Below are 108,577 nucleotides of genomic sequence, written 5' to 3' on the forward strand. Positions count from 1 at the left end.
ATCGATTGCGCCCTCATACAGCAGAATGTGGGGCAACCCAGTGGACACAGCAGATTCAGCCCTGATCTTTTGAGCTCTTGTCCCTCAGGGGACACCAGCAAACAAGCAAATCCCAAGTCCACAGTTTCTCAAGCCAAACCCCACGTCTTCCTTGATCCCTCTCTTCCTCACTGCTCACATCTAATTCATGAGTAAGTCCCGTCAACTCCACTCCAAAATCATGCTGAATCTGATGCCCCCCTCCACCACAAATGACCCCTGTCCCATCACTTCTCTCCTGGGCCCCTGTAGAGGCCCCTGGATGGTCTCCCCATCCCACTCTTCCCACCTGGAGTCTGTTCTCCATACAGCAGTGAAAGTGATCTTAAAAAAGCCAAAGGGCCGGGCGCGGTGGCTCACGCCTGTAATCCCAGCACTTTGGGAGGCTGAGGCGGGTGGATCATGAGGTCAGGAGATTGAGACCATCCTGGCTAACGAGGTGAAACTCCGTCTCTACCAAAAATACAAAAAATTAGCCGGGCGTGATGGCGGGCGCCTGTGGTCCCAGCTACTCAGGAGGCTGAGGCAGGAGAATGGCGTGAACCCAGGAGGCAGAGCTTGCAGTGAGCCAAGATTGCACCACTGCACTCCAGCCTGGGCAACAGAGTGAGACTCTGTCTCAAAAAAAAAAAAAAAAAGTCAATGTCACCAGGTGCAGTGGCTCAAGCCTGTAATCCCAACACTGTAAGAGGCTGAGGCAGGATAATCACCTGAGCCCAGGAGTTCGAAACCAGCCTGGGCAACATGGCAAAATCTCGTATCTACAAAAAACAAAAAAAAATGCAAAAATCAGCCTGGCATAGTGGTGCGTACCTGTAGTCCCAGCTACCTGGGGAACTGAGGTAGGTGGATCACTTGAGCCTGGGGGGGGGGCAAGGCTGCAGTGAGACAAGATGGCAAGCCGATGTGAGTGGAAGGCAAATATAAAATAGGTGAACAAACATAAACTAAACACAAATTGTGTTAGGCATTATGTGGACGACAAGTGAAGTGCTGAGCTAATGAAACTCACAGGGACGACCTGGAGGCAGGCGGTCAGGGAAGGTGTTTCCAGCACCTGGCATGCCACTCCGGCCTCACCTCCTACCCCATCATCTGCTGCAGCTTCCAGTCCTGCACAGACCAGCCTCTCACAGGTGCCATAGGGCAGTGCCTGGCCTCAGCCTACACGGTGACCCTGAGGCCCTCTGTCACGGTGGAAGGAAACATCTAAGGGCTCTCACTCCTGTGCAATCCCGGAGAGTGGGCGACTTCACGTCCTTGGAGGCACCCCAACCAATGGACCGACAGGGACAGGAGCCCATGCACAGATGCTTTTCCCTTTCATCCTTGGGGGCAGGCCTGAGATGCACATTATACAACCCCACGGAGCGGAGCGCCAGTGCCTGTGGCTGCAGCTGCCTCCAATATTGCTTTTTCCTCCTTCCCTGCTTCACTCCCTTCTTCCTTGCTCCCACTTCCAAGAATCATATTCCCAAGTAAACAACATGCCGGTAAGCCCTCATCTCAGAGGAACCAAGGCTGAGACAGCGGCCTCCTTGAGCAAGTGACGGCTGGACTGAGCTGCAGAGGCCGAGAGGAGAGGAAGGAAGACCACCCCAGGCAGCCAGGATGAGTGGGAGCAGATATCCAACGGGTCCCAGGGGCTCATGTGTCTGGGGAATAAAGAAGGGGCAGCCAGAGTGGCCTGAAGGTAGGGAGGGAACAGGCATCAGCTCTCGAAGGACCTTCTGAACAAGGCCAGAGAGCTGGGACTTCCTCCAAGGGCAGCCGGAAGCCATCAAAGGGTTGAATCAAGAGAATTCACACAGCTCAATATGCCTTTGAAAACGGCGGCTGCTTGTGTTCGTTCCATCTAGTGTCTGTGTGTCTTACATCCTCCCCTTTTTCTTTCATAACCTGGCTCTCCTCCACCTTTCATTCTCTCTGACTCCCGTGCCTACCTGACCCTCTCCCACTCCTTGCACCCGCTAACCTCTGGGGCCGCTCCCTGGACCTCTCCAGCCCTCACGTCCCGTTAAAGACATCATGAAGAGTGAGGCAATAAGGCAAGGCAGCATTGTAGTGGGGACCGTATTTTCTGAGCCCGTCCAGGACTGAGGTCTAAGAAATCTTGGTGCACCCGCGGGAGTGTTGGGGCAATGTTTGAAATTGGAGCTGTCGTGAGAGTTCTCAGAAGTACGTTTGCCGTGACTGCATGGTGAATCCAAATTGCAGGAGTCAGACAAAGTAGAAATCGCTGTCCCCAGGATGTGGGGGAAGAATTCAGGGATGGGCAGTGGGAGGCATTGAGCTTTGCAGCCAACACACCTGGCTTCTCTCCAACAACCACCACCACTCGCCGAATGGCCACGGGCAAGTTACTTCACCTCTCCAAAACTCAACTCCGATGTTTAGAAAAATGGGGCAATAATACAGAATTCACTAGGACTCTTGGTCACAAGTAATGAGAAACACACACAAACTACCTTAAAATGAGGAGGGGAACTTGCTCTCATAGAACACCAGGAGTCTTCCAGAGAGAACAAGACAGGCGTGCATTTCTCCTCCTCTCTTTGTCTCTCCAGCCAGCACCTTCTACTTCCCAGCCAGGGTGGGGAAAGCCAGAAAACTAAAAGAAAGCTTGGGTTATAGCCCGGGCAACAGAGTGAGACCTCATGTCTACAAAAAATAAAAATAAAAAAATCAGCCAAGCGTGGTGGTGCGCACCTGTAGTCCCAGCAACTTGGGAGGCTGAGAGGGGTGGAATGCTTGAACCCTGGAGTTTCAGGCTGTAGTGAGCCGTGATTGCACCAATGTACTCCAGAGGGAGACCCTATTTAAAAAAAAAAAAAAAAAGCCTGGGTTTATATGTTAAGATTTGGCTTCCTGGCCAGGCACAGTGGTTCACACTTATAATCCCAGCACTTTGGGAGGCCAAGGCAGGCAGATCACCTGAGGTCAGGAGTTCGAGACCAGCCTGGCCAACATGGCAAAACGCTGTCTCTACCAAAAATACAAAAAATTAGCCAGGCATGGTGGCACGTGCCTGTAGTCCCAGCTACTCAGGAAGCTGAGGCACAAGAATCGCTTGAACCTGGGAGGCAGAGGTTGCAGTGAGCCAGGATGGCGCCACTGTACTCCAGCCTGGGCAACAGAGCAAGACTGTCTCAAAAACAAACAAGCCAAGCACGGTGGCTCATGCCTGTAATCCCAGCACTTTGGGAGGCCGAGTCAGGTGGATCACCTGAGGTCTAGAGTTTGAGACCAGCCTGGCCGACATGGTGAAACCCCATCTCTACTAAAAATACAAAAATTGGCCATGTGTGGTGGTACGCACCATGGAATGTGCCTGTAGTCTCAGCTACTCAGGAGGCTGAGACAGGAGAATCACTTGAACTCGGGAGGCAGAGGTTGCAGTGAGCTGAGACCATGCCATTGCAGTCCACAGGCAACAAAAGCAAAACTCTGTCTCAAATAAACAAAACAAAGCAAAACAAAAACAAAAACAACAAAAAAAAACAAGACAACAACAACAAAAAAGACAAAAACAAAAAAGATTTGGCTTTTTTTTGACAGACATCAGTCTCTGTGTGTGTTTGTGTGTGCGTGTGTGTGTTTGTATGTACGTGTGTCTGTCTACTGTCCCAATTCCAAATTCCTAGTAGCATCTGGCCCAGTGGATCAAGTGACACGTGTGGGCCAATCAGCCGTGCTAAGGCACCATAATCTAGAGGGAGAAGTCTGAGTGACTTAGATTAGCCAGGACCAAGCACCTGCAGTCATGGTGAGGCTGTGATGTGCCAATTCAAGTGTCAGAACCCCATCCTGGAACGTGTGTGTGTGTGTGAGTGCGTGTGTGTGAGTGCGTGTGTGAGTGTGTGTGTGTGAGTGTGAGTGTGAATGCGTGTGCGAGTGCATTTGTGTGTTTGAGTGTGTATGAGTGTGTGAGTGTATGAGTGAGTGTGTGTGACTGTGTGTGAGTGCATGTGTGTGTGTGAATGTGTGTGTGAGTGAGTGTGTGCGCACACGCACGTGTTGGGTGAAGGAGAGACATCCTTCCCAGAAAAGCAAGGGAGGCTGTGGCTGGGCAGTTGACAAACAGGGAATACCACAAAAACCTAGTCCCTGAAATGGGATCATGTTGGTGAAGTGCCCACAGCAACAGCTGCAATAAATGGTTCCCGTGACTGTAAGCTGACCCCTGCAGTGCTATTTATCTCCTCCTCCAGAAAAAGTTCCTTAGAGCTGCCCAGGGCCACAGTCTTCACTTCCTTATCTCTCGTTCCCTGCTTACTGCTCCACGTGGACTAAAACCACATCTCTGTGGTCACACTCATCCAAGTTCCCAAGTTCCCATCATCCTACTAATCACCAAAGTCGAAGGTAACTTTTCTGTTCCTCTTCTGTGTTATTTCTCAACAGTGTTCAGCATAATTGCCCACTCTGTCCTTCCTGAAGTGCGTCCTTCTCTTGGTCTTTGGGATCCTGTCTCCTCCTAGTTTTCCTCCGCCTCCACTGGCCTATGTTTCTGTCTGCTGGCGTGCCCCGACGCTCAGCCCTTGGCCCACCTGCTTCTCTAGCCAGTAACTCTCCAAGGGCCTTATCCACTTCCATGACTTTGTCATCTATGGCCAATGACCTTCACATCTCCATTCCAGCCCTAACTTCTCCCCAGATCTCCAAACGCCTCTATCCAACTGCCTGCATATCATGCTATCTTCACATGGGTGTTGTAAACTCAGCAGAGTGAATTGAACCCCCTCCACCCTGACTTCCCCATGCCATTGAAATAGCATTCAGTGACATAGGAGTTGTCCCAGACTCCTCTCTTTCCCTAATCCCCTACCCCCAATCCATCAGCAAGTCATGCAGGCTCTGCTCATCAGTCATAGGCTGAATTCATCCACTTCTCTCCAGCCATCTCCACTACTATCAAGCGGCCATCACCTCTTGCCTGCACTACCCCAATAGTCTCCTAACTGGTTTCCTCACTTTCTCTGCTGTCCCCTACAATCCATTCTCCGTTTAAAAGCCAAAGTGATGATTTCAAATGTATAAGCCAGATTATGTCATGTCCTTGCTTAAATGCCTTTCTTTAACACTCAGAACAGCACGCCAACTCCTTACCTTAACCGACAAAGCCCTAGAGGATCTGCCACTGCCCACCTCCCAGGTGCTACTGCACGCCATCCCCCCCACCGCCCAACACACACACTCTGCTCCAGGCACCGTGGACAGCTTCTGTTTCTCTAATACTCCAAGCTTATTCCTGCCTTTGCAACCACCCACTCTGCTAGACAGCTTTTCCCCCTCCACACCTTCCACCAAACCCTAAAGTCCCATCTTCATGTGACCAGCTCCTCTGATGTTCCAGCTCTTGACTGAAAAGTCACCCCCTCCAGTGGGCCTTCCCTAATTGCTCTATCTAAAGAAACCACTCAGGGCTGGGCATGGTGGCTCACACCTATAATCCCAACACTTTGGAAGGCCAAGGCAGGAGGATTGCTTGAGCCCAGGAGTTTAAAACCAGCTGGGCAACACAATGAGACCCCATCACTTAAAAAAATAAAGGTTTTTTAAAAATAATCTGGGTGTGGTGGCAAACGCCTGTGTACCTCCAGAAATTTGGGAGAAGTGAGAGGATTGCTTGAGTCCTGGAGGTTGAGGCTGCAGTGAGTGGTAACTTCACCACTCCACTCCAGCCTGGGTGACAGAGCAAGACCCTGTCTTAACAAAAAGAAAAGAAAAGGAAGCTGCTTAGTGGATCTGTATCCATCACCTATTGATTTCTCTGCACAGAAATCAGTACTTTTCAGTCGGGCGTGGTGGCTTATGCCTGTAATCCCAGCACTTTGGGAGGCCGAGGCAGGCAGATCACGAGGTCAGGAGATCGAGACCATCCTGGCTAACACGGTGAAACCCCGTCTCTACTGAAAATACAAAAATTAGCTGGGTGTGGTGGTGCGTGCCTGTAATCCCAGCTACTCAGGAGGCTGTGGCAGGAGAATCATTTGAACCCAGGAGGCGGAGGTTGCAGTGAGCCAAGATCACGCCACTGCAGTCCAGCCTGGGCGACAAAAGGAGACACCATCTCAAAAAAAAAAAAGAAAGAAATCAGTATTTTTATTGGTTTATGCATCTGTCCTTTTCTAATGTATTTATTTCTTTATGGTCTATCATTCACCAAAATGTAATCTCCATGAGAGTAAGGACCTCATTTATTTTTCTGTCCCCTATGTCCAAAACAGTGACTTTCACATAGTTAGCACTTAACAAAATAGAAGAAAATAATAAATAGTAAAGGGGAAAAAGGGTTAATAAACCGAACATTATTTTAAAAAAAAAAAAAGGTCACGTGTGGATGAAGAAGTACAACAAATATCTGGAAAGGGAAAAATGATGGAAGTGTGCGGATGGAGGAAGCTGCCGCTGGAATATGCTCCCAGGAGGCTGGGTTGAGTCAGCCACTGAATTTGCATAAAGAATGCTAGAAAGATTGGGGCTTGCAGTTGTCAAATACAACCTGTGGTGGGAGGGAAAACGGGGAGGTGGTGCTAAAAACACAGGGGTTAATTGAAACTCTGTGGAACAAATTTGTCATTCACCACCCTCCAACCCCACTCCCACCTAACAGAGCAATAGGCAATGCAGCAAAAACCAGAAAGAACTGGCTAAATCAATGAAACTGCTAGTAGAGAATGGGAGGCCAGCGCGGTGGCTCACGCCTATAATCCCAGCCCTTTGAGAGGCCAAGACAGGAGGATCGCTTGAGCTCAGGAGTCCAAGACCAGCCACAGTAACAAAGGGAGACCCTCTCTATACCAATTTTTTTTTTAATTAGCTGAGCATGGTGATGTGTGCCTGTAGTACCAGCTACTCAGGAGGCTCAGGCTGGACCATGACTTGAGCGCAAGAGTTCAAGCCTGCAGTGAGCTGTGATTGTTCTACTGCACACCAGCCTGGGCAGCAGGCGAAACTCTGTCTCAAAAAAAGAGAGAAAGAGAGAATAGAGTGGCTGTTGTGGCTGCTGGTGTTCCATAGTAAAGTTCATCTAGTTCTGCCATTTTTGCCTCCCCACAGCCTAGCTTCACAGCCACCTCCCTGGCCAGTCCTTACAAAGCAAAGCCAGATAGTAAAGCAAGCCCTGCACATGAACACAGAGGTCCGAGGCAGCATCTCCATATAGGGGAGGTACTCAATGGGAAAATAAAACCACATATAAAAATCAGGAAACCCACACCAACCTCCTAGAATAATTACCCCCGTCCTTCATTCTTAAATAGAAACAGAAAAATGAGATTCACTAGACATGTGACAAATGAAAGAGAAACTCTAAGATTAAAAAAGAAAATGAACAGCAATCCAAATGTATCATCAAAGAAATGTGGAAGCCGATTACGTCCAAAAAACAGAACAGATTGCAGTGAAAAAAGAAATTATCAGAGAACAAGAAAAAGTTCTTAGAATTTAAATCATATGGTTGTTACCATAAAGGCCATATATGGCAAGCCCACAGCTCACATCATACACAATTGCAGAAAGTTGAAAGCTCTTCCCTCTAAGATCTGGAATAAGACAAGGATGCCCAGTTTCACCACTTCTATTCAACAGAGTACTAGGAGCCCTAACCAGAGCAATTAGGCAAGAAAAAGAAATAAAATGCATCCAAATAGAAAGAAAGAAGTAAAATTGTCTCTGCTTGCTGATGGCATGGCCTTATAAATAGAAAATCCTAAAGACTCCATCAAAAAACTGTTAGAACTGACAAAGGAAGTCAGTAAGGTTGCAGGATACAAAATCAACTTACAAAAATCAATAGCATTTCTATACACTGCTAACAAACTATCTGCAAAAGAAATTAAGAAAAGAACCCCATTTTTTATAGCATCAAAAAAACACAGGAGTTAATTGAACCATGCTGAAAACAATAAAACATTAGTGAAAGAAATTGAAGATAACACAAATAAATGGAAAGATATCCCATGTTCATGGGTTGAATTAATATTGTTAAAATGTCTATACTACCCAAAGGTATCTCAGATTCAATGCAATCCCCATCAAAGTTTCAATGTCATTTTTCACAAAAATAGAAAAAAAAATCCTAAAAATGTGTTCAGAACAACAAAGGGGGTAAATATTATGTTAAGTGTTCATACTCCCCCCCCCACACACACACACACAAAAAGACAAATAAATAAAGTCAGTAAGAGGAAATTTGGAGAAGTGATGGATATATCTATGACCTTGATAGTAGGAATAGTTTCACTGGTATATACTTATCCCCAAACCAATCCAGTTGTATACGTTAAATATGTACAGCTTTTGTATGTCAATCATACCCCAATAAAGTGGTTTTAAAAAAAGAAACAATATAGTTGCTGAAATATAAATACATTAGAAGGGTTAGAATGTAAAGTTGAGAGAATTTCCAAAATGTTATAAGAAAGAGAAAACCCACATATGCAGAAAGAAAGAAAAGATAAGAGACATAGCACATCAATCCAGGAGGTCCAACATCTGACTAATAGACCCTATAGAAAGTGAGCAGAGGAAAAAACAGACATAAGTAAACTACTAAATAAAAGCAGAAGAAGGTTTTCCATTATTTAAGGCAGAAAGAATCTTTTGGAATATAATATTGGGAAACATTAGTTCATCAAACAAAAAGACCCTGAAAGTCTCCAGGGAGAGGAAAGAAGTTACTTACAAAGGAATAAGACATCACCTGTGGTTTCTCATCAGCAGTACTGGATCCAGAAGTAAAATGAGGCCTTCAACATTCCCAGGGAAAATTTGTTTTGAAACTAGAAATCTATGCCCACCCAAACTAACAATGAAGGAAAAATAAAGTCTCAGACATCCAAAAATGCAGAAAAACTACCTCCTCTGCATCATTTCCAAAGAAATTACCGGAAAAAGTACTCTAACAATATAAACAAGATACCAAGAAAAAGAGAAAGTTGGATTCAAGAAAAAGCAGAATTCTCACTAAAAAGGAAATCCCACGATAATGGCTGGTTGGAACCAAATGTCAGTGTGCTCTAAACACAAGTTCTTCCAAAAGAGCACAATAAATTCCAAATGAGGCGGGCGCAGTGGCTCATGCCTGTACTCCCAGCACTTTGGGAGGCTGAGGCGGGCAGATTACTTGAGGCCAGGAGTTCGAGACCAGCCTAGCCAACATGGTGAAACCCCATCTCTACTAAAAATACAAAAATTAGCCAGGCATGGTGGCGCATGCCTGTAATCCCACCTATTTAGGAAGCTGAGGTACGAGAATTGCTTGAACTTGGGAGGTGGAGGTTGCAAGATAGCTGAGATCGCACCACTGTACTCCAGAGACTCCGTCTCAAAATAAAGAAAAAGTAAATAAATAAATAAATAAATAAATTCTAAATGATAGGTAGACTTAATAAGAAATTGGAAGATGTTTGTGAAATGATGAGTAAGATAATTTTGCTTCCACCAAAAAGAATAAAAATACACACTTAAGGCCGGGTGCAGTGGCTCACGCCTGTAATTCCAGCACTTTGGGAGGCCTAGGCGGGTGGATCACTTGAGGTCAGGAGTTCAAGACCAGCCTGGCCAACATGGTGAAACCCTGTCTCTACTAAAAATATAAAAAATTACTCAGCGTGGTGGCATGTGCCTGTAATCCCAGCTACTCGGGAGGCTGAGGCAGGAGAATCGCTTAAACCTGGGAGGCAGAGGTTGCAGTGAGCCGAGAGCATGCCACTGCACTCCAGCCTGGGCAACAGAGTGAGACTCTGTCTCAAAAAAATAGTGTATACACACACACACACACACACACACACTTAAAAATGCCAAGAAAAAAACTGTACCAAACAATCATGATTTGAATCATGAAGCAAATTAAAATGTGGCATGATTTTGAACAAGTGATGGAGAATACAAAAAGATTTGATTTTGTATAAGGGTTATGATATGAGATTGGAAAAGAAAAAAACATAATCCTTTTATACCATACTACTGGTTCACTGCAGAAAACAATGCTTGTATCATCACAAAATGTAAAGGCTGTTGACTGGATTTCAACTTTTAAAATCGTTGTATAGATAAAACCTGAATGACATAAATGTGGTTAAAAAACAGACTTTCAATGTCGCCAATTTTGACAATGTGAAAGATAAGGATGCAGAAGTTGGGAAGTTAGAAGGGGCGGGGAGAAGAGAAGAAAGGAGAATAGGAAATCTAATCATGTCCTCGTGTTACAGGGTGGGCACACAGAATTACTGGCTCACATTAAGGGAATAAGAATTGGACTTTTTAGGCTGGGCATGGTGGCTCGCATCTGTAATCCCAGCACCTTGGAACACCTGAGGTCAGGAGTTCAAGACCAGCCTGACCAATATGGTGAAACCCCATCTCTACTAAAAATACAAAAATTAGCCAGGAGTGCTGGCAGTTGGCTGTAATCCCAGCTACTTAGGAGGCTGAGACAGGAGAATTGCTTGAACCTAAGAGGCGGAGGTTGCAGTGAGCTGAGATCACATCACTGCACTCCATCCTGGGTGATAGATGGAGACTCCATCTCAAAAAAAAAAAAAAAAAAAAAAAAAGAATCGGAAGAATCGGACATTTTTTTTGAGACCAGTTTTCACTCTGTTGCCCAGGCTGAAGTACAGTGGTGTGATCATGGTTCACAGTGACCTTGACCTCCTGAGCACAAGTGATCCTCCTGCCTCAACCTCCTGAGTATCTGGGACTACAGGCACATGCCACCACACACCTGGCTAATTTTTTTGCTTTTTGTAGAGATGGGGTCTTTCTATGTTGCCCAGGCTGGTCTCAACTCCTGGGCTCAAATGATCCTCCCACTTCATCCTCTCAAATTGCTGGGATTACAGATGTGAGCCACCAACAGAATTGGATATTTTAAATATATTAATTAAAATTGTTAAGGTAACCAGTAGAAGAAATAATTACCAAAATAGGACATAGATGGGGGAAGTAAGCAAAGTCTTCATATCTCACAGTAGGGAACCAATATGGGCCCAAAGTTAACAAATCAAGAAATGGAAGTTTAACAATATTAGAGACCACCAAAGATCACACACACACACACACCACACACACACACACACACACACACGACAGTGGTTGCCTCTGAAGGACAGAACTACACCTATGGACTCGTGGGAAGTTCTTTATGATCAGCTGACTGAAAAGGAAATAAATCAGATCTAATTTACAGATGGTTCTGCATGGTATATTGGCATCAACAAGAAGAAGACTACTATTAATACATTACCACTGCAATCAAGAGCATCTCTTAAAGGCAGTGGTTAAGGGAAATCCTCCCAATAGACGGAAGTTCCAGCATTATCTTTGGTTGTCTACTTGAGCTGAAAGGAGAGATGACCAAAAGTATGGATCTACACTAACTCATGGGCTGTGGCTAATGGCTGGACTGGATGCTCAGGGACTTGGAAATAACAAGATTGGAAGATGAAGACAAGGAGCTCTGGGAAGGAGGAATGTGGATGCACTTCTTGGAGTAGGCACAGAGGACAAATATATTTGTGTGCCGTCTGAATACTCACCAAAGTCTAGCCACTGTAGAGGAGGTTTTCAACAAGATGACACATTTTGTGGATATCCATTTGCATTTTTCCCCAGGCCCCTTGATGGTTGTGCCATAGGAGAGTATACAAAATAGTCACAGTGGCAATAGCAGAGTCTATGTGTGGGCTTAGTGATAAGAACTCCTCTCACAAAATCCACCTGGCTACCACCTCTGCTGAATGCCCAAACTGACAACAGCAGAGACCAATGCTGAGCTACCATTCTGCAGGGGGATTAGCCAGACATGTGGTAACAGGTTGATTATATGGAAAGGGGCAGCAATTTGCCCTCCCTAGAATAATATGTATTCAGGATATAGATGTACCTTCCCTGATGACAAAGTTTCTGCCAGCACTACCATCCATGACCTCATAGGGTGCCTTATCCTGTGAGGATAAGGATATCCACCATCATGAGATTCCACGGATATGGTTTGGCTGTGTCCCCACCCGAATCTCATCTTGAATTCCCATGCATTGTGGAAGAGACCTGGTGGGAGGTAATTGGATCATGGGGGCAGGTCTTTCCCATGCTGTTCTCGTGATAGTGAATAAGTCTCACAAGATCTGATGGTTGTAAAAAGGGGAGTTTCCCCACACAAGCTGTCTTCTCTTGTCTGCTGCCATGTGAAACGTGCCTTTCACCTTCCACCATGATTGTGAGGCATCCCCAGCCACATGGAACTGTAAGTCCATTAAGCCTTTTCTTCTTCCAAGTCTCAGGTATGTCTTTATCAGCAACGTGAAAACGGACTAATACACCCACACGACAATGTTTCTGATCAAGAAACTCACTTTGTAGAAATAAAGTGGGGCTGGGTGAGGTGGCTCATGCCTGCAATCCCAGCACTTTGGGAGACCAAGACGGGAAGATCTCTTGAGCCCAGGAGTTTGAGACCAGCCTGGGAAACATAGTGAGACCCCACCTCTACAAAAAAAAATACAAACAAAAATTAGCCAGGTTTGGTGGCATGCACCTGTAGTCCCAGCTACTTGGGAGGCTGAAGTAGGAGGGTTGCTTGAGCCCAGAGAGGTCAAGGTTGCCGTGAGCCGCGAGCATGCCACTGCATCCCAGCCTGGGCAACCGAGCAAGGGCCCTATCTCAAAAAAATAAAAATAAAAAAGTAAAGCAATGTCTCATGCCCCTGGAAATCAATGGTCTTCCCACATACCCCATCACCCAAAAGCAGCTGGTCTGATGTTCTAGCAAATGACCTACTGAAAACTCAGTTTGCCAGCTGGACAATAACATTCCAAAAGATTGGTCTGTTTTACAGGATGCAGCATATGCTGTGAATTGATGTCCAATCTACAGCCATGTTTTTCCCAGACCAGAATACACAGGCCAGGGAAACAAGGAGTGGAAGTGGAAGTGACTCCTCTTACTATTTTTAAAAAAATACTTTTTGTAGAGAAGGAATCTCACTATGTTGCCCAGGCTGGTCTCAAACTCCTGGCCTCAAGCGATCCTCCCATCTCGGCCCCTCAAAGTGCTGGGATTACAGGCCTGAGCCACCACACTCAGCCACCTCTCACTATCATACCGAACAACTCTCACAGAATGTTTCCTATCCCCTCTTTAAATTTGAACTCTGCTGGTTTGGAGGTTTTAGGAACCAAGGGAGGAATGTTTCCACTGGAGACCCAGTGATGCTTCCACTGAACTGGACATCAAGGCTGACACCTGGACATTTTACAGGCTCTTTATGCTGCTGAATAAACAGGCAGAGAAGAGAATTACTTTCCTAGTTACCAAAGAGAAACTAGGTAGCTACTATATAAAGGAGACAAGGAACCCAGGAAGTTCTCTGGTGACCCGTGTAGTACTTCCTTGTCTAAGGGAAGAATAATGGATGTGGAACGGGCAATGAGAGAAGGAAGTTAATATCAACATGACCTCGTAAAAACAAGAACACACAAAGCAGGAATATTTTCTTCCTTGCCTGTTGTATGTGTATACATGTCTGCACTGGCACATATTAACTAATGTCTCTTCTCTCTCCTTTGCCATTTTTATTTTATGTAAAGATTATTAGCAGTGGTTAACTTCACAATTTCATCTTTAAGTTACAAAATATTCAGATGGGACCATGACTAGTTTTGAGGGGCGATCAACATCATCTAGAAACAAATACCATGACTGTCACTCAGAGGAGGATATAAGAGCTCTTGGGATTTTATGTCTCCTCTCTTTGAGAATAATGTGAGTGTCTTTGTACAAAAGATAATTGCATGTTATAAGGTAAAGGTGTGTGTTTGTTGTTATCATTAGGTGGTGTTCAGTACATGTAAATGGATGCTGAGTAGCCAAAGGGGTGGAGGACTGTGTCAGCTATCAAGCTATCATCTCTCAACTCCGAGCTCACCCTTCTATTTATTTATTTATTCATTCATTTATTTTTATTTTATTTTTATTTACTTTTTGGTTTTGAGATGGAGTCTTGCTCTGTCACCCAGGATGGAGCACAGTGGCGCAGTCTCAGACACTGCAACCTCTGCCTCCTGGGTTCAAGTGATTCTCCTGCCTCAGCCTCCAGAGTACCTGGAACCACAGGTGCCTGCCACCACACCTGGCTAATTTTTGTATTTTTAGTAGAGGTGGGGTTTTTCCATGCTGGCCAGGCTGGTTTCAAACTCATGACCTCAGGTGATCTGCCTGCCTCAGCCTCCCAAAATGCTGGGATTACAGGTGTGAGCCACCACGCCCAGCCCAAGCTCACCCTTCTAAACTCTACGTTTTGGTGCTAAGATTGGGGCTCTGCACATAACATCTCTACTTTGTCAACTGGCTCCTTGTTGGATTCTGCCTGTAGGAGGACTAGAGAGAAACCAAAGGCTGGAGGAGAGAAAAGAGGCATATGCTCTTTCTGCTGGCTTCTTCTTCTTGTCCCTGTCTCTCCAGCAACAGATCTCCCCCCGAGCAGCAGCAGTGCATTCCAGTAGCCAGTTTTTACTGCACAATCTCATCATGCTCCTTCAGAGATAGCAGCACCAGTCAGCCAGGCTGCAGCGTCTGAGGTCTAAACCCAGCTCCATGGGGCCTCTTCTTCAAGCTTGTAGAGTCAGATAACCATGACATCTCCCTTTTGTTCTGCCCGTCCTAGGGATGATGGCTTCTTTCTATAGTTCCTCTAACCATGCTACTTCAATGTTCTCTTTGGGCTTTTTCAGTCTTCCAATACCTGTTTAGCCAATTCTCTATATTAAATTCTCTCTGTTAAGATAACTGGTGTGGTTTCTATTTTCCTGACTGAACTCTGGCTGATACAAGCAGGCAACTGTAACTTTTTATTATAAGCCTCCTATACAATTGGAATTTGTTTAAATTCTGCATATATGCTACTTTCTGTTACTTATTTCCAATTCTGCAATGTAATTGCAAGGAGAGTGCAGTTACAGAGTACTGCCAGACCATTTAGAAGAACCTCCTCGGCCAGGCGCAGTGGCTCACACCTGTAATCCCAGCACTTTGGGAGGCCAAGGCGGGCAGATCATGAGGTCAGGAGATCGAAACCATCCTGGCTAACACAGTGAAACCCCATCTCTACTAAAAAAAATACAAAAAAAAATCAGCCTGGCGTGGTGGCGGGCGCCTGTAGTTCCAGTTACTCGGGAGGCTGAGGCAGGAGAATGGCGTGAACTCAGGAGGCGGAGCTTGCAGTGAGCCGAGATCGCGCCACTGCACTCCAGCCTGAGTGATAGAGCGAGGCTCTGTCTCAGAAAAAAAAAAAAGAAGAAGAAGAAGAGCCTCCTCTACACTGGGTTGGTCATGGAAGACTTCCTGGAGGAAGTGACATCTAAACAAAATTTGAGAAACTCATTGAAATTAACCAGGCAAAGAGTGTGGGATAGTAAGCCAGGCGTAGGGAATAAATAGCAAGTACAAAGAGAAGGAAGTAATAAGGCCTCATTAAGTTCAAGGAAGAGTCCGGCTGCAGCATTGCCAGTGTCAAGACGGGAGGCTGGGGAGGACAGAGGTGATCAGATCAGAAAGGACCTCTGCAACCTTAGAGAGGAGTTGGGACATTTTCCCAGGGACTGTGAAGATCTTAGAGAGTTTCAACAGGGGAGAGGCATGACTGTATGGCCGGCAGCAGACAGCCAACGTCCTTGTGCCCACCTTGAGCACGCTGGCCCTTGCTCTCGGCCAGGTCACATCATCTCCAGCACTTGCCCAAACTCCAAATCTCCCCCGTCTTCCCAGGCAGGTGCCTCCTCGGAACACATCTGTACTGAGTTTCCCCCTCAGAAACCTTGTTAGGACACTAGTTAGTGTGATAAACTAATTCATGGTGAAGTGTTAGCAAATGAAAATGGTTTATCGTTCCTCGGGGTATTTTCATTTTAAGGAGACTCGGTTGACAAATATTTACTGAATGGTCTATTACATGCAAGAAACTACGTAAAACTCCTAGGGGGAGTCACAGCTTGACCTAAATAAATCAGTCTCTAATGATAGAATCCTAGGCTCACCGGGAAGCATTGCAGGCAGCAGACAGCCTTTCTTATCTCTGCTTAAACCACATTAGCCTCTCTCTCGATCTGCCCTGCATCCCGACCCCCATTCCTCCCCTCCAATGGGGGTGAGCAGAGGCCGTGGCCCCCGATGTTTAACTGTGACTTCCCTGAGTGGTGTTGACATTGCTGGGACTGTACTGGGGGCTCAGGAGTCAATCTTTGCCCCATGTTTTGGAATCCCCAGGTCTGCCCCATGGGAAGCCAGAAGGAACTGTACTGAGGGAGCTCCATCTCCCGTCCTTGGCCACGCTCTGCCCCCACCTCCACCCAGACACACTTACCGAGGGCCTCCTGCACACCTGGCCCTGCGCTAGGAATAAGGGCCAAGGAGCAGGGACAAGAATGGGGAACAGCACAGAAGTCCCACACCTGCACTTCATTTCAGCGCGGGATGGATTCTCCCTTGAATAGTGGAGCCTCAGGCCGGGCACTGTGGCTCATGCCTGTAATCCCAGCACTTTGGGAGGCTGAGGTTGGTGGATCACCTGAGGTCAGGAGTTCGAGACCAGCCTGGCCAACATGGTGAAACCCTGTCTCTACTAAAAATACAAAAAAAAAAAAAAAATTAGCTGGATGTGGTGGTGGGCACCCGTAATCCCAGCTACTCAGGAGGCTGAGGCAGGAGAATCACTTGAACCTGGAAGCAGAGGTTGCAGTGAGCCAAGATTGTGCCATGGCACTCCAGCCTGGGCAATAAGCGATACTCTGTCTAAAAAAAAAAAAAAAAAGTGGAGCCTCCTCACCTGGTTGATTCTCCTCTTCTCTTTCTGTGTGTGTGTGTCTCTCTCTCTCACTGCCTTCTGAGATACCAAACTAAAACAGAAAGGAGGATGAGAGGCAGGAAGGAAGGACGAATGCCGGAATGGGATGAACAGTGCTTTTCCAGCTGCTGGTCCCCCAAGTCCTCTCTCTCACTCCCTCTCTCATTGTCAGGCTCCACTCCTCCCAAGCTGGATTCTCCAGAACCACCCTCATACCCTCTGGCCCCTCCCCACTTACCTGTTTGCAACACCCTTCTTGGACAGCACAGGTGAGACATCCCGAATGAAGACACTGAACAAGGAAGTGGAAGCCGGAACCCTGGGGCTTTCGTCAGATTCACTGCATAGTGTCCAGAGAAGCTTACCTGTGCCTTAGCTAAGTTCCCAGGACTCACTATTCCCATCTATAAGATGGGCACAGCCCAGGCCCTGTTATCCCCCTGGGACCATCTAGACCTTCCCTCTCCTCTCCATCAGCCCTTCCCAGGCTCCCCCTTCCATCCATTAAGAAACACTGGCATCTAGTGGTTGTGTGAGGGACCTGCAGCACAGACCCGGCTTCCAAGGACACGGCCCATAGATGGAGAAGCCTCTGACAGCCCTATCTAAAAACAGGGAGCCCCGTATTCCATGCTGCCCTCTGCAGCATCCCTCCCTCTTCCTCCGAAGAACCCCCCAAGACCCCCAAACAACATGGGAGTCAAGAACCAGTGTTGAAATGGCCATGTTGCCCATCCTTGCTGAAGACCACCCAGACACCTCCCTGGTGACGAGGAGGGGAGAGAACCTATGGATGAAACACCCCATGGCCAATCCACAAAGTCAGTCATTAGGAGCTGAGCACAAGCCCAAATTCCAGACAAATAGGACAGCTTCCTACCACTGCGGCTGCCAATCATCCATCTGCCAGCCACTCCATCATGTGACCCCCCCCCCAGATGTTTAGTCAGCACTCCCAGGTGCCCAGCATCATATCAGGCTGTTGACAGTGTGTGTGCCTGCATGTGTGCGTGCATGCATGAGCACAAGGAGAGATGTGTGCAGAGGAAAGAAGAGGCACACAGCATGAGTCACGGGCAGACATAAGCAAGTGAACCATAAAATAATCTAAATTCATTTATTCAACAAATACTTCCCAACACCTGCTGTGCACCAGCGAGAGCTGCTCCCAAGCCACCAAGGGCTCACCCCAACCCTACCACCTGACAGCTACCTGAAAATAGTCTACCCCGCACTCCCACCCTCCAGTTAACCTACTTTGCATACATTAAAGACAGCTTTACCATTGGCTTGCATCTCTGCATCCGCAGTAGCTAGCACACAGGAGGGGCCTAATATGTGCTTATTGAAGTCATTAATCCAGTCCAGCACCTGCCAAAGTGGGAACCCCTTCTGATAACGTCACCGATGGCTGCTCTCCCAGTCTCCCAAGGGCCACCGGCTATTCCATACGCTGTTGTGTCCGTCAGGGTTCTGTGGCAAGGGACAGAACAGCAACTCGGATTCACTGGAGCAGAGAAAGGAGCTGCACAGGGAGAGAGAGCAGAGTTGGGTGCTGGCAGGTGCGGATTGAGGGTAAGAAAGAGAACGGAGTCAGGTGCTGGCAGGCCTGGATGACCACATCTGGTTTTCCCATCCTTTTATTCTGTTTTCCTTAGCCCCCTGCCACGCCCATATCCCCATCTCCAGGCTCTTCTTCTGTTTGTTGCTGGCCCCAGCCTGTCCTTCTGCATGCCAGCTGCCTTCATGCAGCAGGAGGAAGGGAGGTGGCCACAGGCTCCTCCAGGCTTGCACGATCCTAGCACAGGATCCCAGAGGCTCCCTCTCCCTGTCCTGTTAAACGTATCTTTTATTTTTATTTATTTTTTTTTTTGAGGCAGTGTTTTGATCCTGTTGCCCAGGCTAGAGTGCAATGGTGCAATCTCAGCTCACTGCATCCTCCACCGCCTGAGTTCAAGCGATTCTCCTGCCTCAGCCTCCCAAGTACCCAGGTAGCTGGGATTACAGGCACCTGCAACCACACCCGGCTAATTTTATACTTTTTTAGTGGAGATGGGGTTTTGCCATGTTGGCCAGGCTGGTCTTGAACCCCCGACCTCAGAAGATCCACCCGCCTTGGCCTCCCAAAGTACTGGGATTACAGGCGTGAGCCACTGTGCCCAGACATATCTTGAGGAATATCTAAATCTCAGGAATGACTCTGTCTGGACCAGCTCCGATCCCTGAGTCCCCACTGCCCAACCTCCCATCCATTCGTAAGGCCTGAGAGACAGGTACAATGTCCCAGGGGACACATATCTGCCCCTGTGGTCAAGGGGAGGGGAAAGGACACTGTGACTGCCTGCCCATCAGAATTGTGTGCAACGCGGAGTAGGACAGAAGAATCTCCCAAATGAGGGAGGGTATCTTACCAGGAAGAGGGAAGGAGACATGCTGAGAAAGTGCAGTGTTTCAACAGTGTCCCCCAAAACATTCACTTCCATCTGATCCTCAGGATGTGACCTAATCTGGAAATAGGGTCTTTGCAGATGTAGTTAGGGTGAGGATCAAGAAGAGATTATCCTCTTGATAATCTCTTTGAAGGGTGTTTTGGGGGGCCAGCCGTGGTGGCTGACACCTGCAACACCAACACTTTAAGAGGCTGAGGTGGGGAGATCACCTGAGGTCAGGAGTTCAAGATCAGCCTGGCCAACATGGCCAAACCCCATCTCTACTAAAAATACAAAAATTAGCCAGGCATGGTGGCACATGTGGTGGCTGTAATACTAGCTACTTGGGAGGCTGAAGCAGGAGAATCGCTTGAACCTGGAAGGCAGAGGTTGCAGTGAGCCGAGATCGTACCACCACACTCCAGCCTGAGCAACAGAGTGAGACTCTGTCTCAAAAAAAAAAAAAAAAAAAAAAAAAGAAGAGATTATTCTGGATTAGGTTGGGTCCTAAATCCAGAGAGCATGTCCTTTTAAGAGACAGAAAAGGAAACACACAGACACAGGAAGGAGACCACATGAGGATGGAGGCAGAGACTCGAGTGATGCGGCCATAAGCCAAGGGACACCAGGAGCCCCGCCAGCAACTGGGATAGGCAAGAACGGACCCTTCCCTAGAGCCTCAGAGGGAGCACAGCCCTTCCGACACCCGGATTTCAGACTTCTGTGCTGAAGAACTGGGAGAGTATCAATTTCTGTTGTTTTAGGCCAACAAGTGTGTGATCATTTGTGATGGCAACTCTAAGAAGAGAACCCAGGAGGCCAAGACCAAAAGACGTCCACTGTGCCATTTTCTGGGGTGGCGGATGTTTTAGGGGGGCTGGAAAGCACCTGGTGAAGGTGTCAGCTCACTTCCCAGAGCCACGCCCACCAGCTGCCACTCTGCTGCAGAGACTCGGCTCAGGACCACTCCTCCCTGAACTGTCTGTCTAGAGCCTGCAAACGTGTGACATGGCAGACCCTAAAGGGTTCAGAGATTTTAGGAACCCCCCCACCACCACCATCAACCACTTATGAGTAAACTGAGGCCCAGAGAAGCTAAACAGCCTGTCCCCTTCAGATAGTTGGAAGAATTTCTGAATAAAGGAAAGAATTCTTCAGTAAAATTGATACGTGACCTCTTTCTTTCTTCTTTGCTAAAAAATCTGATTAATTAGTGAAAGCTGGAGTGTTTGATAGTCACTGCTGAGAACACTGGAATCGTCAGGAAGCTAAATGCTTCTGAGCAACAGGCAAAGCGCTGGAGATCAAGCGGGCATTTTTTTGGCCTAAGATTTTGACAGGGTCAAGAGGACGTTCAACCCCTGACTGAGCCTTCGTGCTCCTTGTCTAATTTAATTGTTTGGAAGTCAGAAAGTGCAGTAGCTTTCTAGTTTCTTCTTTTCCAGGCTGAGATTTCATTCCTTGAAACATTCTTCTTTCCTTGATATGGTTTGCAGGGCCTCCACCTCGCTGGCGAGCAATCTGTACACACACTCACCGCTGCTCACTGCAGCCTCACTGCTGGGCTGCCTGCGGCTCTGGCCCTGCCGGGAGACCTGGGCTGGGGCAGGATGGTGACCGCTGCCCGGAGGCACGGGGCAGGGACAGAGGTGTTGAGATCAGGCCTCTCCCATCAGCCCCCAGGCCCAGGAGTGGACACAGAACATGGAGAGCCCAGCTCCTGACTCCTCCCATTCCAGCCCTCCCAGCCCCCTCCACACAGAAATCCAGAGCCCAGCCCAGGCAGCGTCTCCAGGCAGCAGGTGGTTCCACAGCCTGATTCAGGACCTCTAGTCTCCCCCCAGGTCCCCAGCTTCTGAGACCTTGACATGCTGACTCCTGCCTCCCACCTGGGAAGCCCAGCAAAGCTCTCACCTCTCTCCCACTCCCAGAGTTGACAGACTCCAGGCTGTTTTTCAGGTGATTTGGGGACCTTCCTGGGAGACACTTTGAAGCCTCTTCAAAGCCAGCTGTGTTGTGAGCAGCTGCCAAGCTGCAGAAAGACCCCGCAGCTCTGGGCCACCTCTAATTACCAAGCCCACCATCACCCTGTCGGTGCCCTTGGTGGGCCTTTCCTCTGCAGCCAGCAGCAAGTGCCCACCGTCACCCAAGAGCAGGAGGAGGGAGGGGAGTCTGCAAGGAACTTCTTCCAAAGAACTGCACCTGAGGAGTTCCCGTGAACAAACGTGAACAACTGGTCTGATATTTACTAAGCGCAAGGGGTGCCCCTGTGCTGTCTCACACTGAGCTAGGCACGGGAAGAAAACGGAAGTTGTGCAAAGGCTCAACTTCTGTTCTCCCCAGCTTCTCTCCTCTGCACTTTAGGCTCTGAGCTGCTGAGCTCCCAGCTCAGGCTGTCTCCAGCTCCTCCAGCCTGGGAAAGGAGCACAGATCATTGATTCTCTCCCGGGCTCCTCACCGGCCCCTCCCCTTGTCTCCGCCTCATTCCCCTGGATCCTTAGTTAAGAAGAGGCAAATGTTCCTTCTCCATTAGCAGCATCATTTAAACAGACGGCTGCAGGGCAGGGCCCGAAGCCTCCCCGTCCCCAGGCCCTGCAGCTTTTCCTTCTACCTGCTTCCCACTCCCCACCCCAGGCTGGGAAGACTGGTGAGAGGCTGCTGGGTTGGCTGGGGGAGACTGAGGCAGCAAGTGGCCCCAGAGCTCCGCCAGCCTGCCTGCCCCCTTAAGAACCAAGACCCCTCCCCACCCTGGGCCTGTAGCTTCAGAGCATGGGGCTGAATCTCATCAACAAGAAATTTGAAGCCATTAAAATACAATAAAAGAGAAATTAAATGTAATCGCTCTGTAAATTATAACTAATTGAAACATCAATTGTAATTTTTATGATCTGCATTCGGAGTGAGTGATGGTGGAGTTGCGAAATGAAAGTTAAATAATGGTGGAGATGTCCCGAAATGCCCTCTGGCCCCCAGCCTCTGCCTCCCTCCTCCTGCAGGCTTCCCTCCCTTCTCTTCCAGACCCTGCCTGAAAGCTCTGCCTTCCAGAAGTTTCCTCCATGTAACTGTTCCTCATGGCCTCAGAGGCCTCAGTCTGCTCATTCGGGGGGCCTCCTATATTGGGAGGCCTCTTGTATAGGGCCTCAGCAGACCCTCCTGTTTCCCTGCAACCCCAAAAAGGGCTGGAAGGCCTTCCCGGTTTCACACATTTGAATCACGATCCCCAGGTCCCACCCAACACGCTTGGCCAAACTCCAAGCTTGGAAATGGCAGAGAGAGTGCCTGAAGCCTCCGATTCTCCCAGAACTTACCCTGTTTCAGCCACATGGCCATGGAGTCATGAGTCTGGAAGGACTACAGGTCACCTGATCCATCCCCCTGCCTCCCTCCCAGCTCCAGCAAGGAGCTCCAGGGCCTTGGGTCAGTTGCTCAGCACCAGCACCAGCTTCCCTCCCCTTGTGCCATGGCCAGCAGTGATAGGGAAAATACGAGTGACCCTTCTCAGGGGTCGGGACCCTGCCATGTTCGGGCCGCCCTTCTTCCTCCCTGCGTGCCAGCTCTCCACTCTGTGTGCGGCACTCACGAGAGCGCAGCATCTACGAGAGTGCCATGTGTGTGCTGCAGAGGCAAGCAGACCTGCATTACGTCTCCACCATGAGGGCGCTGCCACTTGGCTCCTCTCAGACTCCGTTTCCCGAGCAGTAACTGAGGACAATAATGACATTCCTCTGAGAGGCCTGGGCTACTTAGCAACAGCAGCATTTGTGAAGCTCCTAGCACAGAGCGGGCACCTATTAAATCTAGGGATGATTATTGTCATCGTTTGTCATTATGTAGCCCAGCTCCAGGCTATTTTCATTTTGCTCCCAGCAGATCCCCGGGACCTGGTGCCTTCCCCCCGACCCCTGCCAACTCCCTCTCCAGTACATTGGCTGCCCCCGTGCAGATCAGAGGCAGGCAGCTGGGTACAGGTACTCCCCACACCTTCTCCTGGCTGAAGACTTCTTAGGATTTTGGCAGGAAAATAATGAATCTTCCATAGGGTAAGAAAACAAACCCCTGGTCTCCGCTCCTCCTGGCAGAGACAGGGCAGCTCCTGGGCCCCTGGATCCCAGCAGACTGGTCGCTGACTGATGGACGGGGCCTGGTCTCTGCGGTGGCCAACTCCCAGCTGAAGTGGACAGGGATACAAGGTCAGGAAGGCCAGTCTACTCCCACCTCCTCCCAGAAAAAGTCTTGAACAAGCTTTATTTTGATGGCTCGGTGTGGTGACTAATGCCTGTAATCCCATCACTTTGGGAGGCCGAGGCGGATGGATCACCTGTGGCCAGGAGTTGGAGACCAGCCTGGCCATCATGGTGAAACCCCATCTCTACTAAAAATACAAAAATTATCCAGGCGTGGTGGTATGTGCCTGTAGTTCCAGCTACTCCAGAGGCCGAGGCATAAGAATCGCTTGAACCTGGGAGGCGGAGATTGCAGTGAGCCGAGATCACCACTGCGCTCCAGCCTGGGCAACAGAGCGAAACTCCGTCTCAACAACAGCAACAAAAAAAGTTTTATTTTCAGGTACAGACTTCTAGAATTATCACAACATCCCCCCAATGCCTGTTTCTCATGAACTGACCTCTGCCTAGAACCACCCCATTGCAGAACATAACAGATACTTGGCTGATTTCCCTAGTGCTGGTTACGTTAGGCGGGAGTCAGGACCTGAGCCCTGGGCCGCCTGACTTTCTCACCCAGGGAGCCTGGTCACTCCTCCCCTTGGCTGGCACACAGCTTCTCACGGGACAGATGAGCTAATTCAGTGCATCTCCAGCTACCCGAGGTGCGGGACCTGTGGGTTTTTTTAATTACCAGTCTGTGACAGATCAACGCCTTAAAATATTTTTATTAAGATATAATTCACATACTGTAAAGTTCACTCTTTTAAGATGTGCAATCCCGTGGTTTTCAATGTATTTCAGAACGTTGCACAGCCATCACCACTACCTAATTCCGCAACATTTTCATCAGCCCAGAAAGAAATTCATACCCTTAGTACTTACTCCTCATTTCCTCCTTCCCCCAGCCCCTGGCAATCACTAATCTACTTTCTGTTTCTGTGGATTTGCCTATTCTGTACATTTCATATAAACGGAAGCGTGCAACATGTGGCTTCTTTCACTTGGCATAATGTTTGCAAGGTTCATCCATGTCATTGCATGGATCAGAACTTCATTCCTTTTTGTAGTTGAATAATATTCCATCCTATAGGCTGGGCGCGGTGGCTCATGCCTGTAATCCCAGCACTTTGGGAGGCCGAGGCAGGTGGATCACCTGAGGTCAGGAGTTCGAGACCAGCCTGACCAACATGGTGAAACCCCATCTCTACTAAAAATACAAAAAATTAGCTGGATGTGGTGGTGCATGCCTGTAATCCCAGCTACTCAGGAGGCTGAGGCAGGAGAATTGCTTGAACCCGGGAGGCGGAGGTTGCAAGGTTGCAGTGAGCTGAGATCGTGCTACCTACTCTAACCTGGGCAACAAGAGTGAAACTCTGTCTCCAAAAAAAAAAAAAAAAAAATCCATCCTATAGATATACCACATTGGGTTTTATTCTAGCCGGGTTCGGGGGGGTGGGGGTTGTTTTGTTGTTGCTGTTGTTTTGAGATGGAGTTTCGCTCTGTCATCCAGGCTGGAGTGCAATGGTACAATCTCAGCTCACTGCAACCTCCACCTCCCAGTTTCAAGCAATTCTCCTGCCTCAGCCTCCTGAGTAGCTGGGATTACAGGTGTGCGCCACCATGCCTGGTCAATTTTTGTATTTTTAGTATAGATGGGGTTTCACCGTATTGGCCAGGCTGGTCTTGAATGCCTGACCTCAAATGATTCGCCTGCCACGGCCTCCCAAAGTGCTGGGATTACAGGTGTGAGCCACCTTGCCTGGCCTAGATATACCACATTTTGTTTATCCATTCATCAGTTGATGTACATTTGGGCTGTTTCCACTTTTTGGCAATTGTTAGTGATGTTGTAACAAACATTTACGTGCAAGTTTTGGTGTGATCATACATTTTCAATTCTCTTGAGTATACACCTAGGAGTAGAATTCCAGGTTTAACTTTTTTAGGAACTGCCAAAGTGGTGTTACCATCACTGTGTTTGCAAAAATAAGATGAATATTAATTATTAGAAAAAATAAATTTGAAATAACATACAAAACACAAGGCTAATTTTTATTATTAAATCAACGGGCATAAAATTACCTTGTCAAATTGCTACGACCATTTCTAAATGCTTCCTCTCAGTTTCTAGACTTGCTTGGTCAATGATGGGTAACACACAGTTCTTAGACTGGCAACAGCCCTCGGACCATGCTTTGAGTAGCCTGGACCGTCTGCATCCTCTCCACTGCCTCCAGCATAAAGGGCAGCCCCTTGGTGTGGGGTGCAAGCCCCACCCAACACTGGCCTCTCTGGCCTCATTTCACACCAGCCACACTGTGTGCCCATTCTGTTCCCAGGATTCCCTTCCTGGCCCCCTGGGACTGATTGTTTTGAGATGGAGTTTCAGGCAGATCACAAGGTCAGGAGATCGAGACCATCCTGGCTAATATGGTGAAACCCCGTTTCTACTAAAAATACAAAAAAATTAGCCGGGCGTGGTGGCAGGCGCCTGCAGTCCCAGCTGCTCAGGAGGCTGAGGTAGGAGAATGGCATGAACCTGGGAGGTGGAGCTTGCAGTGAGCCGAGATTATACTACTGCACTCCAGCCTGGGCGACAGAGCCAGACTCCATCTCAAAAAAAAAAAAAAAAAAAAAAAAAAAAAAAAAGTCAAAGCCAGGACATTTTTTAGAGTGAAAGAGGGAGCTGTTAATGATTGTGCCAGGACACCAGGCATAAACCAGAGCTCTCCTGGGCAAACAAGGACGTGCAGTCACTCTGTCTAGAAACTTCAGTCCCAGGGAGGGGGGCTTTAGGAAAAACACAGGGACAGGAAGAAACAAGGAAGTAACCAACACTGGGGAGGGCCAGAGCAACAGGTCCCCTCCCTCAGGACCCAAGTGGTCCTCCGCAGCCCTGCGGTCTGGTCATGCTCCTCAGACACCAATGCCATGGCCACTTTCTTTAGCACCGGGTGGACCACCTCCACTGAGCAGCCTCATCATCCCTACGTCCCAAGAAGATGGCCTTCTCATGTCCTTCTGCACAGTTGCTTTTGGTTTGGATGTTGATCCTGGGTTCCAACAGTCATGGCCAAGTTTTCCGAGTCATGGAGAGTACAAGACAAGAGAAGTGAGGTTCCTGCGGCCTCTCTTTTTACGTGGGGACACAGGGGGATCAGGTACCTTGGAGTCTTGCAGGCTGTCTGCTGTGAGGTGGGTACGACTGGCTAGGGCTGGCCTTGCAGGCAGTAAAAGAATGTAACAAGACAGTCGTAGGTAAAGAAAGGCAGATTTATTAGAGAAAGTACGAAGATACATTAAGATACATTGCAAGGGTCCAAGAGGCAGCACAGCAGAGAAGGGGCTGTCTGCAAAGGGGCAGGGACTACAGGGAAGTTTCATAGGTTCATGTTTCTGGGGCTGTGTGCAGAGTGAGGTAGTTGTGCCAGCGGGTTGTCTGTGATTAGAACAATTGTTCTCCCCACCCCTCCACCCCATCCCCACATCCCTGCCCCACCACCCCAGACCCGTTCCTCCTTGTTGCTTACTTCTCAGGACCCCACATACTAGAACTGAGTTTTTCATCTTGGTACCCCAGCACCCAGCCTAGTGAGTACTCCTTGAGTGTTGGCTGAATGAATGAATGAATGAATGAGTGCAAGCCTCAATGTCCCCGTAACAACAGGCAATTGGATTTCCTAGAAACCAAAGAATCTTGGCCTTGTCACTGGCCAGAGGCAGTCAGCCAAGGAGTCATCTTTTCCTGCTGAAAACTCGAAAAAAAAGTGATGAGAAGGGCCAGGTGCAGTGGCGCATGCCTGTAATCCCAGCCCTTTGGGAGGCCAAGGCAAGTGGATCACCTGAGGTCAGGAGTTCGAGACCAGACTGGCCATCATGGCGAAACCCCGTCTCTACTAAAAATACAAAAATTAGCTAGGCACGGTGGCACACATCTGTAATCCCAGCTACTTGGGAGGCCGAGGCAAGAGAATTGCTTGAAACTGGGAGGCAGATGTGGCAGTGAGCTGAGATTGTGCCACCGCACTCCAGCCTGGGCGACAGAGTGAGACTCCATTTCAAACAAAATAAAAGTGATGAGAAGCAAAAGCTGTGTAAGGCTGGTGGCTCCCCTGGTTCTTGGGTTACGAAGTGGCAGGGTCTCTCTTGGGCTGAGATTTGTAGTTCCTGGTTAAATGCCAGGGTTTAATGGGCATGCTAGGGATAATGTTTTTTAGTGAGTGGTAAATGTCTCCCTGGTGCCTGCGGCGGTAATTACTTCAATGGGACAATCTCTCTTTAACATGCTCCTGGCCAGGAGGTAGGGAGGGGCTCTGAACAGAGGGACCAGCTCTGGAAGCTGTGGCCAAGGGCACCTCTTGGAGGAAGCCGAGGGAGGGAGGAGGAAGAGAGACAAGTGGGCCCACACCTGGCCCAAGCCAGGATGAGAGCGACCCAGGGGGCAAGGGTTCAGGGCAGCCAAAGCAGGGATGTGTGTCATGTGTTGATGCTTCAGATTTGATTATTGGGTCATTATTGGGTCTCTACCTGAATGAGGTTACAAGAAATAATTTTTCAAGTTTTTATTGAATTATAAAACACGTACCTAAAATGCACGGATGATAGTGTTTATTTAGCAAGGCAAATTTTCACAAGGTGAACCTTACAGCAAAGCAACTCCCAGAGCAAGAAATAGAACAGAACACCCCCCGCAGAAGCCCAAAAGTCCTTCCCAGCCGCTCCCCACCCCCAAGGTGACCATTGTCCTGACCTTTGTCATCATGTCAGTTTTGCATGAAAACTTTGTAATGTCACTGGGGATGGTCAATGCTAAGGAAATCACATATATGGGGGACTCAGGGGACACAGAGAAGGGACATGTCACAAAACCCACAGCTTGGAGAAGACTCCAAGAGGAGGTGATGTCTGAACCAAGTCCTGGAGAACGAACAGACATGAAGGCAGAGGTGGAGAAAGGGGGGTGCGTGCATGTGTGCATATGCACGTGTGTGTGTGCGCGTGCGAGTGTGTGCGTGTGTGTGCATGTGCGTGTGTGTGCATGTGCGTGCATGTGCACGTGTGTGTGTGCATGTGCGTGCATGTGTGTGCGTGTGTGCGCGTGCGCGTGTGCATGTGCACGTGTGTGTGCGTGTGTGTGAATGTGCGTGCATGTGTGTGCGTGTGTGCGTGTGTGTGCGTGTGCATGTGCACGTGTGTGCGTGTGTGTGCATGTGCGTGCATGTGTGTGCGTGTGTGCATGTGTGTGCATGCATGTGGGGGGGTTTGCATGCATGCGTGCGTGTGTGCACATGTGTGCCGTGTGTGTCATCATCCTGGTTTATTGGTTCCTTCCACCTCTGGCTATTAATCTTTCCATTCTGCGAAATTACATGAGTTCAAGAAGAACTTAGGGGCCAGGTGGGGTGGCTCACACTTGTAATCCCAGCACTTTGGGAGGCCGAGGCAGGCGGACCACCTGAGGTCAGGAGGTTGACACCACCCTGACCAACATGGTGAAACCCAGTCTCTACTAAAAACTACAAAAAGTAGCTGGGCATGGTGATCAGCGCCTGTAATCCAAGCTACTTGGGAGGCTGAGGCAGGAGAATTGCTTGAGCCCAGGAGGTGGAGGTTGCAGTGAGCCGAGATCGTGCCATCGCACTCTAGCCTGGGGGACAAGAGCGAAACTCCATCTCAAAAAATAAAAACAGAAGAGGAACTTAGGTTAGCTTGAGGTTTCTCAGTCTCCACACTATCTATTGACACTTCAGGCCAGGTGGTTCTTTGTTATGGGACCATCCTGTACACTGTAGGATGTTTGGCGGCACCCCTGCCCTCTACCCACTAGATGCCAGTGGAAATTCTCCTCCCAAGTTGTCACAACTAAAAATGCGTCCCAATGTTCCTGGGGGAGGGGGACAAAATTGCCCTTCTCTGTCTGAGAACCCCAGATTGCTGAAGAGAACTACCAGTGGCCAAAAACGTGGTGAATAAAGGACGTGTGTGAGCTGTCAGGAGGATCCTGGCAGAGACTGGCCTACCCTGTGCCTGGAGGCAGGGGGATGAAGAGGTTGTGCTTAGGAGGGCCTGCCTGACCCCCAGCTCCAGCACTGGTCAGCATCTCCCAGCAACCAGTGGGGACCTAGGAGGTTGCAGGTGGTCAGCCCTAGGACTAGGAGCAAAGAGGAAAGACAGGGAGGTGATGTCTGAACCAAGTCCTGGAGGATGAATAGATGTGAAGGCGGAGGTGGAGAAAGGTGTGTGCGTGTGTGTGTGTGTGTGTGTGTGTCTGTGTCTGTGTCCCTGAGTGGCCCAAGCCAGGAGCAGGACTTGCTCCCTGCTCTAGGGAGATAAGGGGGAGAATATCACAACGGAAGGGCCTTCCTGCTGCTGAGATTGGATTTCAATTAAAATGATTAGCTCTGTTTATTTAGACTCCACAGCTGCATACAATCTATTGCGTGTTATTGTGAGTTTAAAGAAATAAAGGAGGGGCATGGGGGGAGGGGAAGCATTTCAGCCCAAATTGAAAAAGTCCTCCTGTAATTACGAGATTGGAGAATATCCGCGGAGGGGATCAATAATGGGAAATCTAAGTGCCACTGTTTGCAGAGATTACAGTTTTGAATCGCTCCATCTTGGATTTTAATTTTCTTTCTCATTGTCACATCGCCCTGAGCTGTGATCCCAGCCCCACCTCCCAGCTTCAGAATGGCAGGCGGTAGGGCTGAACCAAAGCAGGGAAGTCAGGGCACATCTGACCTTCTTACAAACCTTTTATTGCTGTGTAACAAATGACCACACACTTAGGAGCTTAAGACAATACACGTTTATTGTCTCACAGTTTCTGTGGGTTAGGAGCCTGTTGATGGTTCAACTGGGTCCTCTGTTCAGAGTCCTGAAAGGCAGCACTCAATGTGTCTCCTGGGACTGGGTCTCATCTGAGGTTCAGGGTCCTCTTTCAAGCACATGGGATCGTTGGCAGAATTAATTTCCTTACAGCTGTAGACTCGTGGCAACTTGCTTCTTCAGAACCAGCAGGAGAGAGTCTCTGATGTCCAGGTCTTCTTTTAAAGTGCTTACTGAGCTGGGTGCAGTGGCTCATGGGCTGGGGGCAGTGGTGCACGCCTCTAGTCCCAGCACTTTGGGAGGCCGAGGAGGGTAGATCACTTGAGGTCAGGAGTTCTAGACTAGCCTGGCCAACGTGGTGAAACTGCATCTGTGTTAAAAATACAAAATTAGCCAGGCATGGTGGTGCATGTCTGTGATCCCAGCTACTTGGAAGGCTGAGGCATAAGACTCGCTTGAACCCTGGAGGTGGAGTTTGCAGTGAGCTGAGATCACACCACTGCACTCCAGTCTGGGTGACAGAGAGAGACTCCGTCTTGAATAAAAAATAAAATAAAATAAAAAGTGCTCGCCTGATTAGGCCAGGCCCATCCAGAATCATCTCCCTTTTGATCAACTTAAAGTTAACCGTTTAGGGACCTTAATGACATCTGCAAAACCTCTTCAACTTTGCCATATTCTTTTAAGAGATGAGATCTTATTCTGTTGTGCAGCCTCCACCTCAACCTCCCAGGCTCAAGCAATCCTCCCACCTCAGCCTCCTGAATAGCTGGGACCACAGGTGTGTGCCATCATGCCTGGCCAATTTTCTTTTGTTTTTAGTAGAGACAAGGTCTCACTATGTTGCCCAGCCTTGTCTCAAACTCTTGAACTCAAGTGATCCTCCTGCCTCGGCCTCTCAAAGTGCTGGGATTACAGGCGTGAGCCACTGTGCCCAGTCATCTTTGCCATATTCTATTGACTAGAAGCAAGTTTCATGTCTCAACCACACACAAGGGGAGGGACTCATACAATGGTGTGTAAGTCCTTGGGGATCATCATACAATTCTGCCTAACTCACCTTCCATTGAGCTCTCTCTCTCCAGCCTCTCCTCCCCACATTCCCAAAGCCAGGCCTTGAAAAGACATCCCTTCCTGAGCCATCCTCACCACCACTTGCCTCCCTAGTCCCAGCTTGCTGAACTGACCCCAGTAAACAATCCAGCAGCCAGCCTTGAGTGAAAGTCTTCCCAAATAGGAGAAGAAATGAAGAAAACAACCAAGAATATGACATAATCCTCTGACTTTCTGTCCAGTGCTATTCCCTGCAGACCAGGTTTGCTCCCACTGGTCTATGGTCTCCTCTGTGTCCCAAACACCAGCCAGGATTCCTGGCTGCCCCGACCCAGCAGCCTTGACCTGTTACCTTCCTTCTTCTCAGGATACTGAACACAAGATGAGATGCAACTGAGCTCTTCCATGGTGGATGAGGAGAGGAGCCCACGGTCATCAAAAGACCCACGCTTCTATCATGTTGTTGCCTGGCTTCCAAGTCTAAGATGGCTGCTTCAGCTCCAGCCATCACTCCCACTGTCCAGCCAACAGGAAGGAGGAAGGGAAGGAGAAGGACATGTGCTATGCTTTGAGTGTTTGTCCCCTTTGAAACTCATGCCGAAACTTATGTTAAAACTTAATCCTCCGTGGAACAGTATTAAGAGGTGGGGCCTTTAAGAGGTGATTGAGTCACAAGGGATAAATTCATGGGTTAATGAGTTATCCTGGGAACGGGTTAGTTATCACAAGAGGGCTGTTACAAAAGTTAGTTTGGCTGTTTTTTCTTGTCCTCTCACCCTGTGATGCCCTGTGCTGCCTTGGGACTCTACATAGAGTCCAAACAAGCAAGACGGCCCTCACCAGATGCAGCCCCTTGACCTTGGACCTTTCAGCCTCCAGAACTGTAAGAAATAAATTTGTTTTCTTTACAAATTACCCAGTTTCAGATATTCCATTACAGCAACAGAGAACAGATGCCAGCTCCTGTTACACATCTCCTTACACCCCATTGGTCATAAGTTAGTCACATGGTCACAAATGACTGCAAAGAGTGCTGGGATATGTAGTTTTATTATGAACAGCCCTGTACGATGGGAGGATGGAGGAGTGGATGTGGAGATTTCTGGAAATCTCTGTTCTAACTTCCCTCTGCCTGGCTTGTGTACGCAATCTAAGGGATGGGATGTTTCTTTTGAATCCAGATCCTTACCCTCCCTTTCAATAGCCTGGCCTATGGTTCCATTGCTATTGATGGTTTCATCAAACCCATTATTCATGCATTCTTTCCTTCACTCCTCTACCTACTCATTTGTTCACTAGTTCATTCATTTAGTCTCAGAAATTCTCTTCCTATGTCTTTCACAATACCGGGCATGTGGTCAGCATTCCAGACATGGAGAGAATGGCACAGACTCTGCACTCAAGTTACTCAGAAGCTAGCAGGGAAAACAGCCAAGGAAATGTATCATTTTAGCACCATGGCATAGGCACTATGAGAATGTGCAGAAGTCATGTAAACACTGTGGCCCTTATCCATCTGGGGCTGTGTGCAAGGTTTGCAGGGGAAGGTGACACCCCATCTGAGTCTTGGTCAAACAAACTGGCTGGGAGCAGAAAGGAAAAAGCATTCCAGCCCACAGGACTTTGAAGAACAGTGCTGGCCCTGTCCGTGGTGCTGACCCACAGGCCCAGCCTGGAGCCCAGTTTCAAGCTGAGATCAAGCCAGTCCCTGTTTCTCCCGCCAACCTACCCGCTCTAGGCTGGCACACAAGGGTGGACTGGTGGGATGGAAGTGAGGTGGTATTTAGCTACACACTTCATTTTCATAACGACCTTCTCATTTCTCCTCGCTTGTCAGTCTGTGACCATTAAATTCCTCATTAGCAAACGAGATTTGGATGAGCCCATTAAGATGAGGGATGGCCTCACAGTGCAGCTGCCTGGGGTGAGCTAGAACTCGCCTTCTCCCTCCCTATTAGAAAACAATGCACCTCACATTCTGTGCACGCCTCTCCAGGTCTACTACCTAGTCCACACAGGCCCCTTGGGGTTATTCAGAGGACCAGTGTAAGGGACGGCCAGGGCACAACAGAAAAGCAAACAGCAGGACAGCTGTTGGCTCACACATATACCCAGAGCCACCCAATCAGGGTCTGGGCATTTGCTGCTTCATGTTAAAGCTCAAATTCCCAAATGTGACGTTCAAACCCTTTCCAATCCTCTCTCAGTCCACCTCTCCAGCCTCTTCTCCTATCCTCCCCACCTGCCTCTGCATTTTGGCAATGACAGATGACCTGATGCTGTGGCATGCTGGAAGTGGCTCATACCAGCACCCAGCTCGTGAGAGCTGCTTTTTACATACTCAAAAGTTTTGCAAGGCAATTGGCAGCTTGAAATCAGCCATTGTGAGAGTATTTACACCACAGGAATCAGCAAATGCCACCAGTTAAGGTTTTCTGGCTTTTTTTTTTTTTTTTTTTGGTCAGAAATCTGGATTTTAGGCCAGGCATGGTGGCTCACACCTGCACTTTGGGAGGCCTAGGCGGATGGACCACTTGGGGTCAGGAGTTCCAGACCAGCCTGGCCAACATGGTGAAACCCATCTCTATTAAAAATACAAAAAATCAGCCAGGCATGGTGGCAGGTACCTGTAATCCCAGCTACTCGGGAGACTGAGGCAGGAGAATTGCTTGAACCCAGGAGGCAGAGGTTGCTGTGAGCCAAGATCGCACCACTGCACTCCAGCCTGGGCGACAAGAGCGAGACTCCGCCACAAAAAAGAGAAAAGAATGAAAGAAATCTGGATTTTAAACATTTGCCAGCACACCCCTGTCTGCAGGCCTCTGAGCATGCCATGCTCTTGCATAGCCCCCTCGACTTTTAATGCTGTTCCCTCTGCCAGGTTCCACTCCTTCTTCCTGGAATGCCTCGCCAGTCCCTCTTCCCTGCCTGGTGAAAACCCAGGCATTTGTTCAGGCCCCAGGGAGTCATCCAGCTCCCCATTCAGTGTTCCCACAGTGAAAGGGTCTTATGCCCTAGGCAGGACATCTTGTCTTCTCTTCCACCTTAATCAGGACTTCTCATTCACTTTCCATTTTGGGGACCACAGGTGAGCACCGCCATGCCTGGGAAGGGAGCCAAAGGAAAAAGCAGAAATACGGGGGCAGGAAAGTTCACAATACCCAGGGGCAGAAAGTACAGCTGGTTTCATGGGGACAAAGAATATGTCCAGCAAGCAGCTGCCCTTTTTATTATTATTATTATTATTATTATTATTATTATTATTTTGAGACAGAGTCTCACTCTGTCACCCAGGCTTGGTTCAAGCGATTCTCCTGCCTCAGCTTCCCAAGTAGCTGGGATTACAGGCGTACGCCACCACGCCTGGCTAATTTTTGTATTTTTAGTAGAGACGGGGTTTCACCATGTTGGCCAGGCTGGTCTCGAACTCCTGGCCTCAGGTGATCCACCCACCTCGGCCTCCCAAAGTGCTGGGATTACAGGCATGAGCCACCGTGCCCAGCCACAGCTGCTCTTTTTCTAGGGCCACCTGCTCTCTGGATTCTGCACACAACACCCCTTATGGCTTCCCCCAAATAATCACCCTTTGCCCATAGTTTGCATGAAATCTCAGGCCAATCAACCACAAACCAGAGAGTCTCTGAGTCTCAGTCCCAACCCCAGGATTGTCCCAGGATAGTCTAATCATCTGAGGCCATCAGGCAGGGTGTGGAGCTGGGAAAACAGCCCACCTCCCAGGCTGGAGGGCAAACTCCATCAGGACAGGGAACATGTTTCTTCATCTCTAAGAGAAGATCATGTTCTAGCTAAGAGAAGGTGCTCAGTAAATATTTGTAGAATAAATGAGTCACCTCACAGTTTGGGTCCTGCTCCGAGCAACACATGACCCAGCTGGTCCCTGGAGAAGGAGGCAAAGGCTTTGAGGCATTCAATAAGGTAACGCTGCACACTCAAGTCACAAGGCTTCCTTGCCCTCCAGTTACTAGCTGTGTGACCTTGGGTGAGTCACTTAACCTCTCTGTGCCTCAGAGGCCTCATCTATAAAATGAAGGTTTCAATTTTGCCTAACTTAGAGCCGTGGTGAGGATTACAGATGATCTTCGTGGAACAGCTGGTGTGGCTCCTGGCGCATAGTAGACACTCGACACAGCGGAAGCTGTTGTTTCCTGCTCTATGCTGAAACCACAGGACAGGGTCCCTCTCTGCTCCACCAGCAGGCTTCCTCCCCAGGTCTGATGTGACTCCAGCCAGCCACACACGCTGACCCTCTGCCAACCCAGCCAGACCTCTGTTCTCAGGGCATTAAATGCAAGGGGAAGGCCACGTTGACAACCAACTGCAGCCACGCCTCCTCTGCCCTCCCCAGGAGCCTGGGCTGAAGACTTCATCTGCTGTAATTAACAAGCCAACTGCAGCTGTCTTGCTCCATTAATAGCAGATCAGCCTGTCAGGCAAGGACTGACAGGGAGGTTGTGAACAGAAAGGTAAGAAGGAAGTGGGCCGGGCACGGTGGCTCACGCCTGTAATCCCAACACTTTGGGAGGCCAAGGCATTCGGATCACTTGAGGTCAGGAGTTAGAGACTAGCCTGGTCCACATGGTGAAATCCCGTCCCTATTAAAAATACAAAAATTAGCCAGGCATGATGGTGGGCGCCTGTCATCCCAGCTACTCAGGAGGCTGAGGCAGGAGGATCGTTTGAACCCAGGAGGCAGAGGTTGCAGTGAGCTGAGATTGCGCCACTGCACTCCGGCCTGGGTGACAGACCAAGACTCAGTCTCAAAAAAAAAAAAAAAAAAAAAAAGAAAGACATGGACAGGACCAGGGGCATGATGCAGTGGCATCCAGCCTGCCCTTCCACCTCCACCCCTTCCCTTACCCCTTCTCCTCCCTCCACCCCGAGGCTGACTTTCCAGAAGCCACAGGCTACAGGGAAGGGGAAAGATGACTGAGTGACGGGAACAGCCCAGACCCACCTCCAAAGTGCTCCAGACAGCAGGTGGGGGTTAGGGACAGAGCCATGGCTTGGAGGCCCAGACTGTGGAGAGCAGCCATGCCCTCTCCAGAAACCCTTCCTCCCCAAGACTCAGCCAGGCAGGAGACTGGTTAGGGATTAGGGCCACTTCTACCTCCATTCCTCTTTTTCCAAAGATTTTGCGATTCCTGCGACATGGGAACACGCAGCTGCTGGTGAGGAAGAGGTGACTTCTTACCACTTAGGTCAATGGCAGCCACTTCCTCCCTTTTTAACAAGCAGGTACATCTCCTCCCCATCCCCCAACATCGAGTCTAGATTCGCACAAATTGTTTTGTTACTGTTGCTTGCACACACCAGAGAAGAAAACAGAAGAAAGAAGGAACACAGTGACCCAAGCCCCACCTATGCTGAGGGGCTGCTGGCCTCTGCAGGTGCGTTCCTGGTGTGTCTCCTTCCCCCAAATCCCTCCCAGGTCTGGCTGCTCTAAGCACGTGTGTGCTCACAGGCAGGTACTTGCGGGCTTATCTCTGATGTATGCAGCACACAGACCCCTCGAGTCCCTGCTTCTAGCCAGGAGCCGTGTCTTTAATCTCCTCACCTTGGGAGGCATTGCAGCACTCTGGTAATTGCTTTTGGAAACATGGTCACCAGTTTAATTGGTAGAACTTGTCCTGGGCGGTGTAACACCACCAAGCAACCTCAGGCCTATCTGTTTCTCCAGATGCCTTGGCAGCCACGTGACTATGCATGCAAGCGAGCTCACCTGTGCATTGGAAAGTATGTCTGGGCTCAGCTATGCATTGGAGAGGTGTGTAGGGACTCAGCTGTGCACTGGAGAGGAGTGTCTGGACTCAGCTGTGCATTGGAGAGGTGTGTCTGGACTCAGCTGTGCATTGGAGAGGAGTGTCTGGGCTCATCTGTGTGTCGTGCAGGCTAGCTAGAGTGTGTCTCCAACCTCAGCTAAAGGCACGGCCAAAATTCAGGGGATAAGGGAGTGAAGGGCTCCTGAGAACTAGTGGGACAGGATGGAAGAGCGCCAGCCCAAGCCCCGGGGGACTCCTCTGCCTTGTGACCAGAAAGGGGAGAGAAGATCTCTCGCAAAGCCATCCAGACTCCACCTTTGATGGGCTCCTTGCACTGTGCTGGGGAGGGGGTGGGCTGGATATCTTGTTCTGTGCCCAAGGAAGACGGTCTTGAACCTGTTGGCCTCAGCCAATGGGGTGCCCAGGCAGGACACTGAGAGAAGGAAGGGAAGATTGTGAGCTCGACACATTCGTTTCCCTGAGAGGCGGCCACGGGCTGAGGGCATTGCTCGGCTGAAAGTCCCAGCCCCATCAGGCAGACCCCTCCTCACAGCAGCACTGTCTTGGGTCTGGTGACCCCCTCCCGTCCTCTGTGGCAGTAACAGTCCCCTCTGACACTTGCTGGAGCTCCACACTCTCCTCTCTGGTGTCCTGCACCTGCCCAGGCCTACACCTGCCCACGCCTGCAAACAGACCTTTTATGAAAATTACCCTCAAAGCACACAGTCTGGCCACGCCTCCGCTTCTTGTTAGGACCTCGAAGGATCCCTCAGGTGGGGGGCGAACAGCATTTTGGGGAGGCAGCCCCTCCTCTCCCGATTGTTTCTTCTCTGGTTTTCTTCTCTGTTGAGCCCCCATGGACAGATGAGCCCAGGGTGAGGGTGGCACAAAGTTATCTCGGGGGGACAGGGACAGTTACTCAGCCCTTCTCCCCCTCGAACATTTCCCTCCCGAGCCTCTGCACCAGCTCTGCCACACCCCAAGCCAGGCTGGCCAGCCCTGGGCAGAACACAGAGGGGACCCACGACCACTCAGGCCTCCTCACAAGGGCCGCTGGCCCATGGCTGGAAGGAGGGAGCAAATAGGAGGTCAGGCGCTTTGGCTCATGCCTGTAATCCCATCACTTTGAGAGGCTGAGGTGGGCAGCTCACCTGAGGTCAGGAGTTCCAGACCAGCCTGGCCAACATGGCAAAACTCCGTCTCTATTAAAAATACAAAATTATCTGGGCGTGGTGGCATGTGCCTGTAATCCCAGCTAATTAGGAGGCTGTGGCAGGAGAATCACTTGAACCCGGGAGGCAGAGGTTGCAGTGAGCCGAGATCATGCCATTGCACTCCACCCTGGGCAATGAGACTGAAACTCCGGCAAAAAAAAGAAAGAAAAGAAAAGAAAAAAGAAATAAGGGAACAAAGCAGCACCTGGGGGCTCCACTGCAAAATGAGAGGGGTAGAAGGCAGGAGCCTCTGTGGCAGAGAGAAGAGCAGGTGCCCAGCAGGCAGGACGGGCTCACAGACAGGGAGAGCAGGAGGAGCAGACAGACAGGCAGCAGCAGGGGGCAGAGGAGAGGCAGGCAGGGCTGACTGAGCACAGATTGCGGGGCTCTCCATGGGGTCCACTCTTGGGGCCCAGGGAGTGGGTCAGGGACGCGGCTTCAGCCTTCAGACACCAGAGATTCCCAGGAGCAGTTACCAGGGAGCAAAGCGCTGTGCTCCCGTGGAGATGCTGCAACCCCCCGACCTGCGCCCACCCAAAGGACACTCCACCCACACAACCCGGGTAATGAGATCACCTCCATTTCACCCTGTGCCCCCACGCCATGCCCCAGCCCAGCCCAGCCCACATCCACGCCCTCCATCCTGGCACTAAAACCAGCAAGGCCAGAGGTCTGCCCCGCCCTCCCCTCCCTCCTGCAGGGGGTCCGAGCCTGGGGAAGAGAAGCCCGCCCACTGGGTCACCAGCCTTCCCCTGGGGGACTCTGCCTGGCAGAAGGACCTACAACCCGTCCAGCGCTACTGCTAAGACGCTCGTGTCATTCACACCCGGGACGCTCATGATTTATGGACTTTAATTTTCCCAGATCCTCAGTGGCTTCCCTCCTTTCCCTCTGGCCTGTCAGGGTGTTTGTCTCCCAGCACCCCCAGCACCCCCTTTCCCTGGTTTTTAATTTGAAGCATCTGTCTGGAGCATCCCAAGGAGGAGACGTCTGCGAGGCTGAATGCATGAAGCAGCTGACAGCTCTATTGATTTCCTCTCTCCCACCGCATAATGCAAGATATATACAAGCCGATAGGCCGGCCCTCTTTGAAGGGTCTGTGCCCTTTTTTCTCACTCTGATGTCCCCTCACCTTGGCACATGTTGATCTATAGGAGGGGTGCTTGTCCCTCATGCTGAAAATGCATTCTCCTCTGCCTCAGTGTTATTTTCCTCGCTGTTGCTGGATGCGGCCTCATCTGTCCTTTCTGCGCTAGCAGATTGGACACCCAGGAAGCAGCTCTTGGAGTGAAAGGGGCCAGTAGGGAAAAGCGGGGGAGCTGGGGAGGTGTCATCTGTCAAAACTGACTCTGCCGCCTGTGGAGGAGATGGTGCAGGGCTTTCGGAGTGGCCCTCCTCTGCCTCACAGGTCTGGGCAAGGAGGGCTCCTCGCCGCTCCAGCCCATGCCTCCTCCAGGTTACAGGTTTTTTCCTCCAAATCCATTGGCAACTCTTGCCTGGGACTCACATTCGATTAACAGCCACAGAGCCAGCTGCTGGGCTAAGCATTTTTCTTTTCTTGGTGCCTTCTGGTTTCTCATAAGCAGGGCAGCCACAGACAGTTGTGCAGGCTGCACACAACTGGCCGCAGTGGCCTGGATCCTAGCAGGAATTAATACTCAACAGAAACTGAGGCTCAGAGCTCTCAGGAGACTCATTCAAATTCTCCCAGCCAGACACTGAATTTGAATCTAAGACTTCCTGCCTCCAGGAAGAGTTTTCCTCCCACCCTATCATACTGCCTCCTCCAGGAAGACCACCTGGATTGATACCACTCAATCTAATGGTTCTTTCATTCTTGTCACCCTGGAACTTATTTGCTATGAGGGTTTGCACGTTCTAGCAGGCTCCTCTGGAGGTGCTGGGTTTTCAGGACAAAGCAATATTCTACTCCTCTTTGTGAATCACCATCGATGTTACTCCTGGAGGACTTTCCTGGCCTGTATCACCCCTTCCCCAGCCTGTATCAGACCCCCATGACCTCCATCTGGTCCCACAATTCCAAACACTTCCTACACCTAGGGCCCAACCTCATCACTGCCTCCCTTACTAGTCTGTGTGTCCCTTGAGGTGGGAACAGGGACAGGATCTTATTTCTGCATCTTCACCACTTAGGTACCTAGAGGCACCTTAAAGACGGGCCCCATGCCTCTCCTCCCTTCTCCCACCCCAGCTCCCCACCCCATCCCGAGGCTTCCCACTGGAAAAGGTGTCCCCACCTGCTCTGGGCTGTCATCAGCTGGCTTGCCTCCCAGAGTAGGGACGAGGCTCCTGGTAACTAGAGCCGACTGCGCCCCGCCTTGCCACCCGCAGAGCCCAGGCAGAGGCAGCACCCAGGGCGGTCCTCCTTAGAGCATCCACAGAAAAGCTTTGAAACCCTAGGCTAGGTGCAAATAAGACAGTAGCCTGAGCCCATGAGTTACCTGGCCATAGGCACAGAACAGAGATATCCATTATGACAAAGAGTGTCCTCGTGGTTTTGGCCTTCTAGTCAAGCGGCTCTCAACCACAAGTGGCATTGCCCTGCTTTCCCCCGGGGACATTTGGCAATGTGTAGAGACATTTTCATTTCTCACAATTGTGAGGGTCTAGCATTAACCGGGTAGGGGCCTGGGATCCTCACAAGACTCAGAAGAGCCCCAGCCCCTAAACAGAAAGTGAAAGTGATCCCATCCACAAAGGTCAACCATGTGGGGCGTGAGAACCCCTGTTCCAGTCTGCCTGGCCTTGCTTCGTGGCTTCTAGCTCAGCAGCGGGGAGAATGTTAAACCTGTCTACCTCTCAGGGACTCACGGACTCTTTGGGGGCCAGGGGGACAGTGAGTAACCAGCACCCCTTTAAACTCACCATCTTCAGTTTCCAAAAAAACACCAGTGGGCCAGGTACAGTGGCGCATGCCTGTAATCCCAGCACTTTGGGAGGCCAAGGCAGGAGGATCGTTTGAGGCCAGGCGTTAGAGACCAGCCTGGGCAACATAGGGGACCCCATTTCTAAAAAAAAGAGAGAAAGAAAGAAAGAAAAAGAGAAAGAGAAAGAAAGAAAGAATATAAGACCACATGCCTGTGGTCCCAGCTACTTGGGAGGCTGAGGCAGGAGGACCACTTGAGCCCGAGAGGTCGAGGCTGCAGTGAGCAGCGATTGCACCTCTGCACTCCAGCCTGGGCAAGACAGCAAGGCTCTGTCTCAAAATAAATAAATAAATAAAGCACCAACTCACCCCCCCGCCCCACTCCCCATCCTTTCCCAGGTAAATGAGTTGAGTGCCAGGGACCAGAGTCCTGGCCTGCTGACAACCTTTAAGGTTTAATGAACAACTCCCTTCCGAGATAGTGTAAAGGCCAGCCCTGCCGGCAGCCAAAGGCAGGGGCCTCTTGGGGGCCTCTTGGAGATTAAATGAGATGGTGGATATGAAAGCACTCCACCAGGTATGAAATCGCATACAAATATTTCCGATAATTTATGGACATTCCTCTCCGCCTGAGCTCCCAGGAGTCGCGCGGAAGGGGCTATTCCGTTTCCAGCCGCGGCCGCAGCGCCCCCGTGCGGCCGCCAGTGGACACAGCACCCAGGGCGGGCCTTGCCCGAGAGGTGCGGGTTGGAGCTTTGCGAATTACTCCATCGAAGCTTCGCTGCAACCCTGCGAGGCGGGAGAGAGGCGACAGCACACACACTCCCATCCCCAAAACATACACACACGTGCACGCACACACACAGAGCTTTAGAAACCAGGAAACCAAGGCTCGGAAGATCACCGCTGGGCAGTGAAGGAGGTGCTATGGACCCCAGGGATGGGCCCTTCGGTGACGATGACTACAGTGGGCATAAGTGAGGCTGGAAGGGGAACTCCTGAAGGCCCTGGACTCCAGCCCAACTCCCCCTCCAGCCTCTTCTCCCCGACCCCCTGCCATAGACCCTCCTTACCTCTGCCACACTGAACTTCCCACTCATTCTCAGAAACACCCCGCATTCTCCTGACCCTGGGCTGACGTCAGCTCCCTCCCTCCTTCTGTCTGGAAGTCCTTCTCCTGGCAAGCTGCTGTGCAACCCTCTCAGAGGCAGCACACTGTGTCCCCTCCTCCACGAAGCCTTCCAGGACTCCCTCAGGAGGAATTAGACCCCTAGCCTCTGGCCATCCCCACAGCTTGTTATGGGAACCCAGTAGTCATGTGTGTTTGGAGCAGGAACCGCATTCTGCTTATTCCCAAGCCCAGCCCAGTGCCTGCTTTAGAGTAGGAGCTCAATCGATGTTCACCAAGTGAACGGAATGGATTGAATGGGGGAAAATCCTGGAGGTTGGGAGGTCTTCCCAGCCATGTGCCGTGCCAGCCCTCTGCCCACCTGCGAGCTGAGGCATTGGGGTTTTTTTTGACCCATCCTGGTCCTCTTTCCAATGTGTCCCTGAAAACTGAAGAGAGAACTCTAAACCATTTGGCCTTCAGGGGTGGCCAGAGTGGGGCTGCTGGAGGGAGGAGGGGAGGCCCTGTGCCTTCTGAGGCCCTCTCTGCCCAGAGCCAGCAGAGTGAGGGAAGAGAAGGAGGGGAAAGGGTTGGACTGTGTCCTGCAGCTCCAGACATGCCCTCTGTGCCTCTCCGGCCTCCAGCCATGCTGCAACACACTGCTTGAGACCCTCCCTACCACCTCTTGACAAGGGCAATAGCCCTCACCGTCCCGCAGCTGCCAGCATTGGACATTCCAGCCTACCAATGGCCAGAGTGACCATAACAGGCAGCCTGGGCCATCCTGCCCTCGAGTCCGGGGCTTTCCTCTCCTGCAGGATTCACCCCGGGCCCTGGAGAATTTCGTTTCATGTGTATATGGGAGTCACCAGGGAGGCTCATGTCCAGGTCAGCATCTGCTCAAGGTCTCAGGCTGTGGCACTCAGGGCCAGGGCTCTGCCCCGCTTGGTCTCTGACAGTCCCCAGCCACTCCAGGACATTTGGGGCTCATCTTCCCATGGAGCAGGGAAGCGTGCCCTCAAAGCGCCTTGCCTCACTTTTAGTAGCTGCAGCTTATTTTGCTATTTGTCCCCCTTGGGGAGCTGGAGGTCTTTGGAACAAATCTGCCATTGTGTTTTGCTACTACACATCTATGGTCCCTTAAATTATACAACTCAAGAGGGTGAACATCCGTCTCCCTGGGATCGTTGCCAAAAGGGAGGTGCAGCTCCTCCTTCTATCCCTGTCCTTGTCCTGTCGGGCCCACAGTGAGGCGAGAAGCACCAGTCATTCATTCAACAAATAGTTTTTGGACCTACTACATGCCAGACACTGCTTCAGGCACATCAGTGTCTCCTTCTAGCTCTCCCTGAATTCCTCCCTCCATCCACCACCCCTTCATATGGTGAGTGATCTCAGATGCCGCATCCAGCCGGATCATCCTGCAATGTTAGCATTGAGCACTTACTGTACAGATGGGTACTGCACTTTGAGAGTTATCGACAGAATGCTGAGCCCTCTCCTTGCCTTCAAGGAAAGGTGGTAAGGTGGGGCGTAGTGGCTTACACCTGTAATCCTAGCACTTTGGGAGGCCGAGACAGGAGGATCCCTTGAGCCCAGGCGTTCAAGACCAGCCTGGGAAACCTAGGGAGACCGTGTCTCTAAAAAAGTTTTAAAAAATTAAAAATAAAAAGAGTGGTACGCATGTATGAAAAGTTAAACACCTCCACGCAGCCTACGGAGAAGTGATTGCGAGGAACCACTGCATGAGTGGCAAGCGACATAAGTCAAGGGTGAAGGGTCCTGCCTGAAAAAGGGGAGGCGGGAGCTGAGCTCGGAAGGACCAGTGGCACTTGGCATCAGAGTGGACAGCAGAGCAAATACCTAGAGGGCGGAAAGTGCCTGAAAGTGCCCCTCGGCTTGGCTGAAAGGGTGGTTGCTTGTGGAGGAGCAGTGGGGTAGAAAAGACCAGAAAGGCATCGCCTGAGGTGGGAAGGGCTGGCAAAGCCGGGCTCTGAGGTATGGGAAAGTCCTTCTCAGGTCAGAGCTGAAGCACTCGTGCTTCTCAGATCGGATCCGACCTTCAGACATCTAAAATTAGGCTTCTGCCAATTAACTGTTCCCACTGCTAGAATCCCGACACATTGACAGTTGCAGAGACATCGTTCAGCTTCTTTAAAAGACTCTTCAGTGCTATTACAGTATTTTGTGATCTGTCTGCAGCAAGGTCTATTGGTTCCTGTATCTCCAGCACCCCCAGGAAGGTGCTCAGCCTGAGCTTGTTAATGGAACGGCACGAGGGAGGAAGAAAGGAAGGTAAGTTAAATAAGTTCTAAGTAAAGCTCGTGGCAAAGTGCTCTTTCCCTTCAGGAGGGCCGCTCTGTAATAATAAGCACGAAGCAATTACATTCTGCCGTGTGGTTATTAAATTTGGGGGAAACAAATATAATAAAATGTAGACATTTGTAGAGAGGTTGGAAATAAAATAAAAGTGGAGGATAAAAATAAAATCGATAACCACAGGTTGCTAAGAGCCTAACCTAAAGGATGTTATGGGGGAGAAAAGAACGCTGCCCTCCCCAGGCTTCCCAAGCCTCCCCAAGAAGTGGCCGGAGCCTGGGCTGGGGAATCTGCCCAGCAGGGGTTCAACTCCTGAGTCCACCTCTCCCCTCTAGGGCCGCGGTGAGACCCGGCAAGAGCAGGAGCACTCCCACTGCTGCACCATCAGCCCTACGGGTGAGACATTTAGCCAGGGGCAGCCCTGCGACAGCTGTTGGAAGTATTATTATTATTATTATTGCTAGAGATGGGGCGGGGGGTCTTACTAGGTTGCCCAGGCTGGTCTCGAACTCCTGGCCTCAAGCGATGCGCCCGCCTCGGCCTCCCCCAGTGCTGGGGTTATAGGCGTGAGCCACCGCGCCTGGCCTTAACTTGCTTTCATTGTACACCAATTCCTAAGGGAACTGGAAGCAGCAAGCAGGAACGCTCCCTCTTATGGAAAGAAGAGCCCAGGGCCCTGGTCATGACAGGTTCAGGTCCCAAAAAGGAGACCGGAAGAAAACGTGAGGCGCCAGAACAAGAGGTTCTACAAGGTGCACACGAGGGTCCCTGCCATTAAATGAATAATTTTCTGTGTAGATGCCCCGTGCGCAGGTCCAATGAAAGCCGAGAAGAATAAGCGTTAGCTCTTCAAACTGAATCTGAGCTAAAACCTAGCAAAGCCAGCTTGGGGTTTGAGGGGTTGCGGGGAAAACAGGAAGGGGTGGATGGGGAAGAGGCGGGGGTCATAGGAGGAAGGGATGGGGAGGAGCGGGAGGAGGGAAGCGGAGGGAGGGCGGCAGCCAGGATGGTCCATTCCATTCTTGGAGCGGCACTGTTGACCTCGACCACAAGGGGGCAGGGCTGCTGAAATTGGAAGTGCGAACGCCTACATGAGTCTTGACCCTCGGCAGGCACTGTATCCAGTTTCCTCCGAGTAGGGAGGGCTTAACTGCCCGGAAACGGAAGTCTTGTTCTTTTTCGTCCTTTTCTCCGGTTGCCGCTTGCTGTGAGTGTCTCTAGGGTGGTACGCGGGTGAGAAGGGTAATCTGGGGCAATCCACGGCCAGGTGAAATCTGGGGACCCTAGGTCCGCGTGGAGGGTGTCGGGGAGGAGAAGGGGAGTGCGATGGGGCCTATATTTCGGGGGAGAGTGGGAAAACGGGGTTCGCTGCCAGCCCCCGCGCCGTGTTAACGCCGAGGACTGTTTCCCGCAGGTCCCGGTCCGCGCCAGCGCCCAGCGCGCCTCGTCGCCATGGTGAGTACGGTCCCTGCCTGGCGCCTTCCCGGAGTGGGCTCGTGGGGCCCCGGGGCGAGGGCGAGAGGGCCTCCCAAGGATCTCCGGAGGCCGGGAGGAGCTGGTGGACTGGACCATCACCGGAAGACGTGTCTCTTTGCTATCTGTTTACCCGCTTCCTTTGTGTTGCAGCCTCGGAAAATTGAAGAAATTAAGGACTTCCTGCTCACAGCTCGACGGAAGGATGCCAAATGTAAGTAGTTGCTCCGAAGGTTCAAGATGAGCTGTGGTTACCTTGGCACTGCTTCGGGAGCATCTTACCCGGAATGTCAGGCAGGAGACGGGTTAGGCAGTCTGGGTGTGTGCCTGGCCCTCTGGGAGCAGTGGTTTTATCCTGTTTCCCATGAGAAAGATCTGTGTGGGGCACGTTGAGGCCCTGGAATTTCTAGGACTATCTTTAGCTAATCGCGAGTATCTCAGGGGCTGCCCTGTGTTGTTTTTTTTTGTATAATACAGAAAATTCTCGGAACGGAATCTCCACTGCGCGAAAGCCTCAAGACACACGTCCCATAAACACTGAGTTTAGGTTCTCTGCAGTTGTGCAAAATCTTAACACAAACCCATCTTGGCTCACTACAAACTCTGCCTCCCGTGTTCTCCTGCCTCAGCCTCCTGAGTAGCTGGGATTACAAGCACCTGGCTAATTTTTGTATTTTTAGGAGAGACGGGGTTTCTCCATGTTGGTCAGGCTGGTCTCAAACTCCTGACCTCAGCTGATCCGCCCGCCTCAGCCTCCCAAAGTGCTGGGATTACAGGCATGAGCCATCGCGCCCAACTGGATAAACATTTTGAAGAGCTCCACATGTCTTTACAAGTGGTGTTCAGCTTAGTTCAGCTGCTAGGGGCAGTGTTACACTGAAATGGGTTAGTTTGGATGAATATGCAGGTGTCTGGATGTATTAAGAACAAGAGTCCAGGCAGCCCGTGCCTTGGGCAGGCTCTGAGTCACACTGCTGCTTCCTCTGATGTGCCCCATTCTTATAGCAGTTACTGGCAGAAATGGAGTTGGCGGAATTGCGAGGACAAGATCATCTTGTGCTGCATCTGCCAGGTTAAGTGCTGTGTGCTGCGTCTAGCCGGGTGCTTGCGTTGAAGCGTTAGAGCCCATGTTCAGCCCTCAGCCACCTGCTTCTTGATTGGCACATCACTGCTATTATAACAAATCCTGGGAGTATCTCTGAGCAGTTTTTAAAGAGTTGGAACAAGGCATTCAACGAGTACATGGAGTGGTAACTACTGGGAACGGGTTGTCTCATAGCAGCCAGATGGCAATGCATTGATACTGCTGGTACATAACCAGAGTGGTGCACAATTCAAACCCCACACAGCTGAACTTGAGGTACACGTTAGCTGTGTCTTGTCTGAGCTGTGATCCTGAGATAGAACTTGGCAGCAGGAAAGAACCCAGAAAATGGATTCCACATAAATTCAAGGAAAAGCCTGGGTGCGTGTTGTGTGCAGTGGCTGGAGGCGTCCTGAAGAACGAGCTCTTACTGGCCCAGAATGTCATCTCACATGCGGAGACGTGGTTTCCGGGAGTGGAGTGCTGAAAAGCGCTCAGTCCCAGCAGACAGCCCGTCTCCTTATTTTATCACTTCTCCCATCCCTTTTAAAAAAGATAATAGGCCAGGCGCGGTGGCTCATGCCTGGAATCCCAGCACTTTGGGAGGCCGAGGCCAGTGGATCACGAGGTCCAGAGATCAAGACAATCCTGGCCAACATGGTGAAACCCCATCTCTACTAAAAATACAAAAAATTAGCTGGATGTGGTGGTGCGTGCCTGTAATCCCAGCTACTCCAGGAGGCTTAGGCAGGAGAATCGCTTGAACCTGCAAGGCGGAGGTTGCAGGGAGCCAAGATTGCGCCACTACGCTCCAGCCTGGCAACAGACCGAGACTCTGTCTCAAAAAAAAAAGTAGAAATAAGAAAGATAATAAGGTTGATAGAGGATATTCTACAATGTTGTGTTCAGTGTACCCAATAAAAGTCCCAAGTTGGAGGAACGGAATAGTGTTTTCTGTTTGTGCAGAGGGACAGTACTGGAGGTGGGTGCTGACTGTCTCCTGCATGCTGCTTACTGCTTGAGTGTATTTGCACATGGACTGTGTCACATCTGTTTTCTGTGATACAATTTAATTCCTGATTCTGGTCTCCGGTAGCTGTCAAGATCAAGAAAAATAAGGACAACGTGAAGTTTAAAGTTCGATGCAGCAGATACCTTTACACCCTGGTCATCACTGACAAAGAGAAGGCAGAGAAACTGAAGCAGTCCCTGCCCCCTGGTGAGTGAGTCTGAAGTCACTTCAGGCGTGGGTAGGGTTTGGAAGGTTGCTGTGTGTGGCCATGTTGTATCTTGTTTTGAATCCCTCAGATTTCAGAGCCCATTTTATGGTCTAAGAATCTGCTCTTGCTGTTGGGAGTGTGAGGAATAGTTGTGATTCTCAGATTATATACAGTACCAGAAATCATTTCCTTAGCCAGAAGAGAGGTTAGAGCTCAGTTAATCCTGTTCACGACCCTTCACGGTTGGTGCTAATTAGCCAGAAGAGAGGTTAGAGCTCAGTTAATCCTGTTCACGACCCTTCAGGGTTGGTGCTAATACTGATAGTCGCCATTTTTTACAGGGGAACAGATTGAATATAATAGACCAAGTCTTTTTATCAAACACTAAATATTTCAACGGAAACTTCGCTGGTGGATCTAATTTCTGAACCTTGTGTTCTCTCTTTAGCTTAAGTACAAAATCTAGACAAGCAGCATCAACTCTTGTTGCTGCTGGATGGCTTACTTTTGTCTCTTTCCCTCTAGGTTTGGCAGTGAAGGAACTGAAATGAACCAGACACACTGATTGGAACTGTATTAAAATACTAAAAATCCTAAGTGTCTTTCGTCTTTGCGGATGGGAAAGGGAAAAATGCTACCTCGTAGTGGTTTCTGATGGGAACAGGACACGGGTCCTTTTGCTGCCTTCCTGCATCTTTTTTTTTTTTGAGATGGAGTCTTGCTCTGTGGCTTATCCTGGAGCACAGTGGTGCGATCTCAGCTCACTACCACCTCCGCCTCCTGTGTTCAAGCGATTCTCCTGCCTCAGCCTCCCAAGTAGCTGGGATTACAGGCACACGTCACCACGCCTGGCTAATTTTTGTATTTTTAGTAGAGACAGAGTTTCACTGCCTGCCTCATCCTCCCATAGTGCTGGGATTACAGGCATGAGCCTCCATGCCCGGCGCATCTCTAATCTTGAGCATGATCTCAGTGGGCGAATGAGGTCATCTGTTTTCAGCCCGAGTTTGAAAATAAGATGTGGGGAGGCCATGATGGAAATAGCCCATGGGGTTAAACATAACTAGCAGATGTGGGAGGGAGGGTGGGGCATGCCATTCAAACAGGTCCCAAAATGGGTGCAACAAGGTATAGCACATCTACCACTCACTAACGACTGACTTGGAGAAATAACTACACTTTTGCCTGTTTCCTCAGTTGGAAAATAGCCATATTAACACCCCTTTCATTGGCTTGCTGTCAGGGTACTGGGATTGGACGGGGCGTGCGTGGGTTGGGGTGGCCACCAGGTGGTGCTGTGCCACAGCGGACAGCCCCCCTGGAAATGACTGGCATAAAACCTGTCTTCGTGCCCAAAGTAGTGTTTCTTGTTTTTTTAAGATGTCTACCTTTTAAAAGTGTGGTATACAGTGTGCTTGGTATTGTGTTAGGCATTTAAACGCGCTCAGGTTGTAAGGTGTAAGTACCAGTCTGAATATTCTGTAAGGATTGTGAGGGTGTGAGGTGGTTTTGAGTCTGGTTGTCGGTCTTGTTTCCTCCGGGAGAGGGTGGGTACGCCAGCCCTCAGGCCCAGGTGCAGCACTGTGGGCGGCTTTCAGCCTTCCCAGTTCTGTAAACATCGCAGATTCCCAAGGAAGAGCGAGCCTTTACCACGTGGGTTTTCTTTGTTCCCAGCACATCGTCCAGAGTTTCATCCCAGCTCCTAGGAGACAGGCCCTGCAGGGGTGTGTCCAGCCTTGTCTAGAGAAAGCCGCCTTTCTTGCAGTGCCTCACAGCCCTGGCTTGTGACTCAGAGTCATCTGGGGCACTTAGGCAGTTCACTATGGTGGCCAGGGCTACCTGGAGATCACGATTGCGGTGGTCTGGGGCATAGGTGTGTTTCCAAGCTCTCAGGTGGGCCACTGCCTTGCTGGGGTTCAGCAAGCCCCTAAGTGCTGCATACCAGGTGAATGGTGGGGAGGGGGGATGGGCTACAGCTGCTGGTTTGCCGACTGTTCTCCAACTCCCTGCTGAGTCTGTGGGAGGTCTGTCTCTGTTGTGCCTCAGCTTTTTGACACCTCTCTGGGTCAGCAGGCCTCCGGGGAAGCAGCTAGAATGGTCGCTGTCTGGCTGGGTGCAGGTGGGCTGATAGATTTGGATATTCCAGGCTGCATTCCGGTGGCTGTGGGGATAGACCTGAGGGACAGCCTTTGCAGTTTGTTTCTTCCAGTGCCGTGTGCAGGCCTCCAGCCTTCTGGGGCTCCCTTGCCCCAGGTTCAAAGTCAGTCCTGGGTGACCACCCACTGCCTAGGAGGCAGGCCCTTCCCACTTGGGGGGCCTCTGAGGGCAGGGACTGTAAAGGCGGCTACCAGAGCCCTGCCTGAAGAGTCCACTTTCCCCAGCAACTGCAGGGACTGAGTCGGAGACCAAGACCTTTTAAAATGAGGTTTTCACCCAAAGAAGTTCCCTCCCCTGCCGCAGTCTCCAAGCTGATCGCCTGGCTCCTGCAGTTCTCCGGCTCCTCTCTCCTGTTCAGGAACTTGCTTGCTTCCCCTTCCACTGGCCTTAGTCCCTGATCTCACAGGGTCCTGTTCCTTCTGCATAGAGGCCTCCCCCAGCACCCCCCTCTTTGACTCCCGATCATCCTTCAGCTCATGTCACTGTCCTTTGGGAAACAACCCTGACGCCCACATTCCATCCCCTCTCTACAGCAGGGACTCTGACATTTCGCAAAGCCTGCAATCGCTGTTTGCAGGATACAAGTCCACCTCACCTCGCCTACTAGGCTGTAGATGCCATGCAGGCGGGAACATGTGTTTTATCCATTACTGTATCCTCTAGAACACAGAACGTGCTCAAGAAAATTTGTTGAAAGACACCCCGATGAGAGAATAACGGCTGTTTCCAGCCTCCCGGGCCCCTCAGCTTTGGGCTCCTGCAGGGCCCCAGAATTGTGGGATCGCGGCCACGAGGAGAGGCCCCGAGGCCAGGACTTCCTCTAATGGACACAGGGCCTTTGAGCACTGGGTGACTGGGGCCCCACTCCCCAGCAGCCATGTGTTTGCGAGCGTTTTCAGTCGGCCCGCATCCACCCGGTCCCTTCAGCCAGAACCCTAGGAGCCCTGCCCCCGTCCTCCCGGGGCTCCTTTCTCACTCGCGTCCCTGCCGCGGTGGCTACGCACCCCTGAGGTTGGCTGCCCAGCGCGGTTTCCACGCCCAATCTGCCGCGACCCCATCACTCCACCCCACCTACCCCTGACTCCTGCTTGTCCTCCAGCCTGGGCTCCTCCCTCCGCTGGCCAAGTCACGCCAAGCAGTTTGCGGTTACAGGACGGGTGGGGGCCTCTGCATATGTGCAGAGTACAGAGGGCCCAGGGACGTGAGGCTCCCCGATGGGCAACCTCCCCTGCCTTTGCTTTTCCCCAGAGCCCCCTCCTGGCCTGCGTTCGGCGTCTTCTCGGGTACTGTCGTCATCGCCCTCTGCGGTGCCTGCGCTCGGGGTGAGGGTTTTTGTCGGCTTTTGTTACATCACCGATGTAAGTGCCTGGCACGTAGTAGGTGCTCAATAAATATGTTGTTGCATGCGCTACAGTCTCCCCGAATGCTTGTCCCTTCCCGGGCGCTCTCATCGCCTCCTACCTTCCCCGCTACACAGCTCGAAGGTCCCCTCCTCCGGGAAGCTCGCCCTGTCCTACTTGCCAGGAAGAATCAAGCAAATTTTCTGAGTGAGACACCTTGTCCTCACCCAGGCGTCCTGCAGGCGGCTTCAGTGAGTTGTTGGGGCAGATGCGCCGGGAGCTCCCGAGGGCAGGGACGGCGTCTTATTTCTCTTTTTTAAGTCCACAGGGATGCCAAAAAATGAGAGTGAATTTAGAATGAGTGACCGAATGGCTGAAGATTGCCTCCTTCCTTTCCCAGTCTGTCGGTTACTTACCCTGTGACAAGCCCTTGGGACGGGCAGTCGCCCCTCTCTGGCCTATGACTGCTGGCTGCCCCCACTGATACCTTATACCCTTGATCTGATCATAAATAAGAAGCAGCCCGGGGACTCGAGACTGAAACTGATTTAGAGACTTCTGGGAGCTTTTTTCACTTCCCTCCTCCCATCCGGCCAGGACAGATCCCCGCCCAGAAAGGGGCTGTTGACTGCAGCGGGCTGCGCGCCCTGAACTGGGACTGGGATCGCGGCGGGGCGGGGCGGGGCGGGGCGGGCGCGGGCCCAGGGAGAGGCGGGGCCGGGGGCGGGGCGGGCGCGGGGCCCCGGCCGGGAGGTGAGCGCAGCTGCCGTTCAGCTTGTGGGTAGCACTCGGGCCGAGCCATGCAGGCGGCGCGCGTGGACTACATCGCTCCCTGGTGGGTCGTGTGGCTGCACAGCGTCCCGCACCTCGGCCTGCGCCTGCAGCCCGTGAACAGCACCTTCAGCCCCGGCGACGAGAGTTACCAGGAGGTGAGTTCACGCCGCCCCAGACCCCAGCCACGCGCGCCACAAGTCGCCGCACTACCCCCTCTCCCCTCGAGAGCCTGCACTTTCCCACGTGCCTCTCAGACCCCTTCTCTCCCCGCGCAGCCCTTTCCCGTCTCCCCTCCCCCCTTCTCCCCCACCCTCCCAGGCCCGTGGCCCGCCTCCCCTCCTGTCTGAGAACCTGGGGGCCGGGAAAACTGAAGAGATCAGAGTGAAGCGGGCGTGGGGAAGGGGAGGAAGGGCGCGAGACCGCCTGCGGGGTGAGGGGCTGAACGCTGAGCGGGCAGGGCGGCGCGGGGTAGGGGTAGGGACAGGGGCATTCGTGTCGAGGTAATCCTGGCGCTCGAGGTGCGGGGATGCTGAGGGATGCCCCGACGTTTTCGACCGTCTGAGATTCCAAGATGGGCGCTCTCTTTCCGGGGCTGAGTGGGCTAGGAAAGTTTGGCAGAAACTGAGTAGCAGTTTCCCGAGTCGGTCTTCGCAGCACCCCTCCTCCCCAGCCCCGGCCTGCCAGGTGGGAGTCCCAGCTGGAAGGCTGCAGGGCTTGGGGAAGCAGAGTGGGTCACTTCCCCCCTAGCTCAGAGAACCCACAGCTGCTTGCGCTTGTTCCAGGGAAGGAAGGTGGCCTCCGTCAGCCCATCTCACACTGTTGTCCTGAGGACCCTCTTGCATTGACAGTCAGCCTCTCTGTGTCCCCTGGTCCTAGACTGGCCCATTCCTGTTCCCCCACGCCCCTCTCTCCACCCTACTCCTTCTAAGCCCTGAATTTCTGGCCTAGGGCAGTCACTCCCGGCTTCCCCGCCCTTTCTCTGCTCTGCTGGCCCTTGGCGGGATTCTGCACCCCACAGACAGAGCCAGGGCTCCCCAGACCTCCCTGCCCAGACAAACAAAACTGCAGAATCTCCCAGCCCGTCTCAGGTCTGGTCACGCCTGCTCTGGCCCCGGGAGCCCACCTGTGTCAGTTCCTTGTGTTGGGTCAAAGATTCTGGGGCCAGTGGCCCAGGATGGGGTCCATTTGTTCAGAGCCAGGAGCCCATCTCAGGACTTTGGCCCCCGGCAGCCTCTCCCTGTGTCAAGTTCTCCAGATATGGGACAGGTCTGGGCAAAGCAGGGCCTTTTGGAGGGAATCCTGATCCAGTGTGAGGTGCCCAAGTGCCAGTGACAGGGAGTCTAATAATAACCCCTGGCGACCCGGCTGCCATCAGGCCCAGGCAGATGGTGCCTGCCCTGCCAGAGGGAGGGGAGCATCAGGACCCCTTCCTGGGGTTCAGTGGGCACTCAGGAGCAAGACGGCAGTCGGTGGACACACTCCCCCCTCCCCCAGAGCCCAGCCTGTGGGAGTCTGTGTTCCCTGAGAATGTGGCTACCTGGGGATAGCTCCAGGGAATCTTCCTCTCCCAGAGAATGCATGAAAAGAGGCGGATATGATTTCAGAGACAGCTCTGTGTGTGTGTGTGTGTGTGTGTGTGTGTGTGTGTGTGTGTCCCCATCCCAAACCCTGTGCACCAGATCCCAAACCCGGGGTCTCCAGCCATAGTTTTCTCCTCTCCACTGGAGGAAATCTAAACTTTTCACTGTGTCAAGAAGACCCCTAGGTGGGGGTAGGGATGGTAAGGGGACTCCCTCACCCTGCTGGCCCCAGAGACAGTTCCTATCTGCCCAGCAGCTGTGGCTGGTGGAGCCTGGGCCTGCCCACAGCCCCCTCAGTCCCATGGACAGGTGGCAGTTGAGCCAGATGAACCTACCTCCAGCCTCTGCCCCTCCTCCCAGGATTCCAGCCCCAGCTCACTTTGTGCTGGGCATCAAATGGTTCCAGAGGGTGTCCCTTCCCATCGGCCACTGCTCCTGGGCAGCTGACACCAGCCCTGCCCACCGGCTCCTGGTCCTGCTCACCCCTCCCCACCACTCAGATCGCTGAGTAGGAGATGAGCGTGGTGGGCCAGGACCGGAAGTGTGGCTCTGGGTGTTATTTAAGGCGGCTCCTGTTTTGGTAAGTTCCCCGTTGTGACCACAGGTCTCTCCTGGACGTCTTCTTTCCTTCTGGGCACCAGTCACTAACAGAGTCAGGTGGACCGTCGGTCATCCCAGTCCTCAGCAAGCTTGCCTGGGGCAAGTGCCGTGCCAGGCGTGGGGTGACCGTGGTAACCAAGGCAGCAGGTCTTCAGGAGAAATTGCTGGGGATTCTCTGCGGCTGGGCTCTGGGCACAGCGCTGTGGCAGACACCAAGCAGTTTGAGGTGGGGGCTCTGCCCTCCAGTTGGCTGGGGTGGATTCCCAGTTCTTTCTATGTGTGACCATGGGTAGGTGTCTTAACCTCTCTGAGCCTTGCTCCCTTCATCTGCAAGAATTAGATGAGATATTCCATATATCATGCCTGGTACAGAGAGTGCCATAGCACATAACAGGAGCCGGTGACACAGGTCGTTCAATGGAGTAGCTGTGAGGTTCAGCAGTGTGTCTCAGGACAGTACCCTGTTGGGGGATGGAAAGGAAGGAGATCTCTTCCACAGACTCTGACTGGGGGAGACTGAACAAAATGCCTGCAGAAAGGGCTTCAGCTCATGCCCCACATGTTCAAATGCACAGTGCTGGCTGTGTGGGGGGTGGGGGGTAGGTGCGTGTGCATCAGAAACTAAGCAAGGATGGAAACAGGCAGGTGCTGGCCTCGGGATGTAGGTGGTGCGGGAGATCTCAAAGGCAAGGGGGTTCTTGGAAGTGCAGAGATGGTGAAGAGCAGGTCACCAGGTAAGCTGGGATTTCCTGAGCAAATTCAGTGTTCCAGAACCTTCCTGAGGAAGTAGGGGCTCTCACTCACTTTCTGGGGTCTTTGGGAGCCATGAAAGCCCCCAGTCCTCCTGATAGTTGATCCTCGCCCCTCTCCCACCAGTGAACTTGAGCCCAAGTCCTCGCAAAGGCCACTTGGCCTGTGTCAGCAGCCTTGTGGGGAGGCTACCCTCCAGTGAGTAGAGGCGTGAGAGGTTAGCACCAAGGCAGGGCTGTGGACGAGGGCACCCTGGCCCTGGCGGGCACCCAGCTCTGGGCTGCCAGATGTGGCTGTATGTCTGGAAGGAAATCAGCCTAGACCTGCAGCCCAAGTCTTCTCACCTTTGATAGATGAGAGGGATTGGATTTGGAGACGATTCCTACTCTAAAGAGATGGTAAAAGAACTAATGAGTTCGTGGATTATGAAGCCTGTGGCCACTGCCTGGCACACTGGAAACTGCTACAATCGCTGCTTGGGAAGGAGAAGACTGCAGCCGGCCGGTGTCCATTGGGCAGTGTTGGGGAGAAGGGAATGGACACCTGGCACTGAATCCAGCAGTGTCTCTCTGAGCAAATGAACGAGGCACTTCGGTGTCCCTGCCTGGGCGTGAGTGCCACCATCACCATCCAGCCAGCCCCTCAGGGGAGACCAGACACTGATGAGCTCAGTTCTTGAAACATCTTAGTAAGCTCCCAAAGGCTGTGCAAATGTTAGTTATTGCTACTGTCAACAGGCAGGTGGCCACATGTGTGCTTCCTGTTCCAGCTTCCCTTGCCCAGGATCAGCCGACCAGCCGCTCTTTGGGGACATGTGTTAGGAGGCAGAGGAGATGTTGTTAATTTTTTTTGTATTTAGGCATGTATTTCCACGTGTTCTCTCATTGGTTGGTTCAGTTCATAGATTCGCCAAAGTACAAAGTGGAGGGTACACAGCTGGGGACTGGATCGAAACTACAGGACTTCCTGCCTCTGACCTGGGGGCAGGTCTGAGGAAGAAGGACCAGGCAGCAAGCCCATCCCAGCTGAGATCTGAGAAGAGCTGAGGTTGGGATGAGGAAGCCCCATTCATCCAGTGTCAAATTGAGTCACGGTCATCAGACAGTCATGCCGCGCCTGGGAGAGGGCTTAATCTTTCCCAGTGGGCCTGGGAGGGAGCCTCTCCCTCTAGGGGCTCCTAGTTTCCCTCTCCCAGCCTCCACCTGAGACCGGCACACCTCTCTCTATGTCTTCTGGGGGCCAGGACTGTTGCCCCCTCCCCTGCCCAGTGCAGAAGCCCCTTGGGTCCCGCTGCCATGGTCACTGCAGCCCCCAACTTGGGTCCCAGCTTGGCGCTCTCTGCTCTGGGTTTTTCATGACACAGTGACACATCAGAAATAATTGAAGTCCCTTTGATGAGGGGAGAGGCAGAGTCTGAGCACCGGTGTGGGAGCTGGGGGCCTGGTGTTGCTGTGGGACAAGGAGGTGGCTGCAGGGCACAGTGGGAAGCGTGGGGAGGCGTGGGAAATTGTCTTGGCCAAGCTCTGTCCATCTGAGCAGGGGGGCCTGGAATCAGAACTCTTGGCTCCCTCTTCCATTCCCCTCCACCTCCATGCACACGGGGACATGCAGTGTTAATTAGGAGCAAGAAAATAATTGCCCATTAGAGAGCAGCAGGTGCCACCAAGCTGGCCCTGGAAGAGGGTGCTGCTGGTTGGGGGGAGGGGGGCGGGCTCCTACCTGCTCCTCTTTTCCCTCCTCCTTCCTCCTCCCTTGTCCACCTTCCCTCTTCTTTCCTCTTCCCTTCCCAACTCCTTTCCCCCTACACCCTCTCACCCTGTCCCACTCACCACCCCCAGTTTGTTCCCAGCGCCTAGGTAGGGTTCCCAGGAGGGTTTGGGAAGTAACTCCCTAACAAAAGGCTTCCAAAGGCTAGGCAGGGTGGCTCATGCCTGTAATCCCAGCAGTTTGGGAGGCCAAGGAAGGAGGATCACATGAGCCCAGGAGTTGGAGACCAGCCTGGCCAACATAGTGAGAGCCTGTCTGTATTTTTTTTAAAAAAAAGGAAATTAAAAAAAAAAAAAAAAAGGCCTCCGAGTTTGGGTTTCCCAGGCTTCGCTGGAGCTGGAGCTGGACAGCATTATCAGAAACCTAATTGAGGCCAGCTGCCCAGCTTGGAGAGGCCCCAGGCCACAGAGGCTCAGTGGCTGTCAAAGGGGGGGACCGGGAGGCTGGAGGAGGCTTGAGAGAGTGAAATGGGGGAGCCGGCTGTATCACCCACAGCCTGATCCTTCTCGGACGAGCCTTCCTTGCTGGGTGGGGACATTGGTAGATTCAGGAGCTCTTCCTACTGGGGATACAATGATAGTGGGACTGTTCAGGAGGCAAACTCAAAGGGTAGCTGGGGGCAGGCTGGATGGTAACTGGGCTCCAGGCTACACAGGAGGTTTGTCTGGGGCTCCCTTACATTTTTTTATTATTAGGAATAACTTGGTTGGGCATGGTGGCTCACGACCGTAATCCCAGCACTTTGGGAAGCCGAGGCAGGTGGATCACTTGAGGTCAGGAGTTCGAGACCAGCCTGGTCCTTTTGTACTAAAAGTACAAAAAAATTAGCTGAGCATGATGGCACATGCCTGTAATCCCAGCTACTCAGGAGGCTGAGGCAGGAGAATCCCTTGAACCTGGGAGGCGGAGGTTGCAGTGAGCCGAGATTGTACCACTGCACTCCAGCCTGGCGACACAGCAAGACTCCGTGTCAAAAAAAAAAGAAAAAAAAAAATAACTTACAGGAAAGAGTGTAGTCTTAAGTGTACAGTTCAGTTCAATGAATTTATACCCTCGAGCACCTGCGTGCGTGGTGTGTGTGTGTGTGTGAGCAACACCATCCCAATCAGATCGTATTCCTGACCCCCTAGAAGCCCCCTTCGTGCTCTCTTGAAGTCTGCACCCTCCCAAAGGTAGCAATGATTCAATGATTCACATTTCTCTGGCTATTCATGAGTATCTCTGACTTTGAACTTCATATAAATTAATCCATACAGTTCTCTGCTGTTCCGTGTCTGGCTTTCTCCCTCAACCTGACTTCTGGGAAATTCATCCCAGAAATACCGTCATGTGTGGCTGCAGTTTCCTTTTCATGGCTGTGTAGTATTCTAAGACTATAACACATGTTCTATATCTTTTCTCTTGTTGGTGGACGTTTGTGTCTTTTTGGGCGTAGGCTGTGACTGCTGTGTGAAGCTGCTGTGGACATTTGTGTATCTTCTGAGGGACACAGCCCTCCTTTCTGTAAAGCAGAATTGCTGGGTCATGGCCTGCATGTTACACAATGATTTGCAATTTTTTTTTTTGGCTTGGTTGGGGTTTTTTTGGGGGAGGTTGGGTTATTTTTTTTAAAAGAAATAGGATCTCAGTATGTTGCCTAGCCCAAGCTAGACTCAAACTCCTGGGCTCAGTGATCCTCCCATCCCAGCCTCCCCAGTAGCTGGGATCGCAAGTGCATGCCACCAGGCCTCGCTGGTTTGCAGATTGTTAGGAGGATCCCTGGGCTTTAGCAGAGAGGCCTCAGGGGCTGCCAAGGGACAGCCAGGACAAAATGTGGCATTTCTATCCACTCCTCACTCAGATGGAGCTCTGTGTTGCAGGGCTCTGCTAAGCAAGTCAGTTTGAAGAAAAAGTTAAGCTACTGGAAAAAGTTTGAGAACTTCTGTTGACACTAATCCAGTGCTGCCCAGACTTTAATGGAATATATGTGGCCTGGGATCATCTCTAGAGGCAGGTCTGATTCACTGGCTCCAGGGCAGGGCTAGAGATTCTGCACCTCTAACAAGCTCCCAGAAGATGTCAGGGCCACAGGTCACAGGGTGGTAAACTTCACTTCGAGGAAAGAGGCTCTCAACTCCCAGCTGTCTTGGCCTCCTCTGCCTTGGCCTGGGCCGCAGGGCCCTCTGGTGAAGGGGCATGGACTGAGGACCGGAAGAGGGGCAGTGACTTTCCACCGCCTCTTTCTACCCCTGGACTTACTGGGGTCAGTCCCGGGGACAGGCCGTGCTAATGAGTGGTCCAGGCGGGGAGAGCCCCAGCCCCAGCCCCCTGCCACACTGTGAGGTCTTTGGGAGAGGGAGGTGCCCAGATCTACTGGGCCCTGGCTTCCCAGCTACCCTTTTTTTTTTTTTTTCTAGACGGGATCTCCCTCTGTCACCCAGGCTGGAGTGCAGTGGCGCAATCATGGTTCACTGCAGCCTCAACCTCCCAGTCTCAAGCGATCTTCCCACCTCAGCCTCCTGAGAAGCTGAGACTACAGGCACATGCCACCACGCCCAGCTAATTTTTTATTTTTTATTTTTTTGTAAAGACAGGGTCTCCCTGTATTGCCCAGACTGGTCCTGAACTCCTGGGCTCAAGCAATCCTCTCATCTTGGCCTCCCAAAGTGCTGGGATATAGGCGTGAGCCACCACACCTGGCAGAAAGCCACATTTTAAGTCAAATCCATCTGTTCCCCTCCCAAGCGAGCCATCTCTCCTGCCTTTTTCTGGGCTGCCCCCACCACTTCAGCTGAGAAGTCTGTCAGCCAAGAGTGACCAGCAGAGCAATCCATGTCAGAGGCCCGCAGGCCTATCCGCGTTTCACAGGGCTAGCAGCGTGGCCTCCAGCAGGTGTCCGTCCCCCTGGAAAATGGCCCCAAAGCCCCGGACTGCAGAGCCCGGCCTTGGTTTGTCAGGGCTATCTCTGTGTGTGCCTGCCCCTGCACAAGTCTCGTCTCCCCCTTAGACCGCAGGGTCCTGGAATACCCGCTTCCTGCTGATTGCCACCCCCTGCAAAGGGCTCCCTGAAACAGGCTTTCCCCGGCAGCCCCCCTGGGGCACTAGGGATTCGGGACTGGGAACCCCTATCGGGGGTGCATGGGAAGCGGGGGTGGCTGTCAGCTCAGGAGCCTGACTTAGAGCCAGGTCCAGCCCTGGCTGGCGGCTGCCAATCCTGGTGCCATCTGGTGCCCATCTGGCAAAATCAAGAGATGAGTGAGCAGAGAGTGGCACCAGGCCTCCTGACGGACTGGCTCCCATTGCAGGACCCCGAGGTACTAGGCAGGCCTCAGGCCCCTCCGGCCCCCTCAGAATTCTGGCTTTGCTGCTGCCTCTGGCACTGGAGGTTCAGCTGTCCCTGTTGGGGTGCAGTGGAAGGGACTCCGCAAGTCACATATCCTGACTGCCCCGCCCACTCACGCATCCCCCAAGCATGGAGCTGGCTTCTCGATTCTCAGGATGGACCCCAACACCTAGAACAAGTTCTTCACATTCTGCTAGAGGATGATGCCCAGCCTGGGACAGCGGGGTTGTTGCATGGAAGAGGCAACAGATACACAGGGCTGTCCTTCCAGGCCCTGTCTCAGTGGAACTCAGCGCCCGAGGCCTCTGGGTACTCTGGTCCTGGACAGCGTCCCTCTCCTTACCTTTTTCCTTTGGCCATGGAGCTCACCACCCACAGCCCTCCCTGCTAGCCAGGAATTCCTGCCTTGTCTCCTGAGTGGCTCAGACTCTTCATCAGCAGGGCCTGGTCCATATCTTCCTCCAGGGTCTGAACCAGAAACCGGGGACCAGCTCTGGCACCCCTCCCTCACTGACCACCAGGCCCACCACTTGGCCTCATGCCCTGTAAGCTCCATCACTCTCACCCAAGTGCCTCAGCGTAGGGCCCTCTGTTTACAGAGAAGGAGCTTGAACCATAGGTGGAGCTTGGAAGGATGGACGAGAGACGCAGCTCAGCCCCGGTCCTATCTGCAGCCCAGGCGGCAGGGCACTCAGGGCCTGAGGGCAGGGCACTTCCAGAGCCCCATATGCAGGGATGAAGAGTGACAACAGGCCTCTGCTCTCTTCCAGTCGCTGCTGTTCCTGGGGCTGGTGGCCGCCGTCTGCCTGGGCCTGAACCTCATCCTCCTTGTGGCCTACCTGGTCTGTGCATGCTGCTGCCGGCAGGACGATGCGGTGCAGACCAAGCAGCGCCACTCCTGCTGCATCACCTGGACGGCCGTGGTGGCCGGGCTCGTCTGCTGGTGAGTGTCCCTGGACGCTGGGCCTAGGGTGTGTGGCTCAGTCTGCAAGGGGCCAGGGACTGTTTGACCATGTTCTCCTGACCGAGCTCTGGCTACCTCTCTGGCTACCTTGATGGAAAAGCTTGTCCCCAAATGAATGTTGTCCCTTTTTTTTTTTTTTTTACCAAGCATCAGGAATCAGATGCCTGGGGTGGTGATGGGGTCTCCAGAAAGGTCTCCCAAGTGGCCCCCCCACCCCAAACCCTGCCCCAGTGTGGGTTTGTCCTGTGCCCAGCAGCCGTGCAGGCAGCATTGCTGCACCGACACTGGGCATCTCCACTCTGTGTCCCTGGCCCCTGCCAGCTGCTGCCCTGGGTCTGGGAGGTCAGAAGAAAGTTTGACTCCAGCACAAATCAATTCCATCTTCTTGTGAGATCAATAGCTTTTAGTGCCGTTAGCCAGTTCTTCTTTGCTTTGGATGAGGAAGTGAGAATTTCTTTTATTTATTTGTTTATTTATTTTAAAGATGGGGTCTCACCCTGTTACCCAGGCTAGAGTGCAGTGGTGCGATCACAGCTCACTGCAGCCACAAATTCCTAGGCTCAAGCAATCCTGCCACCTCAGCCTCCCAAGTAGCTGGGACTACAGGTGCACACCACCATGCCTGGCTTTTTTTTTTTTTTTTTTTTTGGTAGAGTCAGGGTTTCATCATGTTCCCCAGGCTGATCTGAAACTCCTGAGCTCAAGTGATCCACCTGCCTCAGCCTCCAAAAGTGGTGGGATTACAAGCGTGAGCCACTACACCTGGGCTGAAACTATGTTGCTCAGGCTGGTCTTCAACTTCTGGCCTCAGACGTTGCTCCCTGCTCAGCCCCCCCAAAGCACTGGGATTACAGGCATGAGCCACCATGCTGGGCCTTAAAGTGAGGATTTATAACTCCCGTGCAGGAGTCCGTACCCAGCCCACCACACTGCCTGGCCACTCCACCCCAGCCAGTGTCCACATGCATGCTGGCTGTTTTCAGGAGTTGTTGCGTTTTTCTTGTTTTTAAATCTATAGAGGCTTTTCCAAAAGCCTCTAGCATCCACGCAGAGATGCTTCTGGGGTGTGGTCACCCCGAGAGTAGAGTCTCCCACTACCCGGCAGCAGGCTGGCAGCCAGGCAGGTCCCAGTCAGCCTGGGGGTGAGGATGCCTGGGCTCTCATACCCAGGCAGCTCACCTTGCCACTGCGAGTTTCTTCTCTGTTGGAAGGTGTTCTTGATCTCGTCCTGCCTGTAGTGTGAGGCTCACCTAAGCCAAAACGCAGGCGAGATGCTAAAGCAGCCTTGTAGGGTGGACAAAGCTCTGAGCACAAGGAAGGGTACCAAGGCTGCTGTAATACATGGCTGGGGCTGAAATAAGAGGCTCAGAGGACAGAGCTCTGGACAGGCTGGGAAGTCACAGTTGAGTGTGGTTCCCAGTAGAGTGGAAGAGCTTTGAGAAGCAACTGTGGTGTTAAAAATCCTCCTGCATGGCCGGGCGCGGTGGCTCATGCCTGTAATCCCAGCAATTTGGGAGACTGAGGTGGGTGGATCACCTGAGCTCAGGAGTTCGAGATCACCTTGGGCAATGTAGTGAGACCTCACCTCTACAAAAATGAGCCAGGCATGGTAGTGCACACTTGTAGTCCCAACTGAGGCAGGAGGATGATAAGCCCAGGAGGCAGAGGCTATAGTGAGCCATGATCGCTCCACCGCACTCTAACCTGGGTGATGTGAGACCCTGTCTCATACACACACACACACACACACACACACGACAAACTTGTTTTTGAAGAATACTTTGGAACGGTAAGAATGGCATGAGAAGTCAATTCTTCCAATACGGAAGAATTTTCTGCAGTGTAGGGAAAACTCAAGGTGGAAGGAATGTGCGTGGCAGAATCCATCCCACAACATTCTGGGCGTTACTTGTACCAGGCAAGAGGGCACCAGCAGTAAGAAAACAGGCACCAAATCTGCTTTCATGATCTGTCAGCAGAGGCTGAGAACTGTGCACCAGTTTGCTTTGAATCATTGCAACTAAGGAGAGAGGGCTGGGCGTGGTGGCTCATGCCTATAATCCCAGCACTTTGGGAGGCCAAGGTGGGTGGATCACTTGAGGTCAGGAGTTCGAGACCAGCCTTACCAACATGGTGGAAACCCTGTCTCTACTAAAAATACAAAATTAGCCAGGCGTGGTGGCGAGTGCCTGTAACCCCAGCTACTTGGGAGGCTGAGGCAGGAGAATCACTTGAACCCGGGAGGTGGAGGTTGCAGTGAGCTGAGATTGCGCCATTGCATTCTAGCCTGGGCGACAGAGTCAGACACCATCTCAAAAAAAAAAAAAACAAAAAACTAAGGAGAGAGCTCTGAAGGAAAGGAGCAGGCATAGAAGTGGATGGCCCACCTGAGTCCAGGCGTTCCTGGGTGACATGGGCACCCAAACCCATAGGATGAGAAGGCGTTAACTTGGCAAAGGCAGGGGCAGGGGAGGCAGAGACACCTCCAGGCAGAGGGAAGAGGAACGTGCAGAGGCCCCAAGGCAGGAGCAAGCATGGGGCTAAAGGAAGCCAATGTGGCCGGAGCAGAGGGAGCAGATGGGGGTGTTGGGGGCACTGCCGAGGGTCGGGGTGAGCAGTGAGTGGCAGTGGGACGGGGAGAATGTCACGGGGTCAGAAGACACAGGGAGCAGATGGGATTCAAACCATGGAGCAACTCATAGGCTTTGGCAGGGGTCGGGGTCTTTATTCTAAGAGCCAGGGGAGCCACTGCAGGGGCTCTGCAGAGAGGAAGGGTGACCCGATAACTCAGGCTGAATGGAAGCGAGGCCGGCGGGAGTATTCGGAACAGCGGGACTTGAATGTGAAGAAGTGGCCACCGGGTGACCAAAGAGCTCAGAGGCCTAATGAGGGCAGTGAGCGACCCTGGGATTAGCAACAGCAGGAGCCACCACCACCTGCAGGCCAGAGGGACACAGGGAGAGGCTATGTCACCAGGGAAGCTGGAGCCACACAGCCTGCCTATCAGCGGCTGCAGAAGGAGGGGAGCAGGGCCCGGGCTGCCTTACCACCACCTCCAGTCTCCTACCAGCACCTCCATCGGCAGAAGCCAGCTGGCAGGAGAGCCGGAGACATTCAGTGTGAGGGATCAGCCCCCTGTGATGGAGAACAGGGCAGGGGACAGAGGAGGGACAGGTCCAGGCAGAGGGTCGCATAGACGCAGGCAAGAGTAAAATTCAGGCCATCAGGGAGGCCCAGCTGGAGAGCAGCGGGCTTCCACCCGGGCGTGGGCAGTGACCAGAGTGGAGTGCCCAGAGGAAGAGTCGGCTAGGGAGGTTCGGGGAGGAGCTGCTGAAGTTCATCTGCAGGTTTCTGGCTTAAGGCCCCGGATGGGGTGGCGGTGCTATACTCCAAGGCACGGGACACTGGCAGGGAACCAGAAGAGAAGCAGACGGTCACAGTTTGGTTGTACACAGATTGAGTTTAAGGTGCCTTTGAAACATCCAAGTAGAGTTGGAGTTATAAAGCCAGGGTCATGAGGGTGACCAGTGTGGAAGTCACACACATGGGTGACCTGCCGTAGGAAGCACAGAGTGAAAGAGAAGGGGACTGGGGCCAAGCCTGGAGGAAGCACAGTGTTTAACAGCTGGGACGCAAAAGGTGCCTGTGACAGAGACCAGGAAAGAGTGTCCCACCAGGAAGGGCCGGGAATGCCCCAAGGGCACAGGAGTCATGGGGCAGCGTGTTCCAGGAAGAGGAACCAAGCTGACCACTGCATGTGGGAGGGGGGTTGAGAAAAGCCCTTGGGTTAAGTGGCAGGGAGGTCATTGGTCACCTTCGTTGGAGCTGCGTCCACTGGGACACAGGAACAGCCAGATTGGTGTGAGTTATGGGAGGGGCAGGAAGGAGAGTCGGGACAGCAGCAGGAGAAGGGACAGAGGTAAAGGTTGGGGGACTGAGGTAGGAGGACACATGAGCTCTGCTGATGTGGTTCCACCTGAAAGCGGGGGATTGAATCCACAGAAGAAAAGACCAACAAGGGGTTCCTGAAAAAGCAAAAGGGATAGGAGGATATACCTCTTTGTGTTCCTCTATTTTGGGGGGAGGGTAGTGATTTTGTATTTGGGAAAGAGTAGTGTGAACACACCAGGGGGAAGGCAACACCACCAACTCACTTATTCTCCCTCAAGCAGAACAGTTTTTCCCATGGCCCAGGTGGGACCAATGACCCCAGGAGACCCTCATTAAACAGCCAAGGTGATTTCTTGATTCCTTCCTTCCTTCCTTCCTTCCTTCCTTCCTCCCTCCCTTCCTTCCTTCCTTCCTTCCTTCCTTTCTTTTGTTTTGTTTTTTTTTTTTGAGACGGAGTCTCGCTCTGTTGCCCAGGCTGGAGTGCGGTGGCACGGTCTGGGTTCACTGCAACCTCTGCCTCCCGGGTTCAAGAGATTCTCCTGCCTCAGCCTCCCGAGTAGCTGGGATTACAGGAACTCACCACCACACCCGGCTAATTTTTGTATTTTTAGTAGAGATGGGGTTTCGCCATGTTGACCAGGATGGTCTTGAACTCTTGACCTCAGGTGATCTGCCTGCCTCAGCCTCCCAAACTGCTGGGATTACAGGCTTGAGCCCCAAGGCGATTTCTGATCCCCAAAGACGAGGCGTAATTTCACAGCCGCTCCTGGCCCATCGCTGATAAGCCCGCAGGGCCCGAGAGAATGAGAAGGATGGGAAAACGCTGGCTTCATATTGAGTCCCCGGAAAACACTAAATCGTGACTCAGAGCTAGAAAAGGATGAACACAAGGAGTCAACAAAAGGGCTTCTCAGAGCACAATACAATTGGTTCATTTTCTTTTAAATAAAATTACAAATTGGAGGATCATGGGAAGACAATTCATTTAATGTATGAATATCTCAGCTGAGCATTTGGTGAAGCTACTCACCTCTGTGTGGATATAGTTGCATTTTCTATGATGGTGCATTTAACTGGGTTCAAACTAGTTACACAACTCTGGTTGAATCCAATGAACATTGACTTATGCAGTGGATTTCTAAACTGTAGAGGGGGTGTGTGTGAGAGAGAGACAGAGATACGTAAAGCATGCAGGAACCTCGTTTTTTTTTTTAATGTCTCCTGCGCCCCCATCTTGGATGATACAGGAACCTCATTTTAAAAGGCACATTCCCAGACCACACTGATGGAATGGGCCGGGCTGCTTATCTGCACTTAACAGGCTCCCCAGGTGATTCTGTTCCTGTGGTCTGAGGACCACATCCTGAAAAACACTAAATTAGGAGTCGAGGGCGCCCTGGAAGGCGGTTTTTTTTTGTTTTTGTTTTTGTTTTTTTTTTGAGATATCTTGCTCTGTCTCCCAGGCTGGAGTGAAATGGCACAACCTTTGCTCCCTGCAACCTCCTCCTCCTGTGTTCTAGCGATTCTCCTGCCTCAGTCTCCCGAGTAGCTGGGATTACAGGCATGCGCCACCATGCCCAGCTAATTTTTGCATTTTTAGTAGAGATGGGGTTTCGCCATGTTGGCCAGGCTGGTCTTGAACTCCTCACCTCAGGTGATCTGCCTGCCTCGGCCTCCCAAAGTGCTGGGATTACAGGCGTGAGCCACTGCGCCCGGCAGGAGGTTTCTATCACAGTCCTCCAGGGGGTTCCGTCCTAGATCCTGTGTTGTTTAAAGAACAACAGAACAAATATAAGTGTGGATGTGTACATTCATCTCCCCCCAACCCCAACCCAAATGAGCATTTTGGATGAAAACTCAGAAGGCTGCTTAATCAATCTTCAGATGGTCTCAAGTGATGCGGGTCAGATGGAATATGATGGATGACAAGAGTCAAGATTTGAAATGATTTGTTCATGCTGGAATGTTGGACTAAAACCAACTAGATGAGATTTCACAGGGATAGATTTAAAGTTCTGCTTTTGGTTAAAACAACACAAAAATCAATACAGCACTATAGGAAGGAGGAGAGACTGGGCTTAACAGCAATTCTTGGGAAGAAATTCAGGGGCTGTTTGTAGACCACAAGATCAGTGGGGGGCGGGGGGGAACCAGTGCGGGCACAAGTTCAGATCAGTGCCCCGGGAAGTGGAGGACCTAAGGCATGAGCCCTGCTGCGCTCAGAGCCGATGAATAACCTGGACTTGAGTGACTCACTCAGGCCACATTTAAGAGTGACATTAACCAATTAGACTTTCATTTAGAGGACAGTGATGGCATGGGCAAGGGTCTGGAGACCTTAGTCCCAGGAAGGACACCTGCCCACTTGGAGAGCATGAGGTGAGAGGGTTATGAGGAAGCCAGGTTCAGCTGTCTGATGGGGCACTGTGCAGAACTGGAAACTTCTTCCAGGCTGCCCTAGAAGACAAACAAAGATCCAGAGGGCGAGTGGCTTAAGAAGGCAGGTGTCAGCTCAGTAGAAGAAGGAACATTCTATAAGTTGGGAGTTCGCAGTGGAAGAACAGACGGTGACATGGGTGGCCTGAGGATGTTGGGGGAAAGGGTGGAGGATGTCGAGGGAGTCCACAATTCCTGGAGGTGTCAAGAGAGACCTAAGGTTGGCAGTGAGTGTGTGATCTCAGTAGACCTCAGCGATTCCCAGGCCCACCTGTGTCAGAATCCCCTGGGGGCTGGTAAAAGTGCAGGTAACCTGGGCCCTCCCTAGATCTACTGCATCAGCATCCCTAGGGCTGGCTACAGTCTCCCAACTTTTGGAGTCTCAGGACTAGAGGACAGTATTTTCCTATTGCCCAAATAAAATGTCCTGTAGAGCCAGCCTGCCAGGGACCTTGAACCTTCACCTCCCCACCCCTAGCCCCACCTGACAGAATGTGAGATGTCATCCACCTACTCACCGCAGGCCCCAGGAAAGAGTTCCTCAGCTAAAGTCAAAAACCTGCTCTCCATAGATGTTTACAGCAGCTGTGTTCAGATTTGCCAGAACTTGGAAGCAACGAAGATGTCTTTAACAGGTGAATGGATAAACTGTGGTCCATCCAGACAATGAAATATTATTCAGCACTGAAAAAAAATGAGTTATCAAGCCGGAATAAGTCATGGAAGAATCTTAAATCCATATTGCTAAGCAAAAGAAGCCAATCTGAAAATGCTCCACACTGTATCGTTTCAACTCTATGACATTCTGAAAAAGGCAAAACTAAGGAGAAAGTGAAAAGGTCAAGGGATAAGGCCAGGTGCAGTGGCTCACACCTGTAATCCCAGCACTTTGGGAGGGCAAGGCAGGTGGATCACCTGAGGTCAGGAGTTCAAGACCAGCCTGGCCAACATGGTGAAAGCTTGTCTCTACTAATAATACAAAAATTAGCCAGGCGTGGTGGCAGGCGCCTGTAATCCCAGCTACTCAGGAGGCTGAGGCAGGGGAATCACTTAAACCCAGGAGTCAGAGGTTACAGTGAGCCGAAATAGCACCATTGCACTCCAGCCTGGGCGACAGAGCGAAACTCCATCTCAAAAAAATAAAAATAAAAATAAAGGGGTTAGAGGGGAGGGAGTACTTAATGGGCAGAGCACAGAGGAATTTTAGGGCAATGAAACTACCCTCTATGATATGATAATGGTGGACACGTCATTTTTTCATTTTTTCTTTTTTTAAAATTTTTTGCAGAGATAGGGTCTCACTATGTTGCGCAGGCTGGTCTCCAACTCCTGGGCTCAAGCAATCTGTCCGCCTCAGCCTCCCAAAGTGTTGGGATCACAGGCGTGAGCCACCGCACCCAGCCAACGCATGTTATTATCCATATGTCCAAACCTATAGAATGTGCAATGCTGAGAATGAACCCTAGTGGAAGCTGTGGGCTCTGGGTGATGAAGATGTGTCTGCCTGGGCTCATCAGTTGTAACGGATGTGCCACTCTGGTGCAGGATTTTAGAGTGGAGTAGGAGGCTGTGCGTGTGTGGGGCAGCAGATATATGGGAACTCTCTACTTTCCACTTAATTTTGCTGTGAACCTAAAACTGCTCTAAAAACAAGCTTTTTTTTTTTTTTTTTTTGGAGACAGAGTCTAGCTCTGTCACCCAGGAGGGAGTGCAGTGGCATGATCTTGGCTCACTGCAACCTCCACCTCCTGGGTTCAAGCAATTCTATGCCTCAACCTCCTGAGTAGCTGGGATTACAGGCATGAGCCACTGCACCTGGCCCTAAGCTTATTTTTTAATATAAACAAACGTTCTCCTCTGTGTATCACCTCTAACTTCTGTTTGGGATCTTGCTTATAGTGCTGCGGTGGGCGTTGGTTTCTATGGAAACAGCGAGACCAACGATGGGGCGTACCAGCTGATGTACTCCTTGGACGATGCCAACCACACCTTCTCTGGGATCGATGCTCTGGTAAGGCTCCCGGGCAGCTGGCCGGGTACAGGCACAGCCCACAAGGTCAGTGTGGTCAGAGCAAGGGCCCCCGTCAGATCCCAGCTGGCTCAGCTGCACACGGAGGGGCTGTGTGATGCCCGAGGGCTGGACCCCCGCCTGCGCTGCAGTTGTCTCTGCTGGGGCAAATGGGCAATTGTGCGTCCCAAGCCTGGAGGGGTGGCAGGGATGGGGGTGAGGACCAAAGGAGGCAGCTGTGGGATCAAACCCCATTTTCTAGCAAGCTGAACACTTTCTGATTTGTCAAAGGAGACCTTGAATGTGGAAAATCAGCCCCACTGCATTTTTTGTGTTCATTTTAAGTGCTGCATACGGAGTATTGCAGGGTCCAGGAGATGCCAAGAGGAAAAAACTCTCTTCAGAAACAACTGAGGGCTGGGCGTGGTGGCTCACTCCTGTCATCCCAGCACTTTGAGGGAGGCCAAGGCATGTGGAGCTCAGGAGTTTGAGACCAGCCTGGGCAACATGGCAAAACCTTGTCTGTACCAAAATTACAAAAAATTAGCCGGTTGTGGTGTGGTTCCAGCTGCTTGGGAGGCTGAGGCAGGGAGATCACTTGAGCCTGGGAAGCAGAGGTTGCAGTGAGCCAAGATCACGCCACCACACTCCAGCCTGGGCAACAGAATGAGACTCCATCTCAAAAATTAAAGAAAAAAAAAAATGAAGAGCCCCATGGCATGGGGTAGTGGAGACCTGCCCCAGCTCCTCGGGGCTCTGGCTTCCAGGCGGTGATTCCAGGTGGGGGCTCACAGTGAAGGATGCTCTGGCCTGGCCAGAGGAGGTGTCAGACTCTTAGGGGAAGGGGAAGGCTACTCTGCCAAGCCAGGGCTGGATTTTGTGGCAGAGGCTGCCTGATCCACACGAGTCTTTTCCTGGGGCTGCCACCCCTCTGCTGGGGACCTGGCCCAGGGAGGAGCACGACAAGGGTGGACATCTGAGGGCTTGGTTCCCTGAACACTGCCTCTGCCTTTTCTACCCCAGCTGCCTGGAATTGGAGTTTTCCCACATTTTGACCTTGGCCCCCACACACGTCATTCTCTAAGCACCAGACCTTTTCAGCTGCTTATCCGAGCAGCCTCTGCCACAAAATCCAGCCCCAACAGGAGAATTTGGCCATTGCCCCGGCATCCTCCAGAAGAGGATTGGACCCCATTTGCCCCCCTCCTGCTCCCTTAAGCTCCTCTAAGGCTTTAATCCCTCAGTTAACAAGGGGGGTCGGGGGTGTCACCTTAAAGAGACAGCTGTGCTGCTCCTCCGTGCCCAAGTCAATTGTGGGAGAAGGCCCTGGCCTCCAGAAAGGGGCTGAGGGTGGCTACTAGGCCCTGGTCCTTTGCAGAGTTCATTCCGCCGCCTGTGTCCACTGGGACCCATCCCCATAGCTGAGCGCTGATTCCCGGTGTGTAGATGCTAGTCTGGAACAGCCTTGCGCGGTGAGCTGGGGCGGCTGGGATGGAGGAGCTGAGGGACAGCCAGCTCCAGCCTGGGAGGCAGAGGTGTGGCCTCGCTGGGGAGAACTCTCCCTCTGGGCACCTACCCTTGCCCCAGGCCCTGGTGGGGAAGGGCCCCATGGTCACTGCCCTCTAGGCTCTCTCTGCCCCTCCCTGCCATCCTGCTGCCTGCCTCCTCTTCACCCACCAGCACCAGGATCGCTGGAGGAGGAACCTAGGCCCGAGAGGAAAATCCCCTGCCCTGCCCAGGAAGGCACCAGGGCCATGACCTTCACGGATTTAGAGAAACTCCCAGAACTCCCTTATGGGAAAATGTCAAGTCCTAGAAATCCCTATCCCACAGGATGAGAGCTGCCAGGGAGGGGAGCTGGAACGGGCCCCCAGGCTGGGGCCTTCCTCCCCATGGCCTGATGGTACTCCAGGGCCAGGTTTGGACGTTTCACAGCAGGCCCCACTCTCTGAAATCCCCCGTGTTCCCAAAGGGAAGGGTTCTGTATCCCTGGAGATCAGCCCCTTGTCCTCTCCATTGTTACCGAGAAGTGAGGCCAGGAGTCCCAGGGCTTCACACTGGTCCAGCCAGCCCATAGCTGCCTCCAGCCTGTGGGTGGCCACCTGCCCCTCTGGCGTGAACCCCTAGGGCCCAGGTGTAGCTGGTGCCTCCAGGTGGAAAGGCGGCACCTGGGTCCTTGCTAGGACCTGTGAGGATGGTTTGGGCCTCAGGGTGGACACCCAGCACACCAGTCCTCAGGGCTCCAGGGGAGGCAGCAGATCTTAGAAGACTTCCCAGATCCAAGGGGAGAAGTCCGGATATCAGATAAATGACATTAGTGAGATAATGTCAGTGAAAGTGCCGGTAGACTATAAAGTACACTCAGCTGTATGACTGTGATTAGAGTGCTATTAGAGTAATTACTGTAATCACCTTGGGGTCAACGGGAGGCTGGGATCCAGGACACTGTGGGTGGCAGAGGCAGATGCGGAACTCATGGGCAGGTCAGGCAGGACCTGGATCTGGGCCTTGCCAGAGGCCAGATCATGCAGCTGAGTGGCCAACAAGAAGCCCTCTAGGGATGCACCCTCAGAGTGGGGTGGGCTCTGCTCCAAGTCCTCCTTTCCTGGACTGGAAGCCCCACACCTATGCGCATCCAACTAGAGGGTTACCTGTGCCTTGGTGGGTAGGGGCGGTGGTTCAGGGATCAGGTGGTCCTGGGAGGGCTGCATGCCCCAGTCTGGGGGAGTAGAGAGGAGTCGTTTCGGGATACCAAAACTTCCTGTACCTGGTAGCCAGCACGGCCCCTCCAGGCTGTCTCATGTGAGCCCGTAGCAGGCTGATGGGCAGCCCTCAGGTAAAGAAACTGAGACACAGGGAGGTTGCATTGCTGGCCCGAGGTTAAAAATGTTCATGTTTCAGAGCAGAAACCAGAACCCAGGCCTCCTGGTCTTAGCCCCTTACCTCCACTGACCTGGCCCATCCACCCTTCCAGATAAGCTCACTGAGCACCAGAGAGTCCTCCCTCCCAGAGGTTTTCATACTTGAGCTTGCATCAGAATCACCTGGAAGGGTTGGTAAACACTGATTGCAGGGCCCCACCCCCGGAGGTTCTGCTTCAGCGGGCCTGGGGCAGGGCTGAGAGCTTTTGCTTTTGTGAGTGAGTTCCCAAGGGGGTGCATCTTACGCCCCTGGTCCCGGGACCACACTTGAGAACTGCTCTTTCCTCTAGACCATGGTCTCCACCACCTGTAGCTCGTCCCTAAGTCTGCCCAGCCTGGAAAGCTGACCTGTTCCTCCTGTTCCCAGAGCTTCCCATGAGAGAGAGCCTGATGCCATCTCTGGGTCATCCCACCTGTCCCTGGGGGGAGTACTATGTCCCCAACCTTTAAGGAACTGGGGATGGTATAGAGCAGTGGGGAGTTGTAAGTAGGTCACTGCTGTCATTCTTATTTTTTAAAATTTTAGGATCTTTTGAGCCTAGGAGTTCAAGAACAGCCTGGGCAGCATAGCGAGACCCCATCTCAAAAAAACAATTTTTTAGTTTTGTTTCCTGTGGGAAAATATCAGGAAGAAAAAGAAGGCATGACAAATACAAATACTGCCTTCTTTTTTTTTTTCCCCCCTAAGGAGGAGTTTAAGAAATAGAGAAGTTAAAAATGTAGAACTGTGAAGGAGAAAACAAGTGGCCTTACAGAAAAAGTTTACAGATAATTTTTTAACAGCCCTTTGCTCTGAAGTTTGTTTGATATAATATAGAAATATAGAAATGTCACCTATTACTGGATTTGTTCAGAATGGCACTATTCTTTGATAATAGTGCCATTTGTATCAATGGTTCCAAAGTGGTTGTACATTTATCTTATTAAATTGAACAGCCAAGTGTACTAGCATGACATTTAGTTACTGAATGTACTTTTACATGGTTTGGGGTCTTTTCCCCTGTGCTACGGGCTGTCGAATCTGTACAGGGTAGAGTGTCTCCGTATTCTGGTATCTCTTAGTCCTTAACCAGCTCGTAAGAACCAAGCGTAAGCCAGAAAACGGAACAAGCCGCTGACACTGAAAAAATAAAACAAAATGAAACAAAGAGAGCTATTCTCTTTCCTGGAACCAGGAACTCCCAGCATAGCGCAGATGTAAAAGGCCACACAGCTGATGTGAAGTCCCCATAACACAGAGAACACCGCTGGCCTCCGAGAGTGGAATCTAATCGGCCTTGCTGATCTCACTGTGGGAAGTTTCTGCCTCTTCTTCTGTGTCGTTTTTATCTCCCAGACCCGTGGGAGCTGAAGGCTGCCGAGTGTGGATTAGCACACACTGCCCCACTCTCAGCCCGTTGTGCTTCTTGGTTTAGCGTGACAGTTTCAGAATAACAAAGCCCTTTCTCCGCTCGCTGCCAGCAAGGGCGTGCTTGGGGCTGCCAAGCTGCACCCCGGGGCTCTGCAGGCACCCTGGGTCTGGGCTGTGGGAAAGTCCCGCTAACCAGTACGAGCCCTGCCTGTGCTCTTCAAAAGCCAGCAAGGGTCGACCACTTGGACCATTAGAAATGGATGGACATGGCCGGGCGTGGTGGGTCATGCTTGTAATCCCAGCACTTTGGGAAGCCGAGGTGGGTGGATCACTTGAGGCCAGGAGCTCGAGAGACCAGCCTGGCCAACATGGTGAAACTCTGTCTCCACTAAAAATACAAAATTTAGCCGGGCATGGTGACGCATGCCTGTAGTCCTAGCTACTTGGGAGGGAGGCTGAGGTAGGAGAATCGCTTGAACCCGGGAGGTGGAGGTTGCAGTGAGCCAAGATTGCACCACTGCACTCCAGCCTGGGTGACACAGAGCGAGACTCCATCTCAAAAAAAAAAAAAAAAAGAGAAAGAAAGAAATGGACAGGCTACTCTGGCACACTGCCTAGAGGGTAGCCCTGCTCTGCAAGGAGCAGTACCTTTAAATATAAATAAATAAATAATGTTTTTAACTGGATGGCCAGCCATCAACTTTCTATTTCTGTCTTGCATTGGCAGATGTTTCCTTCAGGGTCCACTCAACCCCAGGCCCTTAGGGCTCAGCCAAGGGACAGGAGCCTGTCTGCCCACCCAGCAGGACACACATCCAGGGGAGGATGTGAATACAAGGAGAAGGCGCCGGTTTCCTCCTCCTGCCTCATGTCCAGGCTCCTCAGAGACAGGATCGCAACTGTTTTTGTTTTTGCAAAGTCCCATTGTCCTGCCTTCACTCAGCGTTCAGGACCCGGTGTGCTGCGGCTAGCGCCACAACAAAGCCTTTCTCTTATAGAACAATTAGCAATCCTGTTGTGGGGATACAAGGTCAAGGTAGCAACATACAGTCTGTTTCTCTAAAAGAGAATTTGTAAGCCAAAGTGTTGAAAGTTTTAAGAGAATCTTCAAAGAATAATGGATTATTTTGTTGGTTTCTCCACCTGAGTGTCTCTCTCTATATATAGTAAAGTATAGTAATGAATGCATACGTTTATTCCAGCCCTTTACAGCAGGGGCCACATGGTGAGCACACAGGATAGCCTCCTTAGTAGACAGCAACAGAGGCTCCAGAGGGCAGGGATGTGCCCACACTCCCAGCGCCAGAGGCTAGACCTGGCCTCAGCCTCCAACACATAATGGTGTACTCCTTTGGCGCCAGCATTCTCTCTCGTGGAGCCCAGATCCTGTTTAAGGCCAGGTCAGGGACTGCCCCCTGGTTTGAGGGACATGAGGGCTGGGTGGGTAGTGGCGGCCTCTGTCTTCAGTCCTTCCTCCAGGGGCACAGGCTCGAGATCTTCAGGGCTTGGGCAGCATGGTGTGTTCATTCATGCCTAAGCAGGCCAGGCCACCTTTTTTTTTTTTTCGACACAGAGTCTCACTCTTGTCGCCCAGGCTGGAGTGCAATGGTGCGATCTTGGCTCATTGCAGACTCCACCTCCCGGGTCCAAGTGATTGTCCTGCCTCAGCCTCCCAAGTAGCTAGGACTACAGGTACATGCCATCACACCTGGCTAATTTTTATATATTTTTTTGTAGAGACAGGGTCTCACTATGTTGCCCAGGCTGGTCTCAAACTCCTGGGTTCAAGCAATCCGCCTGCCTCAGCCTCCCAAAGTGCTGGGATGACAGGCATGAGCGTAATTATCACACCTGGCCAGGCTACCTTCTGCTGCCTGCAAAGACCTCTTCCGGGATGAGAATCAGAAGCTTTAACTCCCTGGCTTTTGCCCCCTGCTCCTCACTAGGTTTCCAGAACTACCCAGAAGATGAAGGTGGACCTAGAGCAGCACCTGGCCCGGCTCAGTGAGATCTTTGCTGCCCGGGGCGATTACATGCAGACCCTGAAGTTCATACAGCAGATGGCAGGCAGCGTTGTTGTTCAGCTCTCAGGACTGCCCGTGTGGAGGGAGGTTACCATGGAGCTGACCAAGCTATCCGACCAGACTGGCTACGTGGAGTACTACAGGTGAAGGGCCGGTGGGAGGCAGAGGGAGGGGCAGCAGCGGCTACATCAGCTTTGTTTATCCAAACCTGCATGTTGAGCTCCAGGTGGAGAAGGGCCACTGGAAAGTCTTTTTTTTTTTTTCTTTTTTTTTAGACAGAGTCTTGCTCTGTTGCCCAGGCTGGAGCGAAGTGGCGCGATCTCAGCTCACTACAACCTCTACCTCCTGGGTTCCAGCGATTCTCTTGCCTCAGCCTCCCTCCCAAGTAGCTGGGACTACAGGTGTGTGCCACCACGCCAGACTAATTTTTGTATTTTTAGCGGAGACAGAGTTTCACTATGTTGGCCAGGCTGGTCTCTCGAGCTCCTGGCCTCAAGCGATCCACCCACCTCAGCCTCCCAAAGTGCTGGAATTATAGGCATGAGCCACTGCGCCTGGCCCACCAGAAAGTCTTGATAAGCCATTGGCCAAAATCAGGAGAACACGGGAGCTTACAGGGGCCACGTGGTAAACATGCAGGATAGCCTCCTTAATAGACAGGCAGCAGAGGCTACAGAGGACAGGGATGTGCTCACGCTCCCTGCGCCAAAGGCTGGACCTGGCCTCAGCCTCCAGTGCACAACGGGGTGCCTCTCTGGGACTAGCATTCTTCGTGGCTGGTGCAGGGTGGAAACGCCACATGCTTTATACGTTCCTCGCCTGCCAGAGTTTATGGGACGGGATTTCTTGTACCCACAGACACAGACACAGGGTTACCAGGGGTTGGAGAGATGAGCACCCGGCTAAGGGTGCTAAGAAGTTGCTATCGGGGAGGCTCTGACCTACAAGTCATTGTGCTCCCAGGGCCTGGGCCCAGCGTGGAGGAGGCACAAGGGAGGAATGAGGCTGTGTCCCCAGACTCACTTTTTTTTTCTTTCTTTTTAAGACAGTATCTCACTCTGTCACCCAGGCTGGAGTGCAGTGGTGTGATCATGGCTTATTGCAGCCTTGAACTCCTGGGCTCAAGTGATCCTCCCGCCTCAGCCTCCTGAGTAGCTGGGACTACAGGCACACAACCACGCCTGGCTAGTTTAAAAAAATTTTTTTTTGCATCTGGGCCTGGTGGCTCATGCCTATAATCCCAGCACTTTGGGAGGCCAAGGCAGGCAGATCACCTGAGGTCGGGAGTTCGAGACCAGCCTGACCAACATGGAGAAACCCTGTCTCTACTAAAAAATACAAAATTAGCTGGGCATGGTGGCACATGCCTGTAATCCCGGCTGCTTGCGAGGCTGAGGCAGCAGAATTGCTTGAACCCAGGAGGTGGAGGTTGCAGTGAGCCAAGATCACGCCATCGCACTCCAGCCTCAGCAACAAGAGGGAAACTCCATCTCAAAAAAAAAAAAAAATTTTTTTTTAGAAATAGGGGTCTTGCTTTGTTGCCCAGGCTGGTCTCAAACTCCTGGCCTCAAGCAATCCTCCCACCTCGGCCTCCCAAAGTCCTGGGATTACAGACATGAGCCACCATGCCCAGACCAGCCTCACTTATGTAGAACCTGAGTGATGGGGGCTGAGGGGCAACACCCTCACTTAGTTGTACAAACTCATGCCCATGTCATCTGACCTCTGGGGCTTTGTTTACATCTCCCCTGCCACCCCATTCGCCAAACCCCAGCCTAGCCAGAGGCACTGGACACAGTCAGCGGAGCAGGGACCTACTGCGCCTCTCCAGGTGCAGGGTCCAACGAAGGTTGCTCTGGGGAGAGCACAGGAAGGAGGCAGCAGCCCCAGCCTTTGGAGGGCTCCCGGCTGAATGGTGGCCTGGGTTTGTGCTCCCAGGGCCTAGGCCTAGCATGGAGGAGGCACGCGGGGAGTGGAAGCAGCCTGAGCCATGACGAGCGAGGATCAGTTCTTTGGATCCCTCCCCGCTCCCTCCATTTGTTGGCTCCTCTTCAAGCCATTGATGAAAGTCAGAGCCTTTAGCTCAGGGTTGCACAACTCACTCCTGTTTTCTGGATTTGTGTCCCCTTGTGTCATAAAGCCCCTCCCCAGGAGGTCACTGCTGGACTGAGTCCAAGGGCCTCTCCCCTTCCCAAAAATAGGAGGTGGCAGGTCCCTGAGCAGAGGGAGCTCATGAAGTCCCCAGCTCTGGGGGTCCTCCCTACACCTTGCCTCCCCAGCCCGTCCAGCCCCTGCATCTCCACCATGTCCTGGATGCTCTGGATTGAAGGGACCTTGGCGCTGCTCCCCAGCAGATGGATGCTCATGGGCAAAAGTGCCTCCCTCCCAAGGGACAGAAGGAAACTGCCAGCTCTAAGGACTGTCTGTGACCTCCTGTGGCCCCAAAACAGGGGTGTCTGATGAGTCTCCTGATGCATGGGCCATTCATTGCCTGAGCCTTCGAAATCTTGTGTCAGGCAGGGGCAGGGGGTACAAAGGTATCCATTTTGACCTTACTCTTCTCTGAGCACACCTAGCAGAGGACTGTGTATGTTTAAGGGCCTCATGTGGGCATTTTGATAATGACACTGATGGAATTAAGTCAGAATTTACATATCAAAGGTGGCTTATTGTTAAGGCGATTTTATTAAAATAGTGGAAGGATGGTGTCAACTGCACATCAGCTATTTCAGCATGGGTGATTGACAGGACCCCCTGTGAGTCCATCCCCCACTCCCCACTGCTTATTCAGGTTGAGGCAGAAGAGGTTTGGCTCATGCTGTAATCCCAGCACTTTGGGAGGCTGAGGCGGGTGGATCACCTGAGGCCAGTAATTCGAGACCAGCCTGGGCAACATGGAGAAACCTCATCTCTACTAAAAATACAAAAATTAGCTGGATGTGGTGGCACACGCCTGTAGTCCCAGCTACTTGGGAGGCTGAGGCAGGAAAATTGCTTGAACCCAGGAAGCAGAGGCTGCAGTGAGCCGAGATGGCGCCACTGCACTCCAGTCAGAGCAATAGAGTGAGACTCTATCTCAAAAAAAAAAAAAAGCAAAGGTCTAGTCCAAGGTTGGCACCTATGGCTCCTGAACATCAATGATATCCTAACCCTTCTCCCATCTTCGCTTCCATCTGTGGCCCCTCCTGTCACCTGAGCTGCTCTGCAAAAAAAGCCCTCCCCGAAGGGCCCCCGTCTTTGCTTTTGGGATAGTCCTTGAGCATAACCACGCAGCAAAGCAAATATTTCCTAGCATTTTTATACAAGGCCTGCGGAAGTATTGGAGGAGATAAAAAGCCAAGGGGCTCCTCTCTTTGAGAGGCGACGGTTGAGGGAGGAGGGAGCCGGGGTGGGAGTGGCTCTGGCAGGCAGAGCCGAGTTCTGGGTTAGGAATACATCCCCCAGTCCTCGCCCAGCTCCTCTGGGAAAACACATCCGCCTAGAGGAGATGTTTCCAGGAACCCCTGACAACATGAGGCGTGGAGGCAGGGAAAGTACATTGAATCACAGCCACAGAGCGTGGGTTAGAAGCACCCCTAACTGCATTTCCTGCTGCTCTGCAGAGCGGAGGCGAGTGGTGAGAAGAAATCTTTAAGTTTGAAACACGAACTGGGTATTTCGAGAGGTGCCCTGTGGCTGGCTGTGTCCCTCGCAGGAAGCTTGATGTAGGCAATGTGGAATTCCTGGGCCAGGCTCTCCCCACCATGGGCCTTGGCTTTCCAATCTGTAGAATGGGATCCAGCTCACACCTATGATCCCAGCACTTTGGGAGGCTGAGGCAGGAGGATCTCTTGAGTCCAGGACTTTGAGACCAGCCTGGACAACATAGAGAGACCCGGTGTTTATAATACGTGTGTGTGTGTTTGTGTGTGTGTGTGTGTGTGTCTAAAAATAAGAATGTGATCCAAACACTAGATGTTTTGCGAGGTTCCTTCCAGCTCTGAGCTGAGTCTAAGGAAACTGGCTTCTTGGTGGCAGCAGGCTCTGCCCACTCCCCAAAGCCCCCAGCTCCATTCCTGGGAACCCCAGAGACCTAGTGTGTGCTGCCCCTGCTCTGTGCAGAGACAAGGACTTTGATTAGTCCCCTTCTTTTGGCAGTAAGCCTCGATTCGGGGAGTCAGAAAGAACCTCCCTTGGCTGCCGGGGCCTCCAGCTTCCTCCCTCCCCTCTCTCCCTCGGAGCCTCTTTGCCACTTTCTGCCAGCTCCAGGGCACTCCCTGCCCACGCTCCAAACTCCTTCTTCCCCTTTATGATGTCAGTGAAGCAGAAAACCATTGCTGGAGAGGAGAGGTCAGCGACTTTACTTGGCTCTTGCAGCAAGAGAAATAATGATCCAAATACTTCCCTCTTTGGGGACTGGGAAGCCCCTGTCTCCGTGCCCCCCTCCTCTGTCCACTCTCCCGCTGGTGCCCAGCACAGGGCAAAGGGCATGGCTGCCAGGGGAGACCACTGGGCCCTGTGAGGACCACCTTGGGGACCTGTGTGGAAGGGAAAGGAATGAGGGCACTTTTTTTGGGGTCTTCTCAATGTCCGTTGGCTTAAGATACCTTGATTCTTCAGCCTGTTCTCTGGAGAAGCAGGAGGGCAGGGCCTTTGAAGTCCCTGGCTGCCTTGCCCCATCAACCTTTATATTTAGCAAGCACTTAATCCTTACTCTGGCCCTGTGAGATGAGGGGTTCCAGCTCCCTCTACAGATATGGAAACCAAGGTCTCAAGGGGTGAAGTGGCTTACCAAGGTCTCCCAGCTGGGGTATGACTGCCTTTTCCCATCAGCCCAGACTTGGGGGCAAAAAGTCCAGAGGAATGAAGGGCTTGGAGGAGTCTGGAGGTCTGCAGGGCTGTAGGTACCCTGACCTGGACTCCTGGGTTCCACACTGAGCTCTCTGATGGTCAGAAACGAGCCCACTCACCTGGGTATCCCACGTGCCAAGCTCAGTGCCTGGCACAAATGTTGTTTAAAAATGAACCTAAAGTTTTTTGTTGTTGTTGTTTTTGAGATGGAGTCTCACTCTGTGGCCCAGGCTGGAGTGCAGTGCACGATCTTTGCTCACTGCAACCTCTGCCTCCTGGTTTCGAGTGATTCTCCTGCATCAGCCTCCCGAGTAGCTGGGACTACAGGTGCCCGCCACCACACCTGGCTAATTTTTGTATATTTTGTAGAGATGAGGTTTCACCACGTTGGCCCGGCTGGTCTCGAACTCCTGGCCTCAAGTGATCTGCCCGTCTTGGCCTCCCAAAGTGCTGGGATTACAGGCGTGAGCCACTGCGCCTGGCCTGAACCTAAAAGTCTTAAGTTATGGATCCCATCCAGCAAGGGGGCAAGATGGGAGGCCTTGGGGAGCCAGGCTGAGTGTTTGTCAAAGGGGCAGGCACCTTAGGGGCTGTGTTAGATCTGTGGCTATAAACATCAGGCCTTGGCTAGTCTGATGCTATCTGAGAGTTCTAGAAGCAAAGGGAAGCAGGGTCCTAGGAGATGCCTGCTGGGAGGCCGCAGAAAGACACTTCAGAGCTGTGCTGTCCAGGGTGGTAGCCCCAGCCGTGTGTGGCTATTGAAATTAATTAAAATTAAGTAAAATTTAAAATGTATTTCTTCAGTTGCACAAGCCATATTTCAAGTTCTCAGTAGCCACCTGTGGGTGGTGGCAAAGAAGAGAGTGGACAGCAGGGATTTAGAACAGTTCCTCCACTGGGGAAAGTTCTAGTGCACAGTGCTGGTTTTGACACTCAGCCTAGAGGTGAAGGCAGGAGGTGGGAAGTGACTGCTTTGTCCAGGCAGCAGTGGGGGTGCAGCTCCCGAGGCTTCAGCCCACGCATGCTAGGTGCTTGCTGGCTCTGGGTAGCATGTCCATAGTAAAGGGTCCAGTGGGTCCCAAGGCTGCCGTGCAGGCCTCCCAGGTGGCCAGCAGGTCAGAAGTTCCACCCTGCTACTCCTGACCATCCCTGCCCCTCCACCCAGGTGGCTGTCCTACCTCCTGCTCTTTATCCTGGACCTGGTCATCTGCCTCATGGCCTGCCTGGGACTGGCCAAGCGCTCCAAGTGTCTCCTGGCCTCGTGAGTATCCCTACCCGTGGACCTGGGACAAAGAGCTGGGCAGGATGCCATCATCAGAGAGAGACGAGGGCCTGGCCAGCTCCAGAGTGTGGGGAAAACAGCCAGGCTGCCTGAGGCCACCTTCTGCCGCATCCTCAGCACTCAGCAGAGGAGACAGACAGCAGCCACCAACTCACCCTCTGGTCACCAAACAAGCAAGCATTAGGCTTTCCTCCTTCTCTGGGCCTGACTCTGTTGAGCAGCTAAGAAACATGGGCCCACGCATGAAAGCCTCTGGCCGTCTTAGCCAACACTGCCCCCTTAGCCTGTGCTCTCACGCCTGGGTCTCTGGCCCCAAGGACTTGGGCTCCATGGTCCTTTCCTAGTAGTGAGCAGGGCCCATGTCAGGGCAGGGACTGAGGCTGCCTTTGGATTGATTGCAAGAGTTTGGGGGGCACGGTGGACGGGGCGATGGCTGAGAGGAAGGGGACCCCGCCTGCCAACCTTGTCGCCTGCCTCTCTCCTAGGATGCTGTGCTGTGGGGCACTGAGCCTGCTCCTCAGTTGGGCATCCCTGGCCGCTGATGCCGCTGCGGCAGTGGTGAGTCGGGGGAGGGAGTGGGTGGTGGGTGGTGGTTGGTCTGCCAGGACACTCTGGTGTGTCTCCAAGCAGGGCCAGCTTCCGGTCCCAGCTCCTAACCTAGAATCCCAGAATCTCAGAACCAAACGGACTTGCGTCATCTGAATGGGCCCCTCTCGTTACAGATGCGGAAACACGCCCAGAGAAAGGAAGGGACCTGCCCAGGGTCAGAGCCAGGATAAGACACTCATGCTTCACACCCAGAGAGAAGCCCCTGGCCACCCAGGCATGCTTAGGCTTACGCGTGCTTGGGCTTAGGCGTGCCTGGGTGACCAGGGGGCTTCTCTCTGGGTGTGAAGAACTGACTGGGTCTTCTGAGAATGGCTAGGGGTCTGAGCCTCAGACCGGGAAATCTCTCCTGCATCAGAAGCTGCTGCTTTGCCAGCTCCCCAGGCCCTGGGACTGTAGAATGTGGTGTCTGACTTGCCTTCCGTCCCAATGTCCCAGGACTCCAGTCTGAAGCACACGTGCTGTATGTTTCTGGATGTGATGCCTCAAAATGGTTTTAAAAAAAAAGGTGGAGGCTTCCTATGCAGGTCCACATGATCTTTAATGGACCTAACACTGGCGCTAAGCTGTGTGCATGAGGCTGTTCATTCACTCAGCTGACATTGTTTGCTGGGTGGCACTCGATGGTACAAGATGCCTGGGGTTGCGGAAGCCAAGAGGACGTGATGTTTGCTGTTGACAAAGTTCCAGCCTTTGGAAGCAAGACTTGTAGGCAGATCACTGCAACCCCACGCTTTGATACAGTGGAGGTGCAGTGTGTGTGTGTGTATGTGTGTGTGTATATATGTGTGTTTGTGTGTTTGTGTGTGTGTGTTTGTGTGTATGTGTGTTTGTGTATGTTTGTATGTCTGTGTGTGTGTTTGTGTGTGTGTTTGTGTGTATGTGTGTGTTTGTGTATGTGTGTATGTCTGTGTGTGTTTGTGTTTGTGTGTATGTGTGTGTTTGTGTATGTATGTGTGTGTGTTTGTGTTTGTGTTTGTGTTTGTGTGTGTATGTGTGTGTTTGTGTGTGTTTGTGTATGTGTATGTCTGTGTGTTTGTGTGTGTTTGTATGTGTGTGTTTGTGTGTGTGTGTATGTCTGTGTGTGTTTGTGTGTGTGTGTGTGTGTTCATGCACATGCATGTGATAGAAGAGAACACAGTTAACCAGGGGAATTCAAGGAACCCCTCACTGATTCAGAGTCCACAGACTAACCCTGGGACATGCATCTGTTCTGCCATAGTGACCTAGGGCTTGATAGGATAAGATGGGGGTGGCTCGTACCAGAAGCTCCCTAACCACACTCCCACCTTGTCCAGGGACTTGGGGGCTGGCCACTAGCTCTGGGCGTGGACACAATGCCCTCAGGGACTCTGGCACTGCCCGACTTAGCACCTTAGGCAGAGGCTTGTGCAGAAGGGAGAAGGGGGGGCATTTCCTGTCTTTGCTCCCTGCCACCCCAGTGCAGTGACCACAGACCAAAGAATGGTCGAGAAAAGGCCCAAGTCATGTTTGAAAGCATGCAGGAGCTGGGACGGCTGTAAACAGTGCCGCTGCTGGCCAGGGTGATGCACGCAGCTGCCTGGCCTGCAGCCTCTCCTCAGGGGCCAGGGGCACGCACAGGGAAGCCGCAGGGAGCGCACGGCGAGCTCCTCCAGGGCCCCATCCTGCTTTCTGGGCAGCCTCTGCCTTCTGGAGGCAGCGGTGGCTTCCAGCTTGCCGCTGTGAGCTGCCCTGTTGTGGCCGCCCCTCCCAGTGGGGGCTCCTCCCTCTCACCAGGCTTCAGTGTTCACAAAAACCAGAGGCCATTTAATCTCCCAGCTGGGCGCCCTGGAATGCAGGGAGCTGGGGAGAAAGGCCATTTCCCTAATTCCTCTAGTCAGGCCCTCGTGTGCGAGAGGGGGAGCAGGCAGTGGAGCTGAATGGGCTTTTGACGGGCTGGAGATGCTGCTGCATTTTAATAGGAAGCCGGGTGAGGAGGAGCCAGGAGGCTGGGGAGGGCGGCCGGCTGTCCCCGGGTTGTTGTGGAGAGCTTTTGTGTGGCCTCCCAATGCCACCCTGCTCTCTGAGGCCTGTTTTGACAGCCGTGGGGCCAGAGGACTGACAAGGCCTCCCCTCCCCGCCCCCGACCCCTACCCCTCCCTGTCCCTAGAAAGGACTCCATGAGGAGAGAGCACTGCCCTGGAGATCTGCTCCGGGTGAGGCAGGGAGAGGAGGGCCGGCAGGACTTGAGCAGCCAAGCTCCAAGCTTCCAGGCCCTGGGGCCACCCCTCGTGGTCAGCACTGCGAGTCAGGAGGTGTCTGGGGTGAGGGGCTAGAGCAGGCAGAGAGGCTGGGAAGCCCTGGAAGAAGGAAGGGGGAGGAAATGGGTTCAGCTGTGAGGGAGGGAGGCAAGGGCTGTCACAAGTGCTTTGGCCACCGAGCCGGGGGACAGAGAACTTCAGGGGATTCCTCCAGCCAAGGGGCAGCCAGGCCTGGCCCCGAGTCAGAGGGTGGGAGTGTGGCCTCTGCAGCCACCCTGTCTGGGCCCACATCCTCCCTTCACCCCTTCCCAGCAGTGGAAAGTTCCTGAGGTTCTCTGTGCCTCAGTTTCCTCCTAGGTGAACACAGAGAATAACAGGACTTACCTCAAAGGGCTGTTGCTAGGGAAAGATGAGTGGGTTCATCCTGGGAGGCACACAGAAAATGTCCAATAAACAGTGGCCACCACTGGCTTACTGTGCATTCATCATCATCATGCTAGGGTCACGGGGGTCCCTTCAGACCCACACCTCCATTTTTTCAGGAGCTGCCTGCAGGCTCAGCCATCACCTGGGCTGGTTACTGGGCAGCCTCTCCCACCTGCCCCAACTATGCTCAGTGACCTCCTTCCTGTCCCCTCTCCTGCCATCCCTATCACCATGGCATGAGTAATGCACACGCGTATTAGTCCATTTTCACGCTGCTGATAAAGACATACCCAAGACTGGGCAATTTACAAAAGAAAGAGGTTTAATTGGACTCACAGTTCCACATGGCTGAGGAAGCCCCACAATCATGGCGGAAGGCAAGGAGGAGCAAGTCACGTCTTACATGGATGGCAGCAGGCAAAGAGAGAGGACATCAGATCTGCCAGGTGTGGTGGCTCACATCTGTAATCCCAGCACTTTGGGAGGCCGAGGCAGGGGGATCACCTGAGGTCAGGAGTTCAAAACCAGCCTGACCAACATGCCAGAACCCCATCTCTAGTAAAAATACAAAATTAGCCAGGCATAGTGGTACATGCCTATAATCTCAGCTACTTGGGAGACTGAGGCAGGAGGATTGCTTGAACCCTGGAGGCAGAGGTTGCAGTGAGCCAAGATCACGCCACTGCACTCCAGCCTGGGTGACAGTGAGACTCTGTCTCAAAAAAAAAAAATCAGGTCTTGTGAGACTTATTCGTTATCATGAGAACAGCATGAGAAAGACTTGCCCCCATGACTCAGTTACCTCCCACCAGGTCCCTCCCATAACACGTGGGAATTCAAGATGAGATTTGGGTGGGGACACAGCCAAACCATATCAACACACACACACACAAGTGCATATGCATCACACATGTACATGCATATGCACACAGGTTCTTGTCTTCATTAATAGGAGAGTTGACTCCTCTCTGAGTCCCACACCCCAAACCATCCTATGCACCTATGCCAGGAGATGGAGGCTCCAGGGTGGCCAAGGGGTGTGAAGAGCAGGCCTGGCTTGGGAGGGGAAGGAGGGAGGCAGGAAGACCACGTCACTATGGAGCCTTGGACTGGGGCCTCCTGTCCCTCTCCTTTCTTGGTTCCCAGATTTCTTGGGGATGACCCAAACTGAGATGGTGGCCTCACTCTTTATTTTCTCAAGGCTTCCCCATCCTCCACTTGGGCCTGGCTGCACTCTCTGCCACTCCAGCCAGAGGGTGGGGGCACACCACCAGGCCTGGCCTGCTGGCGCCGCAGCTCTGATAGGTAATAATAGGCCAGGTTGATGTATTATGAATGCTAGTGGTTTGTGTATAAAGCATTTCTCCCAGGGTCTTAAGTGCGTGTGTGTGTGGGTGTGTGTGTGTGCGTGCGCGCGCATGCGCACATGGGGCTCTTGAGAAGCTCTGTATCTAGAGGGGTGTGTTATTCCCCAGTCTCGATATACACACATTTTCTAGACCGTAAGTGCTGTGATGCACTGACCTCTAGGTGCTAGAACCCTGCATGGCACTGAGTAAGTACTCCATAAATGTCTATCAACTTAGCAAGTTAGTGAGTGATGCTCTATTGTGGACCCCTGAGGCAGTGGCTCCTGAAGGAGGACAGGGCCACCGGCAAAGCAGGGCACTCAGAGGGGTCCCCTGCCCAGGGAGCATGCGCCAGAGGAGGGGGACGTCCCTAAGGAACAGGCCAGAGGACCTGAGCTCTCCCTGGCTGTTCTGGAAGGCGGAGGCCCCCCCCCATTTATCCAGTCCCCAGAGCACCCCAGGCCAGATCTGGGGTGCACCTGGCTTGGAGGCCATGTCCTTGCTGCCACCTCTCCTGGGGCCTGTGTCTGCTCCCACCCTGCTGCATGGGTCTTAGCAATCACTTAGCCAGGCCGTGCTGTGGGGCCAGGTCCTCCAGCTCATAAGTGGCAGCCTCCTCTCAGCTCCATGCCCTTCCCACCCTGTGTCTTCGCAGGTGAGGACCTGCACCCAAGCCTCACAGACGCTTCAGCACCAACCTCATTCTTTAGAAAGAGTTTAGGGGAGCCTTCATAGATTGACCACCCGTCCCTGTAGGACTTGATCACAGCAAGACAAAATGTAAAACAGACATGAGCAGATGAGGACATGGTGTAATGAACTCCCACACACACAGCCTGCAGCTGCCCTGGGGCCCAGGATGCTGGTCCCCAAGGGTCTGTCCTAGAAGAGGCATTCAGGAATAAGAGTAACAGCATGCGCTCTGCCCCAGTCACTTTTCTGAGCACTTTACATGCATTGGGTGAATAGCATTATCATCTCCATATCACAGATGAGGCAACCGGGGCACAGGAAGAATAAGTAACTTGTCCAAGGCAACAGAGCTAGGAACGGGCAGAGCCAGGTTTGAACCCAGGAGGCTGGCTCCAGACTGTCCTTTGCCACCTGGGAGGGACCTCAAGGGGCTGGGGTGATGGGCTCCTGGCTCCTCCCAGGGCCCCGCTGTCCTGGTATCTGACTTTCCTCCACCCTGTCCCTCTCGCCCTCACTCAGGCCACCGGTGACTTCTGTGTGGCTCCTGACACCTTCATCCTGAACATCACGGAGGGCCAGATCAGCACAGGTAACTACACACTCTCAGGCCACTGCTGTGGATGCATGGGTGGCCGGACTGTGTGCCCCTATTTACCTCTTTCAGCCCTGTAGCCACGCAACCCCTCCTCAACTCTGAACTTCAAGTCCAGCTCATGCTGTAGGCCATTTCCTAGAAACTGCCTCCCTTGGGAGCTCAGGGACTGGGTAGGGAGGTCTGGCTTGGCCACCAAGGGTGATAGAGATCTCATCTGGTCATTTGTGAGCTGCCTAACGCCATGCCATTGCCCTGCAGAGGTGACTCGCTACTACCTGTATTGCAGCCAAAGTGGAAGCAGCCCCTTCCAGCAGGTACAGCCCCCCAAGGCCTGCCCTCACCCTGCCCACAGCCGCTGCCCCTTGACCCTGAGCCCCACCACTGACCAGGATGGCGGAGGTGGCGGGGCCTTCCTTGCCTCACCCTGGTCCTCTCCTTAGCTGCTTCTGTGAGGGGGGCGTGCTTTTGGTCACGGGTTCTAGATTGGTGGTTAACATGTATGCAGCTCAGTGGGGGAGCTGCTTCCCATGCAGATGCTGTCCTGGAGCTCTGGGGTGGGGCCAAGATTCTGTACTTCTCACAGGCTCCCAGGTGAGGCCAGGGCTGCTGGTCCAAAGACCACATCTGAGCTGCAAGCAGGGAGAAGACTGTGCAGCTCTCAAGAAGCCAGAGGAGTAGGGGAGACTTCCTGCAGCAGGAAGGGCCTGTGCAGCTACCGCCAGGTGGGAGGGTGGCAGGGGCAGGAGCATAGGCCCCTCGGCTGCTGTGGGGCTCCTGGGAGATGGAGCCTCACGGTGGGGTGTGTCTTTCCTGGCTCAGATCCTGACCACCTTCCAGCGCGCACTCACCACCATGCAGATCCAGGTCGCGGGGCTGCTGCAGTTTGCCGTACCCCTCTTCTCCACCGCAGAGGTAAGGCAGCTGTGCAGGAAGAAGGGAGCCCCAGATGAACCCTGACAGCCCTTTCCCCTGCCCCGGCCCCAGGGCCAGGCTGTGCACAGCTTGCTGCTGGCTCTCTGCACTCCCGCGCCCGTGACTCGGCTCCCTCCCTTGGCTCTAGAGGCCCCTGAGCACAGCTGCTGTGGTGGTTTTCTCTGCCAGCCCTCCTCCACATCCCCTCAGCCTCTCTCTCTCTTCCTGCTTCAGGAAGACCTGCTTGCAATCCAGCTCCTGCTGAACTCCTCAGAGTCCAGCCTTCACCAGCTGACCGCCATGGTGGACTGCCGAGGGCTGCACAAGGTGCATGGGGACCCTGGGGGCACGTGGAGAGTGTGAGAGCACCCAGCAGGCCACACCTTCCAGAGAAAAGCCGGTAGAGGCCGAGGGGAGCGATGGCCTGGGCCCCCTTCCCGCCCAGGAATGGAACTGAAGCCAGATAATGGGAAGTGAGGGGGTGCCTGGCCTCTCTCCAGGGGCTGAAACAGAGAGACTCAGTACAAGGGACCAAGGGTTAGGGATGGGAGGGTTGGATGAGGTTGGTTCTGGGTCACTGGGGGACCCTGAACAATACAAGGGAGGCTGTTCCCCATTGTCCAGACTCCTGGCCATTTCGTCAACACATCTGTCTCCCTGGGTTGCAAGTGGATGTCCCAATCCCATTGCCAGAGTCTTCTTTCCAGGAACTTGGAATATCAGACAGACACAATGATGCAGGGAACACATGGGGAGCACGTGAGAGCCCCCCACCCAAAAGCAGTCAGCCAGTGTATGGCGACAGCTTTCACATCCCAGATGGATTTAGTGCAGACAGTCTTTGTCATCATCACAGCTGTCAGCTCCATGCTTGGCCCTGTCTGTGCATTTTATATCCAGTATATCATTCAGTTCTCACAGTTATACTGTGAAACACATGTTATTTCCTAGGAAATTGACTTGCTTGTGCGTGCGTATGGATAGATGCATAGATATAGCTATGTGTGTGTGCATGTGCGTGTGTCTGTGTGTGCGTGCGTGTGTGTGCACTTGTGTATATGTGTATGTGTGTGGTGTGTGTCTGCGGTTGTGTGGGTGCACATATGTGATGTGCGTATGTGTGTGTGTGGTATGTGCATGCTTGTGTGCATGTGTGCTGTGCACGCATGTGTGTGGTGCATGTGTGTGTGTATGTGCCTGTGTGCGTGTGGGGGGTGTGTGTGGTGTGTGCATGTCTGTGATGCGTGTGTGTGTGGTGTGTGTGCACATGTATGATGTGTGTGTGGTGCATGTGTGCGTGTGTGGGCGGGGGGCGTATTTATAAAGTGGCTTACTGAAGAGTCCTGAGTTGGCACATCAGGGGCTTGGGTTTAGATCCTGGTAGTCTGACCTCAGGGCTAAGAACATGGCAGTCACCCCTGTCTCCTCTCTTCTTCCCCTTCTACATCTAATCCCCAGCAAGTCTTGGCAGCTCTCCTCTCAGCTGTACCCTGAATCTATCCATTTCTCTTTCTCTCCGTGGCTTCCACCATGATCTGGTCCTGCTTCTCCAGCCGACAGTGGCCTCTTCCCACTTTCTCTTGCTCCCTCACCACCCATGAGCTTTCACACATGCAGCCAGAGCAGTCCTTTTGCAAACTAGGTTGCATCACATCCCTTCCACTCCCACACCCTCCGATGTCTTTCTGACCCCTTTTAAAAGTCCGTACTCGTCTCCTGCATTGCAAGGCCCAGCATGACCCAGCCCCCGCTGGCCTATGTTCCCTCTCTTTCCTGAACAGGCCAAGTCTGTCCCTTTTGCCCCCTCTTCTCAAGGTGTGCTGCTTCTTGCCATCCGGGCCTCAGCTTCAGTGCCCCCATCTCTGGTTCCCTGCCCTGTAACCTCCTCCGCCCTGTTCAGAGCCAGCTTCTTAGTGCCTAGCGCACAGTAGTTGCTCAGCAAATGTTTCCAGGGTGAACCCAAGAAGCCCCATTGTGTTAGGCTCCAGAGCGTGTGGACCTTTAATGGTGCTGCAAGGCGCTTGGGATGGGGAGCAGCCGGGAGACCCCAGGTCCAGGCTCGGGGTAGAGGGACTTCCAGAGGAGAGCTCGGCCCCCAGGCTTTGCCCGCGCTCCTTCACTAGCTGCATGTCCCTCCTCTTCCTCCAGAACTATCTGGACGCCCTTGCTGGCATCTGCTACGACGGCCTCCAGGGCTTGCTGTACCTCGGCCTCTTCTCCTTCCTGGCCGCCCTCGCCTTCTCCACCATGATCTGTGCGGGGCCAAGGGCCTGGAAGCACTTCACCACCAGGTGGGCTGCCTAGTAAGGAGGGGAGCCTCCCACAGCCTGGGGTTCTCCTGGGAGAGCAGCAGACAGGAGCCTCTGCTCTACGATTTAGCTGCTAACCCAGGACTGAGGAGGGCAGCAGAGGGCCCGGGCATTCAGCCCAACAGGCTGGCTGACTTCTACAGAAACTTCCCCAGGAGTCCACACCGACCCTCCAAAGGAGTTCGGTGGGGCCCGGAGCAGGAGCTGGGGCCCAGGGTGGTGACAGCCCTCAGGACACAGTCTGGCCTCCCTTCTCCTCTCTTCTCACCAGGACTTTGCGATCTGGAATGAGGAGAGTTCCTGGTGCTGGGAGGGGTGCCCTGGGAATACCAAGAAGGATACATGGGGTCACTGCTTTCAGGGAGCCTGCAGTCCCCTTGAGGAGATGGGCAGGGACAGATGGTGTATAGGCACCTCGTGAGCGGATCAGGCAAGAGGACGCAGGGTAGGGGGTACCCACGTGCGCACGGTCAGCGTGGTGGGGAGCCTGGAAGAGCTGGTCGTGAAGCTGGGAATGGGCCAGAATGATCTGCAGGAGGCAGGCCGGGGACCGCGTTTTAGAGGAGTCTCAAGGAGACACACGTGGCCAGAGAGTCCTGGGAGGAAGGGCGGGGAAGCAGGACAGGACCTGGCTGCCTCGGAGCCTCCTTCACCCTTCACAGCCGGCCGTCTTCTACCCGTTGTTCTAGAAACAGAGACTACGACGACATTGATGATGATGACCCCTTTAACCCCCAAGCCTGGCGCATGGCGGCCCACAATCCCCCGAGGGGACAGCTTCACAGCTTCTGCAGCTACAGCAGTGGCCTGGGCAGTCAGACCAGCCTGCAGCCCCCCGCCCAGACCATCTCCAACGCCCCTGTCTCCGAGTACATGTACGGCCTGCACACACACCCAGGCTGGGTAGCACTGCCCAGACAGCGTGTTGGGTGGGGTCCACAGTGCCCGGTGGGGGGAGGAAGGCATCCAAGGCCACCCGTGGTCCCCACTACAGCCACAGGGTGCCTGGAGGGAAGGCCCCTGGGGAGCATCTAGTCACCCCTCCACACCCACATGTGCTAGTGGAAGAACCCACTGATGTCAGCAGCCTCTGCCACAAGCCGGTGGGACAGGTCCCAGGCCCGAAAAGCTGCATTTCTCCAGGCCACACTGCTCCCAGCCTCCGTTGCCCATCAGCCACTTGTCCCCAGGCTTCCCAAGGTGCTCTTCTCCATATCTGTCCACCGCACCCCCTCCACTCTATCTGTGGTTCGGTTCCATCCCCCGCCTCCCATGTGCGCTCACCCATGGGACCGTCCTGTAGAAATCTACACACACCCCCACTCCCACACCACCCCCTCCTGAGCTCTCCTCTCATCCCCGCAGGAACCAAGCCATGCTCTTTGGTAGGAACCCACGCTACGAGAACGTGCCACTCATCGGGAGAGCCTCCCCTCCGCCTACGGTAATTGGGGCTCTGGCCCTTCCTTGTTGGGGTAATACATAAAGACAAAACCTCCTGCCAACCCAGTGAATCCTGTCCGCAAAGGCAGAAAAGAATGAAACTGTTCTGTTATTGAATATGCACTAAACCAGACCGTCGTGGGTATCCCAGGCAGTCCGCTAAGGAGATTGCAAAGACGCAAGAAATCTCACTCCTTCCCCTAGCCAGGCAGGAACAAGACACAGCCCACTGCATACCTGTCATCCAGCAAGAGGACTTGACGGCACTGTTTGTCACAGTAGTCCACCTTAATCTACTTGCTAATTGGGGTGGCCATCCTAGTTAAGTAATTGCCTTTATTTGTTTATTTTTTTTTTTGAGATGGAATCTCGCTCTGTTGCCCAGGCTGGGGTGCAGTGGCGCAATATCGGCTTACTGCAACCCAGGTTTCAAGCAATTATCCTGCCTCAGCCTCCCAAGTAGGTGGGATTACAGGTGCGCGCCACAACACCTGGCTAATTTTTGTATTTTTAGTAGAGATGGGGTTTCTCCATGTTGGCCAGGCTGGTCTCGAACTTCTGACCTCAGGTGATCTGCCCGCCTCAGCCTCCCAAAGTGCTGGGATTACAGGCATGAGCCACTGCGCCCGGCCAGCTAATTGCCTTTATCCAGAGGAAAAATAAAACTCCTATTTCCATGACAATCAGATAGTTACAACTTGGAGCCAGGCCCCTAAGTGAACTATCACTGAGAAGGAGATGAGGTGCTGTCTTCCTGATGTTTGTACTTCTAAGAGATGACTCCCAGACCTGAAGAAAGCATCCCTGGATTGTAACACTGGCAAGGGCCATATTCAGCCTTTAAGAAGGTTTGGAGACATCTCCAAAGACAGAAATTATTTACAATGCTAAGTTTTCTAAAGGAAATACTGCAAGAAGAGAGGGGGGTCTCTTTCCCTTTTTGCGCCAGAGAAAATTAAGGACATTTTTTCTTTTTAGATTTCTGTTTACCTTAATCCTTGATCTCCCTTGGGCTGGAGGGTGGGTTGGCTGCGGTGGCGGGTCTGGGAGGGCCGAACCAGAACACAGCCTTCCTCAATCCGTCTCAGCTCCCCATGTCCCTAGGACTCTTGTCCACCCCACCACCTCCAGCCAGAGTACCTGAGATACAGCCTCAGGGGAGTAGCTCAGGGTGGGCAGGTTGAGAAGAAAAGACCATGCTGTCTCATCCCAGAGAAGTATCCAAAGGACACAGAAATACTGGCTGAGACAAAGAGAGCTGCAAACAGACAGTGAGGTGACCACCAAGGTTCAGGGACACAGACCCCAGTGCCAAATGCTTGGGTTCAAATCCCAGCTCATTGCTTATGGCCTCTGTGACTTTGGACAAGCACTTTGCTGCTCTGTGCCTCAGTTTCCCCATCTATAGAATGGGTATGGGAATACTAGCACATTCCTCCTTGGTGGTGTGTGCACTGGGCAAATTGATTGTTATCAGAGCGTATGTGTGAAGCATCCAGTGAGTGCCGTAGGACAGTGAGCTGTTATTTGTGATTTTCTTCCACCCCACCTTCTCCACAGAGCTGTGGCATTTATTATTTTTATTTTATTATTTTTATTCTTTTTTTTTTTTTTTTGAGACAGAGTCTCACTCTTCTGCCCAAGCTGGAGTGCAGTGGTATGATCTCAGCTCACTACAACTTCCACCTCCCGAGTTCAAGCGATTCTCCTGCCTCAGCCTCCCTACTAGCTGGGATTATAGGCATGCACCACCACACTGGGCTAATTTTTGTATTTTTAGCAGAGACAGGGTTTCACCAGACTGGTCTCGAACTCCTGACCTCAGGTGATCCACCCGCCTTGGCTTCCCAAGGTGCTGGGATTACAGGAGTGAGCCACCGTGCCCGGCCAGAGCTGTGACACTTATAAGAAAGGACAAGGGGAATCAAAGGCCAGAAGTCTGCCACGGGGTGGGCAGAAGGGTCCTGGAGCCAGGCGTCTCCCTTCATTGGGCCAGGTGAGGCATTTCACTGCCCCGACCCAGGTAGTTTGGAAGGGGACATCCAACAGGAAAGCAGAAGCAATGGGACCTGAGTACCTGGGACCAGCGTGATAGACCTGGGCCCTGAGGACCCAGGAAGTGCACACACAGGCACCCAGGGAGTCAGCTTCCCGGTCATGGCGCTTGGTGAAAATCATAGTGTCAGACCCGAGAAAAGAGCAAGTGGAACCCAGTCCCTGTCTTCAGGAAGTTCCAGTCTATAGAAGGGGCACTCAAGAAGGCTTCCTGTAGAAAGTGCTACAAGGTACTTTGGGACCAGAAAGAAGGAGCTGTCTTTGCTGCTGCTCTAGGGGATTCCAGAAGGTTCTATTTAATAGGTGGCATTTGAGCCACAGTGTAGAGCAGGGGCTCACCCAGGGGCAGTTTTCCCCCCTGGGGACATTTGGCAATGTCTGGAGGCGTTTTCATTACCACACTTGGAGGCTGGGGATGGGGGCTGGATGCTATTCACATCTAGTGAGTGGAGCCCCCACCACAAAGCATGGTGCAGCCCCAAATGTCCGTAGGTTATGGGGCCTTTCCTCTGCGTGTGGGATGTTTAGCAGCATCCCTGGCCTTTACCTGCTAGCAAGCCTGCTGGAACCAATCCCCCTGTCATTCACTCCTGTGCCACCACCTTGGTGCTTTTGCCTGGAGCACCTCACCTGCTGTCCCAACCCGCAGCTTTACAAACACAAGCCCCAGCCTCATGTTGTTCTTTCTTCCTGGGGTCCTCAGGAGTGGGCTGGTTGAACCTATATTCAAAGTCAGCACCATTTATTATTTATGTTTATTTTTTTGAGACAGAGTATCACTCTGTCACCTAGGCTGGAGTACAGTGGCGCAATCTCAGCTCACTGCATCCTCCACCTCCTGGGTTCAAGCAATTCTCATGCCTCAATCTCCCAAGTACCTGGGACTATAGGCACGTGCCATCACGCCCGGCTAATTTTGCATTTTTAGTAGAGACGGGGTTTCGCCATGCAGGCCAGGCTAGTCTCAAACTCCTAGCCTCAAGTGATCCACCTGCCTTGGCCTCCCAAAGTGCTGGGGTTACAGGCATGAGCCACCATGCCCAGCCTAAAAGTCAGCACCTTTTAAATGCCAGCCTAGCTTCTCTCACTAATCAGAAGCCTCCCGGGTTCCTTTTTCCAACCACCAGCTGCTGTGGCCCCAGGAATGCAGATTGACTTTAATATTAATCTAAGCACAACGTAATAAGGGGAAGTCTGCTGTGAAAAAGGAATTACTCTATGCACTGTGATGCCAAGTAAAAATGATTTTCGGATTACCTTCTGTTTGAAAGATCCAGGCCACTCATCCTGCCGTTAGCAGAGATAATCAGCAACTGACCTTATTTGCAAGGCTCAACGACAGAAAACCCTTCCTCCCTAGACTTAAGACCTGCCCAGAAACACTTATTGCTTTGGCCAAGTTGACTGCCCAGTCCCACCTAGCCCAGCCTGCCCTGGGAAGACTCTTCCACCTCCATGCCCGGTAAGGGACCTAGAGAGACATCTAATGATGCCGCAGACCAAGGAACTCCACAGCAGGGAGGGTGTGGGTGTCTGCCCCAGTAAAGACAGCACAGCTGGCTGCGCCCCACCCTCCCCGGGGTGCCTGCTCTAAACACTCCTTAGCACCCAGCAAGTTCTAGAGGCGGATAAACTCCCTCTGCCAAGCGCCCTCTCTGGGACAGTCAGGGGACCTCACTGGGTGGGTGATGTCACGCCTGGTGATCGGGATATACAGCCTGTCCCTTGCTGGAAATGTTTCTTCCCCCAGCTCTGCCTTCAAGGAATAATCTCTCCTATCCTTTTAGGCACTGTTTCTTGGACTTGATGAACAAAAATGACCCAGGGCAGTTAAAAATACTGATGTTGAGACTTCTCTTCAGACTTACAGAAACAGAGTATCTTGGGGAAGGAGCCTGGGAGATTCTAAGTTTAACAAACTTATTATCATTCAAGTTGGGAAATACTGCTTTAAGAAGGAGGGTCTTGGCCAGCGCCATGGCTCGTGCCTGTAATCCCAGCACTTTGGGAGGCTAAGGCAGGTGGATCACTTGAGGCCAGGAGCTTGAGACCAGCCTGGTCAACATGGTGAAACCCCGTCTCTACTAAAAATACAAAAATTAGCTGGGCATGGTGATGGGCGCCTGTAATCCCACCTACTCGGGAGACTGAGGCAGGAGAATCACTTGAACTCAGGAGGCAGAGGTTGTAGTGAGCTGAGATTGCACCACTGCACTCCAGTCTGGGTGACAGAGTGAGATTCTGTCTCAAAGAAAATAAAAAAGAAGAAGGAGGGTCTCATACTTGCGTATGCATCAGAATCACCTGAGGGACCCACCCTGTTTCTGATTCAGAAAATCTGAGTTGGAGCCTGGAGATGTGCCTTTTTTGTTTTTTTGACACTGAGTTTCGCTCTTGTTGCCCAGGCTGGAGTACAGTGGCATAATCTCAGCTCACTGCAACCTCCGCTCCCCAGGACCAAGCGATTCTCCTGCCTCAGCCTCCTGAGTAGCTGAGATTACAGGCCCCCACCACCATGCCCAGCTGATTTTTTTTGTATTTTTAGTAGAGACAGGGTTTCACCATGTTGGCCAGGCTGGTCTCGAACTCTTGACCTCTGGTGATCCACCTGCCTCGGCCTCCCAAAGTGCTGGGATTACAGGTGTTAGCTACCGCACCCGGCTGGAGATGTGCGTGTCTGACATATTCCTAGGTAAAGCTGCTACTGCTGCCCTGGAAACCATGCTTGGAGAACCACTGCTCTGAGGCCAGCTTCTTTAGCCTCAGTGCTATTGATGGGCAGAGTCATTCTCGGTGGGGGGTTCCTATACATTGTAGGATGTCTAGCAGCGTCCCTGGCATCTACTTGCTACACGCCAGTGGCACTCCAGTGCCCAGTTGTGACAACCAGAATATCTCCAGACATTGCCTAATGCCCCTGGGAGGCAAAAACACACCTGGTTGAGACCCACTGGGTCGAAAAGCCTCATGCTCCCTCCTCCCTGACCCCAGCCCAAGTGGAAGCATTCCATTCCCCCTGATGTGAATGGCCTGGACCCCTGAAACTTCCCTGGGTCAGGAGAGTGGCAGCTTCTGTAAACTTGTTAGAAGTGCAGAATCTCAGGTCCTGTGGACAAGATCCCCAGGTAGCCTGTGTGCAGGGTATAGAGTGAAAGGCCCTCTCCACTGCCAAGGACAAGTAATTAAGGTCTGTCACGCACCTACTCCGCACTGGGTCACTGCTCCTCCGACTTGAATGCACACCGGAATTGCCTAAAGAGCTCTAAAAACACTGATAGCTCTTTAAATTAGTTTTACGTTATGTGCGTGGTCTTTGTTTTTTTTTAAGAGAGAGGGTCTTGCTCCGTTGCCCAGGATGAAGTGCAGTGGTGTGATCTTAGCTTGCTGCAACCTCCACCTCTTGGGCTCAAGTACCTTCTTCTCCTGCCTCAGCCTCCTGAGTGGCTGGGACTACAGGTGCATGCCACCATGCCCAGCTAATTTTTTGTATTTTTGATAGAGACAGGATTTTGCCATTTTGCCCAGGCTGGTCTCGAACTCCTGGGTTCAAATGATCCTCCTGCCTCTGTCTCCTAAAGTGCTGGGATTACAGGTATAAGTCACCACTGTTATGTGCATTTTGCATCAACAAAAATATACATATTTATATACTAGTGGGTGTGGCCTGGGCATCAGGATGTTTTTAGGCTCCCCAGGTGTTTCTGGCGAGCAGCCCAGTTTGAGAGCAGCTGTCTTAAGGCTCTTCCCTGCTCCATATCATTTCGCCCTTTCAACATAAGAGCTGGGTGCTCTTATGTCCATTTTGCAGGTAGGGAAACAGGCTAGAAAAGGCTGGAGAACCTAAGCCAAGGTCACGGGGTAAGATGCACAGCTGGGATTTGAACCTGCTTCTCTGAGTCTCTGGGCCTCTGCCCCCAGCCTTCTGGCTGCTGACTGCTCCTCCGTGCGCTGGTGGACCCTGACGCTGCCCCCAGTGTGAGGGGACAGGCTGGATGCTGGGGGTGTGTGCTGGGGCGGAGTGGACGTTGGAGGACAGCTGGTCTGTGTGTGCATTTTTTATTTGAGGCTGGGAGCCAAGAGTCCTGATGGATGTGGGGTGGAGGCACAGCTGGGTTTCCCTCGTTCCCTAAGACACCCAGCCCAGTTCCACTCTGAGAAGTCCCCGGCACCTTTGCTGGTGCAGTGCTTGGCTGACCCAGCTCTGACCATCCCTTCTCTTCTCTCTTGGCAGTACTCTCCCAGCATGAGAGCCACCTACCTGTCTGTGGCGGATGAGCACCTGAGGCACTACGGGAATCAGTTTCCAGCCTAACAGACTTTCGGGGGTTCCTGCTTCCTTTTTCCGTTTTGGTTTTTAATTAGTGCAAATACAAGCTGCGTTTCTTTAATAGAAACCAAAGGCATCTGGAGCCCGAGAGGCCTCCTGCTGTGGCAGAGGAGCAGCTGGGATTCCCGACCAAAGCCCCAGGGGGTGCAGAAGACTCACCACATGGGCCAGCCTCTCTCTTCTGCCCTGCTCTCCACACCAGAAATGCCCCCAGGTGCTTGGCTGCCTCAGAGGTAGCATCCCTGAGCTGGCTGCCTGGCCCTGCTCACCCCTACACCTCGCCCTTGCCAGGAGGGGAGTGGCAGTGAGGAGAGGGCCAGGTCAGACGCCACCATCAGAGAGCTGTGTGTTCTCTCTGGTCCCACAACCATGACTCTGCCTCTTGTCAGCCCAGCCAAGAGCCCAGACAACTTCTCTCGGAGTCACCTCTGTCCTCCATTCCCTGCAGGTAACATGAGAAGGGCTGATCAGGAGATGCTCTTTAAGAAGGTCGCACCCCTGATGACACCAGAACAGCCCAAATCAGAGTTCCCAGGGCCAGACAGGCTCTTCCTGGGCCACAGAGGGGAGGCATCAGGAAAGCTCTGCAGTGGGGTGCTGGTGGCTCTGGGGCTGGGGGGATCACAGCCTGGTGAACCCCGGTGGGAACAGAGGTGAAAGCCTGCCGCATTCCGCCTGTCTCCCTAACCCTCCATTGCCTCGCCTCTATTCCAGAATCAATGCTGCAGATGTGTTAGCTGCAGATAGGCACAGTCTCAGGTATGAACAGACACTTTGAAACGACTTTAGGTCTTCCTTTTCTCCAGTGTTTTAAACACGTTGATTATCCAAAGAACTGAAACTCCTAGCACATCCAGTTTTTATAACAGATTTGCAGCTCATTCCTTACCCTGGTTAGGTCACTACTTTTGCAGATTTTGCTGGCACCAATCTGGAGATCTATAGATCTGGAGGAGACGTGAAGGAGTCGATTCTTAAATAAGGATCAGTGAGATATCCTGCCCAAGCTACCATTTGGTGGGGATCTGGGTTCATCTCACCCACAGAGGGAGGATCTTTAAGAGGAGAAAAAAGCCAAGAGGGAAAGCCAGAGTTCCCTGTTCTAGGGGACTAGCCAAATGCCCACATCAGCTGTCCCTTCCCTGTTGTCTCCAAGTAAGTCTGCCAGAAAAGGTTTTAGCAAAGTGGTACAACTGTGTCTTTAAGGGAGGATAGGCCTCTGCCCTGCCCCACCCCCACCACCTGTCCCTACCCAGTGTCCTGGGCCCCTGGCCTGCCAGCCCCCAGGAGCTCATTAGCCAGGAGGGAATAATGTCCCCCAATACTGCCTGTTGAGGGACCAGAGTTGGGGTCTTTGGTGCTTCCAACCTCCTGCCAACCTGGAGTTCACAACACCAGAGCCCCACGGCCTCGCACACTGAAGCAGGGGCGTGGGGTGACTCAGTGCTTCTGTTTTGGAAGAACCACCTGTCGTCAAAACACAGACAAAGCAGGGTGTTCTCAGCTCCCAGCGAAGCCTCCACAACGGAATGGGGCCACAGGACAGCCGGGGCTCCCTGTCTCACCCACATTAACCCATGCATACTGTATGCCGTAAACTCACTTTGGTATGTCCGCCTCACATGCAGAGAGGAACTCTGCGACGTCAAAGTGTTGCTTCTTAAAGTTTCATTACTGGCAACTAGAGGGTTGTTTTTAATGCATGGAAACTAAACAGATTCCTCAAGGAGTTCCTGAAGGAACCAGGTGGGCAAACCTTTGCTTATATACGTGCGGCCTCACCTGGAAGAGAAGTAAACCACTTGTACTAAAATGTGCGTTCCGTCTCTGACTTCCTCAGCTGCAGGGAATAACGAGGGTATTGAAAGATGGAGCGGTCCCCTCCGGCAGGGTCATGTGGTGGGAGGCTCAGAAGCAGATTCCAGTTGCGATTTCCGTGCCAGGACTGAAAGAGGGGCTTCAACGAATGTCATGGGGCTCTCGCGTGGCTTCCAGCTGCTCTTACAGGACTAGGGACAGGACTTATTTTGCCCTGATCTTTCTCCAGAACTCCCCCTAAAGGTCACTGTTCTTTCTTTTGTTTTTTGTTTTGTTTTGTTTTGAGACGGAGTCTCGCTCCGTCACCCAGGCTGGAGTGCAGTGGCGCCATCTCGGCTCACTGCGAACTCCACCTTTGGGGTTCAAGAGATTCTCCTGCCTCAGCCTCCCGAGGAGCTGGGATTACAGGTGTGTGCCACCACACCCGGCTAATTGTTGTATTTTTAGTAGAGACAGGGTTTCACCATATTGGCCAGGCTGATCTCGAATTCGACCTCAGGTGATCCGCCTGCCTCGGCCACCCAAAGTGCTGGGATTTACAGGCATGAGCCACCTCACTCAGCCGGTAACTGCATCTCAATACCCAAATGAGATTGGCTTTGGGGGCTTCCATTGTCTCGGAGCTGGAGTGGGACCTGACTTGTAGGCCGGCCCTGCATGAACTAGGAAGGAAGCCTTGGGAATGCACAAGCCAGAGTGTGGTCTGATCACTATGCATGTCATCTCTCTTTCCCATCTCAGCTGCGTTAGTCTCTCCCGCAAGGGAAAGGAGTAGGGTGGGGAAGTGGGTTCTGGGCTCCTGTTTTGCCTGCCAGCCTGCAGACAGGCCCAAATTTACCCTCCTAAACATCCTCTGAACAGCAACCTGACTGCAGACCCAGAACAGCCAGCTTAGGAGGAGGGACTGGAGCTTAACCTACTCCTGGAGAGAGACAGCAGCAAACTCCACCAGACCCCTTTTGCCTGGAACAGCAGGTGGAGCTTTCACCACAAGTGTTCCAGGCTGTCATTTGGAGCCCACTACTTACCCACGGGGATCAGCCAACAGAGCGGTTTCTTCTCCAAAGCTAATTCATCTCCAACGAGCTTTCTCCCCCTCCAAAGCTGTACAGTCTTAAATTTAGGACCAGCAGGGGTGTTTCCACAGTCTCTTAACTCCCCACATTGCAGATCAGTCAAGAAACCTGATGTGTCTGTTGACCGATATACCCATATGGAAAATTTACCTTCCTTTCTTCCCCTTTTTCATTCATTTAAAAATGGACTGCCACCAGGCATGCTGGCTCATGTAATCTCAGCACTTTGGGGGTCCACGGTGGGGGTCAAAGGTGGGAAGATCTCTTGAACCCAGAAGTTCAAGACCAGCCTGGGCAATATAGTGAGACCCCATCATTAAAAATAAATACTGCAGGGTGCAGCGGCTCATGCCTGTAATCCCAGCACTTTGGGAGGCTGAGACGGGTGGATCATTTGAGGTCAAGAGTTCGAGACCAGCCTGGCCAACATGGTGAAACCCCCATCTCTACTAAAAATACAAAAATTAGCCGGGTGGTAGTGGCACACACCTGTAATCCCAGCTACTTGGGAGGCTGAGATAGGAGAATCGCTTGAGCCTAGGAGGTGGAAGTTGCAGTGAGCCAAGATCGCGCCACCGCACTCCAGTCTGGGTGACAGTGAAACCCTGTCTCAATAAATAAATAAATAAAGGATCGATTGCTCAACACCGGAGCCAATAAACTAGAGCCAGTGAGCCCAGCCTGGCCAGCTGCCTTGGAAGGCCTGTGGGTATAAAATAGTTTTTATATTTTTAAATGGTTAACAAAAAATCAGACATTTGCAACTATTTTTTGGTTTTTGGTTTGTTGTGTGTGTGTGTGTGTGTGTGTGTGTGTGTGTGTGTGTGTGTGTTTTCTTCCTCCAAGTCTTTTATTTTTTTTGAGTTATTAAAAAAAAGCAACAACAAAAAACACAACCAAAAGAACTGACGAGAGGAAGATAAAGCCTCGGGATCAACCAGAGACCAAGCGGCATATGGGATGAGGCACAGGTCAGGCCTAGTGGGGTCTGTGGAGCAAGGTGGTGAGAAGTCCCGAGGCCTTTGGGCCTGTGGGGTCTGCGGAAGGAGAGGAGGTCACTTAAAAAAATACATATACTGTACACATCTATACCAAGCATCCCATGTTGGGGGAGTGGGGTGAGGTCATGGGAGCTGGTCCACTTTCTCCTCAGACCAGCCTCCCGCAGGCTCACTGGCTTGGCCAGCACGGGGACCTCTGCAGCTGGCTGGAGCGAGGGAAGGTAAGTTTAGTTCCCACCCATGGTGGGCAGAGGTCAGCGGAGGTCAGAGGCATGGAGATGGCCACCGCTCGGCTAGGAAATCCCTGTGCCTGGTGCTGGTGCCCATCATACAGTCTGCTTTGCTGTCTTCTTTCTACCTTTTTCTTCTTTTTCTTCTGGGACGGTGACTCAGGGTCTTTGGTTGAGGCCCTTTTTTGAGACAGTGACTTGCTCCGTCATCCAGGCTGGAGTGTAATGGCACAATCTTGGCTCACTGCAACCTCCGCCTCCGAAGTTCAAGCAATTCTCATGCCTCAGCCTCCCAAGTAGCTGGGATTACAGGCGTGCACCACTACGCCTGGCTAATTTTTGTATTTTTAGTACAGACGGGGTTTCACTGTGTTGTTCAGGCTGGCGTCAAACTCCTGACCTCAAGTGATCCACCTGTCTTGGCCTCCCAAAGTGCTGGGATTACAGGAATGAGCCACTGAGCCCAGCCTGCAACTAATTTTGATGGTTGAGAACACTAACTGTCAACCTCAATTAGGCAAAATGTTATCTCCCTCCCCAAAGATTCCATTCTTCTCAATAGACCAGTATTACCAAAAAATTGTACTTAATTATTATAAAATTTTATTTCATCAATTAAAAAACTGTGGAAATTGGCCGGGCACTGTGGCTCACACCTGTAATCCCAGCACTTTGGGAGGCCGAGGCAGATGGATCAGTTGAGGTCAGGAGTTCAAGACCAGCCTGGCCAACATGGTGAAACCCTGTCTCTACTAAAAATACAAAAATTACCCAGGCAAGGTGATGGGTGCCTGTAATCCCAGCTACTCGGGAGACTGAGGCAGGAGAATCACTTGAACCCAGGAGGTGGAGGTTGCAGTGAGCTGAGACCACACCACTGCACTCCAGCCTGGGCAACCGAGCAAGACTCTGCTCAAAAAATAAAAAATGAAAAAATCTGTGGAAATTGGTTTCCTTTCTTGTCATATAGGTACCTATGCCAGGTATGGTGACTCACACCTATAATCCCAACACTTTGGGAGGCTGAGGCAGGAGGATTGCTTTAGCCCTGGAGTTCAAGACCATCCTGGGCAACATAGCAGGACCCCGTCTTAAAATAAACATTAAAAAAGTAAGTACTTACGTGATATCTTTCATTTTGCCTCTTGGCCCAAAAATCCTAAAATATTTATTCTATTTTCCAGTAGTTTACAGTTTTCTGGCCCCTGGCTGAGCACAACACCACGTTGTCTAAATTCTGGGACTACAGAAGTATCTAAGGCAATCGGGGTCCTTGACTTCATGTAGTTTACAAATTAGCAAGGAAGACAAGTAACATTATCAACAATGACTTGCTTACATACAAATTCAGGGTCTCATCTGGACATTTGGTTAAGCTCCTTAAATCTTGGGCCTCCTGTTTCGGCTTGTCTAATTGTCATTGTCTTTCTTCCTTTCTTTTTTTCTTTCTTGCTTCCTTCCCTCCTTTTCTTTGCCTCCTCTTCTCTCCTTTTTTCTTTTTTCTTTTCTTTTCTTTCTTCACAGGGTCTTGCTGTGTCGCCCAGGCTGGAGTGCAGCCTCCACTTCCTGGGATCAAGCCATACTCCCATCTCAGCCTCCCCAGTAGCCAGGACTACAGGCACACCATCACGCCCGGCTAATTTTTGTATTTTTTTTTTTTTGTAGAGTTGGGGTTTCACCATGTTGCCCAGGCTGGGTCTTGAATTCATGGACTCAAGCGATCTGCCTGCCTCAGCCTCCCAAAATGCTCAGATTACAGTCATGAGCCACCATACCCGGCCCGTCATCATCTTTTCTGATTACAAAAGAATGTGTGTGGTGCAAACATTTCAAACTTTACAAAAATGTGTGAGAAAGTGAAAATCCCCCATAATCCATCAACCCAGAGCAAAATACCAGGACCAGTTTGGTTCACATTCTCCAGGTTTTGTCCTAATGTATGGGCAGAATATAGTCACACTATACATATTGTTCTGCAATTGCTTTTTCTACCTCATGCTTTATCTTGGACATCTTTTTGTCATTCTTTAAAACTTCGCTCCACTTTTGGGCCAGGTACAGTGGCTCATGTCTATAATCCCAACACTTTGGGAAGCCGAGACCAGCCTGGGCAACATAGTGAGACCCCATCTCTAAAAAACAAAAAAAAAACAAAAATTACCCAGGCATAGTGTGTGGTCCCAGCTATGCAGGAGGCTGAGGTGAGAGGATCACCTGAGCCCTGGCAGTTCTACAGTGAGCTGTGATCGTGCCACTGCACTCCGGCCTGGTGACAGAGCAAGGGCCCTGTCTCAAAAAATAAAAATAAAAGAAATAAAGCAATGGGCTCATGCTCCCGGAAGCCAATGGTTTCTCCACATACCCATCACCCAAAAGCAGCTGGTCTGACAGAACAACAACAAAAATGGGTTCCACTTTCAACCACTAATGCAGGAGTACAGAGAAGAGCGGAGACTATGTCAGCACCAGAATCCCATTGAGAAAAAACACTCTGGCTGGGCGCGGTGGCTCTCACCTGTAACCCCAGCACTTTGGGAGGCTGAGGAAGATCACCTGAGGTCAAGAGTTCGAGACCACCCTGGCCAACACGGTGAGACCCCGTCTCTACTGAAAATACAAAAATTAGCTGGGCGTGGTGGCAGTGAGAGGTAAAGCCAGCTGGACTTCCTGGGTGGAGTGGAGACTTGGAGAACTTTTCTGTCTTACAAGAGGATTGTAAAATGCACCAGTCAGCACTCTGTAGCTAGGATTGTAAAACATACCAATCAGTGTTCTGTAGCTAGCAAGGGGATTGTAAAATGCACCAATCGGCGCTCTGTAAAAATGCACTAATCAGCACTCTGTAGCTAGCAAAAGGATTGTAAAACGCACCAATCAGTGCTCTGTAAAATGCACCAATCAGCACTCTGTAAAACTCACCAATCAGCAGGAGTCTAAAAGTAGCCAGTCGCAGGGAGGATTTAAAAAAGGGCACTCTGATAGGACAAAAATGGAACATGGGTGGGGACAAATAAACGAATAAAAGCTGGCCACCCCACCAGCCAGTAGCGGCAACTCACTTAGGTCCCATTCCACATTGTGGAAGCTTTGTTCTTTCCCATTGCACAATAAATCTTGCTGCTGCTTACTCTTTGGGTCTGTGCCATCTTTAAGAGCTGTAACACTTACCACGAAGGTCTGCCACTGCACTCTAACCTGGGCAACTGAGCAAGACTCCATCTCAAAAAAAAAAAAAGAGAGAGAAAAAACACTCTTCCCGCCTGCCAACGATTTGTCGATTTGATGGGTGCTTTCTGCAAGCACAATGCAAACACCTTCCTAAGGCTCACGCCCACGAAGCAGCACTCATGTCTGTCTTTGAACAGGTGATTGCAAGTCAGCGCCCATGGCCACGGTAGTGGTACACAAGTCTGTCACCCTGTTTCATAGGAACCTGACAAGAGCTGTTAAGTCCTAGGTGATCAGGTAGACAAATGAGTGCTAGTAACCCATCAAACACCGGGGAGGAGGACTTCATTGCTGATAGGTTTGAAGGGTTTTTGCAACATCTGAGGGCAACGTCAGGCAGGCAACTCAAAGTCTGGACTGATGAGGCCTGGATCTGGGAGACAACACATAGATGCCGTCACTAATGCTAAGGAGAGAGTGGAGGAGCCCAAAAAGAGTAGGCAGAATCCAGTATGGGACCCCAACATTTGAGAAGCAGGCCGGGTGTGGTGGCTGAGCCTATAATCCCAGCACTTTGGGAGGCTGAGGCCAGCCGGGCCAACATGGTGAAATCTGAGACCAGCCGAGCCAACATGGCGAAACCCCATCTCTACTAAAAAAAAATACAAAAATTAGCCGGGCATGGTGGCACATGCCTATAGTCTCAGCTACTTGGCAGGCTGAGGCACGAGAATCACTTGAACCCAGGAGGTCGAGGTTGCAGTGAGCCAAGATCACGCCACTGCACTCCCGCCTGGGCGACAGAGCCAGACGCCGTCTAAAAATAAAAATAAAAAAAAAATAAGGCACGGGCAGAAGAAAGAGCTGAGAAAGAATTAAAGCAGGAAGGAAACCGGAGAGCTGGCATAGGGGAAGCGATGAGGGGAGGCCTCGAGGAGGGGCATGGGGTGGTCCACACCAACAAACCACCCCAGGTAGAATAAGGGCTAGCGAGCACAAGCGACGGGGCAAAAGGTCTTAGCCTTTGCCTGGCTCTCAAGGGAGAGGTTCCTCCTCCTGTGGAGGAGGGAAAGAAGAGCTGACCAGGGAGAAATGTTTAAAGTTTGTGGTTGACAGCCTGACACAGCCTCTTCCAGGACTCCCTCAAACTCCAGATGCCCTGTGGTGACCCAGAGCCCCACACCCTGCCTCCGCCGTCTCCTGGGTCTCAGCCAGAGTGAGAGGAGAGCAATGCGATTCCTGGCAGTTGCCCCATCTCTCTCCAGCCTTCCCATCTCCACCGTTCCCAGCAGATGTGCTGTGCACTGGGGGCTTTTCAGGCAAAATAGAGGCGCCTTGTCAGAGAAGCAGAAGGTGCTAGCCACCCAGGGCTTACAAGGATGTGGGGTCTTCCCAAAATACCTTAAAAGAGTTTCTGGCCAAGCGCGGTGGCTCACGCCTGTAACCCTAGCACTTTGGGGGGCCAAAGAAGGATGATCACTTGAGCCCAGGAATTTGGGACCAGCCTGGGAAACATGGTGAAACCCCGTCTCTACTAAAGATACAAAAATTAGCTGAGCATGGCACCTGTGGTCCTGGCTACTCGAGAGGCTGAGGTGGGAGGATCGATTGAGCTAGGAGGTCGAGGCTGCAGTGATTGCCCCACTGCACTCCAGCCTGAGGGACTGAGTGAGACTGTCTCAAAAAATAAATAAAATATTAAAGAAAAAAAGGGGTCAGGTCTGGTGGCTCAAGCCTGTAATACCAGCACTTTGGGAGGCCGAGGCAGGTGAATCACTTGAGGCCAGGAGTTTGAGACCAGACTGGCCAACATGGTGAAACACCATCTTTACTAAAAATACAAAAATAAGCCGAGCATGATGGCAGGCATCTGTAGTCCCAGCTCTGTAGGAGGCTGAGGCATG

At 52.1% G+C, this 108,577-nt stretch overlaps 2 protein-coding genes and 1 long non-coding RNA gene across 7 annotated transcripts; 2 read left to right on the plus strand and 1 right to left on the minus strand.

The window, feature by feature from the left end:
* Window positions 1–39,252: 39,252 nt before the first annotated feature.
* On the minus strand, window positions 39,253–52,567 carry LOC112129631 (uncharacterized). The gene is made up of 3 exons (XR_008515178.2): window positions 51,679–52,567; window positions 41,242–41,384; window positions 39,253–39,711 (listed from the first exon to the last, which is right to left on the minus strand). It is a non-coding gene; the product is annotated as an uncharacterized LOC112129631 (long non-coding RNA).
* Window positions 45,005–49,043, plus strand: RPL38 (ribosomal protein L38). 5 transcript variants are annotated; one of them, XM_009252002.4, is made up of 5 exons: window positions 45,005–45,876; window positions 46,084–46,124; window positions 46,296–46,356; window positions 48,323–48,445; window positions 48,972–49,043. In XM_009252002.4, exons 2-5 carry the CDS (start codon window positions 46,122–46,124, stop codon window positions 48,995–48,997), a joined length of 213 nt encoding a protein of 70 aa, XP_009250277.1. In that variant the 5' UTR covers window positions 45,005–45,876; window positions 46,084–46,121; the 3' UTR covers window positions 48,998–49,043. The 5 variants fall into 5 exon arrangements, with proteins under 5 accessions (XP_009250277.1, XP_009250274.1, XP_009250272.1 ...); XM_009251999.4 differs by having other exon boundaries at window positions 45,840–45,902; XM_009251997.4 differs by having other exon boundaries at window positions 45,843–45,911.
* A 101-nt stretch (window positions 52,568–52,668) lies between the features above and the next one.
* On the plus strand, window positions 52,669–101,193 carry TTYH2 (tweety family member 2). The gene is made up of 14 exons (XM_024234875.3): window positions 52,669–52,872; window positions 61,507–61,679; window positions 69,927–70,038; window positions 76,254–76,474; window positions 82,327–82,422; window positions 82,929–83,001; window positions 88,259–88,328; window positions 88,593–88,648; window positions 89,154–89,246; window positions 89,481–89,573; window positions 91,395–91,537; window positions 92,245–92,430; window positions 92,921–92,999; window positions 99,285–101,193. The coding sequence occupies exons 1-14, from the start codon at window positions 52,744–52,746 to the stop codon at window positions 99,363–99,365; spliced, it is 1,605 nt and encodes a 534-aa protein (XP_024090643.1). The 5' UTR covers window positions 52,669–52,743; the 3' UTR covers window positions 99,366–101,193.
* Window positions 101,194–108,577: the final 7,384 nt, after the last annotated feature.

The sequence above is a fragment of the Pongo abelii genome, chromosome 19 (assembly GCF_028885655.2).
Source record: "Pongo abelii isolate AG06213 chromosome 19, NHGRI_mPonAbe1-v2.0_pri, whole genome shotgun sequence".
NCBI lineage: Eukaryota > Metazoa > Chordata > Mammalia > Primates > Hominidae > Pongo > Pongo abelii.

Excerpts from the sequence above, each read along its gene's own strand:
- RPL38 (XM_009252002.4), top strand. Across the intron at positions 46,357-48,322 it reads TCGACGGAAGGATGCCAAAT|CTGTCAAGATCAAGAAAAAT; the intron begins GTAAGTAGTTGC and ends GGTCTCCGGTAG. Across the intron at positions 48,446-48,971 it reads GAAGCAGTCCCTGCCCCCTG|GTTTGGCAGTGAAGGAACTG; the intron begins GTGAGTGAGTCT and ends CTTTCCCTCTAG.
- TTYH2 (XM_024234875.3), top strand. The coding sequence starts at position 52,744 with ATGCAGGCGGCGCGCGTGGACTACATCGCTCCCTGGTGGGTCGTGTGG. Across the intron at positions 52,873-61,506 it reads GCGACGAGAGTTACCAGGAG|TCGCTGCTGTTCCTGGGGCT; the intron begins GTGAGTTCACGC and ends GCTCTCTTCCAG. Across the intron at positions 92,431-92,920 it reads GCCCCTGTCTCCGAGTACAT|GAACCAAGCCATGCTCTTTG; the intron begins GTACGGCCTGCA and ends TCATCCCCGCAG.